We start from the raw sequence: 144,179 nt of genomic DNA, 5'->3' as shown, positions 1-144,179 counted from the left end.
CTTGAGGGGAACCGGAGACTTTAAACCTCTAACCATTGAGCATGTTTCTTCCGCTCGATAGAAGTCGATCGGGGACGTCAAGGAGTGACCGGGCTAGCTTTCTTGAGGGGGACCAGAGACTTTAAACCTATAACCATCGAGCGTGTTTCCTCCGCTCGATAACAGTCGATCGGAGACCTTAAGAAGTGACTGGGTTGACTTCCTTGAGGGGAACCAAAGACTTTAAACCTCTAACCATTAAGCGTGTTTCCTCTGCTCAAATCTATTCAAGTGTGCTTCCTCTGCTCGATAGCAGTCGATCGAGGACTTCAAGGAGTGACCGGGCTGACTTCCTTGAGGGGAACCGGAGACTTTAAACCTCTAACCATTGAGCGTGTTTCCTCCGCTCAAATCTATTCGAGTGTGCTTCCTCCGCTCGATAACAGTCGATCGGAGACCTTAAGGAGTGACCGAGCTGGCTTCCTTGAGGGGAACTGGAAACTTTAAACCTCTAACCATTGAGCGTGTTTCCTCCACTCATATCTACCCGAGCGTGTTTCCTCTACTCGATAACAGTCGATCAGGGATCTCAAGGGTGACTGGGCTAGCTTTCTTGAGGGGAACCGGAGACTTTAAACCTCTAACCATTGAGCGTGTTTCCTCCACTTGATAACAGTCGATCGGGGACCTCAAGGAGTGACTGGACTGGCTTCCTTGAGGGGAACCGGATACTTTAAACCTCTAACCATTGAGCGTGTTTCCTCTGCTCAAATCTATTCGAGTGTGCTTCCTCTGCTCGATAGTAGCCGACCGGGGACCTCATGGCGTAACTAGGCTAGTTTCCTTAAGGATAATTGGGCACTTTAAACCTTCAAAGTTTGAGCAGGCTTCCTCCACTCGGTACTAGTTAATCAGGAAATTTTAAGGAAAATCCAGCAGCATTTCTTGGAGGATAGGCGAAAACTCTAAGCCTAGAACCGGTACATATCAAATTTCAAATTCCTCAATATATCATTATCACCGGATACCTTGCTCGGGATTACATGCCCGACTGAGATATATCAATATTCTGGTCTTCTCATATCAATACAAATTCGCTCGGGATCACACGCCCGACAAAGATACAGTAATATTTTGGTCTTCTCATATCAATACAAATTTGCTCGGGATCACACGCCCGACCGAGATACAACAATATTTTGGTCTTCTCATATCAATACAAATTTGCTCGGGATTACACGCCCGACCGAGATATAGCAGTATTTGGTCTTCTTGTATCAATACAAATTCGCTCGGGATCACACGCCCGACCGAGATACAACAGTACTTTGGTCTTTTTATATCAATACAAATTCGCTCGGGATTACACACTCGACCGAGATATAGCAGTACTTTGGTCTTCTTGTATCAATACAAATTCGCTCGGGATCACACGCCCGACCAAGATACAACAGTACATTGGTCTTTTTGTATCAATACAAATTCGCTCGGGATTACACGCCCGACCGAGATATAGCAGTACTTTGGTCTTCTTGTATCAATACAAATTCGCTCGAGATCACACGCCCGACCGAGATATAGTAGTACTTTGGTCTTCTGGTATCATTACAAATTCGATCGGGATTACACGCCCGACCGAGATATATCGATACTTTGGCCTTCTTACATCGGTGCAAACTCGATCGGGAGTATTTACTTGATTGAGATATATCAACACTGGCACCTCCTCACATCATGCCAAATTCGGTCAAGAATATAGTCCCAACCAGAATATATCAATCTGCCAGATTTCAGGCGTTATTTCATATTCGATCGCCTTTTCACACTGATTTGGATTTGCTTAGAAATACACGCTCAACTAAAGCACGATAATACTCCAACCTTTTCATATTAATTTATATCCACACAGGATCACATACCCGACCGAGAATAGATCAGGAGCACCAGCTTGGCCAGAATATATCAATACATTGAATTCTGAGTATTAACCTCACTCAGAAGTACATGCCTGACCGAGATACACCCACTTTCTGGCCTTCAGCTATTGATATGAATCCACTTGGGGGCACATCTCTGACAGGAGAATGACAAGCCGATGTCTTCACTCAAGAGTACATTTACAATTAAAATAGCCCCAAGTTCTGAAGTAAAATGAGGGCAATTTCGAAGACAAACTGGTATGTCATGATTCTCAGTTATTTATTCATAATCTAGAAACATGCCACATGTGCCCAACTACTTTACAAATTATCCTTTTCATGGTTTAGTTAACATATATTCATTCTGAAAATTCATTTACAAGCATGATTGGAGTAGTAAGTAAGCTTCATAAATATGGACTCAAAGGAATTTAACGTAGATAGTTTTACTGGTGCACCAAAGTTCTACTTGAAACTGCTGACAAGTTCCTCAGGTAACTCCTTGTTAAGCTGTCGACGGTCTATAAATCGGGGAGGAGGTTCTTGAGGTAAGAACCCTCCTTCCCGCAATTGTGTCAGAACCCCATTAACTGAATGATTTAAGGCCCCTACCATGCGACCGGCGAACTCATTTGTGAACTCAAGAGAAGTCAGGTACTCTCGACAACGGACTTCCCATTTTTCCTATTCGCTCGCCTTATAGGTCTGTAATTCTGACTCAAGGCGTTCCGCTCTCTCTTGGAGATTGGACTTTTCAGTTTTGAGACGCTCTGATTCCTTAGTGAAGAAATCTATTTCAAAATCTTGAGCTCTCAATCTCTCTTGTAACTGTAATAATTCAAAATTTTGAGAAGCTAATTCTTGAGCTGAATCTAGAGATCTAGAGATGGAAGTTTGAAATTGTTCTAGGATAGAAGATCTAAGAATAGCGTTTGAAATAGCCTTATTCTTCTGGCCACTTCAACACTCAACTGAGAGGATATGCTCTGTACTTGCAATTCCAAGGCCTTTTTCTCTTCCTCTTTGACCCTTAACATTTGGTGATGATGCTGCAAATCTTTCTCCAAAAGCGCCATCATATTGGCTTGAGAACTTACCTTCTCTTGAAGTTGAGTGACCTCATTACTCGGAGTAGGGGAAGCTGACTTTAGGCTCCTTAATTGATTTCTCAATTCTTTATTCTCCCTCTCTTGGTCAGCGGCCAAGTTGCCCATATAGAAGCATGAAGGGAAAAACTAAATAAACATGATAACATGATTAAAACCTGTATACACAAACTGGAAGTATATATCTTAAATAACTATAAAGGAGGCGTGCCGATTGTAAATGTCAGCCTGATCAAAAACGTTCTTGCCCCTCAAAGAGTTCTGGCCTTATACCCAGGAGTCAGCCATGGAATCCTTCAACTGAAGGATGCCAATAAAAGAAGGAATAGGATCGTTCCTCAACAAAGAGGGAAGGCCTTGGGACAGATTGAAAAGCACTCGAGGAGGGGTTAAAGTTAAAGGACCCATAGAAGAAGAAGGTAGTGGCCCTGGAGGGGGAGGATGTTAGTTAGAGCCCTAGAGCCAATCATATGATGATTGTTGTATGGACTCGATGTATCATATTCCTATATATTAATAAAGGCATTTCTTTATGGTTATTATACTTACTTGTATTGGTACCAAATAACTAAGTATAATAGCATCATTAAGTAGAAGGTTTTTATCTATATCAATCGATTGGTTGAATCGATAGTGAGATGATATAGAGAACACTACTCTTAATCATTCCTAGTCAAGTATTAATATTCAGGGACAATGTTAATGCAACGAGACTAGCATGTAGGTTAACTCGATGACTTGATCTCACAAGTCATGGATATAGAGATATCAAGTTGACACATGGGTATGCATTTGAGAATGTATACTGAATGACCCGTCATGAAAAAGCATAATGGATCATTATATGAGTGTCATATACTTTCTCATGTGGCTGTTAGTATGACTATTAGTCCTTGGACCTGAAGTCACCATGGTTCCCTACATAAGGAGTTGCATACTTTGGCTTCATCAAATGTCACCCGTAACTAGGTGGACTATAAAGGTGATTACTGGGTATGTAACAAATTATGCAGAGGGATGTGAGCGATGTAGATAGGATCTATCCCTCCTATATGACGGGAGCGACATTATTATTCTTGATAGAGTGAGACCACTAAGTGCATGGTCATGCCCAAATGAATCAATATGAGATATTGAGCTCATTTGATTAGAGTGAGTCTACTTGGAGTTCAAGATTTAGATTGATTAGAGGATGACACGGTCTATGCCTCAAATTGATCAATCTAGATGTCAAGGATAGAAGGACATTGTCATATATTATGAGGGTCACAATTAGTAGTCACAAAGGTGATGTTGGATCTCAACAGTAACTTGGGTAGTAATGATGTGTTGCTAGATACCGCTCATTACTTATGCTTCTAAATGGGTTTAGGAGCATTGTCAAAGCTACAAGAACCTATAGGGTCACACACAAAGGGCAATTAGATGGAGATTAGGTTCATATGATGAACCAAGAGGATTAGGCTCATGTGATGAACCAAGAGGATTAGGCTCATGTGATGAACCAAATTGGAATAAGAGTTATCCAAATTAGACTAATTGAGTTGGACTCAATTTGATTCATGTGTCCAATGAGTCTAATTAGATTATGAATCATTGAGTTAATTTAATTCAATGAATATAGATTTATTAGATTAAATTGATATGAATCAAATGGTTGGATTTGATCAACCATGGAAGATAAGAGGTCAAATTTGACTTGACTTAAGAGGGAAGATGAAGAGTCAAGTTTGACTTGACTTTGACTTGACCAAATGCCATGTCATTGTGACTTGGCATAGGGCCGACCAATGATGGTGTTACACATCATCAAGGCCACATCATTTGGTCAAGATTGACTTGACCAAATGCCACCTAATGAGGGAGACCAAGAGCCATGACTTTTGGTATCCTATAGAGGTTTATAACCTCTCTATTATGGCCGGCCACTTGAATGTGTGAGTGATTGCATTTGTGTGCTCATTCAAGAAGTCTTCTTCTTCCTCTTCTCTTCCTCTCTTCTCTCCCTCTCTTCTTCCATTGCCGTGACCTTCTAAGGGTGCTATCACACTCTTAGTTTTGTTTTTCTCCACCTATTGTTCGTGTGGATACACATAGAGGAGTGTACATTTGACAGTCTTGAGATCCGGCAACTCTTCTGGATGAGCGGGATTTGCGAAGGGCTTCGCTTCAAAGGTATAAATCTCTTTCTTGTAGATCTAGTGTAGATCTAGGATTAGGAAACATGTACATGATAATTTTATATATCTTCACACGGATCCGTGGCAAGACTTCAGGTTTTCCGCAATGCAAAAAGCGGTTTTTGCTACTCGAAAGTCCCAACAGTGGTAGCAGAGCCACGTGCGAAGCATGTACTTGTTTCATTTTATATTTTTATGAAAAATATCAGATCTGTAAGTTTCTGTAAATTTGCTATTTTTATGTATTTTATGAGTATTTTTCTCGTAGAGGCGAAGCAACAAGTGTTTAGACACTTGTAGGCTTCGACTACCGAGAAAAACCTTCCGAATCGGCAAGGTCTCGCCCAAATTGTTTTGGCACAGAGGCTCAAGGCGCTGTAAGATCGTAAATGGACACTCGTGTGACTCATTTCGCGAGAAGGGGTGCTGCCCCTAACCCCGCAAGGGGCATTGTCTAGCGATCGCGCACGAAAATCGCTAAACGGGACCATCGGGAAGTTGCGACTCATAAAATCATAAAATTAGTAGTAAAATTATAGAAATTTATGGAAATTACATAATTTAGAATTATGTATAATTTTTGTGATGGTCATGGCCCAAGAATCCAATTTGATTGGACAAATGTGTTGTAATTCATAATATGGTCTGCGTGCCATTTTTGGATTGTACGTGTTGTATTTGATATGCGATCTGCGTGCCGTGCCTCCTCTATTTTAATATTCCTATTGTAAAATAGTTTTAGACTCAAATGTAACTTGAGTTTGACATTTTTGTAATGTACAAATGAGGCGGTGGAAGGTCCACTCAAGAAGGAGTTACGAGGAGGGCACTGTCAACACATGGTGGTCAAAGGAGGCGCTTGGAGAAGCCGTTGACCCTAGGTTGACCGTCCGATCTTCTCATTGGCTTGAGAAGATCGTAGTAGGGCTATGACCTTATCACAATTAATTATAATTATCATTGCTTGTGTGTATATGATGAATGCTATAGTAGGATAATTAGTGTCTTGATGCGTATAAGATACGAATCCACGATTAGACTAAATCAACTCAACTCGAAATGCCTACCAAATTTTGATACCCATCACTACCTCGATCACATGTTGTTGTTGAATCTGCCAAAGAAAAGCAACGCATATTATCTTGGTAGGGTGCGGAGGGACAATCTTGGTCCCACCTATCAAGGCTTGGGTGAGTACAAACTCAATTAGATTGAGTATAACTAGTTAACTCAATTGGATCGAGTATAACTATAGGCATTTTTCCAATGGCTGGACGATAGGATAAAAATCACATTTATACTAAATCTTGGCCGATTTAGCCAAAGCTAACTCAAGTTTTAATGTAAATGAGATTTTTGATCCTATAAACAAGAGTTGCATAGAGATGTAATTGATAAATTCGTTATCTACCGATCATACTAAGTCTTGGGCGATTTAGCCAAAGCTAACTCAAGGCGTAGTATGATGTGGATCTTGTCCCCCATGAATTATAGCTCATTGGTTAGAATCTAGTAAGTGTGGTTTGACTACATCCATGGCTTGATTCTACAAAAGTTCTATAATTCAGTGGGAGCATCATTTGATTAAAGGCCTAATTAAATGATTAGTGGAATATGATATTTATTTTCTGCAATTTTCTGTTGTAGATTGCCATGTTGACAAACATGAACACCTTCTCCCTGCGTTCTGTCCTTGACAAGGACAAGCTCAATGGAGCTAATTTCCTGGACTAGTACAGGAATCTGAGAATCGTTCTCACACAAAAATGAAAACTGTACGTCCTGGAGCAGTCCATTCCCGAGGCACCTCCTGCCACTGCCATGCGAGCTGACCGAGATGCTTACAAGAAGCATCAAGATGACGCATTATTTGTGTCATTCCTCATGCTCGCAACCATGAACTTTGAGCTTTAGAAGCAACACGAGTTGATGGGTGCTTATGATATGGTTGAACATCTTCGTCAACTATATCAAGGACAAGCGAGGCACGAGAGATTCGAGATCTCCAAGGCACTGTTTCAGTGCAAGATGCATGATGGGACTCCCGTATGACCTTATGTGCTCAAAATGATTGGGTACATAGAAAACCTACAGAGGTTGGGATTCCCACTTGGCCAAGAGCTGGACACTGACTTGGTCTTGCAATCCTTGCCAGAGAACTACAGTCAATTCATCATGAACTACAGCATGAATGAAATTGATAAGTCACTACCCGAGCTGCTTAGCATGTTGAGAACTGCTGAGCTCAACCTTAAGAAGGTTAAGCCCAACTCCATTTTGATGGTACAAAAGCATAAGGGCAAGGGTAGGCCTAAAGGAAAAGGAAAGTCCCAAGCCAAGGGCAAAGGCAAAGCACTGAAACCCAAAGGAGGGGTTGTGAAGGATGCTACCTGCTTCTACTACGGTCTGGGCACTAGAAGAGGAACTGCAAAGTTTACCTAGAAGATCTTAAGAAGAAGAGAAGTGAGACTTCTGCTTCAGGTATATATGTTATAGAAATTAATCTCTCTATTTCTTCATCATGGGTATTAGATACCGGATGTGCTTTTCATATTTGTACTAATGTGCAGGCCTTGAGAAATAGCAGGGCATTGACGAAGGGCGAGGTGGACCTACGAGTAGGCAATGGAGCACGGGTTGCTGTTGTTGCTATAGGAACTTAACCGTGGATTTATTAAATGCCATGTCAAGTTAATTTAATTCAATGAATATAGATTTATTAGATTAAATTGATATGAATCAAATGGTTGGATTTCATCAACCATGGGAGATAAGAGGTCAAGTTTGACTTGACTTAAGAGGGAAGATGAAGAGTCAAGTTTGACTTGACTTTGACTTGACCAAATGCCATGTCATTGTGACTTGGCATAGGGCCGGCCAATGATGGTGTTACACATCATCAAGGCCACATCATTTGGTCAAGATTGACTTGACCAAATGCCACCTAATGAGGGAGACCAAGAGCCATGACTCTTGGTATCCCATGGAGGTTTATAAGCTCTCTATTGTGGCCGACCACTTGAATGTGTGAGTGATTGCATTTGTGTGCTCATTCAAGAGGTCTTCTTCTTCCTCTTCTCTTCCTCTCTTCTCTCCCTCTCTTCCTCCATTGCCATGACCTTCTAAGGGTGCTAGCACACTCTTAGTTGTGTTTTTCTCCACCTATTGCTCGTGTGGATACACATAGAGGAGTGTACATTTGACACTCTCAAGATCTGGCAACTCTTCTCGATGAGCGGGATTTGCGAAGGGATTCGCTTCAAAGGTATGAACCCCTTTCTTGTAGATCTACTGTAGATCTAGGATTAGGAAACATGTACATGGTAATTTTATATATCTTCGCATGGATCCGTGGCAAGACTTCGGGATTTCCGCAATGTAAAAAGTGATTTTTGCGGCCCGAAAGTCCCAACAGATGAGAAGGTAATGAACTGGGGCAAGGGGGAGAAGAACCAATGCCAGAGGTCAGAGGAGGTCTTGATGCACTTGTGAGAATGGAGGGAGGTAAAGCAAAAGACGCAGAATCAACAGTTGGTTTAATAGCAACATCGTGGGAGGATAAACTGGAGGACCTTTTGCAAGGGTTCCTTCTAGCCCTCACTGCAGGAGGAGTAGGAGAGAAAGTCTGAGAAGGCAGAGGAGATAGCGGCACGCCCGTAGTTATCTCGTGAGCAGTAGCAACTGGAAGAATGGCTAGAATCAATAAACCTGGTCGCATCATATTAAGAGCAATGTTGGGACGAATGCGAGTATAAGGCATAATTTCCTTACCCTCACACGAGACATCTCAACAGGAATGATGGGAATCTGCTCTGATTCATAAATAACGATCGGAGCTAAGCTATTCTTTGAAACAAGTGTAACCTCCCGTCGAACAGTGAAGGGTCTCTCTTCCTCAGAAGATTCAGGTTCCTCAACAGGGACATCTTGAGGAGGAAGCAGACCGAGAGATGAAGGGGTCGGATTGAGACGATGATTCTCTAATAGCCTTTCCCCTAGCCTAGCCAAAATTGGCTTTGTCTGTTAGTTAGAGCCCTAGAGCCAATCATTTGATGATTGTTGTATGGACTCGATGTATCATATTTCTTATATATATAAAGGTATTTGTTTTGGTTATTATACTTACTTGTATTGGTGCCAAATAACTAAGTATAATAGCGTCCTTGAGTAGAAGGTTCTTACCTATATCAATCGATTGGTTGAATCGATAGTGAGATGATATAGGGAACACTACTCTTAATCATTCCTAGTCGAGTATTAACATTCAGGGACAATGTTAATGTGACGAGACTAGAATGTAGGTCAACTCGATGACTTGATCTCACAAGTCATGGATATAGAGATATCAAGTTAACACATGGGTATGCATTGGAGAATGTATACTGAATGAACCGCCATGAGAAAGTATCATGGATCATTATATGAGTGTCATATACTTTCTCATGTGGCTATTAGTATGACTACTAGTCCTTGGACCTGAAGTCACCATGGTCAAACGTCACCCGTAACTGGGTGGACTATAAAGGCGATTACTGGGTATGTAACAAATTATGCGGAGGGATGTGAGTGATGTACATGGGATCTATCCCTCCTATATGACGGGAGTGACATCGATATTCTTAATAGAGTGAGACCACTAAGCGCATGGTCATGCCCAAATGAGTCAATATGAGATATTGAGCTCATTTGATTGAGTGAGTCTACTTGGAGTTCAAGATTTAGATTGATTAGAGGATGACACGGTCTATGCCTCATATTGATCAATCTAGATGTCTAGGATAGAAGGACAATGTCATATATTGTGAGGAGTCACAATTAGTAGTCACAAGGTGATGTTGGATCTCAACATTCTTGTAACTTGGGTAGTAATGATGTGTTGCTAGATACCGCTCATTACTTATGCTTCTAAATGGGTTTAGGAGCATTGCCAACGTTACAAGAACCTATAGGGTCACACACAAAGAGAAATTAGATGGAGATTAGGTTCATTTGATGAACCTAAAGGATTAGGTTCATGTGATGAACCAAATTGGATTAAGAGTAATCCAAATTGAGCTAATTGAGTTGGACTCAATTTGGTTCATGTGTTAAGTGAGTCTAATTTGGACTTAGACTCATTTAATTAATTTAATTCAATGAATAGAGATTCATTAAATTAAAATTGACTTGAACCAATGGTTAGATTAGATCAACCAAGGGAGAGAAGTGGTCAAGTTTGACTTGACTTGAGAGGAAGATGAAGGGTCAAGTTTGACTTGACCATTTGCCACCTCATTGGTGAGTTGGCAAAGAGTGGGCCAATGATGATGCTCCACATCATCATGGTTGCTTAAGTGGGATGCCACCTCATGGGAGTTACCAAGAGTTGTGACTCTTGGCATTCCATGGAGGTTATAATCCCTCTTAATGTGGTCGGCCACATCAATTGAAGTGTAAGTTTCATTTTGTGTTGAAACCTCCTTCTTCTTCCTCAAGCTCTGAACCTATCTCCCTCTCCTCTTTGGCTGAACCTTTCAAAGGTGCTAGCACACCTTTTTGTTAGGTTTTTCCATCTCTTGCTTGTGTGGATACACATAGAGGAGTATCTACTTTGATACTCTCGAGATCCGGCGAACCTTGGATGAGTGGGATTAAGCGAAGGGATTCGCATCAAGGATAAATTCTTATCTTGTAGATCTAAAGTAGATCTAGGCTTAGAAAACTCGTACGTGAAAGTTTCTACGAAATTTTAATCTTCGCACGGATCCGGTGGCATGGGAATTTTGGGGTTTCCGCAACGGAAAAAGCGATTTTTGCGGCCCGAAAAACCCAACATTATCAACCCTGAATTCTTATACATCAGAGTTGGGAAAATGGCATCAACTGAAAAAGACAAAAACCATATGTTTTTTAGTAGGAACAAGTTAAAGATAGCAAATGAATACAACAGGAAGTAGGCAATTCACCAAAAGGAGCCTCTAATTCTGTGTCTATAGAGCTTATCCCGAAGATAAAAAGTAAGCCTTCAACAGTTAGTTTAGGCAAATAAAATTTAGCCCCTTTCAACTTCGACATGGACTCATAAAATGTCAAGTCGGCAGCACCATCTGGGAAATTTGGAAGAATGGGAAGAGTCCTTTGCCAAGTGATGGGATATGGAGGAGGAGAAGGCAGACGCAAGAAGAAGAACTTCTATCTCCATTCCGCTTGTGCGGGAATTTTGTTAAATAGCATAGCCTTGGGACGACTTTGAAATTTAAAATGGCTATCTTCTACTTGACGAAGGACAAAAAATTGGTGGAACAAATGAGGAGAAGGAGGAACATCAAGTAGTTGAGAAACAACGATAAAACCAGACAATATGGAGAAGGATTGAGGGATAACATGATTCAAGGGTACGTTGAAATATTGACTTACAACAACAAAAAAAGGATGGAGAGGGAGACGAAAACCGGAAATCGCTTATTACCAAAAGACAGCAACACTCCCTGGAGGAGGGAGATGAGGGCGGTCAGCCGGAGTAGGAAGGACTAAATAGGAAGGGAACCCAAAACTTCCAAATTGATGGAACTGGAAGAGCAGTTAACGAACCACTCAGGTGGGGAAGAAGAAAAAGAAGCCATTGTGAGCAAAAGATCGAGGGAGGAAGTAGAATCTTAATGGAACAGAGAAGGAAAGAAATGCAACGAAGGAGGAAGACGGCGGGATGGATCCACACAGCCTCACACATCTTGCTCTCTGCCAGGATGACATGGTCGTGTGGCTCACACGGCCATGTTCTGCTTCTTCTCTGGAAATGTGACACGACCATGTGGCTCGCACGGCCATGTGGCTCACACGGCCATGTCCTGCTTCTTCTCTAGAAATGTGACACAGCCATGTGGCTCACACAGCCATGTGTCTTACACAACCATGTTTTGGTTGTGCTGGTGGGTTGACAGGGTCGTGCGGCTCACACAGCCTGGGTGACACGGCTATATGGTTCACATGGCCTATCCTTGTAGTCCATTTTAGCACCTCTTAACATGGTATTATTGAGTTGAGGTCTTCAGAAAAGTTGTAGATCTTGAAGTTAGTTACAATTTGGTATAAATACCAGCCCAAAACTCCAACCGAGCACAAAGTTATGCCTATTTTACTATTGGTGTGCAGTGCAGGATTTCACAAGACCGTGTGCCAAGGCCGTGTCTCATAGAAACGCATTTTAGGCCTTCAAGACGTACTTTTCTCTAGTTGACGTCTTCATAAGAGTTGTATATCTTGAAGTTATCTACAGTTTGATATAAAGAACAGCTCGTAACTCAATCGAGTAGAAAGTTATGATTATTTTACTTTTGGTCTGCAGTGCTGAAAATGACATGGTCGTGTGGAATTGACACACCCATGTGGAATTTACATGGCTGTGCCATTTAGGCACTGCCAAGTCGTGTGGACCTTGTTTTGTGCCATATTTTCACACATCCATGCCTCATAAGCATGGTCCGAGCATTTTGGAAGCTTTAGACTCCATTTAACTTCCGTTTTTTGCTCTAAATCACGTCCTGTCAATCAAAATATGCAAAGAGTAGATCTTCGAATAGAATATAATGGAAGTATGACATTATAATAAAATAGGGTGTAAAAACATAGATTATGCGCATGAAATATAAGTGGATGTGTGTCAAAATATGCATAAAAGTGTATATAATCTACGCACATCACCAGGTTTAACTTGGACTCAACATAGTTAAGTACAATGTCACTCTTAGCTATATGATCCCTTACAAAGTAATGTTTCACTTCTATGTGTTTAGTCCTTGAGTGTTGGATTGAATTTTTGGTTAAGTTAATTGAACTTATATTATCAATTGAAATTTTTGTATTTTTATATTCTAATTGATAGTCCTTTAACATATGCATCATCCATAATAGTTGAGATGCGCATTCCCCCATGGCTATGTACTCTACTTTAGTAGTGGATAAAGCAATACAGTGTTGCTTTCTGTTTGACCAACTTACTAGGCACTGACCTAGAAATTGATAGCTTCCACTTGTGCTTTTTCTATCTAAGTCAGAATAGCCAACTAGGTCAAAGGTGCTAGTCTTAAGGTACCAAAGTCCTACATTTAAGGTTCCCTTAATGTATATAAGTATTCTTTTATAATTTGTTAGGTGTGATTCTCAAGATTGGTACCTAGCACTCATACATACTACAAACAGAATATTAGGTCGACTTGCAGTTAGGCATAATAGACTTCCTATTTCACTTCGATAATATTTTAAGTCTACTGATTTTCCTTCTAAATCAGAGACAATTTTAACATTAGTTTCCATTAGGGTATTTATATTTTTAGAATTTTCCATGCCAAACTTTTTAATTAATTCCTTAGCATATTTTGTTTGAAAAATGTATATACCCTCTTTTGTTTGTCTTATTTGTAAGCCTAAGAAAAAGTTAAGTTCTCCTACTAAGCTCATTTCAAATTCACTTTCCATTAATTTAGTAAATTCTTTTAGAAATTTAGTATTGGTTGAGCCAAAAATTATATCATCTACGTAAATTTTGGATATAAGGATATCTTTTTCTAAGATTTTTACCAATAAAGTTTGGTCTATTTAACCTTGTTTAAACCCCTTAGATATTAGATAAGTTGATAGGCATTCATACCAAGCTTAGGTGCTTGTTTTAGTCCATATAGGACTTTCTTTAACCTAAAGACATGGTTTGGGTGGTCTAAATCATCAAATCCTTGGGCTTGACTTACATACACCTCTTCCTTGATGAACCCATTTAAGAATACAGATTTTACATCCATTTGGTATAACTTGAATCCTTTATGTGTTGCATAGGCTAGCAGCATCCTTATGGATTCAAGTCTGGCTGCGGGTGCATAGGTTTCATCATAGTCTAACCCTTCTACTTGGCTGAACCCTTTTGCTACTAATCTAGCTTTATTTCTTACTATTTTACCCTTTTCATCCAATTTATTTCTAAATACCTATTTACTGTCAACTATGGTTTTACTTATGGGTTTAGGTACAAGTTTTCAGACTTGATTTCTTTCAAATTGGGCTAATTCCTCTTACATTGCTAAGATCCAGTCTGGGTCAAGTAAGGCTTCTTCTAGAGTCTTGGGTTCAATTTTAGAAATATGGGTTATCTGACTTTGGTTTCTATAGGAGATCTAGTTCGTACGCCTAGGGTTGGGTCACCCAAAATTTGGACAGATGGGTGGTTGGAACTTATTCTTGAAGGTCTTATGTTAGGATTAATAATTGGTTCTTGTGATTCTTTAGGTTTAATTTGAGTATCTTCATCATCTTCTATTGAATTTGTGTTTCTTGTATTTTGATTAATATTTTCATTTATTGAATTAGGTAAGTTATTTTCTTCATCAAAAATTATATTAGTTGGTTCTTCAACTTTTAGGGTATATTTGTTATAGACTCTATAAGCCCTACTGGTTGTGGAGTACCCTAAAAAAATCCCTGGGGTTGATTTCGATGTAAATTTTCATAAGTAGTCTTTAGTGTTTAGAATGTGGACTTTGCATCCAAACACCTTTAAATATTTTAAGTTAGGGATTTTATTATAATATATTTCATATAAAGTTTTATTTTGAGATTTATTGATTAATATTCTATTCTATTTTGAATGTAGCATGTCATATTTATTGCTTCAGCCCAAAATTGATTTTTAGGTTATATTTGTTTAACATGGTTCTAGTGGCCTCTTGTGTAGCATGTCGTATTTTGAAGGGCTTAACTAATGCTCCTAGCACTTTTATGCGTTTGATGAACCATGTTTTGCGTGCTTTCTTAAGAAAATTTGTAGTTGTGTATTTTGATGATATTTTGATTTTTAGCAGAAAAAAGCATGTTACACATTTAAGGTTAGTTTTGAGTGTGCTAAAAGAAGAAAAGCTTTTTGCTAACCTCGATAAATGCACCTTTTGTACGGAGAAAGTCGTGTTTCTTGGTTTTGTTGTTAGTACTAAAGGTGTTGAGATGGATGAGGAAAGGTGAAAGCAATCCAAGAGTGGCCAACACCGACAACAATTAGCCAAGTGAGGAGTTTCCATGGTTTGGCCAGCTTCTATCGACGGTTTGTTCGTGATTTTAGCAATATTGCAGCTCCTCTTACTAAAGTCATCAAGAAAAATGAGTCATTCAAGTGGAGAGAGGAGCAAGAGAGGCCCTTCAACACTTTGAAAGAAAAGCTAAGTTCTGCTCCTTTACTAATCCTACTAGATTTTTCTAAAACCTTTGAAATCGAATGTGATTCTTCTGGTGTTGGTATAAGTGTTGTGCTAATGCAGGAAACGAGACCCATTGCTTATTTCAGTGAGGTTGAGTGGAGCCACTCTCAACTATCCCACATATGACAAGGAAATGTATGCATTGGTGAGAGCATTGGAGACATGGCAACATTACCTATGGCCAAAAGAATTCGTGATTCACACAGATCATCAATCTCTAAAGCATTTGAAGAGCCAACATAAGTTGAACCGACACCATGCTAAATGGGTAGAATTCATTGAGACATTTCCTTATGTGATCAAATACAAGCAAGGAAAGGAGAACGTAGTTGCTGATGCACTATCTCGAAGGTATGCTTTACTGTCCACTTTAGATACGAAGTTACTTGGATTTGAATATATCAAGGATTTATATACTAACGATACTGATTTTTCTGATGTGTTCAAAGCATGCGATAAGGTTGCATTTGGTAAGTTCTATAGGCATGATGGGTTTTTACTTCGTGAAAATAGATTGTGTGTGCCTATGTGTTCGTTACATGAATTATTCACTAGGGAAGCCCATGGTGGTGGATTGATGGGTCATTTTGGCGTTACTAAGACTTTAGGGGTTTTACAGGATCATTTCTTTTGGCCTCATATGAAACGTGACATGTAAAGAATTTGTGAGAAGTGCATCATCACTTGCAAACAAGCTAAATCTAAATTGAAACCCCATGGCTTGTATACTCCTTTGCCTATACCTAGTGAACCTTGGACTGATATTTCAATGGACTTTGTTTTGGCATTACCCTGGACCAAGAGGGGGAGAGATTCAATTTTTGTTGTGGTAGACAGATTCTCTAAAATGGCGTATTTCAATCCATGTCATAAAACTGATGATGCATCGCATATAGATGAATTATTCTTTAAAGAGGTTATTACGTTGCATGCCATGCCTAAGACCATTGTCTCTGATAGGGATGCAAAGTTTTTGAGTTATTTTTGGAAGACTTTGTGGGGGAAATTAGGAACTAAATTGTTGTTCTCTACTACTTATCACCCCCAAACTGATGGGCAAACTGAAGTGGTCAATCGAATCTTGTCCTTTTTACTTCGTGCGGTCATTAACAAGAATTTGAGAATATGGGAAGATTATTTACCTCATGTTGAATTTACTTACAATAGGAGCATACATTCTGCGACTAAATTTTCTCCATTTGAAATTGTTTATGGTTTCAATCCCTTGTCACCATTAGATTTGATTCCTTTAGCTATAAGTGAGCATATAAACTTAGATGGTAAGCAGAAGGTCGAATTCGTAAAGAAGATTCATGAACAAGCACGACTGAATATTGAGAAAAGAACTCAACAATACATGCAACAAGCTAACAAGGGGCGTAAGAAAATTGTGTTTGAACCAGAAGAATGGGTTTAGTTGCACCTCCGAAAGGAGCGATTTATGGATAAACGTCGTTCTAAACTTCTACCTCGAGGGGACGGCCCATTTCAAGTATTAGAGTGCATCAATGATAATGCCTACAAACTTGAACTACCAGGTGAGTATGGCGTACATTCCACTTTTAATGTTGCTGACTTATCCCCGTTTGATGCAGGTGATGATTTGAGGACAAATCCTTTTCAAGAAGGGGAGAATGATGTATACCCAAGGGCTGAAGATAGGAGAGATCAGTTATCACTTCCGGAAGGCCCAATTACAAGATACGGGCAAAGCGTTTCAAGGAAGCACTAAATGGGCTAATCAAAAAACATAGGGAGGACTATGAGCAAGGAGAAACCAAGATAATCGTAACTGCTAGTCGTGGCCTAATCCACGTAATCGGGCATAGCCATCCATGACTAGCCGCGATTAATGGAAGAATGCTAATAAGCATGCGAAGCATGGGAACTCGTTCATGCATGAAGACTTAAGTATTTTAGATTGTTTAATGAAGCATGTGACTTGGGACTCTAATTGTGCATGCATTTATTTTGTTTTGGGTTTCTAGATAGCTTGCATGAGGCATGCAACATTGGGACTCTAATTGTGCATGTACTTATCTTGTATTTTTCCTTGTTCACTCCCATTATATAAGGGAGGGGGCATCTTAGTATGAAGCAACTTAGTTTTCTGTGAGATTGTGTACTCTCTTAGTTCTTGAAAGAACTTGCTGAACTTATCGAGTCTACTCTCGTGGCGTTCAACCAATCGAAAATTATCACCCCTAGGTGTGGCGTTTCTTTCCTTCGTAGGCTTGGTTCGTGCCAATTCTTGGCTACTGGTCAAGGCTCACACTCTTGTCGTTTAGTTCTTGGGGTTCTATCCACCTTTGTTTCGGGTTCCATCACATTTGTTGGTGGGGTTCGTTTCAGTTTTCAAATTGGAATTTTCTTCCTCAAGTTGTTGGACTTGAGTTGAACTTCCATTTTGAACTAGCTCAGTCGCAGGACTTAGTTTAGTCTCCTCCTTAAGGATTGTTACCTCCTTTTGGAGTGACTTAACTTGGAGGTTGGATTTGTCTAACGTACGCATGAGATAATTAACTAAATTATGTAATTTATCTATCTGAGAAGTTCTTATAGTAGGGTTAGGCCCTTCAGAAATGGATACTGATCTGTGGCTTCTCTCGGATTCTATTTCTGACTCGCTCTCAGTTTCAGATTCGTTGACTTGTTCCCAGGCCGTAAGTGCGAGGAAGCTCATTTTTTTGAGCTCTTCGTCAGAATCTTCTGAAGAAGAATCATCCCATGTCGCCTGCAGTGCTTTCTTCTTCCTTTACTTCTTTGTTTCCTTTTGGTTCGAATAGTTGGCTTTGATGTGTCCCTTTTTGTTGCAGCCGTAGCAGGTTACTTCAGACATCACTTTAGGACTTGATTGCACCATCTTGGACTAAATCACTTTCTTGATGTCTTTCTTGGTGAACCCTTTCTTCTTTTTGTAGAGTTTTTGTACAAGGTTGACGAGTTGGCTATTATCTCATCGGCGTCTTCTAAGTCTGGTTCATCTTCGGACTCGGGTTAAGTTCTACGCTTTGTTTTTGATTCCCGCGTTCTACTCGTTCCTGCAATCAAAGCAATACCTTTCTCAGCCAGAGTAGTATTAGTTTGTTCATGAAGCTCGAATTCAGAAAATAATTCGTCTAATTTGATTGATGACAAATCCTTAGACACTCTGTAAGCATCTACCATGGATGCCCACAAGGTGTTCCTTGGAAATAAATTTAATGCATATCTTATGACGTTGAGTTTCTCCACTTTCTGTCCGATTGCATGAAGACCGTTCAGAAGGTCTTGAATCTGTGCATGAAGTTGGTTTGCCATTTCACCTTCCTGCATTTTTATATTATACAGTTTATTTTATATTAAGTCACGTTTGCTTACTGATCCTGTCTGAGAAGCTTGACAAAATGGAAAGCTGGGGAGAGAAGTTACTATTGATGGAGAAAAACACCTGTGGACTTCCGATCCGAGAAAACCGAAGCGGATCCGGAAGGATAAAGTCACCGAACACCCTCCTAATACGAAGACTCAAGGATGAAAGTAGGGATCCACCGAAGAACACCGAGATCTGGAGCTCCGACGACTTCCTGCGCACAAGAGACCAACCAACACTATCGTCAGTGACCTAAGACCGGGGTGGGAATCCCTGGCTAGGCCCTCCAACGTTCAAGTCAGTGATCTCTCTTAGTGTGGAAGGAAGAAAAGAAGATGAATAGTGATCAAAATTAGGGTTTGTAATGGATGGTTGTGAGTGTGGTGAGCCTGAGCATATCTGGCCAACGGAGAGGATTCTCCTTTTTATACCACTTCATATAACCTCCGTAGTCATGAAGTGGACCCCGGTTTGTTAGAGTTTGTTATGAGATGACGTAAGTCATGTACTTACAGAAAGTAGCTTTTAAGGAATCTTTTGTGTACCCCAGATGTACCTTCTTTGTCGCCTAGTGCCTGCAGAAGAGTCTAGAAACATTCTTCCCCCAAATTAGCAGACATGTTATACAATCACATACTACAGATATCTTCATTAAGCTATTTATGAATATTCTTGAAATATTTATTCTCGCCCTGTCTTACATGTTATATCGAGGTATATTTATCGCCCTGTCTTTCATGTTATATCGAGGTATATTTATCGCTCTGTCTTACATGTTATATCGAGGTATACTTATCGCCTGTCTTACATGTTATATCGAGGTATATTTATCGCCCCTGCCTGCTTTCCCTGTTTTTACTAAATTATACTATGCTTTGTCTAGGACGGACTTGAACCTAAGTTATATCCAGGCGAGTTATTACTATTGTTCAACATATGTCTTAATCATCCGATGATATACTATCTACCCTATAAGACCTTGTACCTTTACATACCCGGACGATCATATACACCCGACCGATACTAATTTATATCCAGATGCGCTAACTTAGATAATCTTGGCTTATCTATCTTAAACGTATAAGTCCGGCCGATATTTAGCCCATCTTTCTTAAGGGCTTATACTGGTCGATATTGACCTAATTTCCTTAAGCGTGTTATCCCGGCTGATATTGGCCTATATTTCCTTAAGCATGCTATCCCGGCCGATATTGGCCTATATTTCCTAAGATCTTATACTGGTCGATATTGACATAATTTCCTTAAGCGTGTTATCCTGGTCGATATTGGCCTATATTTCCTTAAGCATGTTATCTCGGACAATATTGGCCTATATTTCCTAAGGTCTTATACTGGCCGATATTGACCTAATTTCCTTAAGCGTGTTATCCCGGCCGATATTACCCTATATTTCCTTAAGCATGCTATCCCGGTCGATATTGACCTATATTTCCTTAAGCATGTTATCCCTGCCGATATTGGCCGACATTCATGTTTGCTTAATTCTGCTATCTCCTTTTCCCTTTTCACTGGGGACCTACTAAACCTAACCCGTATCACTTACCTTTGTGTCGAAAGCTCTCTCGTGCAGCTCGATCAATTTTTCCCATAGTTCTTTTGCGCTTGAGAACGGGTCGACTCAGTTCACCTCTTCTTTGGTTAAGCCACATTGAAGAGTGCATGTAGCTTTGGCATTAGCCTCGATTTTCTTCATTAGACTTGTGTCCTAGTTCTCGCATGATATTGGTTTTCCTGCGCCGTTGAGTGGGAGTGAGAGGCCGGTTTTGATGATCATCCACATCTCGAATTGTGTCTGGAGGTGGTACTCCATTCGGCTCTTCTAATAGCTGAAGTCTTCGTCAGAGAATAGGAGTGGGCGAGCTGTGCTATAGCCTTCTTGATGGGTCATTGAAATAGAATATCGCACACAAGAAAAAATTATGAGTGTTCCAAGACTTGGTCTTGGATTAGTAGTGCGGGAGAAAATAATTAAATAAGTGAGCTCGAGTGGTGTTGCACCAACTTCGAGAAAAATGAATTTTCGATTGTGATAAAATGATCAAAGTAAGGCAATTATACCAACTCTGATTAAAAAAACAAAAAGAATTAATACCATGAAAAAAAATGCTTGAATTGTGGTTTCACAGATTTGAAGCGACCCCGCTCTGATACCAATTGTAGGATTGAAAAGCGCTAGAGGAGGGTGAATAGCGCTCGTGGCTAATTCGTTTGTTAAGAAATAATCGAGTAAACACGCAGTGGAATAAATAGAAATCAATCGCAAACACCAAGGATTTACTTGGTTCGGAGCTTGTAGCGACTTCTACTACAAGGCTCACATGTAAGAGTGCTTTCGATGGGCAATCACTATAGCTTCGGAAAGTTACAACTTGAAGTACAGTTTTAATGCAATAATTGAAAGTGTACCGATGACTTTTCAGATCTGGATGGTCATGCTTTTGGTAGTCAGAGTCACGTCACTCGGTAGCCGGAGTCGCGTCGCTCGATCATCAGAGTCGCGTCGCCTGATTGCCGAAGTTGCGTTACTGAGTAGCATGTTCATCTTGTAGAGCAGTGCACAATAGAAAGATTGCAATTGGAAGTGTATCTTTGCCTCTACTCGAACCAGGCTTAAGTAAGCCATTGAGGGTGCCACCAACCGCTATAGGAGGCGCCTTCAGCTAGGACTTTTATCCCGAATTCATAGTGTCGATAAACTCCGCAGCTCCCGCTGCTTATCCACCTGAAGGCGCCTCCAAGCTCCATGGAGGGCACCCTCCATCTAGTGTCTAGGGCACATCCAGGAGCCTTGGAGGGCGTCTTTTACCCTGCTGCACGAAGTCTTCGACTAATGCACCCGAGGCACCTCCAAGCTCCAAAGAGGGCACCTCGGGAACTGTTCATCCGAAGTTTTAAGCCCTTTTCAGTCCCTGCAAGATGTGTTAGTCAAAAATACCAAACATATCCTGCAAAATAGAGTTAAAATAATAAAATATGAAATAGTTAGTTACTTTGACAGTCTCCGGACTATCTGGTTCTGACTTCAAGTTTTTTGAAAACCCTAGGTCAAACCGATACCTACTATTCCCTCTTCGGAGAACGCGTCCTCACCTACTCCTCTCAGGAAAAGTTATGATAAGGAACCTTGTAAATGGATCGCCTTGAAATTTAGCTTGGGGAAGGGTATTGACGCCCCACTCAAGCAAGATGAGAAGGTGAGTGATAAGTCATGGGGTTTGATCGCCACAAGTTGCCTTGATAAGATCGGAATTAGTTCTTTGCCTAAGAACTAAAAGGAAGCTCTCACCAAAGAGAAACTAAAATTTTCATTCAAACTTACTTGATTTTCCATACAAGAGTTCTCCTATTTAACATCCCTTAAGATCCACTATGCACTAATTATGCAATAAATATCATGCTTGCATGCATGGTATTTATTATCCACTAATGCAACCACTAATCCCTAATACTAGCTTAATGCAACCATGCATGCATGGTATTTATTATACTAGCTTAGGAACTCTCAAAAATGCATTAAAACCCCACAAAGGACATCAAAAGTCACTTTAGAAAAATCTCCCAAAAAATGCATACGGAAATGGTCCTCATGTTAGTCCAATTTCACTTTCAAATTGAAGGAATGTGATCCATTTAGTTGTTGTCTCTATTGTGCATTGATCCTCCTTTTCCTTGAGCCCCATTATTAAGCTTTCCAAAGCTTGCTTCATTCTCTTAGTCTTGGATCTCGTCATGGGTCCCCCAATTCCCTTCAATGCCTCTTCGGGGCTCACATCATTCCCTCCTTTAGGTGAATTCGTCCTCGAATTTAGGTCTTCATCACCTACATCAAAAGGACTCAAATCAGCCACATTAAATGTTGCACTAACACCATACTCACCGGGCAAATCAATTTTGTAAGCATTGTCATTAATTCTTTCCAACACTTGGAATGGTCCATCTCCTCTTGGTTGAAGCTTTGATTTCCTTTGGGTAGGAAACCGTTCCTTCCTCATATGAACCCACACCCAATCACCGGGTTCAAGGACAACTCTTTTTCTCCATTTGTTGGCTCGATTTGCATATTGCTCCATTTTCTTCTCAATTTGAGCTTTAACTTGCTCATGAAGCTTCTTCACATATTCTGCCTTTGTTTTGCCATCCTTGTGAACTAAAGAAGAAGTGTTAGGTAAAGGAAGCAAATCAAGAGGTGTTAGTGGATTGAACCCATAAACAATCTCAAAAGGAGAAAAATGAGTAGTAGAATGGACCACCTTATTATAAGCAAATTTAACATGAGGTAAACATTCTTCCCAAGATTTAATGTTCTTCTTAATAATTACTCTAAGAAGAGAAGAAAGTGTCCTATTTACCACCTCAGTCTGGTCGTCAGTTTGTGGGTGGCATGTGGTGGAGAAAAGAAGCTTTGTTCCCAGCTTGTTCCATAAGGAACTCCAAAAATGACTTAAAAATTTGGTGTCACGATCTGAAACAATGCTCCTAGGCATGCCATGAAGTCTTACCACCTCTTTGAAAAACAAATCTGCCACATGAGTTGCATCATCCACTTTGTGGCAAGGTATGAAGTGTGTCTTCTTAGAGAATCTATCAACTACCACAAAAATGGAGTCCTTACTTTTTTGGGGACGTGGTAGCCCTAAAACAAAATCCATAGACAAGTCAGTCCAAGGAAAATTAGGAATAGGCAAAGGCGTGTAAAGTCCATGAGGTAATGTCTTAGATTTTTCTTTTCTACACACAATGCACCGTGCACAATATTTCTGCACATCGTGTTTCATGTGTGGCCAATGAAAATGTTCAAGCAACATTTCTAAGGTCTTTTGAACCCCAAAGTGTCCCATTAAACCCCCCTCATGTGCTTCCCTAACTAGCAATTTACACATGTATCCTTTAGGCACACAAAGTCTGTTATTCTTAAACAAGTAGTTGTCATGCCTAACAAACCCATTTTGTGATTTCTTTCCACACGCAGCATATAATTGGGAAAACTCATTATCATGTACATACAATTCCTTAATATGTTCAAAGCCAATCAATTTAGTTTCAAGTGTAACTAACAAGTTATACCTTCTTGAAAGTGCATTTGCTACAACATTTACCTTTCCTTGCTTATGCTTAATCACATAAGGAAATTGTTCAAGAAATTCGACCCATTTGGCATGCCTTTTGTTGAGCTTCCCTTGCCCTTTCAAATACTTTAAAGATTCATGATCACTATGAATGACAAATTCTTTTTAGGGGTGCTGCCAATGTGCTAAAGTCCTTCACAAACCTCCTATAGAAACTTGCCAACCCATGGAAGCTCCTAACCTCACTCACAGTTTTAGGAGTTGGCCAATCTCTAATGGCCTTAACTTTCCCTTCATCAACCTGCACTCCTTTAGAACTTATGACCAAACCAAGAAAAATCACATGATTAGTGCAAAAAGAACACTTTTCCAAGTTAGCATATAGTTTTTCCTTTCTAAGGACATGCAAGACAGATTGGAGATGTGCAATATGCTCAACAAAACTCTTGGAATATACCAAAATATCATCAAAGTATACTACCACAAATTTTCCAAGAAATTCTCGTAAGACATGGTTCATAAGCCTCATAAAAGTACTTGGTGCATTAGTTAACCCAAAAGGCATTACCAACCATTCATACAATCCATATTTGGTTTTGAAAGCTATTATCCATTCATCCCCTTCCCCTATCCTAATTTGATGGTACCCACTTTTCAAATCAATTTTAGAAAAGAATCAAGCACCATGTAATTCATCAAGCAAATCATCAAGTCTAGGGATAGGATGTCTATACCGAATTGTGATGTTGTTGATGGCTCTACAGTCAGTGCACATCCTCCATGATCCATCCTTTTTAGGCACCAAAATTACGGGTACAGCACAAGGACTTAAACTTTCTTGAACCCATCCTTTTTGCAATAACTCCTCCACTTGATTTTGTATCTCCTTTGTTTCTTGAGGGTTGCTCCTATAAGCTGGCATATTGGGCAAAGAAGCGCCAGGAATAAGGTCTATTTGGTGTTCAATCCCCCTCATTAGAGGCAAACCTTGAGGTACTTCCTTGGGAAACACATCCTCAAAATCCTGCAAAATAACAACAACATCACTAGGCAAGGAGTTAGTATTAGATTCCATGCAAGTTTCCTTGCACAAAAGAAGAAATATAGGTTGCCTTGTCAAATAAGCTTTCTTCGCCTCACTTCCTCTTGTAAACAAATTTTCTATTTTTCTCTCTTTCTTTTCCTCATTCTCTCTTTTCTTTTGAATTTTTTCCTCAAAATCAAGTATTTTCTTTTTCACACACTCTTTCTTTTTCTTAAGCTCTCGCTCCTCTTTTTCTCTTTTCTCTCTCATTTTTATTTGATCCTCACAAACCTCTCTAGGTGATAATGGTACAAGTGTGACTTTGCGAGAATTGTGGACAAAAGAGAACTTGTTGGAGAATCCATCATGGTGAGCTCGCCTATCAAACTGCCAAGGTCTTCCAAGAAGAATGTGGCTTGCCTCCATAGGCACAATATCACATAGAACTTGATCTTCATATTTGCCAATGGAGAAATTAATCAACACTTGCTGGTTCACTACCAATTCACCACTATTACTTAGCCATTGAAGTTTATATGGTCTTGCATGTGGTGTAGTCTTGAGGTTGAGTTTGGTGACCAACCTAGTGCTTGGCACATTGGTACAACTTCCACCATCAATGATCATAGAGCATGTCTTATCTTGAATAAGGCAGCGGGTATGAAAAATATTTTCTCTTTGGTCCTCCTCATGCTCCTTGGCTTGGCTTCCCAATAATCTCCTAACCACCAAGAGATCTCTCCATCTTGCGCATAGGCTGCTCCATCATTTTCCTCATTGCTTGAGGAAGAGGAATGAGAAGTAATTTCTTCACTAGAGATACTCCCATTATCTCTCACCACCATAGTCTTCTTATTCGGGCATTCGGATGCAATATGACCTTTTCTCAAACACCTAAAACACTTGATATCCCTACTCTTAGAAGTGGAAGAAGAGGTAGTAGGAATAGGCTTCTTAGTGTTTGCTGCCTCCTTAGAATTTGAAGAAGAACCCTCCTTCTTTGGCTTGTCCTTCCAACTTGAAGTGTAGTTTGGAGAAGATGATTTCTTCATAACGCCCTTTCTCTTTAATTGTTGCTCTACTTTCATTGCTTGATGCACTAAGTCGTCAAGCTCCACATAATGTTGTAACTCCACAATGTCTCCAATATCTCGGTTTAGGCCGTGGAGAAACCGAGCCATGGTAGCTTCCCTATCCTCCACAATATTGGCTCTAATCAAAGCCACCTCCATCTCCTTGTAATAATCATCCACACTCCTACTCCCTTGGATGAGTCTTTGCAATTTGTTGTGCAATTCCCTATGGTAGTGGGAAGGCACAAATCTCCTTTTCATCAAAGTCTTCATTTCGTCCCAAGTGTTGATAGGATGCTCTCCATACCTTCTTCTCTCCTTTTGCAATTGATCCCACCAAATTAAGGCATAATCGGTGAACTCAAGGGCAGCCACCTTTACTTTCTTTGCATCATTGTAATTGTGGCATGATAAGATTTGCTCTATTTTCATCTCCCACTCAAGATACGTTTCGGGGTCATTCCTCCCTTGGAAGGAAGGTATATGGACTTTCACACCTCCTAGATCATCTTCTCGTCTATGGTCTCTACCTCCTCTTTCACGTCTTCTTCCCCCTTCATGCCTCCTTCTTTCTCTTGGTGAATCATAGAATGGGTCACTTTGACGAGATTCTTCATGATTAGAATTGCCATCACGATTGGAAACTTTTTCTCCTTCAAGTCGGTTCATCCTTTCATGTATTTCTTCAAGTTATCTTTGAAGCATTCTCTCAAATTGTTGAGTAAGTGCCTCCATTTGAAGCCTATTAAGATCTCGCCTAGGGGAATGGGGTGATTTTTTCCCACTCATGCTTGCAAAAAAAAAATGACAAGGAAAATTACAAAAGAAATGTTAGACGAACCTCACCACTCTACTCACGTGGTTGCACTCAAATTTATCCACTCAACTTCCTTTATAAGCTCTTAAGGAAAGAACCTTATCAATATCTTTCTCAAGACAACAAGTAGACAACCAAGTGAATAAGAAACCAACAAGAGAAATATGAGTAGAACAAGAGAAATAAATGGATAAAACGAGAAATTCAGCAATGATCAAGAGCAATGAAAGGAATATATCTTTGAATTCAGATTTCACAATGAAAGAATATTGAGTCCTTTCAATTCACAAATCCTCTTCTTTTTTTCTTTTTTTTTAATCAGAAACCAATGACTAATTATTCCTCTTTTGTTCTGAATTTTCCTTTTTTTTTTGAGTTGAGGACCCAAATAGTGAATAGAAATTTACGATAGATAGGGACAGAGAGATCAACAAAGATGGACAAGAACAAAGATTAAAACAAGACACAAACTTGAAAATCAAGGAGTCAAGGCTCTGATACCAAATGATAAGGAACCTTGTAAATGGATCGCCTTGACATTCAGCTTGGGGAAGGGTATTGACGCCACACTCAAGCAAGATGAGAAGGTGAGTGATAAGTCATGGGGTTTGATCGCCACAAGTTGCCTTGATAAGATCGGAATTAGTTCTTTGCCTAAGAACTAGAAGGAAGCTCTCACCAAAGAGAAACTAAAATTTTCATTCAAACGTACTTGATTTTCCATACAAGAGTTCTCCTATTTAACATCCCTTAAGATCCACTATGCACTAATTATGCAATAAATATCATGCTTGCATGCATGGTATTTATTATCCACTAATGCAACCACTAATCCCTAATACTAGCTTAATGCAACCATGCATGCATGGTATTTATTATACTAGCTTAGGAACTCTCAAAAATACATTAAAACCCCACAAAGGACATCAAAAGTCACTTTAGAAAAATCTCCCAAAAAATGCATACGAAAATGGTCCTCATGTTGGTCCAATTTCACTTTCAAATTGAAGGAATGTGATACATTTAGTTGTTGTCTCCATTGTGCATTGATCCTCCTTTTCCTTGAGCCCTATTATTAAGCTTTCCAAAGCTTGCTTCATTCTCTTAGTCTTGGATCTCGTCATGGGTCCCCCAATTCCCTTCAATGCCTCTTCTGGGCTCACATCAAGTTACCTATTGCCAGATTGATCCTCCAGACCAACTGGACTTTTGCTCAGCATCCGAAGCTTCCGGTCTTCAAACTAGACGCCCACTCCACGACCAGTCCAAATTTCCACACAGTTCGTGACACCAGGATTTCAACCTAGAGCCCCTGACTCTAGGATTTTGCCCAAAGCGTTCGACCCACCAAGACTTTCCATCTAGGGTTACCGCCCTGTATGACCTACGGTTACCACCCCCTAGGGTTTTCCACCTACCTAACCGTAGCTAGGACTTTTGTCTAAGACCACTTAGGACTTTCCTGCGATCTCATTCAAACTTGTTAGACAACAAATAACCTTAACTTTGAACCCTTTGCCATTATCAAAATCCAGATTTGATCGTCTGATGCTTCCCATACCAACACAGCAGAGTTAGATTTGCCATCAGAGCATTGCCCAGAACATCCAGCAAGAATCATAACCAAACTATGGCACCTACTACGGTTATAGTCCATTCAGAGTTTTGACAAGAATCCTTCCAGCATGATCCACAGCCTACCCATGACACTTGTCATAGTTGTGTTTCATTCTGAGCTGTGATGAGAAAATTTCCAACATGATCCACAGCCAACCCGTGGTAGCCACCAAAGTCGTGGATCGTTAGGGTTTTGCTGGTGGCACTCCCTATATTTTAGGAAAGTTTTTTATATTTTTCAAGTCTACAAAGGCAACCTAAGGGTGTTGACTACAGGCATCAAGGGGTTCTCATGATAGGAGACCCTAAAAGAGAATCGTCTTCCAAGAGATCCAATGAGCCTAGAGATTCCGACCACCGAAGAGGAAGTGGAGATCATTCAGAAATGTCTACGACATCTATAACTAAGTTCTTTTTTCTGATCTTAATTTCCATTGTAGAATGTTTCCTTTGATGCATATGGCTTGTATCTCCATCGTGATGGAGTAGTCTCCTTAATTCGAGGATTAGGGAGTAACTCGATATTAAGTTAATGATTGATATTTGTGATTTCTATCTTTTATTAATGATATGTTTGATTCTTAATTCAATTTTAGCATACTTAACTTTGATGTATTAGCATATGTCAGCATATATTAGAGATTAAAGGATAGACCGAGAGGTGAACTCTAATCTCAAATCTATAGAATTGGACTTGAGGGTTTGATCACGAAAGTAGCTCAAACTCTTTCGAGGGTTACATTGGTTGTCACAAAACTTAAGAGGTCTATACTAATTCGATTACCATGAGAATAGCAGTCGCATTGGTGTAGATACATCGATGTATTTCGATAGGAAAGATTGGTTTCCTTAGGATAAACTACCTTCAAGCATAATCTAACATTGAGGTAAGAGAGGAAACCATAATTAAATTGTCAACGATCATCGTAGTGAAATCGAAATCTTAGAATTGTCTCAAGAATTGATTTTATCTACCTTTACAACAATTCTCTCAATTCGATTCATCTAGATAGCCTCCCTTTACACGTAAACTAGTATACAACACCACAATTCTAGAGGATGATAATTATACTATTTGATGACAACCATATACTTATAGTTACCCCTATCTAGCAATCATACATCACTACAATATGATATTATTGAAAAAAAAAAACAACACCACATTCAGAGTCATAATATTTCGTAGCTTTATTGCCCCTAGATCTTCAACCTCCTTCCAGGCATTGAGCTCCCCGAGCTCACTCCACTCCACTCCACTCGACCAATATTCTATGTATGATTCGACTGCTCAACGTTTATGCTTTAGAGTCCTCTAAATTTCTCCAAAGCTCCACCACTTATTCTAATTTATTGACTCATTGAGTAAAACCCAACTCAATCTCATCAAGTAAATAAGCTCCATATGCACAATTCCAAGTCCAAACATAAGCAAACCTTAACTTAAACTATATTACCAACACATTACAATAATTTGATCTAACTCTGACCGTATGAAAGATTATTTTCCAACACTTAAAAATTCAACCACCATCTTTTATGGTAACAAATTATTACATTCACTCCAGGCACCTCTCATAATTCGTCCCCAAATTTTATTAAGAGAAATAAATCACGGTGTCAGCTTATTGTTGACCGCCAAGTTGTCTAGAGGGTAAGACAGAATTTTTTTCTCCGAAGACATGTACCCACTAGGAATGTTCAAGCACCATCTTAGATGAAGAGTGAGAGACTGCGAAGGAGCGAACTTAGAACCAGACCTAGATTAAAATGTATACATAATTTCCTTCTGAATCCACTAACCCCATAAGGACCCATCCACAAACCAAGGCATCTAACATTATTCAATTTAATATTCTTTCTTTTGAAGATGCTAAGAAAATTTCCTAGATCGATATGTCATCTGTGAAGATGTCTTTAATCTTAGCAGTTAAAATCCAATTCATTGCTTGACATTAAGATCTAATCTAATTCATTAGAGAATTAATTAAAATTATACCTACATAATTCTCCTATTAAGTCCAAATAAATTTAATTGATCCTTTAGTAATCTTTCATTTGACAACAGATTTTTTTCAATTTAACCTGTGCATATTAGCATTTAACTCATCCCAATTAAATATACATTAATGAACCTAATTAACTTCTTAATTATCTAATTGATCGATCAAGATAATTAACAGTTGATTATACCTAGACCTCCCTCAAGGCTACATGTAGGTACTTGGGAATGCTTTGGACTGAGGAGAGTCTATAGATTGAAATTATTCTGTCTTTAGATTGTAAGGTGATTTTTGCCAGAGATTTGAGCGTGACACTAAAAAGGCTTTAGCATAGTTATTGGTGGAATTGAATACTGTGTTGCATGAATAATGGGAGTTGAAAGTATATGTAAAGACAAGACCGTCAGGATGAGAATTTGCAAGGAAATGAGGTACTCCACTTCCACTAATTTTGCAACGAAATAGTGAATACATCTGAACAAGATTGACTGAATAATTTTAAAAACATTCCAATAAAACATTGAAAGTTCAAATTTTAAATAAAATGAATATTCTAAAAATCAACTTTCAAATGTACATAAATTATACTTCAAATTTCTCCCAAGTAAATAAATTTTTAATTTTAGAATATATATATATATATATATATATATATATATATATATATATTCTAAAATTAAAAGTTTATTTACTTGGATAAATTTGAAGTATAATTATGTACATTTGAAGGTATATTATATACATACACACATTGTCCACACTATATTTGCATGACGAAGACAACTTAGAGCGCCTAAAATCATTAGAGGCATTTGGAATTACTCAAGGCACCCCGTAATTCCAAGCACTCCGAGTTATCTCAATCACAGAAATGAGACATGAACACGAGTCAAGAAGCATATCACTCTCATGTGTGTGAATATAATCTATTGGATGTCCAACATGTGCAGCCACACTGGGCACCTAAATACATGCAGAGCACCTGAAAGTGATCCAGTGTTAGATGAAATAATATATTGTCGGAAATTTTTTAGGGTTTAGCTGAATTTGAATATACAAATTTAAATTCAACTTATCTATTGAAATGACCTGAGATGATAATCTAAGACTGTCAGCAGGGGCTGATGTCTACCGAGTGTCGACCGCCGAGTGCCGAGTTCCAACTGCTGAGTGGCGACTACCGAGTGTCGACTGTCGAGTGCCGACCACCAAGTGTCGACTGCCGAGTGTCGATCGCCGAGTGTCGACCGTTGAGTGTCGATTGCTGAGTGCCGACTACCGAGGCTTAAGGCCGACCGAGCGAAGCTTAAGGCCGACCGAGTGTCGAGACCAACCAAGTGAAGAGGTCGATCGAGTGAAAAGGTCGATTGAGCGAAACTTAAGGCCGACAGAGTGAAGAGACCAACTGTGTGAAGAGGCCGACCGAGCGAAGCTTAAGACCGACCGAGTTAAGAGGCCGACCGAGTGAAGAGGCTGGCCGAGCAAAGCTTAAGGCCGACCGAGTAAAGAGGTCGATCAAGTTGTAGGGCTTCTGTCCAACGAGTTGTTGTCGACCGAGTTGCAAGGCTTCTGCCCAGCAAGTTGTTGCCGATTAAGTTGCAGGGCTTCTGCCAAGCGAGTTGCTATCGGCCGAGTTGCAGGGCTTCTGCCAAGTGAGTTGCTGCCGATCGAGTTACAGGGCTTCTACCGAGCGAGTTGATGTCGACCAAGTTGCAGGGCTTCTACCGAGCGAGTTGTTGTCGGCCGCCGAGTTGTAGGGCTTCTGTTGAGCGAGTTGCTACCGACCAAGTTGCAGGGACCGAGGCCTGTGATGAACGCAGTTTCCTTGAAACAGATTCGGTCCACCTCCGATTGTGCTTCGAGGCTTTCTTAGGTCATCTGTTTTTCAGGATAGAACAGCTAACCGTGATTCCCACCAAGCACTGGTGGTCACGGCGAACTGAGAGGTACCCGACTGCTATCACGGGCACTCACCGAGCAGGAGTTGCACGACAAAGTCGGGGGGGGGGGCGTAGGTGGAGAGCTTCAGCTTTTTTCGTATGTTTAACTCTTTTGCCTGTAGTTGCCGCCTCCTTTTATAGGAGCTCAAATGAATGGCAAAATTAATGATCGATTAATGATCATTACGCACCGAGCAATGAAACGCCAGTGTTTCTCTCCACCATTTTGATTCTGCATTAATCTTCCTTTAATGCACCTGTTACATAAGCAGTAATAAAGGTTTACGTGGTAAAATGTTGGTTGTTCTACTTGGGCAAATTTTGCCCTAACCGATCCGGCATTCGGTGCGCGCAAGTCACGCTCGCACATGAGTCAACTTGGTTCAGTATAATCCAGGCCCTGGATTTGCACCTCCCTCCGCACCCACGCGTGAGAGAGAGTCTCTCCCCATGCAGTTGTTCACATTATCAAAGCTTGTGAATCAATATAAACCAACCAATATGCCAAGAAACTCTCAATGTGGGACTAAAGTTTCATTCACAATGGAGCTTCTATCTTCTTCCATCTCTTCTCCATTCACTTATATTCAACAATCCCCCCACATGAATGGAGATAGGGTATATGATAGCATTTTGCAGTTAAGTCCAGTATAGGATATAGGTAAGTTTTACCTTTTGAACATTCCCTTGTGAAGATCTGTTTGCTTACTGGCTAACAATAGACGTGATGTCCTTGAACTTTTTTGTCGTCTATGTAAACATTGACATATCTCACTCAAGACTCTCCCTGATACACTCAGTTCTCATGAGTGTGTTCATTCTTGGCCATGAACATGTCTGGTTCTGTGAGAAGCTCTAAGAATTGTGCCTTCAATTCTCTTCGAAGTGGCTCCACAACTTTCTCACGTAGGTGATCTTTTAAGAGTATTCCACATTACTCTTCTTAGATCATTAAAAGGCGTGTGTTTAACCTTCATCCTTCACAGATCCATTGGGACATTCCCTATAGTGAGCAATTTTTTGTCGGTACAGTTAGGTTGCCCTTTGAACCTAGTTTTTGATATCTCCAGTCTACATAGGTTGAGTTTCCTTTGCACCAACATTTCTCATCGACATCAAGCTCATCCCCTATGATAAGCTTGTAAGTAACTCTCTGTTTAACCCTTTGATTAGCGGATCCGCTAGGTTATCCTTTGACTTCACATAGTCAACAGCGATAACTCCCGTTGAGAGGTCTACGACGTATATGTCTAGACTTACCATTGTACAGATAGCTCTGTGCTCGGCCAATTGCTGATTGACTATTGCAATGTATGCAAATTGTCGGCACAGGTTTCGGCCATCTCGGAATATCTTCTAAGAATTGTCGTATTCATTCAACCTCTTCACCACATTTGTCAAGAGCTACAAACTCAGATTCCATCGTGGATCTGGTTATTACGATTTGCTTAGAAGATTTCCAGGAAATGGCTGCACCTCCAAGAGTGAATACATATTCACTCGTACACTTGGAGTCTTTCATGTCAAATATCCAATTTGCATCGTTGTATCCTTCGATCACAGCGGGACATATGGTAAAATGCAATCCATATTCATGAGTATACTTCAAGTACCTTAGTACTCTTGTTATCCCCTTCCGCTCAACACCGGGATTCCTCGTGTATCTACTCAGTTTACTTACTACGTAGGCTAAGTCTGGTCGTGAGCAACTCATCAAGTACATCAGACTTTCAATCACTCGAGAGTACTCTAGCTGAGAGATACTTTCACCTCAATTTTTAGATAGATGTTGACTCGTATCTATCAGCGTTCGTGCCAACGCAGTATCACCCCTGGTGAATTTCTTAAGAAATTTGTCCACGTAATGGGACTAACTAAGAACAAGTTCTTCTGTTGTTATAAGAATTTTGATTCCTAGAATCACATCAGCTAGGCCCATGTCTTTCATATCAAATCTTGAGTTCAACATCCCTTTTGTGGATTTGATTATCCTATCATTATTCCCAATGATAAGTATATCGTCTACATAGAGGCACAAGATGACATAGTTACTCTCTGTGGCTTTCATGTAGACACATTTATCACATTCAGTAATCTTAATTTCACATTCCTTCATGACATTATCAAATTTCTTATGTCACTGCTTTGGTACTTGTTTCAAGCAATATAATGACTTCACCAATCTACAGACCTTATTTTTCTATCCTAGCACAGAAACCCCCTCAGGTTGGTCTATGTAGATTTCCTCTTCTAAATTTTCATTTATAAAAGTTGTCTTTACATCCATTTGATGTATTTCAACATTCTATAGAGCGGTGATAGCCAATAATACTCTAAAGGAAGTTATTCTCGACATCGGTAATCGAGGCCTTCTCGTTGTCGGTATCCTTTGATTACCAATCTGGTCTTATGCTTGTCAATTGTGTTATCTGACTTCATTTTCTTCTTGAAGATCCACTTGCAACCTATTGGTTTACTTCCCGGAGGAAGATCCATAAGTTCCCAAGTGTGATTTTGCAAGATAGATTCTATCTCAGATACAATTGCCTCTTTCCAGTGAGGTCCATCAGATGAGCTTACTGCTTCTGAGTAACTCTAGGGCTTACTTTCCAACATAAAAGTGATAAAATCCGATCCGTAGGATTTTTCTACCCAAGCTCTTTTACTCCGTCTAAGCTCAACCTTAACTGGTTCATCATCATCTTCTTCGCCTTGTGTTTCATATGCCCGTTTTGAGGATCTAGCATCCTCTCGAATCTTATACGGAAACACATGCTCGAAGAACGAGACATTCCTCGATTTGATTATCGAGTTCTTGTATATCTCCGATATGTGTGACTCATATACACAAAATCGATATGCACTGCTGTTATGTGCATATCCAATAAATATGCAATCAACAGACTTTGGTCCTATCTTAATCCTTTTCAGATCAAGTACCAAAACTTTGGCAAGACACCCCTATATTCGTAAATATTTATAGGGTGGTTGTCTTTCATTCTACAACTCATAAGGACACTTATCTATTTTCTTTCAGGGTACCTTATTTAAAAGATAATTAGCTGTTAACACAGCTTCCCCCCACATAAACTCTGGCAGTCTATAGCTCAATAGAAGAGCATTCATCATCTCCTTTAGAATTCGATTTTTCTGCTCAGTAACTCTATTTTGCTGAGGAGTATAAGGAATTGTTGTTTTGTGTCTGATCCCGTGTTCAGCACACAACTCAACAAACGGTGATACATATTCACCGTCATGGTCACTTCGAATCATCTTAATCTTTCTATTAAGCTGGTTTTCAACCTCATTCTTATAAAGAGCAAATTTCTCTATAGTTTCATCCTTATTTTTGAGAAAATACACATAATAGTATTTTATGTTATCATATACAAAAGTGATGAAGTATTTATTCTCATCACATGTTGGTGTTCCTTTAAGGTCGCTCACGTTGGTGTGGATTAGTCTGAGTGGTTCATTGCTTCTTTCAACATGTTGAAAAGATGACATTGTCATTTTCGTTTCAACACAAATCTCACATTTGTGTTTCGGGTCAAGGTGGAATGTAAGTTTGCTTTGCATATTTATTAATCTACGCAACACATCGTAGTTAACATGTCCTCGTCTATCATGTCACAAACACGAAAACTTAAGCATATAATGAGCTTAATGGTCATTACAATGCATGGCTTTCATTTTTATTTATCTTGGGCCTAATGGTCATTACAATGAGCTTGAACAACCTATCAGATACATAGCTTCTTCCTATAAACATTCCATTCTTGGATAATACAGCTCTGTTCAACCCAAAAATAATGCGAAAGTCATGCTTGCTTAACAGTAATCCGGACACTAGATTCTTTCGAATCTCCGGAACATACAACACTTTGTTCAGAGTAAGGTCCTTACCTGAGGTCATCTTCAACACCACCTTTCCTTGGCAAGTGATGTCCGAGGTTGCTGAGTTTCCCATGACCAGTTTGTCTCCAGTGACTTTTTCGAAGTTGTGGAGCAACTCCTTGTTGCAGCACACATGTCTTGTGGCTCCAGTATCGATCCACCATTGTCGCGGATTTGAACCGACCAAGTTCAGTTTTGAGACCACTGCGCAGAGGTCGCCCATTTTTGGTCCCTCATTCAAGTTGGCCTCTTGCTTCTTCTTCGGCTTTCTGCACTCCAAAAATTTGTAATCTACTTTGTCACAGTTGAAGCACTTCCCAGAGAACTTCTTTTTGTTGATGCCTCCTTTGGGTCTTATCTTGGAAGACTTGGGGTTCTTCCGTTTCAAGCTTTAACTGTGCTCAACCACGTTGGCTTTCACAGTAGCCTAAGAGGATAGTTTCCTCTCTGAACTCTTGTTGTCTTCTTCAATGCGAAGTCTAACAATGAGTTCCTTCACATTCATCTCCTTCCGCTTATACTTCAAGTAGTTCTTGAAGTCCTCCAGCTAGGAGGCAGCTTCTCAATGATAGCAACCACCTGGAAGGTTTCACTCATAACCATCCCTTCTAAGTGGATCTCGTGTAAAATCACCTAAAGCTCCTGGACATGGTTGATCACCATCTTGGAGTCAACCATCTTGTAATCCAGGAATTGGCTCATGATGAACTTCTTGGCCCCTGCATCCTCCGTCTTGTACTTCTTGTCCAGGGACTCCCACAACTCCTTAGCCGTTCTCTTCATGCTATACACAGTGTACAGCGAGTCGGCAAGACACTTAAGAATGTAGTTTCGACAAAGGAACTCTGAATGAGTCCATGCCTCCACTGCACTGATAGTTTGCGTATCAGCATCCTCAGCACGCTTGGGAGGGTCCTCGGTCAGGAACCGAGTCAGATTGAGCGTGGTCAGGTAGTAGAGCATCTTCTGCTGCCACCTCTTGAAGTTCAGTCCAATAAACTTCTCTGGTTTTTCCCCATGACTGATTAGCACAGTTCCAATCGGGGTGGAGGGAGTCTGCACGTGTTGAGTCTGTTGCACCTCAATATTCTGCTCTGTGGTCATCTCAACAAAATCAAATCTGTTTCAAGTCTGTTGGACGAAACAATATGTTGTCGGAGATTTTTGAGGGTTTTGCTGAATTTAAATATACAAACTTAAATTCAACTTATCTGTTGAAATGATCTGAGCTGATAATCTCAGGCTGTCAGCAGGGGCTAATGTCTGCCGAGTGCCGACCACGAAGTGTCGAGTGCCAACTGCCGAGTGTCGACCGCCAAATGTCAACCGCCGAGTGGCGACCGTCGAGTGCCGACTGCCGAGTGTCGATTGCCGACTACCGACTGCCGACTGCCAACTGCCGAGTGTCGACTACCGAGGCTTAAGGCCGACCGACCGAAGCTTAAGGCCGACCGAGTGAAGAGGCTGACCGTGTGAAGAGACCGACCGAGAGAAGCTTAAGGCTGACCGAGTGAAGAGGTCGACTGAGTGAAGGAGCTGACCGAGTGAAGAGGTCGACCGAGCGAAGCCTAAGGCCGACGAAGTGAAGTAGTCGACCGAGTTGCAAGGCTTCTGTCGAGCGAATTGCTATAGTGAGTTGCTGCCGACCAAGTTGCAAGGACCGAGGCCTACGATGAACGCAATTTCCTTGAAACAAATTCGCCCCACCTCCGACCATGCTTCGAGACTTTCTTGGGTCATCTATTTCCCATAATACAACGACTAACCGTGATTCCCACCAACCACTGATCGCCAAAGTAAACTGAGAGGTACCCGACTGCTATCACGAACACTCCGCCAAGCAAAAGTTGCACGACAGAGTCGAGGAGGTAACCCTTTTGCCTATAATCCCAGCCTCCTTTTATAAGAGCTTAAATGAACAGCAAAATTAATGATTGATTAATGATCATTATGCACCGAGCTACAAAACACTAGCATTTCTCTCAATCATTTGAATTCTGCATTAATCTTTCTTTAATGCATCCGTTACACAAGCAACAAAAAGATTTACGTGACGAAATATTAATTGTTCAACTTAGACAAATTTTGTCCCGATCGATCCGACATTCGACGTGCACAGATCGCACTCGCACACGAGTCAACTTGATTCAATGCAATCCAATCCCTAAATTTGCACCCCCTATGCACCCAAGCGTGAGAAAAAAACCTCTCCCCATACATTTGTTTACATTATCAAAGCAGATGAATCAATATAAATCAACCAATATATCAAAAAACTCTCAATGTGAGATTAAAATCTCATTCACAATGAAATTTCTATCATCTTCCACCTCTTCATTATTCACTCATTCAACACAGGTGCCTGGCCCACCGTGGACATGCACGATGGACACCCAGCAAATTATCTGCATATACAAAATTTACTAACGGAGGCACATTAATGAAAGCCAAAAATCCTAAGGCTTTTTATCATACATGATGGCATACATGAACTATGTTTTGCATAATGACCTTATCTGCAAATTGCATCATTTTTCCTCAAAAGCTAACTTGCAGGATGAAACAAGGGAAACAAAACTGATGCAATAAAGAGAATAAATGACAAATGTAGTCTTAACTGACAAAAAAGACTTTCGTTTCAGATCTAATCTAACATACAACAAAATATGCCAAAATGCATAAATAAAAGAAAACAAATACAACCAACAGCGCTTAATATATAGACATTACAACAGACTGACAAATGAGTAGAAACCCAAAAGACAATCCAAAGAATATCTATGAAGAGACAGCATGATTTTTACAATGTCAACGTGTCCAAATGTGCTCGATCATCTCAATGTACTTGAAGAGAAGTGCATTCAGGAAATAAACTCATGATCTGCTGGACAAGGTTGGGTGATACTGCTTGCGATTTCAATAGAACTTGGTGATGTCTCCTTAAGAGCAAAAGGATCTCTTCACGTAGATCAATTTTCTCAAGGAAACCTGCAACCACAAAGCATAAAGAAAAACTAACAATGCACTGACAACTAGCAGGAAAAATAAAAACTAGACAATATGCATGAGTCAACAAAGCACTGTAGTTATCACGTAGATAGTTGATGTATTGGTATTGGTATTGGTATGCTTAGTACAATAGGCATCAATAAGGACCAAAAACCCAGTATTAGCAAAACAAGAACCAATGACGGATTACTTTCACTCAGTTCAAATGCTGACTGTTTGTAATTTTTCTCAAACTGTGTCCCCATTCATGTAGTATGTAGCCAAAAGTGAGAAAGTTCAACGGGTGGAATTTATTAACAATGTACTTCAACAAGAATAGCTGGTGACTTCAGGCGACAGTACAATAACTGTGAGGACATAAAATAAGACTAAGTTTATACTAACAAGAAGTAAAAAATTCAACGATAAAACAAAATATTCATCAAAGTGGATTAAGTTGCACTTATGGTTCGATTTTAAGGGTTTAAATAGCTGAAGCCATATAGTACTTTTTGTATCAAGCACATGTATGTCAGTTCTTCAGACACCAAGCATATTGTTTTGCTTCAAAAAAATTTCAACAAACATAGCAAGTTAATGTTGGAGCCAACACAAAGGATAGTTGAGCGGAAAAACTAAAGATGTGATTTTCATACCTGTCCAAAATATACCATTTACCTAAGAAAATAATTCTGTGCAAAGCTTACCCAGTTCAAGATCTTGAACTCCATCTTCCATATCTCCTTCAGCCACCTCACTAAGTTCATCAGCTGCTTTTGCATATCTCTCCAGAAACTCTTCATGAGTCTCTTCTAGATCACCATCATCCTCTGAATCCTGCATAATCAGTCTTTAGCTTTAAATGAATGCTATGGAAGTAGATATATTAACAAGATCTCCTCTCTCCAAGCTACTACTAGAAAAATAGGAAACATATAATAAAACCATAAACAAAATGTCAAACAAGAGAAGTAAATAGATGAACAAAGGAACATTCAGTGACCTCATCATAACTGGTCTCTTCTTCAGATTCAACATCTATGTCTTCACTATCACTCTCTTGAGCTTCTGCCTCTTCAACTTCTTTCAGATGTATATATGCCTCCATCAAGGAGGCAAAGCATTCTGGCAAAATGTGATTGCTATGCTCTGATGGGAAAGCTAAAAACTGCACAACTAACTTTCCCAGTGAAATCACTGCATGATATTTGGAAAATTCATTATGCACCACAAATTGAACTACTATCACAATATGAATGAGACGAATAATGTTCAAAAGTATCCAATATCTCACCAGCTAACTTTATCTCAGATACTGATGACAGACCAGATTTAAAAGTGTTAGATGAGATCTGTGCCAATCCATGGGCAAAAATTATAAAACCATGGACTTCATCTAAGACTCGCTCAACAATTTCAGGATATCTAATATAGCATGATGCAATAACCAGAAGCAAGGGCTTCCAAAGGGCAGTGGGCTTGTTCTGCAAATCCTTGTAATGAGAAAATGCTGCCTGTGTGAATGAAGTTGTAATTGACTGCTTGACATCTTCAATTTGAAGTGAGAACTGAGAGGTATTTAGTATTGCATGTACACATGAAGCAGCCCTCCGAGTAGCAGATGGGTATGCCATAAGGCCCTTGGCAATAAAAGAAGAGATGTCCGCAATAATAGAATGCTCCAGACCTGGAGAAAGACGAGATGCTATCCTTCTTGTGAAGAAGTTTGTAGAGTCACATCTATTATGTAGATTGACAATTTTGTGAATGCAGTCAAATACTGCAATGTCCTCTGTTTCTTCCCAAGCATGCCAATCTGCTATTAGCTCAGCCCAGACAGCTAACAACTCGGGAACTTTCAATTCTTCAATTTCATTCTCATTAATAGCAGAATTCAAGATCAATCCTAGCAACGTCGAGATGTCATCCAAGCAGGAAGGAGGAAGTGATGTACTTTCTTCTGTTGTTACCTAAACACAAAAGGAAATAAATACAGTAGCTGATAAACTTTCCCAATGTTAAAAAAGACTCAGCTGACAGTCATGACAATTCATGATAAATTGAAAAATAAAAAAATAAATAATAATACAGAACATTTTTTTTTATCAAAAGTCCTCTCTAATACTTTTCAGAGTCCAAGAGGCAAGTGAACTAACATTTGACTCCATAGGCATTTGCCAAGCCTGTTGCAACAAACTCGAAAATGACTTTGCAATTGAAGCCTGGTCTGACTGCCATTCTGCATCATTGTGCTCTGGATCTTGATCGACCAACAAAGCCTCCCAGCTTTTTATTATGGCAGATAATGCAGCAAAACCCCTCTCAACTACCTTAAGCCAAAAAATAGAATATTACTTCTTTTTCTAAAATCATGAATAAATAAATAATGCAACAAATTAAGTTACTTTTCAAGTTATAAAAACTACTAATTGAAAGATACAGATAAACCAAAAATTTGTTAAAGAAACAGATGCATATATTAGGTAACTGGCTGTCCAAATCAACAAGGACACATCATCTTGTAAAGGAAAGTAAATCATTGCACATACAGATTTTTTTCTCATTACTCACAACATGCATCAAATTGCAGATTAGGCACCTACTCATTCACAAAATTCTAGGTTATAAATATGATTGTTGGTATCAGTTGGAATTCCTTAGTTCCAAACCAAAGATATCTATCAGACATGCAAATAAAAGAGAATCAGTCCAATAAATTGAAACATTGGCTGTCAAAAATGAATTCTCTTTTATTTTACACTAGTTTTATAGTATATTGGATCTTATATCATAAATATAGAGCCATGATTATAGGAAAAATAAAAAGGAAAGTACCAGAATAAAAATAACAAATCAGAAAGTTGACTGAATCATATCCTATCAAATTCCATTGGATATGGATTATGTTATGGTTGAATTTGTAGAATTGAGTAAGGGTCGAATCCCGGCAAAGACCAAGAAATTACCCTCCCATGTGATGGCTAGCTTCGGTTTCCTGATTTACTCCCTTCCAGTGGTATGGGGAAGGCGTGGGGGGGCCACCAAGGTGACAGATTCCCTTTTGCAAAATGTTATGGTCGAATTTATAATAAATATGATGTGTTCCACTAGATGAGCCAAGAATTGACCTTGCTCAAGCCAAGAGCAAAGAGAATACAATCATAGCTGGTTGAGCCTAAATCAAGGTAGTATAGACTCAACTAGAGGTCACGGATGTGACTGTACCAAGTTTAATTGGTAGGCAATGTGGTGGTGCTAACATCAGCAGTTTCACCTAAGGTGTAGGAACCTGGACTAAGGTGTTGGGGGTGGTTGGTAAGTTTGGCTGAGGTGGATTTTGATCACCAAACGCATTTAGGGGTGCCCCGAGGTAGTTTGGGCCAAACTAAGGTGGGTTAGCTTGATAAGAGTAGGTGAAGCATGATCAAGGAGTGACTTATAGGGATAAGCTACTTTGTCTTTATCTGCCCCTGGAAGCTGTGGCTGCTCCTTGACAGGGAATGTCAAGGCTTAGGAAACCTGAAAAGTCTGCCCTCTCTTGTCGCTATAGTGAGTCACTATTATAAAACCATAGGCTTTGGGTAAAAGTGCCTCCTATGTTGTGTCACCATGTGCCAGCATCTGGTTGATTATCACTGTGGGTTGTTGTGCACTTCGTGTGCAGCCTTCCCTCTGATCGTATAGGTAGCAACGGTGGTTCCTAGAGGTTTTATGAGTGGCAAAGAATCATCCTGCAAGGCATGAGTTTACAAGATCAAAGGCCATCACACCACAATAAATGCAAAATCTCCATATGTTTTTACCTCCTCATTATTAGAGGTCACTTTGACTTCCCATCTCATTAAAACTTCAGTGTCCTCTATTCAACTTGTGGTTATTATCCTATTCTTCATTCTAGAGTTGCTTTGACAAGAACTTGTCCTTCCTTCTAGATACTTCCACATGGCCAATGGAGGTCAGATAAGAGGTTATCTTCAGTTCTCATAGGCCAGGAGAGTTCGACCAGGCACTAAACTTATGCAAGAGTCGGAGAGGACCTATAGAGAACCATCAAACATGAGCCATACTAAACTAGCGGTCTCCAAAGAGATTGTATTCCTACCTCCTTCCATTTTCATGTACCAACTAGGAATGATTAGGTTTTTCATCCCCCTAAGGGAGAGAGATCCTTTTCTTTGCTGAGTATTTTTGCAAGAGCACTAAATTTATCTTTTTAGTGACAAGATTAATAATTTAATTTGAATTATTTATTTTAAATGAGTTTCCCCTTATATGGTCGTGTTTAGGGACCACAATGGGCTATGTCAAATTATTTCCATGTCAATAGAAGAGATCTGGTTTAAATAAAGTTTAGCACAGACTCAATTTGGGTAACTTTGAAACCTAGAGTTGAACCAGATTAAGTTTGGATTCAGTTCAATTATGAGACCTAGAGTTTTCTCTATACAATCGAGGGGAAACCTTTTTCCTTATAAAACCTAGTGGTCCCTCCTTTGATGCATTGGTCCCCTTCCACCTCTTAGTGTTTTCTAGGGACGTAGCCAGGATTTTCGATTAGGAGGGGCAATTTTCAAAAATTCATGAAACGAGAAAGGAATAACTTACAACTCTTGGAAGATCATTGCTTTTAAGAAAAATAGAAAAGATAAATTAGAGAGGAAGAAGTAAAAACAATGGAAAACTTTACTTTCTTCGTTAGCAACCTTGACTAGTTTCAGTAAGCTCGGCAGTAACACAAAGAGAGCAAGGTAAGACAAAACATGACTATTTTGTTGTGCCAATAAAATCCTAAAAATACGAGAAGAGGAAAAAAGATATGGGGGTTGATGGTTGCTTGATCTTATTGCTGGAAGAGGTCAGCAACTGGTGTTGCATTTCTTGCTTGTTGGAGAAGAGAAAGGAGAAGAATAAAGCTCTTGTGCTTCAAAAAAGGAGAGGAAAAAATTATAAGTTTACTAACGTTGGAGAAGAGAAGGAGAAGAAGCAAATGCGAAAGAAGAGGAAGAAAAAAATAAAAGAGAGGAATGGGTGAAGGGATGGCATACGTTACGACGAGGATGTAACATGCATAGAGAGAAGAGGGAGAAGAGGGAGAGAAAAAAATGAAAGGTTTCGTCAAAAATATCCTAATTCTTTTTAAATCATTTGAACTCGTTTAAACATTAAACTTGGTTCGATTATAACTCAACTTCAAATCAATTCTGATTTGAACCAACATAATTCTTATCTTCATATCTACCCGTTAGATTTAGTTCAAACTCGATTGAATTTTAATTTAGCTTTCTTATTTTGTGTCCTACGATTTAGCTCATTCGTTTATTATTATATATTTTATTTTTAAAATTCAATACTTAGCATTTCAAATCATGATATTTTCTCATAGAAGTGGTACCAATGGATAACTTAGGTCATAAACTTTCCAAATATGTGATCAATTTCAGTTTTTGACACTAAATGGTGATGAATCAACTACTCAAAGTGACGATGAGGACTTTCAAATATATATTATTTTTTAATAAAATGTGAGAGGGCGCAGTCGCACCTCCTCTCCTTAAGGTGGCTACGCCCCTGGTGTTTTCCCCACTTCATCGAGTCAATGCTGCCACTTCCACCCCTCGGGCAATCCCTCTTGACGACTCACCAAAATTCTTGACCTTTCTATGCCATCCCCACACAGCAAGAAGGTTGGTCTTCGAGATTGGCGAGCAAATAGTCAAAGCATAGATTGTTTTGTGCATCCCTATGACTGGTGCATTGTTGCGTGTCCTAGCATTGTTGTGTGTCCTAGCAGAGAAGCAGAAGTGCAACATCCATTTTCAACAACTGGCAGCCTAAGGCAGCAGCCACACAGACTCCTGCGCATCCCTGCCAAACCACACACCAAGGCACATATAAAATTCTGTGCATTTCAACCAAGCAACTGTTTTTTGCTGCTCATGCATGCACTGCGAGTTACTGGCAAGCCACATGTTGCTGCAGTTTTCAACACTTGAAGTGCCACGAGCAATCTTTCTAGCGTTAAGGCAGCACTCTAACATCTAATGTAGATTTTGTGTTTGTTGAGTTCATGTGTTTGAGTGTAACTAAATCCTTTGTGCTACAATGGAATTCATGGAGTTTTGAAGCCATATCATGCCTTATTACAAGGAAACACAACTGCCCTTTTGAGAAAATTATACTCGAGGAGTCCAATCTCTGTAGGAGTTAGAGTTGTCCCCTTCACCTTGGTGCAATGTTCTAAAAATTGGCCTAGGTGGCCGCCTAGGAGTTGCCTAGGCGCTAGGCAACCAACCGCACTGAAAACATACTAGTCGGCTAGCCTAGGCGACCTTGTCGCCTAGGCAGGATTAGGCGACCCTAGCCGCCGACTAATCGATCGAATCATTTAAGCACCGCGAAAATAGTGTAGGTTTTCATGATTTTTTTTATTTGGGCTTTTAAATTTAAAGCACAATTAAAAAAACTGAAATGTAACCTTTTTTTGTGTTGGACTTAAGTTTTATAAGCCTTACACTTTAGTCCAACAAGAAAATCTATTTGTTGGCTTGCCCTAGGGGCTAGCATCAAACTTCATCTTCGTCCTACTAAGTTTGTGTCCGATGATTTTGCATCCGAAGAAGAGGATCACAATGATGATATTGAGTTTGTGTCCAATGAAAAATAAGTTTTTGAAAATTATGGAGAAGAAGAAGTAGAATAAATTTATGATATTTTATTAGTTGTGTAATTTTGAACTCATTTTAAATTTGATGTTATTGTGTTGAGTTATAGAATGTGATTTATTATGTAGTTTATATTAATACCGTGGAATTCGCCTAGCGGCACCTAGTCACCGCCTAGGCGGCCTAGGTGCTTGGCGTTGGTTTGGCGCCCGACTAGCATCTAGCAAATTTTAGAACCTTGCCTTTGTGGGAGTTTTTAGCGAGATCCTCAGTTAAATTGCTTAATTGGTGATCAAAATGATTGATTTTTTTATTGGTGATCTAGAGTAGGAGTCGTATAGAGTACGAAGCACAAGTTAGTGATCTACACCAAGGGGGATAACACTTTGCTTCCTTCATGAATTTTTGGTGTGAGATAAGAAATAATATGAGAATCTAATGCAACTTACCACAATATAGAGTTTGAATATTCAATTATTCTTAATAACTTTTTTTATAAGTAAATTATATTAAGAACCAAGTAAAATGTACAATCTAAGAGCTCAAAGATCAAAACACATGCGTTTGGATATTTATAAACATCCTGTCAAGATTCGGCACCCCTCCATCAAAATTACAACGGTTTCTAAATTGCCAAATGAGAAGACAGCCAAAATCCTCTTCACAATACACCCCAACCCTCTAATCTCCCCTTTGAAGACTCAAGGCATCCATCTCATAGTGCTCATCTCCTACCAAATACCCAGCCAAGCACGCACTCTAATCCACAAAGCCCTGTTGCCAAGCAACTGAAGAAGAGATGCTCCTGGGTCTCATCCTGGCCCTAACATAGGGGGCAAGTCTTGCATGGCATATACGGAAGTCTATCCTTAGTCTACAAGCAAGCGTTTGTGAGCGAGTAGCCACGACACAAAGCTATGCTTGGGCATAATGCCCAACCTCCAAACCACTATAGTCTAAGCAAACAATTGACCCCTCGACCAAAAGAAGGCATGCACCTGTGGTGCCTCGCCAAGACAAGGCCTGCCAAATACTGAGTAAAGATATCACTTGCTCTGCTATACCTGCACGATTAAGGATAGTATCTCGAATCTACAACAATCACTTAATAAGCGGCGAGTTTAATGCCCATAGATCAGATCAGCTTAGATACATGTGATGAATCCACCGCATTCAATGTATTCTTCTATTGTATGTTCCATAAGGTTCTGGTCAACAGCGCTGAATTCTAGGTATATAAATCTCGCAGTCAATAGCCCCCCTCCTTCGGAAGACACATAGGAGCTTAGGATATAGGAGGGTGCTTAGACATCTACATAAAAGTTCAACAAATGGAATATATTGTCTATCATGCCTGATGCGGCAATGATGAAGGGTCCCACTCCGTTGCCACGGTGGAGGTCAAAGGAGGTCAAAATCAAGGCGGTCAACACATAAATGACACCGGTCGGTCGGGAGCAGTATGCCCCGACCGGGGAGAAGACTTCGAACCGACGTCGTCTTTGACACGAGGAACAATCAAACAACTGACGCTTAAGGGAGACAATGTGTAGAAGCCGAGCCGAGCGGCTACCCCGCTCCACCAAACAACAGAGGTGCAAAGTTCAACTTTGGTCGAGTGGCTGTTCCGCTCGGCCTGGCAACAGATTTCGACCGAGCGGCTACCTCACTCGGCTCGACAACAGGCTTCGGCAATAACACAGTGGACCTTCGATCGAGCAGACACACACGGAAGAACAGCTAGGTTCTGGCCAGCCAGACGGGGCACCAGGTGTCGGCGGCTAGTAGTACACTTCTGATATCCAGTGATATCCTTTTGGGAGTTGGTGTCGCCGACACTGGACATGGGCCGCCAGAAGATCGTACGACGGAAGCTTCCACTATCACTTCAGAGATATACTCAGCCCGTTAAGGTACTATGTCAGGGACACTTTACTACAAGTCTTTTCAGGGAAAGCTTTGAGAAACGTGCTCGTCTTGGGAAGCGTGCACGCGCGCTACCGAAGCTCTATATATAAAGGAGAGTCCAAGCATGGGCAAAGATACGCAATACACGCGATATTCACTGTATGTGCTACAGTTCTTGTTGCTCCACTTTCCACTTCATCGTCAGTGACTGACTTGAGCATCGGAGGGTCAACGTCTGGACCCCTTCCCTGGCTCGGCACTGACGCAGTCTGTGTTGCAGGTCAACGCGGAGTCCACAGGAGGTCAGCGTGAGCGCCACATCCCCAGCTTTCCGTCTTTTTGACTTTCGGACAGGATCAACGCCATTGAAGATTGACAAGATAGACAACCAAAACTCTATACCCTGCAAGACTGTCCCGACTAGCTCTAATTTTCCGGCATAAGAGAGCATGTACCTCAACCAAGAAGCCAAGCAATTAATAGACTTGACCACAGTTCGGAACCAACGGTTCAACGATTTTGAATCGTCAGTTCAACGATTCCTCAAGCGTCAACCCTTAACTTTAACCGTCCAAAACAGTTACAGTTCATGACTCTTGGTTCGGTTCACAATTCACGACAATTCAAGACGGTTCAAAATTATTATTATTTTAAAAATATATTTAAAAATTGTAAATTTATATAAAAAAAACAACGGTCGTAACCGCGTCAAAAGTCGGAATCTGCCCAGGGCCGGGGCTAGATATATATATATATATATATATAACCTAAGTTATATCTTTTAATTAATTTTATATGTTCAATGATAGCTTTTACTATATATAAATATATAATTTTATTATTAAACTAATTATATTCAAGATAAATTTATTATTGGATATATCATACAAGTCAAAAAAGTTTTTATAAATTCAATATTAAATGAATAAAATAAGCCCATTGAGGAATTTAAAAAGTTAAATAAGATTAATAAATTTAATGAGTTAAAGGTAGAATAATCTCACATCAAAGAATTCAAAGTAAATAGGTTGTAAAATTATCTTAATATAAAAATATAATAGTTCCACGTAAAAAATTCAAGGCAAAGAGGTTGAAAAATTATCTTTAATAGTAAAGTAGAATAGTTCAACATCAGATAATTTAAAACAAATACATTGAAAAAATAGCTTTAATAAAACGGTAAAATAGGTTAATTAATATTGAATCAAACCATTAATATAGTAAAATATTATAAATATTATTAAATAAAAATTAAAATCTAAATAAAATTGAAATTTAGAAAAAAATAATGAACCATCAGTTTAATGATTAACGGGTCCCGTGAACCATAATCGGCTCAGCCCCAGCTAGGCCGTTACGATTTCAACCCATGTAACCAATGAGCCAATGAATAACCAACCCGTTGACTTGGTTACGGATACAAGACGAGTCCAAACCGAACCCGGCCCAAGATCTAATCATTATGTCAATCAAGTAGTCAGTTGTGTGTAATGGCTCTATTATCAAAGGAATGTAGGTATCTTAAGGGGAAAGTACCAATCTGGAAGCCTGATACCTCTAGTAGTCAATCCCTGGTACGGCCATCAACACCAACCGTGTAGATGTTGGACTTGTGTAGGTAGCCATGTAGATGTTGGACTTGTCTTGCAAAATCCGCAAATCTCCATAGACAAGATATATGTGTGATGGTGGATTCATCCCCTCAGGTGAAGATCAAAAGATCGTCAACATATGCTAGATGAGTGACTCCAATCACAACATATATCGAATGAAAGCAGAATCCTATGTATGCATGGTGGCATCTTTGAGCAACGATGCCAAGGATAACTAGTTCAGCTTCTGAAGATGCCTAACTATAGTTGGTTGAATTCTAACTACAAGTTGAAGATGCCTCTAAAAAATATCATCCAAGGATGCGTGATGTGCGTAAATTATATACACTTTTATGCATGTTTTAACGCACATTCACATACTTTATTTGCGCCTGATTTATGCACTTTGACACCTCTCATCATATTTTCAGCATAATTACTCTTTTTTTGAAGATCTGCTCTTTGTGTGTTTTCTTGTTGGCAGGATGTGCTTTTAAAGCGAAAACAACGCTTGTAGATGAATCAGAAAGCAAATAAAAAAAAGGGTCCGGTCGTGTGGAATCCACACAGCCGTGCCACATGCCCAGTGGAGGAGAAGGCTCCGACCGTGTGAACCCACACGACCGTACCACAAATCAGAGAAGAAGCAAGCCCCAGCCATATGGAATCCACACGGCCGTGTCAATGAAATAGAGAAGAAGCAAGGTGCAGCCGTGTGGAATTTCCAGAGACGTAATAGCTTCCAACTGTGTGAATCCACACGGTTGTGCCACCAGACTAGAGCCAAGGCAGCATCCGACCGTGTGGATTCCACACGATCGTGGCACGGGTCGTGTCAAGCCCATGCCGAAGTCTATTTAAGGGGAGGTCTTCCCCTTCTCAAGGGAGGGAAGGTTCTCCCCTTTGGGGATCCAACTTGGACGAGATCTAGACTTCTTCAGTACTTTATTAGGCGATCCGAAGCCAAATTCAGCGTCTCCATCACTCCGAAAGCTTGGATTGGATCCAAAGACCACTCTTCGTATAGGAAAAGCTTTCTTCCCTTCTCTTCTTGAGTTTTGGTGTTTTTGGCTTAGATCTTAATATCTTTGGATTCTTTCCTCCTAGTTATGGAGTAGATCTTTTGTTCTAAAATTAAGAGAGTAATTGTGATGTGAATTGATGTAAAACTTGTGGATTTGCCAATTTCCTATTTATATGACATTGCTATGCCTTGTATCTATTTGATCTTATGTGTGTGTAGTGTGTTTGAACTTAATTTTCATGTTTGATTGAATGTTTGTGTAAAATTGCTAATCCCGTAAGAGGAATGCTCTAGATCGTATGACCAAGAGACCCTAGTGACAAAGGTATCCCGTTTCCGGAAATGAGAAGCAATTCTCCACAAGGAAGTAGAGAATTAGACATAATTGTGATTTATATCTCTATGTTATTGTCAGAGTCTTCTTGTGATTTATGATTGAGGGGCCCTAGTGACAGGGGTATCCTATTATTGGACTTCATAGGAATCATTTCCATTTTGTAGCATAGGATATGGATTAAGATAGCATTTCGGCTTGACATCTGTGGGGAAGAGCCGGTAATGAATCAAACTTCCTACAAGTGCATAGGAATAGAAGATGAGTGATAGGTGATCCATAATACATTGATTAGCATCACAATGAAACCGAACCCTTAGAACATCTCCTCGAACTAAGTTCCTCAGCTCTCTCTCTCTCTACTTCTCTTACATTTGTGATCTCATGCCCATTGTGGCTCCCTCTATCACTAACGATGAAGCTAAATATGAGCTAGCGACATCGTGCCAAAGCTTGATGAAGAGGTCTCAACAAATTTGATGTCGCTCTCTATACAGGTTTGCTCAGCTTTGTAGTGCTCTACTCTGCATGGCATTGCCCTGCATCGCTTCGCTCTGTATTGGATGGCCCTACACTACACTACATCACCCTGCATCGCTTCACACCACACTACATTGCCCTACATCGCTCCACTCTGCATTGCAATGCCTTGCACCGTTCCGCTCTGCATAGCATTGGCCTGCACCACTCCACTCTGCATTGTATAGACCTATACTACCTTACACCATTTCTCTCTACACTACAGTGCCCTGCACCACTCTACTCTGCACAACATTGGTCACAACTCTCCACTTTCCCCTGCATGACCCTGCACCACTCTGTTGTCACAGCATTGATCTGCAACTCTCCACTTTACACTGCATTGCCCTGCGTCGCTCTGCTCTCACAGCATTAGCTTGCACCACTCCGCTTTGCACAGCATTAGTCTGCACTGCATGGCCCTGCATTATTCCACTCTACAGTGCAATCTATGTTGTTGCTAGGCCAATTGCTTGTCGTTGCTTGCCCTAAATAGGTCCACTCTGCTCCTTGTGTAGCCCCTGCACTGCCCCTTGCATGGCACGGGTCATGCATATCCCGCTTTAAGTCCTTTGATTGCCTGTACGCAACTTGCTACTCTGCTCAACCAAGGCTCCTAAGCTTACTGTTAGGCATACTGCTCTGACTGTGTTGTTCCATTCCGCTCCGCTCAGTTATTCTTGTTGAGTTAGCATGTTAGTTATTCTTGTTTGAAGTATAAGTGATTCTTCCTTATGTTTGTGATGCCATGTTAGTCCTTGATGATGCTTGAAATGCGATGACTTTTATCTTGTTCATCACTCATCCATGCTCCCTAATATCCAAAAATAATTAACAAAAGATTTTGAGTCTACCTACAAATATCTTAATCGTCATTATATACTATTTCTAGTTAATATTTATACCAAAAAACATTGATTATTTTCCATTTTTTTTATTTTAGGATAAAATTTATTTGGATAATAAGTCCATTTCCTACTATTATTTTGTCACATACTTCATATATTTTGACAGTAAACATAGCACTTGTGACAGTTGTGCTAGTTGAATCGGAGAAAATGATACTATAACAGTTTTATTTAGGCAGTTAAACAGCAGACACTAGCATGGATTACATAATACTTGTGTAATATACAGAGATACAATATACTGCAAGAGTAACAAATTCAGCCAAATATTATGGAATATGAATAAAGCTATTAAAACAGAGGAATAAACGTGAATATTAACAACCTGAACAATACTTGAAAACATGGTACCTGTGGCCAAGGATCTGGAATTGAAGGAAAGTGTTTAGCAATTGCACCAACAACGCTTGAGAGGAGCATAGGTACCTGATGTGAAATTACACTTCGCCCAGCCTCAACTGCAGAGCCTAGAAGATGAAATAGAAAGGATAATTCATTTTCATCTCCATTAGTGATCCTATTGACCACGACTTGCAGGAAAGACAGCCAGTCAGGTGGTACATATTCATTCTGCAAAATGAAAAGAAAATTTAGTACACATTTTATTCAGTTAGAAGTAGAAAAGATTCAAAAGAACAATATTACTTCAAGAAGAACTACGATGGCCCTAGCTGCAGAAGCACGAACAGGATAGCAATTGATACAATTTATCTCTGGGAAAGTTAAAGCTTTAATCAACGAATCATAGACATCTGAACTCATAGCCTGCATTAACACACAACTAGTGTTATAACAGTGTACATTCCTCCATGTAAAAAAAGGCTTAATTATTGAAATTACTTTAGAGGATAAAATTGCATTATTCAGAGAAAATGAAAATCAATACAGGCATATTAACAGGACTATCCTAACATAAAGAAGGGTATAATAGCTAATGGGGAAATGAATCTGTTAGGTCTAACGCAAATGTAAACTATCGATTTAGCACTTCCCTTCAAATTGGATCTTATATTAATCAATATCCAACTTGTTACCAAAACATAAAAAGTATTGGATAATATAGTAATCAATATCCAACTTATTATCCAAAAATAGAAAGAAACCTCTAAAGAGAAAAAATAAAAAAAACACTCAACAAAGATGTCACATTGACACAGCAATTGAGAAACGTTGATGGTTAAACACTCTCAAATAAAGTCGGTGATCATCTTCAGAAAAGAGACCTTATGTAATAATCCATTCAATAAGAGAACTAGAACATTTAATATCAGACAAAACCACTAGCCCAAAATGTTCAAGTTAAAATTGATGTCGGACACAATAGCGATTATCCTATAAGCTAATGAGAAGGGGGTTAAAGGAGAAGACAAGAAAAGATAACCGTTGTCCTCTAAATTTTTACAAAAAACAAAGAAACGTATGTTTATATAGACTCCAACTCAAAGACACAAAGAAAGAAAAAAAATCCTAAAAAATAGACTACAATTCCTATCTTATAAAGAAAAGAAAGAAATTTTAAAAGAAAAAAAAAATTTCCTAACAAACTCACGGTCATAAAATCCCTAAATAGATTAAAAACCAAAAATACAAAAGATAAAAAATATCAGAATTACCTAAATACCAAAAAAAATATCTTAAATACTAACAAAGTGAAAATTATCAAAAATAATAATAAAAATATGCGGATCCTCCTGCATAGTTGCCCTGAGTTGAAAGAACTCATTCTCGAATTTAGAGTAATATCATATGGTAGCCTCGGAGAAAGATCCTTTGGTACCAAATCGGTAAAATCTACTAGCAACGATTGGACTATCACCTCCTCATCAAAATTGATTAAATCCACAATTAATCTAACATTGTATTGTAGCTCGGACATGGGCATGTCATTCTCTTTTATCTCAGTGTCCATGTTCACATTATACAGACTCGTTAAAACCTTAACTTGTGGTCCCCTCATATCAAGAACCTTCTTAACAACCTCAATACCTTGTTCCTTCTTTTAGCCAACATCTCATCGACCCTCAAACCTTAGCTCTTTCTTGCTTCTACTTTAACCACCTATTCTCATCCTCATCATCAAAATCATTAAACAATCATCATCGTACCATCTCCCCCATCACCTCCTCCGTGGAAATTCTTTTTCCTTATATCTACTCTCCACCACCAATTTCTAATTGGGGATCCGACTCCCTCGTTTTCTAATTGGAGAAGCACTGCTCTAGCTCCTTCCTCCTATCGGAACCTTGTTCCTGGAAACCTCCGGATCTAACAATAGCACACTCAATCTTTGCCTCTCCTACGATACCCAGGATCTGGACATTTTTTGAAGTCTCTACCACCAACTGTGCAGAGGCATTAGCGATGGCGATGGCGGTGACTGTGGATCGCTTCACTTCTCTTCCCCTGACCTCCTCACGTCATCTTCCCCGTGGAAGGTCAGCTGAAACCCCTCCCCGACGTTGACATCGCTGTAAAGGTCATCAAAGTCGTCATCTTCACAATAGAACTGCTCCTCATCCTGTATAGTGAAGATTACCTAATTCCGTAGGAACCCACTGCCTTCGCCGTCTCCGTGATCCATCTCATGGAAGGGCAATCGATCTCGGCTTCAAAAACAACGAAGTGTAAGTACCCAATTTTTTTTATGTGGCCAACGAAATCAAGTTAGGTCCTATGGATTTAATCCTTGTGTCTAAGTGTGCAGGAATTTAGGAACACAAGAAATCGAGCGAAAGACACAACTAGCAAGAAGGATGGCACAAGAAGGGAGTTGATGGGTTCGACGCGTCCGAGTGATGAGGTGTTGCAGAAGAGTATGCTAACGGATGAGAAGGAAGCGCGCGGCGTTTTCGATGGATGAGTAGCCTGAGCGAAAGACTGCTCGAGAAGAGAAGGCCGAAGTTGGGTTCGGGTGAGCTTAACTCTAGAAGGTCGGAGGATCACCCGAGCGACCAAAGGAGCCAGCTAATGGAGAAGGCGTCGGATGGTCAGCCCGATGCTAACAAATTCGAGCGCCCGGACCACCAAGGTGCCTCATCGCAGTGTCGTTGCTGTGGATCACCTTTAGGTCCATGTCAGCAACGGTCCGGGCGTCCGAAAAGGGTCCAAGCTCCCGAACATGAAAAATTCAATCTCAAAGCCTTTGCATGGAAATAAAGTTTGCCTCGCTAGGGCACCCAAAGAGGGTCCAGATGTCCTAGTTGCCACGTCAACAAACGGCTAGTTTCGACCAGTGGAGTATATTTGTTTTAATCAAAGTCGAAAGTTTTGGAAAGAGTACTTTTATAATTTCAGGCAATTCACTCCCCTCTTACTGGTTGCACCAGGACCAACACAAAGGAAACCTAGGACTAGGTGGAGGAGCGAGGAATGCAGCGACGCTATGGAGACTCACTTCAAGCTCCCTGTTCTCATGCTTCTGGTGGCGAAGTTGGTCCCTACAACTCGGAGGCGCGCTGTTGGAGGAAGCCCTCCTGGTTGGTCATTCTGCGCCACTAGTCCACACGACAAGCCTTCCTCCTTCGAGCTTTATAGCGTCGTGCTGGTGAAGAACATTTGGATTGACGTGGAGTTCGCTGGCATTAGGCTGGTGAACAGGTTCAATTACGGCGGGACTTTGATGGAGGTCGAACTCAATGGGGTTGCTGTGGGGAGTGCTCCGTGTTTCAAGAGTATCAATGTTATGAACTTGTGATGTTGTCCCTTGGATGATAACTAAATTTCCAGCAGCACTTTCGAATTTGACTTCTTGATGTTCTGCACTCAAACACCTGAGTTTCAGCTTCAACTTGAGCTGCTTCAGAATGTATTGGCCTTTTCATTTGTTCATCAACTGTAGTAATTTTCTTTTGACCACAAGTGCATCCATCCAGAATATCACTCACACTTTTCTGTTCACATACCATTTGAGTTTCATTAGTTGAAACTACCTGCTCCCTATGATTGGAAGGTTCTGAAAAGAGAAAGGAGAAGCGTGCACTATATTTCCTAGATCAAGGTCGATATTCACACTATGAATCTCATAATTTGTTTTTCTCGATGGCCAGTCTGTAACGAAGAATGAGGCCAACTCACCTCTGTACAACTTGAATGTGAAGGGTCTGGATTGATTGCTTGGAGATCCTTGTCTTCAAAGAATTCAAAGGCTTCTGTACTAGCAAAATGCACAGAACCGTGCCTCATATTTCACTAGCAATGCTTGTTGATTTCTTTTTTTTCAAATTTTATATCCTTGTTAACTTCATTATCGTTGTACACTGGCCCGCTAATCTCTTCAGTCTTGCCCTCTAAGTCTTCCTCAAATGGTTTATAGTTTGATATAAAAGGTTTAAAATTACCTTGTTGGACAAAACATGAATCCAAAACAAATAAAGGATCATCATCAAGCACTTTGTCTGCTCCATAATCATCATATATTAGACCATTAGCCGCCTCAATCTCATCTCCCACATCTTCCTCAATCAACAAACTCTCACGAATGATTAAATTCTCAAGGTCATCACCCTAAAGTACCTTGTCAACTTCTTCCGAATCATCTTCGAATCCGTGAAGGTCATCCTAGGCCTCGAAACTATCATTCTCTATGGCAAAACCTAATCGTCCCTGAAATGAAATTTGAGTGTAATCAAAGGAAAGAAAGTGATCTTTCATCTTCTTCTTCATTGTATCTCAATCCTTGATCTTGGTCTTGCCTTGTCGGTCTTATAAGCGTCGCAAGTGCTCCCACCATGCCGATGCTAGACCTCTAAGCTTGAAGACAACCAACTTCACCTTTATCCGATCCAAAACTTGCTTATAGTTAAAGATCCACTCTGCTTTGTTGATCCAATTAATAAAATTCTCTATCAATGATGTACTAGAAAATTCAGGTAGATTAACTCGAAATCTGAGGTCTCCATGTAGATCCTCTCGACCATGTGTCTCACGATCTTCACAAATTCACACCATTTTTGCTAGGTACTTGGATAAATCTACGATTTGCCTTTGTAAATCTTCAATCAAGTTTTCAGTGCTACTACAACCACGGTGCGAGGCTTCCTTAGCCGGAACCTGCCTAACACGACCACGAGCACCACCACGACGACTTTCCATTGGATCTGACGCTCGGTTTCCTCAATCATACCAACTGACGCCGGACAAGATAATTATTATCCTACGAGCTAAAAAGAAAAGGAGGGTTTAAAGAGAAGGCAAGAAGAGATAACCGTTGTCCTCCGAATTTTTTTAAAAAAAAAAATATTTAATATTCGAGGATGATCCCTCATATAACTAAACATATGTTTATATAAACTCCAACCCTAAGACACAAAGAAAGAAAGAAATCCAAATAAATGGACTACAATTCATATTTTGTAAAAAAGAAAAGAAACTCTAAGAGTGGAAAATTTTTCCTAACAAACTCACAATCCTAAAATCCCTAAACAAATTAAAAACTAAAATACAAAAGAAATTATCAAAAATACCAAAAATATCTTAAATACTAAAAAAGTAAAAAAATACTAAAAATAATAATAATAATTTGCGGATCCTCTTGCATCAAAAAATTATAGCAGTTTGCTAATCAACCCATAGATTCTCTTACATTAACTAAATACTAGCCATGTTGCGATTAAAGTAGGGCATCACAATCTTATCCACTTCTAGCTTGACATCCACTCAAGGCTCAAAGTCTAAGACATAATTTACAATAATGCCTAATACGGCATGTGGGATCCAAAGTGACCCAGCAGAATAAAGGTCATACTCTATCAATACCAAGAATAAGGTCCCTGCTATGATACCAATTATAATTATAATGATCTGCCCAGATGCCCCTATGCCTAACAAGTGGTTGATTAATTTATAACTAACCCAAATGCTTAAGACAAAGAAAATAACAATTCTCACATTTACACTTTTATACTTTATTAGCCAACAATTAACCATGTGGGATTAAAACAATGTTTAATATTTCAATCCATGCTGGAGTTTGATCTCTGACTAAAACCATAGAATTTTAGTACCATATTGTATCATCTTGATACAATTTCAATACTTTAATTAAATTAATAATAATAGTAATCAACTTTTTATTGTATTAATTGTTTGCCTAATGATTAATGAGATTAGTTGTACGTGTTTATTCTTCTGCTATATTTATTGATTAATTTAACCACCTCAGTCTAGTAGATTTTATATTTCTTTCATTTTTTTAATAATTTACATTTATAACTTATTTAAATTTTGTAAGTAGAATGTTGGAATAAGCAACGAGAAAATGAGACTTCCTTGGCCCTCTATAAATTTTACTTTTGAATTCTGCAACATTAGAACAACTTTAGATTGAAGCTTTTGATTATTAAGGATGTATTTGAAATGAACATATATTTTTATGGTTGTATGAAATTGTATATAAAATTATTTCATAAACATTTGATAAAAAATTTGAGTATTAAACTTCACTTTGTTTATTGTACTTTTCTTGATAATCCAAAATAAAATTTTTAGATGAAGTGAAATAATTCAAAATTTTGTCATTTAGTTTTTTTTCAAGTAACTATAACCATAATTATTAGAATGGATGAAAAATGGAGCCACAGAATTTTTTAATAGGCTTAAATTAAATTTTAAATTTTGTAATTAAATTTACTTAGTTTTGTATATAATTTGGCTCAAATTTGAATTTTTTGGATTCAGTATTTTCTTGATAAAATTAAATTTGAATTTAGAAATTTTGTATACCTTCAAATTGACCTGAGTAGTTTGTTTTTAAAAAAACCTTAATTACAAAATAGAATAATTGATATTCATCTTATACATACAATATATCAAAGGACCAGAAATGAGAAAAAACATTTAACAAAAAGATATAGCAATAACACTACACGATATGACAACCGAAGGGAAAAGAAAATTTTAGATAAAGACTATGAAAAATGTCAAATATATGTCATTTTATATTACCCTTACATTCTTTTTTAGAACCAAAACAAAGATACTACAATCGAAGATTAATTTGATGTAGTTTTGATAGATGATAAAAAATGGCAGTCTGATGCACAAAACTCCTCCAATGCGGACTCCAGGGGAAGGGTTGGATCATATTAAGTTTATTGTAAACGACCCTACCCTACATTGCAAAAAGTTATTTCCACGACTCGAACCCATGAAGATAAGGTCACACAACAACTTTATGATTGCACCAAGGCGCCTATTCATGTAGTTCTGATAGAGAATAAAGAAAAAAATAAGCTAAAATCTACATAGTATTAAAACTTGGTTGGCAATTATAGGCACCTCTTGATTTTCACTTTTGCTTGCAAATTAAGTGGTAGACATTCTCCATTTACAACTTCTTATCCATGTCATCCTTGTGCAAAATTGTGTACAAGGACTCTAGTACCATAAAAACAAGTATAATATATTCCAAAAATCTAGCAAAACAATAATTTTTAATAACTCTCTACGTTCAATAGTGTTAAAGTACCAAGAGGCTTCATAGACCTCAAAAGTGAACATATCCTTTTCTGGGATGACCATTAAGCGAGTTGTAAACGTAGTTGCTTCTATTTTTGAATAAAGGTTAATTGTATTAAAGTTGATCGAGGACTTACATGAGGAGCACTAAAAAATCTAAAGACATGCATTTAAACCTTTCTAAACATTCTCTCAATGTTTGGCACTCCCCTTTATATTGACATCGATTTCTAATTGGTCAAATCAAATAGATCATACAAGATACACCCAAGTGACGAGCTTTGTTGAGCATGCTCCCTCCATGATATCGTTGTTGAAACGTCTCCAACAAGGTTACTGCTGTCCCAAAGCTATGCCCAATGTGTAGCCAACTTTGAGCCCTATCCCACAGAGAATTAATGACAGAACACATGAAAAAAAGGTAGTCTGCTGTCTCGTCTGCCCGCTAGCATAGTGGGCAGGTTTTGCAACTTATATACGGCAATTTGTCTTTGGTACTTATGATATTCATTTTTTTCGAACAGAGAACCGAGCAATAGTGTTATCGAGTCCTTACTATACAAGTTTCTATACCGCTTTCTCGCTAGGTCATGAGCTGCTTTTGATCTAACTTGCTTGGTATCCTAGCCTTCAAACCTTCTGTACATGGGTCAACTGGTGTACCGGTTGTTATGCCAATAGGCTAAGTTGGTATGGAAGAATTGCTACTTTGCGGGAAATCCTTCTCTATACAAGTTCTCGTATGAGGTTTTTGAATAGAACTTCAATAGGTGAGAGCTGTAAGCATCGTGAGGTGTGAAGCGATCTCGTACTAAATGAAACGACTTTTACTTTCGAAGATTCAGATTCATGGTATAAAGAAGAAAATACGAATATCTGAATTACATTCTATATAGAATAGATTCAGATTCATGGTATGAAATTGGATATTGAATTCGTTCGGATATTTTGAATTAACATTTTGATCTAGTAGCTGTCGAACCCAATGAGCCGAGCAAGATAGGGGCATAGCATTATGCGGGACCTGCTCGAGCCGGTAATCTGCAGCAATGCACTTTGTCGTTTGCAAGCTACCACATGACAAACTGCAATCATATGTAGCAGCTCCACGCCACAATTCTGGATCGAAGAATAAGCCTAGCATTGCCACAGCTTACTCAGCAGAACTAGCCCTTGAACTGTTTGGCGGATTTAGATTGGTTTCTTAATGAGGGAGATGTCAGATGGTTTCGCTTGTCACTCCCACATGTCAATGCATTGGAGGTATTGGTGATGAGCCCACTGCACCCAAAGGGAGTCCTTTCACTGGATGTTCCACAAGGACTTGGACAATAGTGCAAAATTCCATATCTTGAGATCACACAGTCCGTATCCCCCCTTCGTCTTTTGCCAAACACATGGTAGCCCAAGAGATGGTCAGATGCTTGGTGGACCATACAAAGGAGCGACAAATAACATATATCTTGTCTATCACTGCAAAAGGAATTGGTAAGATGAAAAGTCAAAAGCATTCGATACCTTGGAACACCGTCATCACCAATTCAAGTTTGCCCGCATATGATAAAGTTTGATTGGGTCATGAAGCAAATTTCCACATGATAGCCTCCGTCAAAGGACCATAATTGCAAATCCACAACTTCTCCGCCACAAGAGGAATGCCCAAGTATCGGAACGGAAAAGAACTTCTTTGAAAACCTATGATTTCCAGCAGTCTACTTGTTGCGGGGTCATCAATTCAAGCCATGAACAGATTGGATTTACTGTGATTAAGATGCAACCCTGCAATCAGTCCAAACTGCCTCAAACAATGAAGCTAATAATTAGGATTCCAAAACCTAATTAAGATAATAATGAATTGTGTATTAATTCTCTCTTAACCATATCAATATAAAGTCTCTTTAATGAGTTAGATTAGAAAGTCTAAATCCAACCCATTATGTCTTATCCAAAAATTAGCTCATTAATCCCTTGGTTTGGTTCACAACTAAATCTAGTTGGTTCATAACTAAACCAAATAGGGTTCAACTCTTTCATAAGAGATGTGACTCATCCACGCTTCCGTTCCGACAAATATTTTCATATTTATCTTATATATGATCCAACCAAACATTTATCTCTTGATCTGAGAATCCTATTATCTAACTTGTTTTACGTCTTTTAGAGACTCGTAGTGCGTGTAATCCCAATAGGTTCCTAATTTATCTTTGTCGCCCATAATTAACTACTTAATTATGGAACGATCATGAGTAGCGTCTAGTAGTATATCATGATCTCCAATTAACCGAAAAATCACAGTTGATCTCAGAACTAATTTTGAACCCTTCAACAACTACAATGAGTCATGTCTCGTTCCTTTCACTCATCTTATACTCACTTGGTTCAGGATATGGTCTGTGTTTACCTCCACTAGGCTGACTATGTCACACCTAGCTCAAGTAATACTTCCTCGTTCCGCGGATTAAAATTACTCATCCATGTATACAAGAGTCTCATACTCTTAACATGTGATGTTTTGACCAAAGACTTTGAGTAATAATCCTAAAGAGTGGTCATGGGGTATGCATCTCCTTACGAAAGAGATGTTGGACTCCCTTCTATTTTAGGAGCTTGTGGAAGCCCCTAGCGTTCCAACTAGCAATCTTCATATTTTATTGCGGACACCGCATGTCCGTCGTTACCCATATATAGTCACTTCCTTCCATTCTGTGTCTTTGCTTGACGCACCCATGTGTTGCATGTTTTGTTGTGCGTTGCCTCCACTCTGCTGCACACTAACCTAGTCATTGCCTCCGCTCTGTTGTGCATTGGTTTGGGGGTTGCCTCCGCTGCACTAGCTTGTGCAGGCATAGAGCCATTGCCTCCGCTCTATGCACCACTACCCCCGCCTTGCATGTCATCGTCTCCACTCTCTACACTAGTGTGCAAGTGTTGAGCCACTGCCTCCGCATTGTATACCACTGGCTCCTCTCTTCGCACTATCCTATGCGGACTGCAAGCCACTGCCTCCATTCTATATGTTATTACCTCCGCTCTACGCACCATCACAGCAAGTCGTGGCCTCTACTCTGTGTATCATTGTCTCCGCTCTAGGTGCCACTTGCTCTGCCCTCTGTGCCATTGTAAGCTCTGCTCTACGATAGTCTAGCTCCACCCTCTGCCCTAGTCTGCTTGGGCGGTAAGCTCCTATCACCATTCTCAGCTCCGCTCTGGCCTAGCTCCTCCCTTTACACCATGCACTGGATCCCTTGGTCCATGGTGTTGTCGTGTTTGCTGTGTCTACTCACGCGCGGCCATGCGCTCTGCCGTCCATGTGATATCGATTGTCGACTGCCCTATGTAGACTGCCTTATGGCCCTTAGTGTATCGTTTTATACAGCCCAACAATTCTTAGAGTGACCATTGCGTCTACAACCATCACAAAATTCCACCATTGTCTCAAACTTAACCTCTAAGTTTACAAGCACTTCCATTGGAAGCGTGATCGACACCATGTCAATTTGCATACCCTCCATATCCACCTCGATCAATAGTCTTACGTAAGTAACACATTCTATAGCCCGTATCAACTTGTCCGTGTATAGAGGCCTGCCGACCTCCGAACCAATCAAACTAAGAACTCTCGGAGTCCAACAGTCAGGGGGCAAACCGTGTATTTGGATCCAAGCAGGGATGAACCGGCCATCCTCATCAAACAAGAAAGAGCTCGGCATAAGCTTCAGAAACAGCGGAATCCCAAATGCAAAGTATGGTCCTCCTGCTAGTATTCGATCTCTGTCCGCAGCATTCTCAAATTTGAAAACAGTCCATCCACTCTTGTGCATGTAGAATTTATATGGTGCCCTCCATCGATCCGCTATCCACACTACTCCCGCTCCCCCTGGATTCCGCCCCATGAAACAACCTACAAGGCAAAATCCTAGAGAGTGTTCTACCGTGTCAATATCATCAAAATCCAGCTTCAAACGTTCCCCCGTACGCTCGAACTGATGTAATGGAGTTGCCATGGTCGCCTTGCGGTTGTCGCGGAATAGATTCGCCCATCTTTTTTGCTGTTCAGCCTGTCCGGCGTTTGCCCTGCCTTGCTCAGCCTGTCCAGCAGCAGCCCCTCCTTGCTCAGCCTGGTCGACATTAGCCCCATCTTGTGGTGCTGAGTTGTGTCATTTCCTCAGTTCCTTCAGCCTTCAGGACTCCATCAGCAGCCTTATCATCTGTTGAACATAATAGTTTTACCCTACAACTATGTCAACCTCTAGCACACTTGGTTGCACCGCCACTCGTGCAGATGTTTGTGGTTCCATGTGCTCTGTCCGCCAGGTTAGCCTCTAGCTGGGTGTGTCCAGTGCCAGCATCCGCTTGCTGCTGTGGGATACCATTTGTGGCCTGTGGTTGGCCACTGCTCTGTCCTCTAGCAGGTTTCCTTCTGCTTCTGGCCATGGCTTGCCCAGAAGCAGAAAGATGCTGTGTGGACAGCAGAGACTGTGCACCCACCAAAAGCAGAAAAGCTGACCAAAGGAAGCTTCTGCCCTGTACCTTCCACAGTAGCTTCCTACCAACTATTGTCTTTGTAAGGGTCCTTGCTCCTTGCTCCTTGCTCCTTGCTCCGATGATCATCTTAAAAAGGAGGCAACTCTGTCAAAGGGTGGTTTGGACGTTGAAACTCTACACTGGTGTTGCACACTCCATGCCACAACTTGCCCCACACGCTCAAAGCTCTCTGGTCTGCTCCTCTCCACACTGCTCCCCAGCTATCTACCGCATGTCGACCGCTTTAGCTTCCGCAGCCCCGGTGATTGGAACACCTCTCCTTGTTGCATTGCACACCCGCAGCACTGCTAAGAAGACAACACTGCATGCAGCAGCACAGCACCGCACTGCTTTGGTGAAGCAGTGTCGCGCTGCCTCTCCTCACTCTGGTGAAGGTTGTTGCAGCTCCGTCGGTGTAGCTTCTCACTCTTCCGCACTAGCCCAGAGGCTAGCCGGTTGACCGGCAACAGCCAAGGCGACCCTCCTCTCTAGTTTCTAGAGACTCACTTCTCACAAATCTAGTTGCTTCTAGCTATAAGATGTCTTTGTTAATAAATTCCGTAATTAATCTATCGATTAATGAACCCAATGAAGATTATAATTGGATTTTATTAACAATTACCCTTTGTTTACTATTTTCTTCATTATATCAAGTTTACCAATGTCCATCATCATCAAATCAATGTAATGCGTGGTGCATGATTTCCACAACAACATTAGGTCTTGCTGTAACAATTCTTCATCCCTCTTGAAATTGGCATCATTGCTATAACAACATGCATTATATCTTCTACATATATATCTTGAACTACACTATCTATTAGATGATATATGTAATCATTAGATTTGTGAAATATCACCTTTCTAGTATAATATTATAATATAGTAGAAAGTTAATAATGTTCATACATGAAGGTCATATCTAGCTATATCATACATCAACATAACCTTACATAGGTCTTATTGTTTCTTGCACAATCATATTCGTGTCTTGATCTCCTACACTTGATTAGGTATGAACCAACAATTTCATACAGTTGGAGATGGAACATGAGAACCAAACTTTTGAATGTTTGATATCATGGTACAATAGTAGATATTGTTTCCTGCATTTAGAGGAATTTGATTAAAATTAAAAAAAAAATACTTTAGTTAATTGACTTCTTTGTTATGTAGGCATCATCAATCCTAGTATAGCTTGCTAGCCTAGTCTGGGAAGGTCATCAATATCAACTACACGTTTTCAACCCACAAAAAGAAGAAAAAAAAAAACAACCAATACCCTCTCATGATGAGGTACTACAAATACTTGTTCTTCATTGGTGAATTTGTTACATCACTTCAACTAGCACTACCTATGTCATTATTATACTCCATTTGTTGCTTATACTAGAAATAATTAGTCATTTTGTTATACCACCACAACCTTCAAATTCAACATTATGTTCTCTAAAAGTTTGTCTATTAAAATCTTCACGTAGTCGTTATTCGTACTTTGACTTTTTTTTAGTAACAAGTTCCTGCATTGCATGACATATTTCTTGAGAGAACTTTAGACACAAAATCATCTAAATATCCACCTACTAGATGTTGCTCAAGCATGTAACCCCACCGCCATATTCAATCATATCACAATGTAAACATTATCAATGAAATCGATTCTCTACTCTATGCATGCCTCAAAGATAATTTGTCTACAGATGCATCATTAAAAAGTTATCAAAAAATGAAAGAATTTATGACAAATAAATCCATTTCACCAACATACTAATATAATAATTATTAATTATTAATTAATACCCAAAATTATCCAATTAATACTTAAAATTATCTAATTAATAATTAATTATATCAATAATATATCATTATAAATATATTATAATAATTAAAAAATATAAATATTGTCACTCTTATATAAATATAAGATGTTAAAGGAATTAATATGATATAATATTTATTAATCAATTTGATTAACAACATATAATAACAATTATAATTGTATAATAGCATTAATATATACTCCATCTAAACAAATGAAAATAAAAATAATTATTATGCCCAATAAATATATTTTAGTAAAAATCATTAACCGAATAAATCAAATAATTTTTTTGATACATTCGAATAATTAAACGTTTCACAAGTACTGAACTAAATTTATTGTCATAACCCAAGGAGTTTTGGGGTTCATAAAAAATTGAACTATTTAACCCATGATCATAAGCAAATACGTAAATATATTCTTGAAAGAGAAGTGGATATAGAAACTGTTGTTGCCGAGATCTATCTTCTTCTAAATATCCTTGTAATTCTTCCATTTATATTTCCACGTGAAGCAAAGGTAGAAAGAATTTCTTGAGTTATAAAATAACTGATACATAGTGCAATATGGTCAAATCAGTTAATTGTTGACTTTTATTATATAATTGATAATTAATCAGCAATATAATTGATAATTTATTCTATAACGTTCTAATAATTTATTATATATATAATTGTTACTATATCGATTAATCAAAAAATTATTATTAATGTTATGTAACTGATATATTATATTTGTTAACAATAATTTATATAAGTTAACAGATATATTAATTATATAATTTTGTATATAATAACAGTTTATTAATATAGAACACTAGTATATAATATATAACATTATATAGTGTAGAGAAATGTTATGCTGGGCGACGCTTTGTGCACGACCGTGAACGACGTGCAGACGTGGCACCGCCAGCTCGATTTCACTACAAATAAAATAATCCACAAAAGTTACTCTCTCCCTTTCTCGCCTTTGTTCAAAATTTCAGCGGCGCTTATTACCAAAAATAAAATCTCCCTCGCCGCTCTCTCTCTCTCCCTCCCTCTCCCTCGCCACTCTCTCTCCCTCGCTCCCGGTCCCCTCCGGCGTCCGTCCTCCAGGCGACCTGACGCTTCTCTGGAAAGTTCAATATTTTTTGTCTGGCTCGCCGCTCGCCCCCTTCCCTCAATCCCTCCGTCGAAACTCGTCCCTCGCGCTCCCTGCCGGAAAGTTGCTCCGGCGTCTTCAATCGCAGGTCTACTGTGAGATCCTACCACCTCACTCCAATTTAATTTCTTAATCCACACCGTTATTACCTTGTGAAATCAGTATAAAAATAGTTGTAATAATTGTATAAAGATACACCGTGGCTTTGCTCCCATTTCTAACCGTTGCATCAACTACTACGACTGATGAAACCGTGCTTGTAGGATATGACTTGGACTGGTCGTGGTAGAATGTCGGAAGGACTTATGCTTCATTTTGCTGCTACAAGGTGTAGCAGCATCATGGGGAGGAAGCTACTACAACGTGTAGCAGTTAACTGTGCATGAAGCTGTCACACCTTGTAGCAGCTACCTTGATATTTTCTAGCAGAAATTAACGTACTCGGTACCCATAGTTTTCATATTGTCTTTATCAATCCGATTCAAAAATTATTCTTAAAAAAAATTTTCACTGCTTCAGCATCTTTTCTGCTACAGATTGATTGGAATTCTCTCTCCTTCGCTCCCTCCGTCTCCCTCGTCTTCTTCGAAGGTCGTCCGGCTGACCACTTGGGCCCCTGCAGGGAAAGTGAAAGGTCGCTGCACCAACCGCCTGCTCTCCGGTGGACTTTCATTTTGCTGCTACAAGGTGTAGCAGCTTCATGGGGAGAAAGCTGTGCATGAAGCTGTCACACCTTGTAGCAGCTGACTTGGTTAGTCGGATTTCTAGCCCCTCTACTTTCTAGCATAGATTAACACTACACTTTAGCCATAGTTTTCATATTGTGCATATCAACTTGATTGAAAAATTATTTTTGATGTATGACTTTTCGCTCTTTCAGCGCCTTTCCTGCTACAGGATGATTGGAACATGTATATACATTTGATTTAAAATTTTTTATGCTTCTGCAGGGCCATGTGTTATAGTTTACTGCTACACGATGTAACAGCTTCCTAGACTAATAACTTGCTAAACCTGTTTGTAGTTGTATATCATATTGCTTAAAGGCGCTGAAAAAAGTGATATATGATGCTGCATCGGAATCCCTTTGGTTTGCAAAGCGTTGTAGCAGCTACTATGACTAATAACTGCCACACATTGTAGCATTTACATATACATGTAGCTTCCACAACTTGTTGCATTTACCCAAATTTGTATTTCTTTATTATTGTTTTATGTACCTTTAAAAAGTTTGTAAGTAACTTCCATGTTTCAGTAAATTATAATCTATTGGATGTATGTGTGTAGTGCTTACCGCTAGTAAAACTGTCAAACGTTGTAGCAGCATGCTACCTCGTGTAGCAGCTCTTAATGAGTATAAATATATTTGGTATTAATACGTGTGACCGGTGTAGCCTTAGTAGATCACGTCACGTCACCAAATTAGATTCTACATCGTATATCAGCTACTCCTCACTAATTGCCATATAGTGTAGCAGCTAATATGCGCTCCATGTGGAAATGATGGATCAATGATATGTGCAACAATAACTTAATCCGGTGTTTACAAATAGAGTAATATATGGTAGTTGCCGCTACAAAATGTAGTAGCTACTTAGTACGAGGATAACACGTTATAGCACCCATACATTTCACTAATATAATTACCTGAGAAAGTAATGTCAAAACATTTACATTTCGAGGGCATGTTCAGATATATTTTGCACAATGTTCAATACCTCTAGGATCGTCTGTATTACTCTCTTCAACTTAGAGACTAGAGAGTGGTAGTACCTATCCTCAGAACGGAAAGGGCAAGGTGTTAGACCCTACAAGATTAGTGCAAAAATTATAAGATAAATATGTGTCCAGATTGAGTCATATAGGTACACAAAAACATGATTATACCAGCTATAGATGCCAAATCTTCTTCATACGATTCGTCGTCGTTGGTATTATCCTTCTCTGTAGCATTTGATCTAGAAATCGTATAGTTATTTACTATATTGTTTTTGGATGATATAAATTGATATGCGCAGCTAAATATGTATGATCTAAGGCGATAACTAATGGACGCATACCTCTGCCGCAGTAAAGGACAATTGCGCTTGTCGTGTGAGACACCTTGGTGACCGTATCCACGACATAGCCTCGCTTTTGAGGTTATTGCCTCTTTTGACGATTTCAATCGTTTTCCACACCCCTTTGCCCTGACCAAAGAAGGGTCAACAATAGAGGGCCCCCATCGATGCTTTGGTTTCTTTGACTTTGGTTGTCATTTTTACTGCTAATGTTAAGATCTTGAAGTTTATTGTATATACAATCGAATTGATCATCCAACATGTTTGTCCCCTCATCAGTTAAAGATGCAACATCAATAACTACTGAAGCTTTATAGGATAGCCTAGAGTGTCTTGCCATCAACTTCGCATCTGGAGTGTCGATGGAAGTTTGCGCACCAAAGTCATAGATTGCCCCCACCTTGGCATTTCTTGTCCATCGGTTGAGTATGTACTTATCAGGCAGTAGAAACACTTGGTTGATACGAAAAAATGCTAACATATGCCTATATGGAATACCCTCAAATTCAAATTTACTACAACTACACGATATGTAGTCTGCAAGTTTGTCATGTGTGAGGACCCTTGGCTTTGCAGATGAACTACTTTGAAAATTCATGACATGGTAACCCACTAAATCACCAACCATAGATGCTTGTTGCACATAATAACCATGACTCACAGTCATTTCACTTTGAAAGTCCAACCATTTTTTTTTGTGTACACCCTGACCATTTGATATTCCATAGGCCAGTTTGTCTTAATCTTAGGTTGCTCGACCATATCAATATGGTCGGCAACTAACTCATTGTGTCGTTGGTGTCGCAATGCTCTATTAAAACATGTGATAAAATCCATCAATGAGTTCTTATGTGATACATACTTCTTGAAAAATGAATGTGAGCTTTCAGATCGCTGATTGCTTGACATTCCAGCAGAAAAAACATGGTTAAAAAATAATGGGACCCACCTTTGTCTTATTTCATACATCAATGTTAACCAATCATTGTTCTCCAATCCAGAACACCTGATAACTTCTTCCCATGTCTTCTCAAATTCGGCTGGAGATGAGGAGTTAACAATTACATCCTTTATCGTTTGATAGTAGTTGCGAAAAGTCAAGAGGGGTAATTTATCTTGAAATTTATTGAGTATGTGCCACAAACAATACCGATGCACTGTTTGAGGTAAAACCTGGCCAATGGCCTTCGTCAACGCTGGATCTTGATCGGTGATAATCACAGTTGGTGGACCTTTAGGCATTGCTTCAATGAACTTTGTAAGCAACCAAACAAACGACTCAGTTTTCTCATCACTTAAAAATGCACAACCGAATACGATGCTCTGATGATGATGATTAACTCCTTTGAAGGGTGTAAAAATCAACCCATATTTGTTGGTGTTATAGGTTGTATCAAATACAACAGCATCACCAAAGACACTGTATGCCCTCCTTGATACATGATCCGCCCAGAAACACCTAGTGAATCTTCCTGTTGAATCAATCTCATAAGCATAGAAAAAGGCGGAATTCTTCTCTTTCTCAGTCGCAAAAAACTGAATCAGTGTTTCAGCGTCAATTCCCTTTTGTTCATCCCTTAACTCTCTCTCAAAGTTTTTAATATCCCGTTCCGTGCAACCTAGAAACTCAAGGCCTCCGGAATCTATCTCCAATAATCGGACTTGTTGACAAGTTGGGATATTAGCTTCTGCAAACTGCTGCGTCAAAACTTTCTTGGCTTCAGAAACATGGCGATGTTAGCGGAGCAAATGCACCTTCGAAGGTGTTGAGAGTGACTTCCCCACGTGCTCTTTCCTTTACACTGTCAACTTGAGCAACTTTTTTCCGTTTTTCATCTGTATATCCTTCTTTAAAGCATACAAATTGTTTCCATCCAACTTCATTTGTCCGCTTATTCTTCTTACTGTTGCCTAATCTTGCACTAAAGACGGATTCACGTGCATATTGATTATAGAACGCGAAGGCCTCCTCCAATGATGGAAATTCCATCCCAATCTGTGGTTTTCGATCTTCCCCCACTTGGGGATTGTATAGGTGAGGACCCTCAGAGGTGTCTGTCATTGCTAGAGGATGACATATTTAGGACCGATTGTAGGTATGAATTACAATCAATGATGAAGACTAATTATGTTAAAATATTAGATTGCGGAAATGGTTATATGATCGAAGATATAAGTACGATAATCTAAAAGGCAAAAATATTTCATCTGAACCCTTACCGTCGTAACCCTATTCCCAAAGTGAAGAGTCAAAATAACTTACAAAAGTCGAAGAATCGAAGGCGGAAACAAGATGTCGCAGTGAGGTTGGGGGGAGCTGCGACGGTCCCGACGGTCGAACTTAAGATGGGAGAAGCAGTTTCTATAGCTTAGCTGATACACTCAGTAGAAGTTTCTATAGATTAGCTGCTACACATTTTCGGAGAAGGCACCGACCGTGAGCTGCTGATTTCTTTAGCATTTAATTCGAATTAGCTTCTAGACATTGTAGCAGCTACCCCCTATATGGATATGCAACTCGTGTATTGGTTACTGTCGATTCAGATTCTCTTTGTAGCATCTACTCTCCTACATAATATATACAAGGAAACAATTAGTATGCTTTTCGCCTTTTCCAGATACCTCACAGAAATCAGAGTAATGACATCAGATAGTTGGCAGTACTTGTAACTTGTTACAACTGTAATTGCTACAACAATAAGTTATAAGTTTTTTGTCAGCAATAACTGCAATATCATCACCTTAAGTAGATTTACATTTCTCCGGCCCCATCCGTTGCTACATTGGTGTAACAGCTATAATGTTATAGCTGCTACAACGTGGACCTAATAGCTGCTACACTTTCTGCATTCTGGTAGCTTGTTATGAGATGATGCGACACTCTGTCGCAGTTCCGGCCGAATAGCTGCTACACTTTGAAGTAGCCAACGCCCAACGGTCGAACACACTATTTCGTACAATTAACATCTTAGAAATATAGTTTGGAAATAAATTTTTACAAACCTTGACACCTCCAATAAATATACAGACGGGCGTGGTCTGTGTTGGTCTAGTTACAGACTAGTAACTGCTACACCTTAACGTAAGTTAAAATTATTACCACCGACTTCTCCCGGAAGTGTTAATATTGGAAGGGTAATTAAGTTCCTACAATGGTGTTTCTGTCTGCCACAACGTAGCTGCTCCAGCGTGGACGTCAGTTCATGAGGTCGCGTGCTTGTTCAAGTATGCATTAGTCCACTTGAATATATCAGTCATGCTTCTACGATACACTTACGATACAAAATGAGAATAATAAAATTAAAAAAAAATTTCATGTGGTTAACAATATATTGTAGTAACTGCTACATAATGTAGTAGATACTTAGTACTTGGATAACAATGTATAGCACCCGTACATTGAATTATTACAAACAAGGTTGTCAAAATCGAGATTCTACGTTGAAACGGAAGGGAGTTGTAGAATCGTAAACTCGTAGTATCGTAACACGAATCGTAAGTTTCTACCAAAATGTAAAATTATATATAAATATATATATATACTCATAGAAAATAACATAGATAAGATTAATAACCTCAAAAACACATTAAACATTTGATTAAACTAAACATTTATAAGGTCTTCTACAATCCACACATAAAATAAGTCATAAGTCACAAATTTTAGATAGCATATAAGTTTACAACATGAAAAATAATAGTCAAGTTCTAAGTTTCATAAATTCATGAATTCATAATCATCCTCCATGTGTTCTTCATCTCCAGCATCCTCCATGGCATCTCCACCTTCTTCAACTTCATCATCATCATAACTAGGCAGCTCCAAATCATCATGAGGTGCTCCACTACTAGGTACTTCTTCAAATGGAACCAAATCTTCATTTGAAGCATCCAAATCTAAATTTTCACTATCATCCACAATCCAATCATCATCAGAAGCTAGGTCATCAATGCTATAGTCATTGACTTTCCTCAATTCCTTCTTCTTGGCTAATTTTGAATTAGCCATCACAAAGACTACGTCATTCATCGTTTTTGCCTTCAAACGATTTCTTCTCTTAGTGTGGACCTAAATAATAACAAAATCAATTAACACATACTCATATAATCACATACAACTAGGTAATTTCATTCAAGAATGAAATGCAATACCATCTCAAATGCACTCCAATTCCTCTCACAGCCAGATGAGTTGCATGTCAAGCTCAAAACACGAATAGCAAACTTTTGCAACTTAGGATGTTCATAACCATATGATTCCCACCATTGTGCTGGAGTTTTGGTTTCAATTCCACAAGTGGCCACTGCACTACCAAAGAATTTCTTTCGATATTTGAAGTCTTCCAGTTGAGCATCAATCTTCTTTACTTCTTCCATACTTTCAACCATCCTTTGTAGACAATCATATATTCCTCTTTTCACTTCAAAGTCAGCTTTAAAATTAGGACTGTAATGAAATTGAGGGTTAAGGTAATAGCCCGCAGCATGCAAAGGCCGATGTAGTTGATTATCCCATCTTGCATCTATAATTTCCCATAGAGGCAAGTAACTAAAGAGTGAGAAAAAATTTGAATTAGTTTCCAAGAAATTATAAATTTATACGAGTATTTAATAATTAGTAATAAATTAAGTTACCTTTTCTTAATACCATTAAAGGCAGCTTGTATCTTTTCTTTGGCCCTGTCCATTTCCTCATAAATGAACCCCATGGCAGGCTTCTCATCTGAGTCTACCAAACGAAGGACTTTGATCAAAGGATAAGCACTCCTCAAGCATGTAATAATGCTTTTCCAGAAGTCCTTATCCATTACCACATTTTCAATAACCTTTCCATCTTTAGTCTTTGCAAATTGACTAGATTTCCATTCTTTGGATGTAAACATTCTAATCAATGCTCCCTTATTGTCATTCAAGCAACCCAAAGTCAAGTAAGATGTGGCAAAACGAGTAGTGGCTGGTCTAATCAAATCCTTTTCTTTGGTAAAATGATGCAATAGAGAAATAAGCGCAGTCCTTGAATAGATGTAAGTTGTGATCTTTTTACCTCGTGCAATTGTCTCTTTATGTATTGGTATCTTTTTTTCAAAATCCTCCAACATTAAATCGATGCAATGAGCTGCACAAGGCGTCCAATATAGCCTCTTTCTCTTCCCCATCAACATCTCCCCGGCTGCTTTGTAGTTTGCTGCATTGTCTGTGACAATTTGCACTACATTCTCTTCACCAACTTCTTCAACAATTTCATCCATCAACTTGAAAATCTTGTCAGCTGTTTTAGATATATCAGATGCATCAATTGACTTCAAAAAAATGGTTCCCATAGGACTATTAACCAAGAAGTTTAATATAGTCCTCCTCCTCTTATCTGTCCACCCATCAGTCATAATTGTGCATCCCATTTTCTTCCAAAATGCTTTGTGCTGCTCTATAACTTCTTTGGTGCAATCAACTTGTTGTTTCAAATACTTGACTCTAATCTCATGGTAGGATGGAGGCTTAAAGCCAATACCATGTCTTGCAACCAAGTCTAGCATCTTCTTGAATTCATCACTTTTTGCCACATGAAAAGGTATAGCATTATTGTAGAAAAAAGAGGCAATCCCTTGGCAAGCTTCCTCCCTCAAATTCTTCTTGAAAATGCCATTGATGGTAGTTTGACTACTCACACCCCTTTTCTTGAATAGATCAGCAGGATTCTTTGCAATTTCTCGCCTTTGTCTTTTTGCACCCTCCACCTCCTCATCTTCATATTGGCCAAGAGGACTTGAATCACTTGATCTTCCTTCAATCTCCTTTGCCCTCTTTATTAAATTTTCTTGCAATGAGGATACAATTTTCCACATTTCCTTCCTTACATCATCACTAACAGCCTTGCATGCTCCAACATCCTTTTGTGTTCCTACCAAATGATGCTTGAGTCTATAAATCCCTCCATTTATCACCTTTTGACAATATTTGCATTGCACTTTCTTTGGATTTTCATCAATTGCAATTCCATGTTTCCAACCTGGATCAGATCTATTTCCAGGAGCATTCACTGCCAATCTTTTGGAATCTGAAGTTCCACTAGTTGTGGAAGCTACGCTTGGAGTGGCTGCACCACTATTGGAGCTTGCTTCACCAGACCCACCAACACTAGCTTCTCTACTCATTTTTGTGAAATTAAAGAAAAACAAGAACACCACCACGCAGCTTCAGCTTCACCAACGACACTGCAACTCTGCAACAGCAGCTCGCGAACCACAGACGTGGCCAACAGCCTTCAGAGATGCAAACGGGACAGAGACGGCCAAAGAAGTAAAGAACAGAGACCCACAGATGAGATAGATGGAGAAGGGACAAAGGCGGATGGTGGCGTACCTTTAATCGAAGTCAGTCACAGTGCCGATCGATGCACACCGGACGCACAGGGAGGAGGAGACAGACGCGTACGTGAAGGAGACGATGGTTGCTGAAGAAGAACGAAGCACAGCAGTTGCGGCGACGATGGCTCACGACGCGACTTAGGAAAGTTAGGGTTTCTTGGACCCGTGTTTGATCGATTGCTACGATCGACCTTCCGGTCTTTGCGATCGACCTTTCGGTCTTGGAAAACCAGCGGACATTTCGCGTAGAATAGTTGGACTCTTACGAGTCTACGATTTCCGCTACGCTTCCACGCGATTCTGCACGATTCCACCCGATTCCGCTTCCGCCTGGGCACGCAACACGGAAGGCCACCAAAAACGCGTAGAATCGTGCAATTCTACGTTCCGACTCGCGATTTTGACAACATTGATTACAAAGACAAGAGCTAATAATGTTAATACATTTACATTTCCATTGCATCAGTGGTCATATATTGACCAGTGTTTAAAACCTCCAACAACACCTACTGCTCTCATACCAACAACGTCATATTCATATAGGCCAAATATCATCCACATTCATCTCCATTCGAAAACACCCTTCATCAACCGTACAGAGTGTTGTGACCAGTAAAGTGATTATATTATTTTCCACATGCCTCGCATCCTTTGTACTGGCTGGGAAAACTTATTCGAGGCCATCATCCTCTCCCTAATGTACTCCAACAGCCAAACCTCATCAACATACACGCATCAGGGCTTGACGATGGTGTTTGGAATGAGGAACTAATTTTACGAGTATGGAACCATAATCTATACCGTGGAAGGATACATGACCGCTTTGTCTTGGGCAAAATGAGAGCTTGATACACCTCACGTCACTTGGTCAAGGATGGTCCAAGTTCGAGGAGGAGAATCACAAAGAATGTGCTCCATGACGATTCCACAGGGCGATGAAGAAGCACTTTGTTGCGCACACATGATTTAAGACAGAAGTGAGAAATTTGCATGACCATCCGCCTATCATCCACGTATGTTGACGAGAGCTAGACGATGATGATTGTATTAAGGAAATAGGATTTAACATATGGAACTGTACTCTAGAGTGTAGAAGTCTAGTTGACCGCTTTGCCTTTTGTGGTTTGGGAGCTTCATGCACCTCCAGCTTTATATAGGAAGGCATGGATGGATTGACGGAGGTGGTGCCGATAAAATGTGGGCAACCGATGAAACTGCTACTCATTACCCTTTGTCACATTCATGAACGTTGCGACCCTCAATTATAAAGAGAAATCAGGTGTAGGCACGAGCCCAAACAAATCTGACTGAGAAAGCTACTTAGAAGAAAACGAGACAGGGGTCATTAATTATGCCAGCTATGTATAGTCATATGGGTGATGGATCTGCTCTGAGTGGTCATTCTAGGGTTGATGCCTGCTCTGAGTGGTCATTTAATAGACCCTCAAAGATTTATGCTACGATTACAAATTTTTAGAGCATCACGTTAATGCTACAGATGGCAAAAAAAAATAATTAAAAAATACACAATAACGCTTCACGCGGTAAGATAATTAAGCAGCTAGGACCCTAACATCCTACAACGTGGAGTAGAGGCGAGTTATGCGTGGATATTTTGCTGCTACAACGTGTAGCAGCTAATTGAAAGGTATATTGGTACAATGTGAAGCATTTACTTGATAGGTCATAATGTCATATCATTTTACCTTTTGTCTCCAATCTTATGCTACCATATTCGTTGTGGGCATGAATATTAAGGGTAGTTGGTTCTGTTGGCGCTATACTTTAATCCTCACAAAGGACACTTCATATAATAAGACATTTTAGACCATTCAATGAAGAAAATCCAGCTACTACATCACTGGTACTAAGCTGAAAATCCTCAGTCTTTAAATTACCTATATAAATTTATATAATCTTGGTTGTGTTAGGTTATTATATTTCTTTGGATAAACATAATCATTTAAACATAAAACTAATAAAAATGTAAATAAAATTACTAATATATATATAAATTTTGATGGAAAAATTATATAATAAATTAAATAAAAAAATAATAAGTAAATTAAAAATCTTCAAAATTACAAAAAAATTAAAAAAATATACATTAAATAAAATCGAACAAAAAGGAAAAATAAGGATACAACTGTCATTTGACAGTGAGAGAGACGACGGAAGAGGGGTGCGCTGTGAAAGCGGGAGGGGGCAAAATCAATCCACTTCACGCATTCAACTGGCGGTCTGAAAAAGTAAGATTCGGATTTCCTTTCACTAACCGTGGTTTATGACAGGTATTGCTTGTCACATCTCCCATAACTGACAGGTATGAGTGGTCATTTATGGATGTGACGGATGAATGGAAAGATGTCGTAGATCACCTATACTCTATTTGATAAGTCTGCATACAAATATATTTATTAGTTACTTCAGCATTAACAACGGCTACATCTTCTTGGATCTCACAAAATAGGATTAGTTCCTACACGTTGTAGCAGCTAATTCAAATTAACTGCCACACGATGTGGCAGCCAATTCAAAGTAACTGCTACACGAGATGGCATCCAATCCGTACAAACTGCTACAAAGTGTAGGAGAGGCTTTTAATCTCGGCTTGGCCGAGTATTGCACCCCAGACGTCATGCCGGTAACAACTCATGTGCTGGCCACTAGACCGTCCTGCGGGGACAAGGAGCACCTCCTTACAAGCTGATGATATTGCAACATTGTACCGTTGAAGTTGCTACAACATGTAGCAGCTTATGGCTAACTATAAACAAATACATAAAACGTAAAGATGACCAAAAATGAGATCCAAAGTCAACATTTAGATTGAGGGACTACAAATATTGTTCAGCGTAGACGAGGAATGCTTGAAGTCTATAGTTAGGTTTCATAATAACATAAGACAAACAATATCTTAACAAAGAATTTATTCAAACATTAGTGTGTAATTCATTCCCTTTATAGCAGTAACTAATGATACATTACAAAGACATAGGTATCGTTCTCCTTGGACACATACAGTTGTACTCTTTTTCTCCCGCCGAAAGGCAGCATCCCTATGGAGATATGAGGCAGAGCTACACAAAGAGTGATATTTTACTCATTATTTTGAATTGCGGCCTCCTCTAATACCCCATTGACTTGGGACAGTTTACGTCGTAGCTGCACAATTTCTGTTTGGTTCTTTTTCTCTCGAAAAAGGGCAGCTTCTAACTCCTTCCTCGCCTGGTCCCATTGTTCTGTGAGATTCTTAAGATAGCCACAAACTACATGATGTTCCATAGATAAACTGAGATACCTGTCACGAATATGTTGGAAAAATCGAGATTCAAAATAAATAAAGATATTTATAAAGAACAACACGATGAAATAATACAAACCTGGAAGCATACGGATCCAGTGATACAGATGATCTTTCTGGTGAAGAAGAGGCACAGCTTGAATCCTCTTCCAAAGGGGGGTGTTTAACCTCACCCATAGTAGGTTTCGTCTTTCTGCTAAGTATAGACATGATCATGAAAGAGATGTAAATGGAGACCAAATGCAAGGCAAGTTGGATGAGTCTGTCCAGTGAATCGCATAATTATAGGAAAAAGCCCCTACCAAACCCTACCGCTTCCTATACAGAAGTCAAACGGACGCGTCTTTTCAAGTAAATGGACCATTGAAACTCTCACTACACCCCATTACGAGCTGGAAAAAGATAGGACTATCTTACATATAGTAAATACAAGGATTAATGAACCCTCGGGTATGAATTCCTACCGTGCATGTATTGTCTAACGGCTCCTGCAACAAGTCGCATCTAAAAATATTTAAATCATACAATTAATTATACATCCGTTCCGTACCCACTATCTAGCTGCGCCAACGTTCAGAATTTTATGCTACAAGGACAAATAACACAACAAAAGGATAGCAATTTAACATGTAGCAGTTAATGGCGATAAACTGCTACACGGGATTGCAGATTATTTGGATTAACTGCCACACCGTTTAGCATTGACTCTATTTTTATACTTTATGATCTAGCTGGTACAACATCTAGCAACTACTGCAATAACTAGGACCACAAATGTACTAGCTAGAGGTGATTAAATTTTTTTCACATTTTTTTTCCATTTAACCTAGTATTAATATTTTTATTAGCTGTAGACGTGATGCTACAAGTTGGACTAGCCAGCTTCACAAGACATTTAAAACTTAAATTGTTACACCCCATTTAATTTAACTACAATTATAGAGACACAGCAAATCAAAGACGCTGCTTTTGTGAAAGTAATAAATTTATAGAGACACACCAAATAAATAATTGTAACATACCACATCAAGGTCCATTCATCCGTCACGTCCATGGAATGACCACTCATAGATGTTTTTATGAAAGCTATGACAACTCATAACTGTCATAAATCTTGACTAATGAAGACTCACAAAATGGGGATTGTCAGAAGCACAGCTGTGGCCGCGTCATGGCAAGGCAACTATTCCCATACCGAATAGAAAGCGACTCTGATTTTCTAAATAACACCGGCAGGGAGGCTGCTTACATGACCATCTGATTCCAAGATGAGTAGTTCAACTTGGATTTATGCCATTTTCACGACACCACCATCCTCTTTTCTTTCATTGCAACTAGGCAACATATTCAAGTGTTTCTTTCATGCAGTAACGAGGCTCCATATGATTCTTGTGACGACGAACTTCTCCCAACCTTGACCAAATAATGTGGATAAGCTATGGCGGTCTATCATCGCCCAACACTCTTTGTCTTCGCAATGAAGCCCCTTAGAGTTCACAGAGGAAATCATAATGGAGTAACCCTACGAATCGTGCTTCAACGACCTTCTCCCACTTCTCCCACCGGTAAGGAATTTTAATTTTGCGAACACCACTATCAAAGAATCACCGTTCGTTCCTGCGTTATGGCCTGTAAGGGAGTGGTATGACTTTTGTACAATCTTCCGTTTGTGCACCACAGCCCCTCAGTCATTCCCTCAGGAATTCTATTTGATTTACATATACATTATGGCGTCGGCGAGTTTACAGTTACTATGGAATATATGTAGCAGCTACTAATTAATGTATTAGTCCAATTATATTTCATTAGCATGTGGGGATATGTTTAATCGGTAAAATAAAATGGATTCATTATTCTATATCATTGTCAATAACTAGGAACATGGTATTGGTAAATCTGGTGCACGTCGTAGCGGCTACAATATTATAGCTGGTACACCAAAGTAGCAACGGGCGGGGTCTGTGATATGGTAATATTCACAAGGAGTTGATATTGTTCATGTAATAAATTTAATATTGTAAATAAAGCTAATAACGTAACACAAACAAGATTCTCTTGTAATTTGATGCTGCATATAGTAGCAGCTTACCGACAGTCAACTGCCACACTTTGTAGCAGCTAGTATTTGTTTACTTCTATCTGGCTTAGCATCATCCCCTTTTCCAGGTGTAATAAAATATAAGTTATAAACAATTTAAGCTGCGACATGGTCTAGCAGCTTTTGTACATTAATTGAAATTCAATACATGGTGTAGCAACTTTAGTATATTAATTGCAGGCAGGAATTCAATACATGGTGTAGCAGCTTTAGTACATTAATTGCAGGCAGGAATTCAATACATGGTGTAGCAGCTTTTGTGCAACAAGTCCTCGAAAAGAGTCGACCTTTTGACTCGTCAATAACATGCGCTGGGTTTGTCTATAATTATTCACGTAAGCTAATTTATAGGTTTAACGTAGTCACGTATCGTATTGGTGCTATATCTTGTTATCCTAGTACTGAGTAGAAACTATATTATGTAGCATCTACTGCAATATGATTATAGACACCGGATAACCATAGTTTTGCACTTGTAGCTGAACCTTCGTTTCCAAATTACACATTAATTGCAACCGAAGGGGTCGGTCATATAAAATAATACTTTTGTCAATAAATAGGTGTAAAGTGATAAAAATTTCAGTAGCTTATCAAGATTAGCTGCTACACTAAGTAGCGGTTAGTGCGGATCAGCTGCTACAGCTTATAGCAATATATCTTAATTGTATCTGCTGCACTTTGTAGCAGCTACCTAGGATTATCTGCTACAACGTGTAGCAGTTATGCTAGTGTTATACTTTATGATGTATCTACTACCACGCACGGCCACTAGTGCATTGCATGCCCAAAACGTTGTCGTAGCAACTGCTGAGTAGAAGTATTTCACTTTTTTTTTTCAACTTATTATACATACCAACATTGTAGCAATTTTTTCTCCTCCATTCCATAAACCGCATTAATGGCAACCTGATGGGGTGGTAAAAATTTAGTATAATTTATCACGCTACATTTGTAAAGTTATCTCCTACAAATTACAGCAACATCTCATTAGTAGATGCAACAATCTGTAGCAATTATTGCGGGTAAGCATCTTCAAAAATTTTAAGCTGCTCACGATTAGCATCAACAAGTTGTAGTATCTACTTCCTATCAAAAAAATATACAATTGTCTTTTGTCACATTTAATATACATATCTTTAGCTTCTATACAATGTATTATCTTCGCAAGGCATTGACAGCAGTATTACAAATAAATTACCACCACGAAGCCTAAATTTTTTACTCTAATCAGTTTCACAATGCGTTTACAATCAGATTATCAATACCTTTACACGCCCACCTTGTCATTAATCCAGTGTTTGCTATTAAAAATTTTATGACCAACATGAAAACTAAATTCTCTCATTCCATCTTGTCCAAAATTTGTTGGCCTTCGATACATTAAACTCTCAGCGTATCGCATCACAAAAATTGCACAATCTAGCCTGCAAGATAGAGTTAATATCACACTGTCAATAACATAATTAGTAGCAGAGGATTGGACATGTATCAAATTTATGATTAAGCATATCTACTTACGATTTAACTTGTGTTGGCCCCGGGATCGTAGAAACCTCAAATTTTCTCGACATTAAGGAATCTAGCCCTGGATATCACATTTCGTAGTAAGGTGGGTCTATATTTTTAAAAATATCAACTTGCACGAGTTTAAAGTTTGTAACCAATGCGCACATACATCCATTACAATATGATTTACTCAACATGAAAGTTACTTACAAACTTTCGAAACTTAGATGTGTATAGTTGTGAGGATCCAAGTGAGTTGTAATGCAAATATTGAGCTTCTTAGAGGTCTATGATCAGTAGGTGCCAGTGATCATCTGCATTATTTAATGGACAGAATATATACCTAAGTGGTTTGTCGGTGTCAGTGCTTGCTGCTAGGCCAAATGCCTCATATGATATCATTGCAAACAAATCCTGTGTATGCAGACAAACATTGTTGGAGGCATATATTGAAAATAAAAACTAGATAGGAGTAGTTATTGTCATACTTACATCAAAACCAATAGGACAAAATATAGATGGCCAATAAGGAATGCCGAAAGTTTTGGCTTCCTCTGCAATTACTGCAAAATATGCATTTATGCAATCACCATCTCTGTAGCCAGTCCAATCAAAGATACCCATGAAAGATGCCAAACCCAATGATATAGTTCCATTGGACCATATTGGTTTTGTCGTAACCCTACAAAACAAAATAAAAAAAAACCTTTACATTAATTTTGTTTACGTCACCCCTCCCAATAGCTACTACACTTAAAGCAGTTGCCTAAATTATATGTGTTATATAAACTTTAATATCAGATGCAGCAGTAGATTTGCTTAAACACAATGAAATGTTTAATTCACTATTAATTAAGCAAAACCACTTCCAAGATAAATAACCTTGTGTTCACAATCAAATGGTATAAAACTCAAGAAACTTCCAACTCACGTTAGCTGCCTCAGTTTCAACAACGACTCTGCCACAACAGCATCTTTATTTTTCTTAAAATATAACTTCGATTGCTGAAACACAATAAATAGGCAAGGTTTCAACGTGAGTATTCAAATGTGAATTAAGAGTAATAGAAGACACATTTAACCAACCTAATCCGTACCTTAAGTATTTTGGATTTAAGTTGGGCAAGGGTAGACAAATTTGCATTCGATGAAGATGTGGCAGCTACATCAGTAGATGATACATGGCCTTCTTGTACTTTAACAGGAGCCTCCCCAACTGCCTCTCCTTTGCCCTTGGCCTTCTCTACCTCATGTTCATCTTCAAAAATTACTCTTTTACTCCTTTTGGCCAAGTGCAATCCCTTAATCTCTTTGCCAGTTGGGGGTTTCCTTCTCTTTGTAGCACAAGTCTTTGTCCTGGGTACTGATCGCGTGGCAGGTAATGGGTCAATAACCTTGGCAAGCAACTGACTTTCAAGCTCTATGATTTTCCTCTCTTGTTCTGCTATATTTTGCTCTTTTAACTTTATACTTCTATCCTTCTCATCTATTATTTTATCCTTGGAAGATAATGATTTTTCTGCATCACTGGCAAAATTTATTTTCTCCTGATTTAGCTCACTTATTATGCGCTCCATCTGGGCAATGACCTGGTCCTTACCCTCAACCACAGACTCCAGTCGAGATTTTTCTGCCTCCCAGGCTTGACATTTTGTACAAGCCACTTTTTCCTCAACATATTCTACAGAAAATGGCTCTGGACCTCGATACGGCTTTTCCATACATTCTGCTGCCTGTACAGGAACTTGGTGGGGAATACCCTGAGCATCGACTGCCTCTTCATTAGATTGCTCATGAATTTGATCAGCATTGCCCTCCCAAGCTAATTGTAAAAATCCCTCTGCAATTTGTTGATCTATATGCTCTACAATATCTTCTAGGGGATCGTTTGAGAGCAGGTGTGTCTCTAGGTCCGAAGGTTGCAAATCAACAATTATTTATGCAGGAGGTAATTCAGCGATCCTCGACTTTATTGTCTCCACGCGGGAGCCTGACCACTTTCATCTGCATATTCTTGGAAGGGCATGCTGTCTGTAAGGATCCATTATTCTGACATGTTCACACATCCAGACCTGCAATACAATAAAAACTGTCAAAATTTGATACATTCTGGTTTTATCTTATGAGACTATCATTATATTTAGAGACTTACAGCAAGGAGATGTGCGAACCCTCTGAGCATGGGAGCTTGCATTCCCGCAAGGCCCTCAGGTTTCACCTTCAGTGAAAGCATCGAACCAATGGCCCCCAGCTACGGGCTGATATAGTCATATACAGCCTTACACCAATTATACCTACCTAAATTGGCAAAATCATCTACGCAATCTATTAGTGATTGTACTGGTAATCTAGATATGCTGCTAGTAGTAGTAAATAAAACACTAACAAAGAAATACAATATTAATAATTGACAAAACAGAGTATCGGTTTCAGCAGAGGGAGGTTGGTTGCTGAGGTTTATCATCTTCTTCTCCAGCTCCTTCTGTGTACACTCCACATTATGGAAGTGTTGTAGAAATAGTGGGGTGGTAGCTGCATGCTATTGCAAAATAACTTCAGCGTCGTGGTCTGGAAGTCCAAGTATCAAAGAGACGTCTTTCCTGGTGAAGCTAATCTCCTTGTTACGAAAGATGAAGGATCTTGCTTGCACGTCCCAATTGTCAAACATATTTTGAATAAGACTACGAATATTTGCAATTTCAGGCATGGCTAATGCCCAAGCAAATGGGCTTCCATTGATCATCTCCAGTTGTCGGTCGGTTATGTGGAGTGATGATATAAACCCCTTGAAGTGAGGGTAGTTACTTTTCCAGTGCACTTTCTTGCGATATGCACGGGAAGCTGCAGTTCTCTGGCTCGCCATTTAGTTCTGTCAAACACAAACATAAGCTCATAATGCTACTTACTTCCCTTATGTGTAATCTCTATATTATAAACCATAATATAAACCCCGATACTGTTATTAGTAAGTAGTAACCAGATCCTAATACATTACCATGTCTATAATCTCTATATTATCAACCATAATATGAAACCTGAGACTGTTATAAGTAACCATAATCTAATACATTACAAGTTCTATAATCTCTCCTATATATATCAATGTGACTAGTTGTGCTTAACATGAGTACTCTACACATTGTAGCAGTTAGTGTCAAGTAGCTGCAACATATGTAAGAAGACAATGGAGACTGTAGTGGTTAAGCGAGTTGTTTCATTTTGTAGCAGTTCAACGACAAGAGCTGCACCACGAAATATATATATCTTTGTTTTAACCTCATTGATCCCTCAAAGTAAACCATCTTTGGTGAGCGACCTAAAAACATTAAACCCCTAGCAGCTAGGAGACGGTTCTCAACCCTAAATATTCAAAATATCCAAGTAACCGAAGCTTTGGAACATAAACCCTAACATATTACTTACAATGAAGGCGAAGCTTCGAATGACACAAAGAACGTCGCAGAGCAGAGAGGTTGATTGATGAAGACTCCGTGGGCCACCGAACAACTATCGAAGAAATTCCTTCGAAATATTTGTCACACGGCGAGTTTAGGGTAAAAAACTTTGATCTATGAGGGTAAAAATGTATTTGAACATTATAAATATATATTATCACAATAATTGAAAAACTAACCAAACCAGCTCAGGCAAAGGAGATAATTTTAAAAACTTTTTTTTCATGTTGATAATCTGTGTACAATAAGAAAATCATGGCTACCAACAATAGGACTTACGAATTTAGCTGGCACATGTTTTGCCAGCTACATGTAGATGTAGCTGCTACAAGGTGTCGCAGTTATTAGCAGAGGTAACTGCTACACCGCGTCGCAGCAAAGCAAATAAAATCAAAGGCGCTTAAGCATCTGAAATATTTTTAAATCAAATATTAAGCAATTTTAATTAAAGACATGTCCAGTAAATATTTTTGGGGTTAATCTTATTACAAAAATACTGCTACTAATAATGGGCCTTATCGCATTAGCTGCAACAAGTTGTGGCAGCTACATGTTGAGGTAACTGCTACAATATGTAGTGCTTATTAGTCGAAGTAACTGCTTCAACGCGTGGCACAAAAACAAGGCAAAGCCGGTGCAACATCGCATCTTACATTTTCACATTTTTTTTAGCAAGATGAAAACTCTGCTATTGGGTTAATCTCTGCTAGAAAATAGGCCTGCTAGAAGACCGACAAACCAACATTGTTGCTGAAAATAAAGGGTTAATGGCTAAAGTGTAGTGTTAATCTCTGCTAGAAGATAGAGGGGCTAGAAATCCAAAATATCAAGGTAGCTGCTACAAGGTGTGGCAGCTTCATGCATAGTTAACTGCTACACGTTGTAGCAGCTTCCTCCCCATGAAGCTGCTACACCTTGTAGCAGCAAAATGAAAGTCCACCGGAGAGCAGGCGATTGGTGCAGCCGACCTTTCACTTTCCCGACAGGGGCCCAAGTGGTCAGCCGGACGACCTTCGACGAAGACGAGGGAGACGGAGGGAGCGAAGAAGAGAGAATTCTAATCAATCTGTAGCAGGAAAGGCGCTGAAGCAGTGAAAAAATTTTTTAAGAATAATTTTTGAATCGGGTTGATAAAGACAATATGAAACTATGGGTACCGAGTACGTTAATTTCTGCTAGAAAATATCAAGGTAGCTGCTACAAGGTGTGGCAGCTTCATGCACAGTTAACTGCTACACGTTGTAGCAGCTTCCTCCCCATGAAGCTGCTACACCTTGTAGCAGCAAAATAAAAGTCCACCGGAGAGCAGGCGGTTGTTAGAGCCGTCGACCATCCAGGTCGTAGCATAAGTCCTTCCGACCTTCTACCACGACCAATCCAAGTCATATCCTACAAGCACGGTTTCATCAGTCGTAGTAGTTGATGCAACGGTTAGAAATGGGAGCAAAGCCGCGGTGCATCTTTATACAATTATTACAGCTATTTTTATACCGATTTCACAAGGTAATAACGGTGTGGATTAAGAAATTAAATTGGAGTGAGGTGGTAGGATCTCACAGTAGACTTGCGATTGAAGACGCCGGAGCAACTTTCCGGCCGGGAGCGCGAGGGACAAGTTTCGACGGAGGGATCGAGGGAAGGGGGCGAGCGGCGAGCCAGACAAAAAATATTGAACTTTCCAGGGAAGCGTCAGGTCGCCCGGAGGACGGACGCCGGAGGGGACCGTGAGCGAGGGAGAGAGAGCGGCGAGGGAGATTTTATTTTTGGTAATAAGCGTCGCCGAAATTTTGAACAAAGGCGAGAAAGGGAGAGAGTAACTTTTGTGGATTATTTTATTTGTAGTGAAATCGAACTGGCGGTGCCACGTCTGCGCGTCGCTCACGGTCGCGCACAAAGCGTCGCCCAGCATAACATTTCTCATATAGTGTATTGTTATATTTATAAGACAGATATAAACATCTTAACATATAACTATTACTAACCCCCAATCAAATTCATTGACCAATGTTCCATTCCATGATCACAATAGAGATGCCAACAAGCTTCTTCTCCAGTATTTCTTACACAACTCGTCCACACGTCACTTCAATTCACCACTACCTTCGGTTCCTAATGCCTCGTGTCACTCGATCATGGTAATAATCTACATCACATTAACTATAGAATATAGTATCTTCCTCCTCCTGTAATCAATAAAGGAAATAATCTATCATCATATGAGGTATAGAATATAGTATCTTCCAATACCACGCGTTACTTGAACAAGGAAATAATCTACATCACATGAGGTATAGAATATAGTATCTTCCAATACCACGTGTAACTCGACCAAGGAAATAATCTACATCACATGAGGTATATGCATGGTCAACGTAGATCTAACCACAATTCAAAATTGACAGTTCAATAGTTCAATAGTTCAAAAGAACCAGCAATTCGACAATTTCTCAACTCGCAGCCTTAACCTTCAAGTCTTGTTACAATTCAAAGTCCAAAACTGACAATTACGATTTTGGTCACAGCTCACCACCTATTTAAGATTATATTAGTTTATAAATTTGGAGAAGTAAAAAATTATAAAAAAAAGCTTAAATTTATTTAAGTTGTCTATTTATCCCCTTAGGACATAGGGGAATCAAAGTCCCACGTAATACACTTACATTTTTACCTTTATTACCTAGGAAATAACAATTACTCACTTTCATTTTTCGTTGAAAATTGCATTTTTTACATTCTCTTTGCAGTTCTCGTCTAATCATCAAATAGCACATGAGCTTCCAAGAATAAGGAGACAATAAATCATCTTTCATCCAAGATATCACATCCAAACGTAAATGTTTGTTCTACAACAACGATTGATACCGAACAAGCTAGAATCTCCTTTGCTATGATAGAAAGATGGGATAATTTTGGATCTTCTGCGACCAGCATAGTAAAATATAGAAATCCAATTCGCTTCTATTTCACTAAAATCAAAAGAAGTCGTAAAATATTTCCTAAGTTCCTATCTGAAACTTAAGGATCACGTGGATGTTTCGTCCATACTTGTAATAAAAGTTGTCTTTGAGAGTTTTAATCTACTACTACCACGACTATTATTTTATGTTTTAGCTGTATTACCTTATAATCTATATTTTAAACTATAGTCTTTGTAAATATTATATAAATTGGTTTTAGTATTTTGTACAATAAAAGTAGGATTTGGAGAAGAAAAATCTTTAAATAGAAAATTTTTAAATAGTATTGAAGTGTTATAATATATAACTAACATTTCATATAAAACATCTAATTTAAATCTAGGATCTCAAACAAATGCAACTAAATAAAAATCAATAATATAATAAAAGTATTTCTCCCATTTTGTCTTCATTTCTTTGGTAAATTAGTGAGTAGGTAAGTTTCCAAAATACTTAAATCATGTATTCTAATTTCAAAATTATCAAATCATGTATTCAATGTCATCAGCATAGTAAAATACCGTAGCAATCGATTAAAAAATCATTTTTGTGTTCAAAAAATCACTACTCTCAATATAATGGGGCAAATTGATGTTTGAGGGCATGGATATAATCAGAAAAAACTAGACGAATAAAAAAATCATTGTTCTCAATATAGTGTATCAAATTAATATTTGAGGACATGGATATAATCAGAAGAATTAGTCGAACACATAAGACCTGGTTCTATATCATTTTGAGCTTGCATGGTCCATCATCCGGTTTGTCCCGAATTTAGTTGAAACCAGTTGAAGGACCTAGATAGCTCAAAATGACATAGAACCAGATAATATGTGTTCGTCTAGTTCTCCTGATTATATCCATACCTTCAAACAACAATTTGGCATATTATATTGAGAGCAGTGATATGAATCAAATTAATTCATAATCAAAAAATTACTACTCTCCATATAGTGTACCAAATTGATATTTAAGAACATGAATATAATCAAGAGAATCCGGGCCAAAATCAATTGAAGGACTTACATAGCTCGGAATAATATGGAACTAGATCTTATATGTTCGTCTAATTCTCCTGATTATATACATATCCTCAAATATCAATTTAGCATACTAGATTGAGAGTAGATAATTTTAATCGATTGCTACACATGTTAAAAAAATCACTACTCTGAATATAGTGTGTCAAATTGATGTTTAAGGGCATGAATATAATTAGGAAAACTAAACGAACACATAGGATTTGGTTTCATGTCATTCTAAGCTTCTAGGTCATCAGTCGATTTCGGCCAAAACTAACTAATATTCAATTCATGTTGAAAAAATCATTGTTCTCAATATAGTGTGTCAAATTAATGTTTAAGGGCATGGATATAATCATGAAAACTAGACGAACACATAGGATTTTGTTCCATCTCATTCCGACCTCTCTAGCTCCATCACTGGATATATTGGTAGTGGCAGGCATCATACTTATTACTACTATTATTTCCATACTACTCATGACATTATTATTTATTAATCAAATATGATATATTTATATTATATATTACTATTAATTTTTTTACTTGTTGGTAAAAGAATTTTATTAAGTAGCAATTAATAACTATTTTGTATTATTGATTACCTAATATTATAGAAAATTAGTAATAATTAGGTATGTGCTTATTATAGCACCTAATTGTTTAATTATAGACATTTAACACCTAATATAATTTACCATCCAATAGATTAATTTCAATAATATATTGTTTCATTATTATATTCTCTATAAAGAAATTAATAACCTATGTGAATTTAAGCCAAAAAAAAAAATAGCCCTTCTATTACTAATTAATATATAATGTACCATTAAATATTAATTTAATTAATAATCTTCATTAGCTCATGATTCACACAACCCTGCACCCTCTCTTCTGCTCCAAGAGAAATCATCTTCCTCTTCATTCCTATTCAAAGGCGAGAATCTTCCTCATCATTCCCCCTCCTGAAGATGGATTCTCTCTTTCTTCTCTCCATGCAACAAGGTTACAACAAGGCTCCAACCCAAGTATTCTCCACCACCCCTCCACCCCCCTTTTTTTTATTCATCAAGTGATAACAATATCTCGGCAAGAAATCAGCTGATTCTTAAACAAACACCAATTCCTCTTGCAATGATATTTCCATACGTTTTGATCTTATTTTCAATTTTCCAATGAACTTTGAACAGATATCCAAGATGTCGGACAAAATGTTATCGACTAGAGTTGATTCCAATCAACTCTTAGACCCACGTCAGAATCAATTGAGCTTCACAAGCTTATAGTGAATGATGATTATATTATGGATGAGGCCTTTCAGGCTATAAGATGATTTCCAGACCAATTTAGCAATTATAGGATTCTTCTCATCTTGACAACAGTTGGCAATGTTAATAAGGGTGATCTGTTGGATGCAACACATTCAGTCTACCTTTTGGTAGCCGCGCATGTGTTGAAGCATACATGAGAACCACTCTCTTCATAAAATAGAAAAGTGTTGGGATTAACATCTAGAATAGGTCTAGGTTTATTGATTGGTGTTACATGTAGATTGCAATTAGTGGTTCTTCATTATTTTCTTGCAGTTAATACCATAACATGTTTTTGTCTGTTTATCTTCATAATGCATATTACCTTTTTCATTATTCCATCATGTTGCGTGCCCTACTTCGTTTTATCTGCTAACCTTCCTTCTTTTGCCGCTCCAAGGCCATGAGAAGGAGCCTAGGACTTTAGGGCCATGAGAAGGAGCCTAGGACTTTAGTGGGTTGAGATTAGTATTCAACTAGGAGGAAGATTTGAGGAGGCTTGCCATGCTTTTGAGAATTTTATGAGATTTAAAATAATTTGTTTCTATATTTTCTTTTCTTGTTTTTTTTTTTTGATAATCTAGATGCCCAGGATTCGCCTGACTAATCGTGGAGATAGACAATCTCTCCTTGGTTCACCTATCGGATAAATATGAAGCAAAACACACTTAGCAACCGACCTCTAGGTTATTCATCTCATTTGAAATTCAAATCTTGGTCCTCCTATTGTTCCTTTGAGTGTTTTACCACTCAACAAACCATTGGGGCATGTTTCTGCATGTTTCTTTACGCTTGTAATGAGGTAAGACTATTATTAATTATGAAATTTGAATTCATCTATATAAATTTTTTTTATAGCTTAACTAGTTCCTGAAAGTGGTAATTCTGAAAACACTCATTATCTATTTCTTATACGTGCAGCTGTCATGGATGTCATGGCATGCCAATAGCCATGGCGACTGACCAAGGGTGTGATAGACAGTTATTGCTTTTAGTACAAATCTTCAACTGAAGCAGACACAATGTATGATAAATCCTAGTGTGACCTGTTTGCAACAAGAAAGAGGAATTCATCATATACACACCTCGGGAAGGCAGGGAGATAACTGCCCAAGTAGCCAGTTTGCTGTGGCAACCAAGTATGGAACAAAAGGGCATGATGAATACAATGGAAGAACACGGTTTCGAACTAATGAAGATGTATATTCAGAATTTCTCTCCTTCAAGAACTGTAAAGCAAGCAAAATACATCTATTTGATTTCAAACAAGGAGGAAAATATGTTCATAAGAAAAAAGGAAGCAACTCACAGCTTGAAGGCCTCCATATGCCATCAAAACACCATAGTAACTGCCACAGCAATCAAAATGCTATTAAGCATACAGAATTATTAATTTGCAAAAGTGTGAAATGAAACACAGTAAAATACCAGAGAGATTTACTTAATGATGTATGATTTCTGTTCTAAAATTTTGATCTGCATTGATAGAAACTCACTTCTGTACTATCTTTGATGAAGCCTTATCTCCATGACAAGGCATGGGAAACTTGGATAAGAATGGAATAACTAGGAGCTCCCCGGTAGAAGATTCTTGTTGCTTTCCTTTGCTCTTATCCCCTTTCTTACGTTTAGAATTGGAAGCAACTAAATGTGGACCCTGCAAACACCATAATTTATTCTCATGAATGAAAAATAAGAGAAAGCCATGATTGATAGTGTTTCTTTGTGTGTGTGTGTGAGTGTGAAAGAGAGATTGATGTGTTTCGCAAGAACATCGACTACACCTTTTATGCCCTATTTACTCCGACACGAAAATGGAGGGGAAAAAATACAACAATAACAACCAAACTTTTATCCCACTAAATGGGATTGGTTGTATAGATTCTCTGAATCCCCCAATTATCCTCATCTATATTTAAATGAATTTTATCCTTTTATCATTGTTAACCAACTCTTCTTTGGTCTCCTTCCTCGATTAATGGTCGTATTCGTCATAATCTCACATTGCTAACTCGCCATTTATTGATCGCTTAAATACATGTCCATACCATCTTAAATGTATTTCTCAATCTTTTCCTTCAATAGATGCAAACCCACTTTCTTTTTAATATTCTCATAACTTATCATATCCATCCTCATATGTTCGCACATCTATTTTAACATCCTTATCTCTACAACTCTCATCTTCTACTTGCGTGCTCGTTTCACAACCCAACATTCAACTTCACATAGCATAGTAGGTCTAACCATCATTTTGTAAAACTTTTTTAAAAGTTTTAGCAGTACTTTACAATCACAAAAAACATTTGATAACCTCCTCCATTTCTATTATCTTACTTATATCCTATGTAAAACATCTAAATCAACCCTTCCATCCTTTTGTAAAAAATTCTTAAATATTTTAAACTTTCGGTTACTAGTAACTCATCTCCCATCTTAAAAATTGTCAAGCTACGTCTACTGCTACTAAATTTAAATTTCATAGATTTTGTCTTTACTAAGTTTAATTCTTTAATTTCCATTGTCTCCCACCAAGATTCGAATTTAACATTTACTTTTTCATGTGTCTTATCGAGTAAAACAATGTTATTTGCAAAGTCACTATAGAAACATGGCTTAAATATGTCTGTGAGTTCAAGATATGGACTTAGAATTGATTTTCGATGTGGCCCTATTTTTATAACAATATTTCAGTTAATCAACTTAGGAGTCTTTACTCTTGTCATTACAATCTTATACATATCATTAATTATTTCAATATACACTAACACCTTTCTTTTCCATATATCCATATAATTTCTCTCGAACGTCTATAATAAGTTTTTTTTAAGTTAATAAATATCATATTTAAGTCTCTTGATACTTTTCGATCAATTGTCTAAGAAGATGTATAACTTCTATCATCGACCTTTTAAGCATGAATCCAAATATATTTTCAATCACATTGATCACGTTCCTTAATCTTTTTTCTACCACTTTTTCCTAAAGTTTCATGGTATGGCTTATTAACTTAATGCTCCTATAATTTACATGAGTTTGTATGTCTCATTTGATTTTATACAAGCGACTAAAACAGTTACCCTCCACTAATTAGGCATTTTCTTCGTTTTCAATATCTGATTGAATAACTTCGCAAGTCATTCAAAATCCTATTTTTTAGGCACTTTCATACCTCTATTAGAATATCATTTGGTCCAGTCGATTTTCCTTGTTTATCCTATTTAACGCCTATGTTACTTTTAAAAATTGAATTCTCTAATAAAAATTTAAATTTTTATATTTCTCTAACATATTTAAATTTCCTAAACTTAGTATCTGAACATTCATTAAAAAATTAATAAAAATATCTCCTTCATCGCTCTTTTATTTCTCCATCCTTCATTAGTATCCTATTGTATTCATCTTTTATGCATTATATTTGAGTAAGATCCTTTATTTTCCTCTCTTTACTATTTTATAGATATCCCTTTCCCCTTCTTTTGTATCAAGCTATTGATGCAAGCATTTGAAAGCTTCATTCTTGGCTTCACTTAATGCTCTCTTAGCTACTATATACTTTTAAAATTTTCTTCATTCATACAAGTGTAAGTAACTTATATGTTATTGTTTTCTCTTCAATGTCTCTCGTACTTCGTCATTCCAACATCAATATTCTTTATTTATAGTGTCTATCCTTTTAACTCACGAAGTATGCTCTTAGCTTTTCAAATTTGATGTCATCTTATCCCATATTATATTTGAGTTGTCATTTATTTCTCAAAATACTTGTGCTCCTAATCCTACCCTCTCATTAAAGATACTTTGCTTCCCATCCTTAACTTCCCCCATTTGATCTTAGAAGTCATGCATATTTTCTTTTTTATTGATATTATGATTGAGGCACATAACTAGGACAAGGAACGGTGAAAAAATATCATGGTGAAAAAATATCCTTAGCGAAAGGGAAGAGAAAAGTGGAGAAAAAAAGACAATGAAGGTAAATGACTAAAGAGAAAAGGAAAAGAATCCTTACGGTCATGATGAAAAGTGAACCCCGATTGCCACAACCTCTTTGCAGCAAGGCCCCTACCTCACAGCCTCACCACGAGGACGTGAACTCACAACAGCAACCTCTTAGAGACACCGCGACCTCGAGCTCACGGCCTTATGGCAATGTCGTCTCATTAAATTTCAAGTGGGGTCTTCGTTGGAAGGGCAGAAAATTGATTCCACCCAATATTGGGTGAACGAAAAAATGAGTTAAAATTAATAAGTAGATGGATTTAGAATATGTCTGTCGATTATTTTTTTAATAAGTAAATAGAGAAAAGTGTGTCAACTTGTGTGTAATCCATCTTTTCTCTCATCCGCACCTAAGAGTAAAGAGGGCATTAGCTTCGAGAGGTAAGGCAAGTCAAAGGCCTACCAGTGATATTTAAAAAAAAATGCTTTTAGGAGACATGTGAAGTGGCTAAAAGACCGAAATCTGATACAAAGCAATGAACCTCCTGCTACAAAGCAATGAACCTCATACTTATTATAATCTCTAAGTTACATTTTCTTAGTAAGAGTTATCGTTGATCGAATCAAAGAGTTCAAATGGAGAGTGCTAAGTATCTTTAGAATGGACTCTTAGAGGAGATAGAAATTAAGGTTCTAAAAGACATGTTAAGGTGACAAGAAGTCAACCCTGCATATTGTTGGGGTTGCAAGGTTGTAAAAATAGTCCCACATTGAAAACACATGGAAAATATCATGGGTTTATAAGAGAAAAGATATCTCCATTGATATGAGGTCTTTTGGGTAAAGCCTACGAGCAAAACCATGAGGACTTAGGCCAAAGTAGACAATATCATACCATTGTGGAGATATCTAAATTCTTTTCAATTCTACAATTGGTATTAGAGCCCGGACTGCCAGAAGGTTTAACCGTCAACTGTGCACAAGAGTTATGGTCTGATTGAGCCATGTGGGTACAATATTGACCTCGAACAAAGAAAGTGAAAGCTCCTATGTTCGGATCAAGAGGACCAGACGGCAGATAGAAAGTCCTAGTTGTGGCTAGGCAAGAAAATCCTAGTAGATCGGGTGGACCGAGGGACAGGAAGACCTGGTAGATCGAGGATCGGACGTGGGAAGTCTGTGGTCCTTTGTTTGAGGGGGGATTGTTGGGGTTGCAAGATTGCAAACATAGTTCCACATTGAAAAACACATGAGAAAGATCATGAGTTTATAAAAGAAAAGATATCTCCATTGATATGAGACCTTTTGGATAGAGCCCAAAAGTAAAACCATGAGGGTTTAGACCCAAAGTGGACAATATCATATCATTGTGGAGATATCTAAATTTTTTTCGATCCTACACATATATCATATACAATAGATGTCGTCATAATTAAAAGTATGAAAACAATAGTCAAATTAAAATAAACATAAACAATGACTACCATATACATCAAACTAAGCATATTAATCAATCACAAGTAAACAGTTCTAAGAAAACTCAAACTCACTATTGATTACATAGTTTGAAACCTTGTAAGCGGTCAAAATGTGTCATTTCCATAAATTACTAAAACTTAACTATGGAACATGTATGAATGAAAAAAAAAATGTCTTCGTAACCAACAAAAGCACCAAAAAAATGTCAATGAGAATTAACCATAGTCAGGACTTGAATAGCGTAACTAAATAAAGATTGTTTAGGTTAATATTTTAAAATAAGTGGGGGAATAGATAGGCCAACTAAGGTCTCAACTGGATATCTCAAATAATTCATGTTGATTAATTATGTTGATGAACATGGGGAAAAACAATAGAGCGCCATAGCTATGGTGTGTTGCAAAGTATGAAAGGGAGGCAGATTCAAGAAAAGGACACGCTAATGGAAAATCCTGTGAGATACATGTTATAATCATCAATGCCTCTAGCATAATGATATAAGCATCAAGGAACAAGAGCAGTTTGACAGTCATGAAAAACTAACTAAATTATATGATACTGTTTCAGAAACAAAAGAAACATCAAACACAATTGAACTGATTGGTACAGTTATGTTTGTTCTTTGATTCATACCATACATACAAATATGTAGATATTTATCTGTTTAAGTTTAAAAAGTCATGTAATGTGGTACTTAATTCTGTATGTTTGGTTTAGGCTTTCTGAAACAATAAAACTTAACCATACTTAAGTTAGCTTGTAAATAAAGCAATCAATCAGTAAAATACTAGATCACCAAGAGAAAATTATTTTAAGTTTAACAAGTTCACGCATTCCAAATAGAAGTTACATAAGTAGCCATAAACCATTGAGCGAAATGATATATACTAAATTGATGTAGGGCCAAGAGGCAAAGTATTAAATATAATTGACAGAAAAAAAAGGCTACTTTTTTAATATCCTCAGCTTACAAGTAAATCACAGTCATCATTCTATCCAGAGAAAACCTAACTTCAAAGATATGGGTGTTAGTATTAACCCTAGTACTAATTATGAAATGATTAACAAGGACATTTTGTATCATATTTCACTAATTAATAAAAAGTAAAGTTGGTTATTATATTTATTTCAATTCAGTGTCGAATGAGTAAGTATAATAATGTCTTAGAGTGGGAGGTTCTAGTCTACAACATATCAATTGATTAAATTGATAGTGGGATTTTGTAAATATATAGAACACTACTCTTAACTATTTCTAGTCAAGTATTAATATGCAAGGATAATATCTGTGGGCCCCTTGATTAGTAGAACACAAGAATGTTCACCAAGGTTATGCTCAAATTAGTTTATGCGGCAGTAAAGGGAGCCCACCAAGGACGAGTCAAAGTTAGGTCAAGCAGTCGACGTGGAGGTCAAGGTCAAGGTGATCAAAGGCATAGCTGTTGGTGCAAGCTACATCAGAATCAAACCTGAGTTTTGATGTTGTCAAAGATTCAAGTTAAGTCTTGTTATGATCTAACAAGTTGACTGAGTGTGCAGGATGTTTTCTCAACCGGAAAAGTCCTAGCGGGAGGCTAGGCGGAGAAATCTTAGCAGGTCGTGGAACCCAAGTGCAAGTCCAAGTGGGTCGAGGCTTGGCAGAGTGATCGAGAGGTCTGGAGGACCGAAGATCGAAGGAAAAGTTCTGGGGAGCCAATCAAGGCTGAGTGAAAAGTCCAAACTAGATCTGGAGGATCAAAGTTTGGCAGGTAGGTTGAGGTAAACAAACTGGAAGAGCGACAGTGAGGTCGGGTTCCCGTAAGAACAACCTTAGGTCGCTGATCCAACTGAAGAAACCGGGAAAGTTTCCAAGTTGAGATAAAGAACAGTTCTATTGTTCTTTTATTTCTCATTATTATACTATTGTGCTAATATCTGTGTTGCAGGTTATTTTTAACACTGTCCTGCAGGTTAAGTTGGATCGGTCGACCGAACCAAGTAAGATCATCACATAAGTCAGTTCAGCTCAGAACTAAGCCAGAATCAGTCTAGCCAGTTCATCATCACCGATCGGCAGCAAAGGAAAGAAGGGATGATCGGTCGACCGAACCCATGGATCGGTCGACCAATTCAATCAACATTAAAGCTGCATTAAATCAAGATCACGGCAGATTCTGACGAACAAGGAAAAGGCTTGTTCGGTCGACCGAAAAAGGGGTTCGGTCGACTGAATCATTAAAGACCAGTAAATGCAAAAGATCGAGCCAGCTTCGAACTTCAGCCAAGAAGGAAGGGAGCGGGTTCGGTCGACCGAACCTCCAGTACACCTATAAATTCAGACTCGAAGACAGAGGCTAGTATAACTTTCTGATCAATTCTTGTGCGACTTTGCAAGCTGCTCACGCTACTCATCTTCGTCAGCTCAGCAAGCAACATCGTCCGTAGTACCGACCTAAGCTTCATCTGCAATACATTGTCGGTATAATTTAATTAAAGCTTGCTTTGTACTTTTATTTAAGCAAGATAGTAGGGTGTTACTATCTTGCTCCATTGTACGATTCACTTCTTTCCGAGGATTTCAGAAAGAAGGATTATAGTGTTTTGCCCATCGGTGCGGTCAAGGACCGCAGGCCTTCGAGTAGGAGTCGAGCTAGGCTCCGAACGAAGTAACCGAATTGTGTCTCTTTCTTATTTCCGCTGCACGACTTTGATTTCAAAAGGGTAAAAGAAAAGTTTTAAACGCGCGATATTCACCCCCCCCTCTATCGCTTCAAACGATCTATCAATTGGTATCAGAGCCGATTAGCTCTGAATATTCTTAACCGATTTTCAAAGCATTTTTAAAACTTTTTCTTTTCTGTTAGAAATATTTTTTTTATTCTATTTTCTTCTCAAGCACTACTAATCCCAAGACAAGAGTCTTGGAAATATTTCTCTTAATTTTTTCTTGCAAGGATGATGAACTCATATCAAGAAGGCTATAGTACGGTCCGACCTCCACTATTCAAAGGAAAAAATTTCAGTTACTGGAAGAATAGGATGGAGTGCTACTTAAAGTCCGACATTGAGCTTTGGTTCACAGTTTTGAAAGGCTATATTCCCCCAACGAAGGACGGAACAACCCTAGAACCAGAAGAATGGACTCCTCAAATGGTCAAGAAGGCACAACTGAACTACAAAGCAATCAATATCATTCAGTGCGGACCATAGTTATCAAAAGCGCGAGGTGCAAAAAAGCGCTCAAGGGTCTTGGGGCTTAAAGCGCAAAGCGCAAGGCGAAGCGCGGGCTTTACGGAAAAAAGCGTAATAAACAATAGGACTCTTATATTTATTAAAAATCTTTCAAAATGTCTTTGAAAATCCAAATAACCATAAACAAATATTCTTTGATGAAGTTGTAGATTATTGAAAATCACAAGTCTTTGAAAATATAATAGAGGAAATATCAAATATCAAAATAATCATCTTCTTCATCTTCATTGTCCAAATCTACGTCATCAGCTCCATCACTTGATTTGTATCCATCAGTATCCTCTTCTTCAGTTTCATCATCAAGATTAATTTCTTCTTCATTAACAAGACTAGTTTGAGCTGAAGATAGTTTCTTTTTGATCATGCAGATAACGATGCCCCTTAAGAAGATGCATTTCGAGATCGAAGCCATATGCACTTTCACCAACCCGATGCTCGTGCTACATCACTCCAACGCAAATCTTCACCTTCAAGACAAAATCATTATCATTGTCTTTATCACTGTCATCCAATTTACCCAACAACCATTCATTACTATCATCTATCTCTGACAAAGTAATAGGATCAATTTTGTCTCGCATGTCATATCTTCTCCTCAAAGCTCTATTGTACTTGATATATACCAAATCATTCAATCGTTGTTGAGACAACCTATTTCTTTTCTTAGAATGTATCTACAAAACAAAATTAAAAAGTAAAAGGTTAAGTTCATAATATAAATTTTAATATGTATAAAAAAAATTCCAACTTACATGTTCAAAAACACTCCAATTACGTTCACAGCCTGAAGAAGAGCATGTGAGGTTTAAAATCTTCATTGCAAATGTTTTTAATTCAGGAGTTGATGCACCATAAGAAGACCACCAATCAACTTAAAATACAAAAACATATAAATTATAAGATTAACTTTTTTACCATCCAATATTAATATTGCATAATCTATTATTTATAAATTTACCTGGTGATTTTAAAGTTCTTTGTCGGATAGCCATTGGCAAACCAAAAAGTCCTTCTGCTTTCTTGTATTTTTCCAATTGATTCGTGATCTTATCTTGTAAATCCTCACCTCTCACTAATCTGAATATGCACTTGTACAAACCTTCCATCACTTCTGTATCATTTTCTATATCAGAGTTTGAGTAAAAACACTCTGGATTCAAGAAATATCCAGCTGCGTGCAAAGGTCGATGGAGTTGAATGTTCCATCTTTTGTCAATGAGTTCAAAAATGCTACGATATTTCTCTTCATTATTGTTAAATGACGCAACGATAGCTTCTTTGGCCCTGTCCATTGACTCATAAATATAACCCATAGGAGACCTTTTTTCACCATCTACCAGCCGTAATACTTTCACCAATGGGCCACCAACCTTTAATGCAAAAATCATATTTTTCCAAAAAGAAGGCATCAATATCACTTCTGCTACACGTTTTCCTGCAACCTCCTTAGAAAATCGACTATTTGCCCACTTTTCAGATGTAAACATTTTTCTCAGATTTGCTTGTTGTACATGAAATCGCTTTAATGTTAAAAAAGCGGTTGTAAAACGTGTCTTTGCGGTTCTTACCATGTCTCTCTGTCCAGTAAACTCTCTCATCATGCTCAATACTTGTGGTCGGTTGTAAATATAACCATTAACCATCAACGCTCGTTCATGCAATTTTCTGAGATGAGGAATTTTGAATATATCCTCGAGCAACAAATCTAAACAATGAGCTGCACAGGGTGTCCAGTACAAGTGTGGAAATCGGTTTTCCAAAAGACGACCTGAAAAACAAATAAATTTAATAAAAAAATAATAAAAATATAATTCAATTATAATTGAAACTTGAAAGTAACAAAAATTTAAAATATTACCTGCACTGACATTGCAGCTTGCATTATCTGTTACAATTTGAACCACATTTTTTTCTCCAATGCGATACATAAATTTAGAGAGTAACTCAAACATCTTGTCCGCTGTGTGAGAATAGCCTGAAGCATCAACTGATTCGACAAATACATTTCCTTTGGGACCATTCACCAAAAAATTTATAAGAGTCCTACCCTTTTTATCGATCCATCCATCTACCATGATTATGCACCCAAACTTAGCATGATCTTCTTCATGGGATTTGAGAAGCAAGTTCGTATTTGTCAACTCCTTCTTCAAATACTTAACCCTCACTTCATGATATGATGGAGGTTTCATCCCCGATCCAAATTGTCCAATAGCTTCAATACAAGTCTCAAAAGAATCATATTTTACAGCATTGAAGGGAATTCCAGCATCATACATCCATCTTGCAAATTTCTCAACTGCAATATCTCTTAACTTCTTTTTATTTTCATCAAATTGTCCTTTATTTTTTGCACGTCTTTGCTTGACAATTTCATCGACATCTTTCATAAAATAAAGGTTAATAGGTCCAATTTGTTTACACTTTTTACCTTGGACCGTAGGATGGTTGCTTGAATCAGATATTGGTCGTTTCCCTTTCACTTTAGTTTGATGATCATCTTCTTCATGTTCCTCCAAATCTTCCAAATTATCAACATCATCAGAATGAGGAATTTCATCCATTTGATTCTTCAAATTAGTCTTTTTTTGCATGAACTCTCTAATTTCTTCTTTAACATGCTCGGGACATTTCGGACAAGCTTTTACATTTCTATTGCCTCCAACTAAATGTAGCTTGTGTCGATAAATTCCACCATTTGTTATTTTACTACAGAAAATACAACCAACAACATTTGGGTTTTTAGGATCCGAACATGTTGCATAATTCCAAACAATATCCTTTCGAGTTGATGGAGTTGTTGTATTTGACATGGTTAAGAATCAATACTGCTGAAAATGAAAACAATAATAATGATCAATCAATAAATAAAATAAAAAACAGGAAAAAAAAAATTAATTATAGAATATAGAATACAAATCTGATTTATATGAATTAAAAAATTTAGTAGTTTTTTAAATTTAAAATTTATTTTTTATATATTTAAAATTTTAAATCTAATTAATACAATTTAAAAAATTTGTTTATTTTAAATATATTTTTTATGTATTTAAATTTTAATTCTGATTTACTGATTTATTTGAAATTTGAATTAATATTTTTTTATTTTAAATAAATTTTGTATATATTTAAATCTGATTTATATAAATTAATTAGATTTTTATATTTAAAATATATTTTTTATATATTTAAATCTAATTAATAAAATCTATCAGATTTTTATATTTTAATTTTTTAAAATTTTTTTATGTATTTAAATTTTAAAACTAATTTACTGATTTATTTGAATTAATAAAATTTTTTAATATATTTTTTATATATTTAAATATGATTTATATAAATTAATTAGTTTTTTTATATTTTAAATATATTTTTTATAAATTTTAAATCTGATTTATATTAATTAATAAACTTTATTAGTTTTTTATATTTTAAATATATTTTTAATAATTTTTAAATCTGATTTATATTAAGTAATAAAAATTATTAGATTTTTTTAATTTAAATATAATTTTATATATTTTATTGGGATAATTTAATTAGGCTTTATAAAACCTATTCGAAATACCCTATTTAAGTGAGGAGTTCTTTAATTTAATTAAATGCAAAAAAAAAAAAACAAAAACAAAATTTGACGCTGTGCTATAGGGCTCGCGCCCGACCGCGACACCGTCGCGGCACCGGAACTGTCGCAAGACGCTGCCGGCGACGCCAAAGGCGTCCGGCGATGATGCCGGAGCTGTTGGAGGAGTCCGACGATGCTTCCGGCGCCGCCGGAGGCATCCAGAGCCGCCGGAGGCATCGCGGGTCGCTGCCGCTGGTGCTGCTGGAATCGTCTCGCGGTGCTGGAAGCTTCGCTGGATGCCTCTGATGGCGCCGGAAGCGTCGCCGGACGCCGGAGAAGCTTCCGACGGCAGGATTTCACCGAAGAAGCTTTTAATTTTCACAGGAAGAAACGAAGCAAGGAAAAGACGACGAAGCTTACCTGGAAGGGACGATCGCGACGTGAGGAAGACGAAGAGGCAGCAGCGATTTAAAGCAGAATAGCAGATGAACATTAATGAGGTTGTTTAGGGCTTTAAACTTATAAACAAAACAAATCAAAAAAAAAAAAAAGGAAAGTAGAGAAAGTTTCGCGACGCGCAACGAAGCGCACGCTTCTTGGAAGGCTTGCGCTTCCGAGTTCACAGAAGCGAGCCGCCTTCGCCTCGCTGCGCCTCGCGCTTAAGCGAGTGAAGCGACCGCTTTTTACAACTATGGTGCGGACTCACGATGGAGGAATTGAATAGAGTTGGTCCCTACGACAACGCCAAAGAATTGTGAGAATCGATAGTAAAACTACACGAAGGAACGGACGACTCGAAGGTAAACAAACGAGATCTACTTTTAAATAATTTGTTAAATATAAAAATGTTTCCTGGAGAGACGGCCTCGCAACTACACGCTCGACTAAAGGACATCCTCAACAGTCTTCACCTGATCGGACACAATCTTGAAAATCGCGACACAATAAGGTACGCTCTGAACGCCTTTCCGAGGAATGCTTTGTGGGCATCAATTGTAGATGCCTACAAAGTTTCTAAGGATCTTTCAATTCTTAAGTTAGACGAGTTATTCTGTGAATTAGAACTACACAAGCAATCTAACATGAGCCATGGCGAGAAAGGTGTGGCTTTGTATGCAGGGACGAGCAAGGAGGCAAAATCAAAAACGAAGATCGAGTCTGAAAGCGAGTCAGACTCAGACTCAACAAACGAAGAAGAATTAGTCAATATGGTCCGAAGGTTATTGACAAAGAAGAAGTTCAGAAGAAGCACCAAAAAGACTCCACTGAACCAAATCCAAAACAAATCAGAAATGATTTGTTATGGATGCAACAAGAAGGGGCATTTCAAAAACGAATGCCCAAATCGAAAAGAAGATAGATCAAAATCAACAAGACGGAAGAAGGCACTTCAAGCAACATGGGACGAAACTTCTTCCGACGGATCCAACGCGGAACAAACGAAGCACTCGAGCCATCTTGCATTTATGGCAAGAAACGAAGATTCCGACTCCGAGTCAGACGAAGAGTACGAATCCGAGAACAACATCGAGTCCGAGGAAGATTGCGGATCCGGAGATCCTAATATGGTAACAATTTATTCTAAGTCAAATTTGCTTAAAGTAGTTAAATGTCTGTTTAAAAAATTAGCAAAATCGGAAAAACAAAATAACTTGTTACTTAAGGAAATAGACCACCTTAAGCAACAAGTTAACTTAAGTGACTCGACTAACCAAGTTCAAGTCGGAACTTCAACTCAAGTTGAAAATTTTGAGGAAGAAAATTCCGACTTGAAAAGTCAAGTCGAGCGACTCAAGAAAACGTTGGAAAAGTTCGAAATGGGATCCAAGTGTCTAAATATGGTACTTGGATCGCAACGAGCTGTGTACAACAAATCGGGACTTGGCTATAAACCAAACAAAACAAACAAATCATACATGTCTCTAATTAGTCAAAATGTTAGAAGTCAAGTCCAAGCATGGGTTCAAACAAAACACTTAATCAAACCAATTAAACCAAACCACTACTTGGTCCCTAAGAGTCAAATCCATTACTTAGATAGACCTTATCTAAGCTATGACTCAAGGGGAGCAATTAGAAAAACAATCCAACCAACTTGATTAAACAAAACTCAATACTTAGGACTAGGTTCATTTCTGCTTAGAACGGTTAGAAGAAAAAGGTTTACCAAACCCTAACAACATAGCACCGGAATGGATTGGGATGATAGTACGTCAAGGAAACTTTGTCGAAGGCATGTCTAGGCTGAATATGGAATTCTACCTAGTGCACTAGACTTAGTGGATCTGATCGAAGCTACCCCAGTCAAACATGGGCTAGTTAGACCAAAATTTAGTATTAAGTTTTTTGGGCGGGAACAATTTGGAAAACATTCAGCAAGTGGTCTAATGATATCCAAGTAGGTCGTATGTCTCGCCACTGAACTGAAAGCTTATCCTTATAAAGCCTGCTTGATTAACCCAAAGCTAAATTTGAATCTACCATGGGTTCAATAATCTTTTTCAATTAATTATTCAAATCTAATCAAATTCAATTAATTATCAAACCTAATTCAAACCTAATCAAATTAAATTAATTTTAAACTTATTTTAAAACTATTTTTTTAAATTATTTAAACTTATTTAAAAAAAATTAATTTAAACTTATTAAAATTATTTTAAACTTTATTTAAACTTATTAAAATTATTTTAAACTTATTTTAAAACTATTTTTTAAATTATTTAAACTTATTTAAAAAAATTAATTTAAACTTATTAAAATTATTTTAAACTTTATTTAAACTTATTAAAATTATTTTAAACTTATTTAAAACTATTTCTTTAAATTATTTAAACTTATTTAAAAAATTAATTTAAACTTATTAAAATTATTTTAAACTTTATTTAAACTTATTAAAATTATTTAAACTTATTTAAAAAAAATTTAATTTAAACTTATTAAAATTATTTTAAACTTTATTTAAACTTATTAAAATTATTTTAAACTTTATTTAAACTTATTAAAATTATTTAAACTTATTTAAAAAAATTTTAATTTAAACTTATTAAAATTATTTTAAACTTTATTTAAACTTATTAAAATTATTTTAAACTTATTTAAAAAATTAATTTAAACTTATTAAAATTATTTTAAACTTTATTTAAACTTAATTAAAATTATTTTAAACTTATTTAAAAAATTAATTTAAACTTTATTTAAACATATTAAAATTATTTTAAACTTATTTCAACTTATTTTAAACTAATTAAAAATATTTTAAACTTAATTCAAACTTAATTAAAAATTAATTTAAACTTAATTAAAAATTAATTATAAACCTATTTTAAAAAAAAAACTCTAAATGTTCCGTCGACTGGACCAAGGTTCGATCGACCGAACTAACATTAACACAAACCGAACCAACGTTGAATTTATCACACAAATTCAATTGATCGGTCGACCGAACCCTTGATCAGTCGACCGATCACCCTCTATATAAACAGATTCAGGGAACCCATACAACTCATCCAACACATTCCTCTCTTCTTCTACCTCTTATTTTGTTCGCCGATCCCAGCTTCTCTCCGTTCGAAAATGCCTCGGTAACTTCCTTTTATTCCTTTTAATATTTTTGCGCAAGTTATTTATTACATTTTATTCTTATTTTTCTAGTGAGAAAAGTAGAGCTATTGCACAAAGAAAAGCTAGCTCTCTTAATCTCAGCCAAGACCCTAAGTTCTCTACCAAAGAATTGCGTCAAACCTTTCCTAATAAGAAATTTAAAGTGATAGGAACGCGGTGCCTAGATCTTCAATTTTATCAAACTTTTTGTCCTGAGGTCGTAGACATCACACAGCACTTTCAACTAGACAGCATTCTGTTTTGTCGTCATGCATATAATCCTATTTTGTGTTCTGAGTTTTATCATAATCTATGTGAACTTGATCTCCATCATTATAGGACTAAAGTTGCTACTCGAGATATGTTATTTGATCTGGACATGTTCCTTCGATTTCTACGGATCCGACCTTCGGTCAACCGTATCTTTTTTAGTGCTCCCTTCCCGATCCGTTACCTGCTCCTTTCTCTCATCTGACTCTAGACCTCATGTATGCTGACTTCTTTGAGGGGCCTCGTCCTAAAAGATGTCAATTGTACCCCTTAGTCCAAAAGACAACTCTTTTTATAAGATGATCGTGTCTTGCATTTATCCTTTATCATCTAGAGATCAGGGCGTTTTGCGACCAGTTCATCTTTTTCTGATGTACGCCCTTAGACATAGATTAGACTTTGACTTAGGTCACTGGGTATTCAGATCTATCATTTACTATTCAGGGTACAGCACTTCATTTAAGGTTCATATGATTCAGTGTCATGTCCTCACTGCTTATATTGCCAATCTCGGAGTAGGGGTTCATCGAGGCGAGTTGATTGAGTTGTCTGACTTTGATCTTGTCGGGGTTAGGCAATTATCCTTGGCTGGGATTAAGACTAGCGCCGAAGGGCTTGTGTACAAACGAATTCATCCATACTACATCCCACCAGCTATCGACGACCCTATTGATGAGGATGATCTGGTCCCTGTTACTGCGCCTCCTCCTGTGGTTATTGATCCTGGATTTGCCATGACACCCTTCTTTGATTTTCCTCAAAGCAGTTCATATGCTCCTCCTCCTCCAACTAGTGACTTCTTTACCCGTCTGCGAGATGATATTTTTAGTCACTTTGACTCCTTGGAAACAAAAATGGACGATCAGTACAGCTCTCTTCAGGGACAACTTGCTGATTTTCGTCAGGACATGATGAACCGTACTGATGCCTTACAGAAGGAGCAGCAGAGGATTTTTGATTATCTGAGAGATGATGAGGACGAGGATGAGTGATTTCAGGATTTATCTTTTATGACTTATTGAATCTATTACCTAACTTAGATTATGACTATGCTTAATCTTTATTGTTTTTCAGTCTTTAGTAGCTCTTAATAATTTTTTGTAAAATAGGTTCTTTGATTTTGAAAATTATTACTTAATTTATTTTTCAAATTTATTTTTGTAAAAATTCCCATTTAAAAATTTTTTCAAAATTCTTTGAAATTATTTTTCATTTTCTGGAATAGCCTAGGTCTTACCGTAGAATTGCATGATCCTATAGTTCTAGGAGCTAGCATCTCACAAGGACAGTAGGATCCCTTGTTTGTAAACTTAGAATGGGTGAGATACTTAGGTCTTAGCCCTAGATTTCAGATGCTTATGTCAGTGCATCGCTATAAATCTGGACTTTAAAAACATATATTGATTAATTTGAGTTAACTAGCTGGTAAAAACCTGATTAGTACTAAATACTCAAATTGACCAACCTGAGTCAAATTGCTACTATCTTGTGATAGCTAGTTTTGGACAAGGGTTGGACATTTCATCATAAGAATAATTTTTCCTTAGTTTTTCTATATCCATGCTTGGACTTTAGGGATTTGTCAATTTTAGGAGGAGCTTCAAAACAAGATACTATTTTGATCAAATTATTTTCAAAATATTTTTTTCTTTCAAAATATCTTTTTCAAAATATTTAAAAATATATATATATATTCTTTTCAAAAATATTTTTTTTCAAAATATTTTTTTCTTTTCAAAATGATTTTCAAATTTCAAAGTATATTTTTCATAATGTTGTTTAAAAAATTCATTTTTTTCAAAATATTTTTTTTTCTTTTCAAAATGATTTTTAAATTTCAAAGTATATTTTTCATAATATTGTTTAGAAAATTCATTCTTTTCAAAATATTTCCTTTTTTTCAAAATGTTTTTCAAAATTCAAAGTATATTTTTCATAATGTTGTTTTAAAATTTTATTCTTTTCAAAACTTCAAATATTTTAATTTTCAAAATATCTTTCAAACTTTATTCTTTTCAACATGTTTTTGAAATTCTTGATTTAGTATATTTTTAATGTTTTTCTAAATATTAGTAAATTCATTGATAAGACTTTTCAAAATTTACTTGGTTTTTGGTTCTGCCCCTATTTTTGATGTGTGTCAAAGGGGGAGAGATAGTGAATTCAGGGGGAGTTAGTTAACTCAAAGGGAAAACTTAAAAGTTAAATTGTTAGTTTATTTACTTGTTGCTTATTTTTAACTTAACTTTGAACCTTTATTGTCAAACATCAAAAAGGGGGAGATTGTTGGTGCAACTACACCAGAATCAAACCTGAATTTTAATGTTGTTAAAGGTTCAAGTTAAGTCTTGTTATGATCTAACAAGTTGACTGAGCATGCAGGATGTTTTCTCAACCGAGAAAGTCCTAGCTGGAGGCTAGGCGGAGAAATCTTAGCAAGTCGTGGAACCTAGGTGCAAGTCCAAGTGGGTCGAGGCTTGGCAGAGTGATCGAGAGGTCTGGAGGACCGAAGATCGAAGGAAAAGTCCTGGGGAGCCGATCAAGGCTGAGTGAAAAGTCCAAACTAGATCTGGAGGATCAAAGTTTAGCAGGTAGGTTGAGGTAAACAAACTGGAGGAGCGACAGTGAGGTCGGGTTCCCGAAGGAACAACCTTAGGTCGCTGATCCAACTGAAGAAACCGGGAAGGTTTCCAAGTTGAGATCAAGAACAGTTCTACTGTTCTTTTATTTCTCATTATTATACTATTGTGCTAATATCTGTGTTGCAGGTTGTTTTGGTCTAACATCTGTGTTGCAGGTTATTTTTAACACTGTCCTGCAGGTTAAGCTAGATCGGTCGACTGAACCAGAGGATCGGTCGACCGAACCAAGTAAGATCATCACATAAGTCAGTTCAGATCAGAACTAAGCCAGAATTAGATCAAAGCCGAATCGGTCGACCAAAAAGTAAGATCGGTCGACCGAACCTAGTGACTCAGCAAAGCCAGCTTATCATCACCAATCAACAGCAAAGGAAAGATGGGTAGATCGGTCGACCGTACCCAGAGGTCGGTCGACCGATCCAATTAACATTAAAGCTGCATTAAATCAAGATCACGGCAGATTCTGACGAACAAGGAAAAGGCTTGTTCGGTCGACCGAAAATGGGGTTCGGTCGACCGAATCATTAAAGACCAGTAAATGCAAAAGATCGAGCCAGCTTCGAACTTTAGCCAGGAAGGAAGGGAGTGGGTTCGGTCGACCGAACAGTGGGATCGGTCGACCAAACCTCCAGTACACTTATAAATTCAGACTTGAAGACAGAGGCCAATATAACTTTCTGATCAATTCTTGTGCGACTCTGCAAGCTGCTCACGCTACTCATCTTCGTCAGCTCAGCAAGCAACATCGTCCGTAGTACCGACTTAAGCTTCATCTGCAATACATTGTCGGTATAATTTAATTAAAACTTGCTTTGTACTTTTATTTAAGCAAGATAGTAGGGTGTTACTATCTTGCTCCATTGTACGATTCACTTCTTTCCGAGGATTTCGGAAAGAAGGATTATAGTGCTTTGCCCATCGGTGCGGTCAAGGACCGCGGGCCTTCGAGTAGGAGTCGAGCTAGGCTCCGAACGTAGTAACCGAATTGTGTCTCTTTCTTATTTCCGCTGCACGACTTTGATTTCAAAAGAGTAAAAGAAAAGTTTTAAACGCGCGATATTCCCCCCCCCCCCCCCCCTCTATCGCTTCAAACGATCTATCAATAGCATCGCTGGGTCACCAAAGTTGGCCGAGCGAAAGGAGGGCCCACTCAGCCCGACCAAACCGGTCCTCCAACTAGGCGTGGCAACACCCCGATAGTCGAACGGCCAAAGAGAGGAGAACAGATGTGCACGATGGTGACGACCAATAATGTGATGAGTCAATAAAGAGAGCCCACTAAAGACGAGTCAAAGGTAGGTCAAGTGGCCGACGTGGAGGTCAACGTTAAGGCGGTTAAAGGCATAGGATCACTGGGTCACCAAGGTTGGCCGAACGAAAAGAGGGCCCGCTCAACCCGACCAGACCGGTCTTCCGACTGGGCATTGGCAACACCCCGATAATCCGACGACCAAAGAGAGGAGAACAGATGTGCGCAATGGTGACAACCAATTGAGAGTCAGTCCGACCGGGCCTCAATCTACCAAGTTGAGCGACCGCAGAGAAGAATAGCCTCGAGCGACCGGGCAAGGAATCCAAGCCAAGCGGCTACCTCGCTCGATCAAACAGTGGGACTCCTTGCTTAACTCATTGTATCCTTCTGAGAGTCAATACTGCTGACAACAGGGTATGGTCAGCCGACAAATCGTACGACGAAAACTTCCAACTATCACGTCAGGATTTACACACCCTGTTAAGGAAAGGTGTTAGGGACATTTTTCTAACTTGTCTTTTCATAAGATAATTGGGAAAGCGTACACGCACCTTAAGAAATGTGCACATCCGCTACTGGAGCACTATATAAAGGAGGTTCATGCACCGACGGAGATATACGTTATTTGTGATTAGGCTCTTGTTGTTGCTACAGTTCTTTACCGTCTTGCTACTATTCCGATGACTGACTTGAGCGTCGAAGGGCCAACGTCGAGACCTCTTCCCTGGTCTGGCACTGACATTCTTGGTTTTACAGAGTAGAGCGAAGTCTTCACACGGTCAACTACTGAGCCACATCCCCAGTCAGCTATCTTCACCGCTTTCGGACAAGATCATATTTGCGTTATCTGTGAGAATTTAACCTATATCCGAGACGTGAAGATAAAGGACGTTGGATGACTTATGACCGTGACATTGACGAAGGAAGAATTAGACATGCTGATACAAGCACGGGCGACCAAGATGGTGGAGCAACAATAGCAGGCGATGGTCAAGCGCCAAGCAAATAAACATGCGACGTCAACAACGAGACAGCAGGCCGACTACAAAGACCGAGCGAAAAATATATCCGTTCAGATGCCAAACAAGAAGTCGACTAGCACATATAGGAATGCACTAAATGTGTCTATCCCCTTTCACCGAGCGTTTTCACACCCCTTCAGAGGAACAAGGCCAAGCGGATAGAGAGCAAGAATCCTCCTCGGACGACGTGTCTATCTGAGACGGACGGAAGGGAAAGGTACCAAGGATCGATGATTCCCCCGAACGAATCAACAGGTAATTCTCTCAGGGAATCCTAGACGACCCACTACCACAACATTACATGTCATTAACGATCGGGGAGTACAATGGAACAACCGACCCAAAGGACCATCTGATAAAAATTAACAACAGGGTCATATTCCATCAATACACCGATGGAGTGAAATGCCGAGTCTTCCTCACTACTCTTTCTGGATCCGCATAAAGATGGTTCAGACGTCTGCCGATCGGATCAATCCACAGCTTCAAAGACTTCCGAACGGCGTTTCTACATCATTTTGCTAGCAGTCGCAATTACCAGAAGGCGAACGTTAATTTGTCCTGTAAAGCAAAGACCCAAAGAAACATTGGGGGTTTACATCAAGAGGTTCAACTAGGTAGCCATGGGCATCCCATCGACCATCCTGAAGATCTTGGTAAGTGACTTTTTGCAGGGAGTTACAGTAGACGAGTTCTTTCGCTCACTCATCCGAAAACCGCCAAAGGACTTCGAGCGGCTGCTCCGAAGGGCTAGCGAATACACCAACGTAGAGGAGGCCAAAGCAGCTCACAAAAAAGGAAACCATTCCTGAGTCGGAAGGAGCACCCATCAACCACCAAAGGGCTCCCAGCGGGAGCAACTCAGCCGCATCAGGAGCCTTGAGCCCACGTTGTACAGCAGGTGGAAGTAGAGCGGCAAAAGGCTGCGAAAGACAAGTAGTGAACACCGATGTTCTGCTCCTACCATCGCTCGGCGACACACAATACTCAGGCCTATTACGACTTAAGGTCAGTTTCAAGCCGACCAACTCCGCAGGATATCGCTGTCGGTCACCCTCTCCTAATTGGCATCATCGACGCCAATCAGGTGGACGGCGAGAAGAAGAAAGGCCGACAGCCAAGTAGCATCAACACCAGCCTCAACGAGGTAATACGAGTCCTGCCTGGGCTTCGGCTGAGCAAGCTCGATCTTTAGCTCGGGAGGAGGACAACAGGAGCAACGTCGCTCAAGACGACATCGGAATGATCACTGGAGGGTCGACTGAAGGTGATTCCAATCGAGCCCGGAAGTCGCACGCCCGGCGGCTGGAAATCCACGCCATTGAATGCAGTCAAGCGACAGCTATCAATCCGAGTAAAGCATTTATATTAACAGTGGAGCGGCGACTATAAACCCTTGGGCAATATAGATTATAGTCGAGCGGTAGCTATAAACACAAAAATCGACAAAAACAACAGCCGAGCGATAGTTATAAACTCGGAGTCGACGAAAACAACAACCAAGCGGCGACTATAAACTTGGAAATCGACAAAAACAACAACCGAGCGACGGCTATAAACCTGGGAGGCTACCAAAACAGCAGCCAAGCGGCTGCTGTAAACCCCGATAAAGTTAATATCAACAGTCGAGCGGTGACTGTAAACCCTTGAATAGTGATGCTTAAAGCCGAGCGGCGACTATAAACTCTCGTTACGAACTTACCATAAGTCGAGCGACGGCTATAAACTCAGGACTAACGTGAAACAAACAACCAAACGACGGCTATAAACTCTAGCATGTTAGTAATCGAGAGTCGAGCGGTGACTATAAATCTTGAAATTAATAATAATCACCATCCGAGCAACGGCTATAAACCCTTGCCTTCAAGAATAGTAGTCGAGCGACGGTTATATGTTGGGGTTGCAAGGTTGCAAACATAGTCGCATATTGGAAACTAATGGAAAGATCATAGGTTTATAAGAGAAAAGATATCTCCATTGGCATGAGGCCTTTTAGGTAGAGCCCAAGAGCAAAACCATGAGGGCTTAGGCCTAAAGTGGACAATATCATGTAATTGTGGAGATATCTAAATTTTTTCGATCCTACAATTAGTATCAGAGCCCGGACTGCCAGAAGGTTTAACCGCCGACTGTACACAAAAGTTATGGTCTAATTGAGCCATGTGGGTACAATATTGGCCTCGAACAAAGAAAGTGGGAGCTCCTATGTTCGAATCAAGAGGATCAGACACCAGGTAAGAAGTCCTAGTAAGTCGGGTGGACCGAGGGGCAAGAAGACCTGATGGGTCGAGGATCGAACATGGGAAGCCTATGGTCCTTTGTTTGAGGGGGGAGTGTTGGGATTGCAAGGTTGCAAACATAATCCCATATTGGAAACACATGGAAAGATCATGGGTTTATAAGAGAAAAGATATCTCCATTGGCATGGGGCCTTTTGGGTAGAGCCCAAGAGCAAAACCATGAGGACTTAGGCCTAAAGTGAACAATATCATGCAATTATAGAAATATCTAAATTCTTTTCGATCCTACACTATAAACCCTAGTAAACTAAATATCAACAGGCGAGCAGCGGCTATAAACCCGGGTGAAGTATTTATATCAATAGTCGAGCGATGGCTATAAACCCAAGTAAAGTATTTATATTAACAGTCGAGTGGCGACTATAAACCCTTGGGGCAATGTAGATTGCAGCCGAGCAACGACTATAAACTTGAGTCGACGAAAATAGCAACCGAGCGATGGCTATAAACCCAGGAGTAGATAAAAACAACAACTGAGCGACGGCTATAAACCCGGAAGTCGACAAAAACAACAGCCGAGCGGCGGCTATAAACCCGGAAGTCGATGAAAACAACAGCCGAGCAACGGCTATAAACCCAATAGTCAATGAAAATAATAGATGAGAGGCACCTAGCATTGCCATTCGAGAAGAATCGAAGCCGAGCGACGACTTTAAACCCGAGCACAATGTAATTTGAGAGTCGAGTAATGACTATAAAACCTTGAGCCTTAATAATCAACCAACCAAGACGGCTATAAACTCGAGTACAAGAGGGATAAATAGTCAAGCGGCGACTATAAATCCTGGAACAATCGAGCGACAGCAATAAAACCTAGCGGGCGTCATCGAGACTTTCAAATAAAAAAACAAGTGTCAAACACTCCTAACCCAACCGGGTGAATCATAAGTGTGCGAAGAGGAATCCTCGCATGAAAACGTCAAGAGTGGGAGATGCTCGACTCGATTGAGCCAAACGCCCATCCTTATTTTCTACAATGGAATGTCACTCGGCCATGACTCAGGGTATTCAAACTATTGCACAAGGTAACTAAGTTAAATGAAAAATGAAACGCGCCGAGCGGGGATGCATGGATTAGTACTTGGTAGCTTTAAGGATAAAGTGATATATGGAGCCGAACGGAAGGACATTGTTTCACACTTAGAAGACGTTGAAGGTAAGGCACCATACACGCAGGACGAAGGAACGTTGATTAATACTTGGAAATTTTTTACAAAAAATTAAAGGAAGTACAAACAGCTAACAAGAAACTTAAGAAGAAAACTATTCCAGATCAACGACGGCTTTCTCGGGGAGCAAGGTCATAAGCTCATCCTTTCGAACAAATTCAATGGAAATATCAGCAAACAAGTGGCCACCATCCTTCAGTTGCTGGACGAAGCCTGCTATGCCGAAGTCAAAAAGCCATAGAATCTGATCTGAGAAGAGTTAGGCCTTCCGAGCGGAGATACATAGCTCAGAAGTCCTCGAACCGAGCGAGCTCATCCACCTTTGTCTCGGGTTCCATCACATTTGTTGGTGGAGTTCGTATCAGTTATATCCTGGGTTGCCCACAGTGATCTATGGTAGAGTGATCTCGTGTAGTCCCTAGCTAGATAGCTAGATGCCTTGATCACTTGTATTTTCTTGTGACGGAGCGTAGCTCCCATGTATGATTGCTTACTTGTGGTTTTATTCTTTAGTGATCTGTGGTAGAGTGATCTCGCGCAGTCCGTAGCTAGATAGCTACTTCCTGTCTGCCCACAGTGATCTGTGGTAGAGTGATCTCGCGTAGACGGGGACCCTGACGTTTCGGACTGCCCATAACGATCTGTGGTAGAGTGATCTCGCGTAGTCCTTAGCTAGATAGCTAGATATTTTAGTCACTTACGGATTGTTTGTGGTAGAGCGTTGCTCCCACATATTGTGAATTGTTTATGGTGGAGCGTTGCTTCCATATAGCAGATTGGTTGTGATGGAGTGTTGTTCTCACATACTACGGATTGTTGGTGGTGGAGTGTTGCTCCCACATATGATGGATTGCTTGTGGCAAAGCGTTGCTCTCACATAGTCACATATGACGTATTCTTGTGATGAGCGATGCTCTCACATTTGATGATCTATTACTGTTTATCATACATGGTTATACTGTCATATATATTGCCTAGGTGTTATATATATATAAACTTAAACTTAAAGGTAAGTTCTATAAAACCGCAGTTAGACCTGCTATGTTATATGGAGCTGAATGTTGGGCTATGACTCGAGCACATGAGCAGAAGATGAGAGTTGCAGAGATGAGAATGTTAAGGTGCATGTGTGGACATACGAGGATGGATAAAATAAGAAATGAGAACATTAGAGAAAAAGTAGGAGTTACATCTATTGAGGAAAAACTCAGAGAGACACGTTTAAAATGGTACAGACATGTACTTAGACGACCAATAAATGCTCCAGTTAGGCGATGTGAAACTATGATAAACATGCATATAAAACGAGGAAGAGGAAGACCAAAAAAGACTTGGTTAGCAACAATAAAATAAGATAAAATTTATTTAAATATAGATGATGATATAATAGGAGATAAAGCTCAATGGCGTAAAAGGATTCATACAGCCGACCCCACCTAGTGGGAAAAGGCTTGGTTGTTGTTGTTGTTATATATATATATATATATATATATAATCATGTTCTTATTTCCCTATATATATATATATATATATATATATATATATATATATATATATAATCATGTTCTTATTTCCCTACTGAGACTGTATATCTTTGATCGCCTTACATTTTTGTCCATGCACTACCATGTTTTTAATACCCGCTGAGTGTTCCGCACTCACCACCTGAGTGATCCACACTCACCACCCCTTGTATTGATTTTTTCTTTCGCCAGATAATAGGTAGATGTTGAAGGAGTTGCTTGGAGGATTATGGCTGCCAATCTCATGTCACATCCGAGATCCGTTTTCTGATTATTTCGTACTGTATTATTCCTACTTTGTTTTTTTAGCGAACTTTGTGTGTAGTGATTCGACTTGCTTTTGGATTTTAGCCTTGTGGCTACCTTATTTTAGTTGTGTTGTGGTTGTGTAAGTCATGCCGACATGCAATCAGTATATCTATTGTGTGGTTTCTTTTTATTCCAGCCGTGTGGGCTGAATATATAACTGTGTGGTTGTATATGTTCCAGCCGTGTGGGTTGTTGATTATCTCTTGTATGGTCTTGTATTCATGATTCATTTGTCACTGATACAAGAGAGGTGTTGTCCGATTTTCGTTGGACAATCTGACCCTCGGAGCGTGACAACTACGGAAAACAAAGTCAAGATCTTGTTGTTGAATTAAAAACGACATTCATCACATCAATCGTGGATATTCACCTGTCACATCAAACGTGCAGCAGCAGAAAGCAGGATATGTGGCGCTTGGCGACAGGGAGACATTAATAAGGTTTAATTAAAGGGCATGGGTGGCATGTTCGATATTAATGACCAAAGATTTGCATAGTCTTCAAGAAATTGGGATGACATCAACAACCATTAAGAAGCACTCAATCGTTGACAGAAGCGGCGAGAAGTTGAAAAATTACTAAGTATTGCCCACTAGCATCCCGAACGACCGGTGCAGATTCAGAGACAGTCGAGCGGCGGATCTAAACCCATGGCAAAGAGCTATAGTCGAGCGGCGGCTCTAAACTCATAGTGGAAAGCGACTGTAGTATTCCCTAGAGTCGAGCGGCGGCTCTAAATTTGAGTAAAGTCGAGCGACGACTATAAACTCTTGATCGATGGAACGTAAGGTCAAGGGTGGCTCTAGACCTATGGCAGAAAGCGATAGCCGAGCGGCAATTCTAAATCTAAGTAAAGTCAAGCGACGAATATAAACTCTTAATCGGTAGAACGCAAAGTCGAACGGCGAGTATAAACCCTTGATGAGTGAAAATATGAGCCGAGCGGTAGCTCTGAACCAAATAATGTTCGATCGGGCAAAAAGGTCACTGAAAACACTGCTCGTCCAGTTAGTCGGACTTACAGCCTCCCTCGACTAGACTTGAGAGGAAGACTTTGTTGGGACAATTTCCCTAGGTCATGTTTGACCAGTTTGACTAAGCTTGAGTTGAGTCAAGTTTGAGTCAAGATTTAAGTTTTGATGTTTAACAATATATGGAGATTGCTAGGGCAATCGTCCGGTTGTGGAGATGGTCAAAGGGTTGACCAGGTTGAGAAGAAGACAAGTCAAGTAGATCAGGGATGAAAGAAGACTTGACTGGGTAAGTCCTAACTGGAGGTTAGGTGTCTAGAATTCCTAACTGGAGGTTAGGCAATGGAAAAATCCTAATTGGAATTTAGGCAATGGGAAAGTTCTAACTGGAGTTTAGGCATCTGGGAAAGTCCTAACTGGAGGTTAGGCAAGAGAGAAGTCAAGTAGGTCAAGGTTGACATGAGAAGTCCTAATTGGAGATTAGGCAAAAGTAAGTCCAACAGGAAGGTTGGCAAGAGTGAAAATCCAAGTAGGTCAGTGTTGACTAGATTTAGTGGTGAAAGTCCTGATAAGTGAGATCAGGCAATTGAAAAGTCCAAGTGTGATCTTAGCAAAGGGAGAAAGTCCTGGTGAGGAGCCAGGCAATTGGGAAAGTCCAAGCATATGATCTTGGCAAGGTAAGTCCAAATGTGACTTGGCAAGGAGAACTCGATAACTAGGATGAGGTCGAAGGAAGCTCCTGAAGACAAGGCGTGAAGGATGGGAGATATCCGAAGGACGCAAGGCTGATGGAGGAGACTAGAAGGCTAGTTCGAGGTTGATAGAGTGTGTGTATAATCCGACAACTAGGATAAGGTCGAAGGAAGCTCCAAAAGACAAGGCGTGAAGGATGGGAGATATCCGAGGGACGTAAGGCTGATGGAGGAGGCTAGAAGGCTAGTTCAAGGTCGGTCAGGTGTTGGCCAAATGCTAGGCATGGATACCCAACAGGTCATGGTTAACCGGGAGTAAGGTTTGGGACCTTGAACTTGAGTTTGAAGCAAGTTCAGGGTGTTCAATCAATCAGTCGATCAATTGAACCAGTGTCCAATCGATCGGTCGATCGATTGGAGTGTGCTGCGAGTGTGGGATGACTCCAATTGATCGGTCGATCGATTGGGAGCATTACTCGCAAGCACAGAAGCTTTCCCAATCGATCGGGCGATCGATTGGGATCTACCAATCGATCGGTCGATCGATTGGGGAGGAGAAGCTCTCGCGCGGACGCGAGAGCATAGAATGGATTTGAATCGATTGACCGATCGATTCAGATGGTCCCAATCGATCGGTCGATTAGGAAGTGACCGTTAAGCAGGAAACGAGCAATGGACGGCTGGGATTGTGCAGATGTGACGTGGCAATCGATTGAGATTAATTTGGATCGATTGGGAGCACTGTATAAAGCCTGGGCGGAGCGTTTTCTTCGCTAGAACTTTGTGTTCTTCTTCTTGCCAAATCTCTGCGATTTTTCGTGCGATCTTCACCGAGCTTCTTCCGATCTTCACCGCCAGTTCTTGAAGGCTCTTGGGGTGCATCTCCAAGGTTCAAGAGGCAACCAACATCAGCAAGATCAAGGAAGGAGAGGTTTTATTTTATACCCTTGTGTATTTTCTTCTTGTTTGAGTGATTCTTGTTGTGAGGTGTTTGTGTAAGGCTTCTCCGCCTTCAGCTGCGATCGAGGAGTGTTTCATAGTAGAGGTGTGTGCTCGGTGTGTGGATCCTTGGATTAGTCACCTCTTCTTGAGGTGGATACCAAGTAAATCCTTGAGTTAGCGTTGGTTGTGTTTGTATTAGTATTCCGCTGCATATTATCAAGACAAAGCACCCGACGAAGCGACGAGACGCTATTCACCCCCCCCCTCTAGCGGGCACAAAGGTCCCAACAGACTTGTAATGCAACAGTAAAGGGAGTCCATCAAGGACGAGTCAAAGATAGGTCAAGTAGCTGACGTGGAGGTCAAGATCAAGGTGGTCAAAGGCATAACATTATTGGGTCACCAAGGTTGGCCGAGCTGAAGGAGGGTCCGCTCAGCCCGACCAGATCGGTCTTCTGGCTGGGCGTTGGCAACACCTCGATAGTCGGACGGCCAAAGAGAGAATAGATGTGCACGATGGTGACGACCAATAATGTGATGCGGCAATAAAGGGAGCCCACTAAGGACGAGTCAACAGTAGGTCAAGCGGCCGACGTGGAGGTCAAGATCAAGGTGGTCAAAGGCATAAAATCGCTAGGTCACTAAGGTTGATCGAGCGAAAGGAGGTCCCGCTCAGCCCGACCAGACCGGTCTTCTGGCTGGGCATTGGGAGCACCCCGATAACCGGACAACCAAAGAGAGGAGAATAGATGTGCGTGATGGTGACGACCAATTGAGAGTCAATCCGATCGGACCTCGTGTCCGACCGGATGAGGAACAATCTACCTCAGTGACCACGGAGAAGAATAGCCTCGAGCGATCGGGCGGGGAATCTAGGCCGAGCAGCTCCCCCGCTCGGCCAAACAATAGGACCCCTTACTTAGCTCATTGTATCTTTCTAGGAGTCAGTACCGCTTACAAGCCAATAAATGGTACGATGAAAACTTTCAACTGTCAGATTTGCACACCTTGTTAAGAAAAGGTGTCAGGGATACTTTTCTGACTTGTCTTTTCATAGGACAATTGGGAAAATGTACACGCGCCTTGAGAAGCGTGCGTGTCCGCTACTGATGCACTATATAAAGGGGGTCCATGTACCAACGGAAGTATGCGTTATTTGTTATTAGACTCATGTTGTTACTATACCGTGTTTCTACTATTCCGATAACTAACTTGAACGTCAAAGGGTCAACGCTGAAACCCTTTCCCTGGCTTAGCTCTGACGTTTTTAGTTTTGCAGAGCGGAGCGAAGTCAACTGCTAAGCCACATCCCCAGCCCCAACTATTGGATTGAGTATAATTCGAATTAGACTCATGGAGTCAATTCGGATTGATGAGGATCAATGAGTTGGATTCATTGGGTGAACTCGAATTTACCAAGGAAGAGGAAAGATCAAGACTTAACTGGATTAATGAAGGACTTAATTGGATTAATGTCAATTAAGGCAATTAATGTCAATTAAGACTCATTAAGTGAATGAATACATAAAGGGATTTCGATTCATTTGGTAGACAACTTGTGTTCTTCATCTTCTTCTCTTTTCTTCCTTTTGGCCGAAATCTTCCTTAGGGTTGCTAGCACAACCTTGATTGATTTTTCCTTCTCCACTTCGTTAGTTCGTGAGACGGAAGGAAAGCTTGTTCGTGTAAATGCAGAAAGAGGCACGAACATGTGTTCGTGTTGAGATTCTTGCTATCGAGAGTTTGTGTTTATGCAACAAAGGTATAACTCCCTTTTAACAAAGTTATTTTAACAAAGTTATTTTAACAAAGTTATTATATGATTTTCTCCTTCACATGGATCTTTTAGAAGGATCTAGTTAGTTTTTCCACTGCGCTTTCTGCGAATTTAATGCTCTAGATCCTAATAGTGGTAGTAGATTTTATGTCATGAAGATATTATGAATGTTATATGACATAATGGATGGTTATGGCCCTTAACTCTAATGTGATTGGATGTGTGTGTTGTAATTCATAATACGGCATGTGTCTCGTGCATTCATCTTTTTCATTCTTATTATAAATTTAGATTACCCTCGAATGTAACTCGAGACTTCTTTAGATTTTGTAATGTACAAATTCGGAAAAGAATTAGTCTACTAGACAATGGTGAAAAAGGAGAAGGAACAACACACGACGACCAAGGAAGTACTTAGAGAAGATGCTTTTACCTAGGTTAACCTTTCGATCTTCTCAATGGCTAAAGAAGATCGTAGTTGATAGAGTCATAACCATGTCACGTTTTATTTAGCATATATGTTGATATATGCTATAATATGCCATGATTATATGTAATGCATGTCTAATTTAATCGTAATTAGGTTTTTTGTCATATGTCTACCCAAGTTTGGCATTCACTACTATCTCGATCAATTGTAATCAGATTTTGTCAAAGTAAAGTTACTTGATTTATCTTAGTAGAGTGCAACAGGACAATTGTGATGTCCGACTATTAAATTTTGGGTGCAACTTAACTAAGTTGTCTCAATTGGATTGAGAATTTAGCGGCATATACCATACAATGTAATTCAAATTATACTAGTCGATTAACCAAAACTAACTCAAGATGAGTTATAATATGAATTTCATAATATGAGCAAACGAACAAATAGCCTTCTTCACCCAATGATACAAGAGTTACATATGATGTAATTGGTAAACATTGCCTACCTAAGTTATATTAAGTCTTGGACGATTAGCCAAAACTAACTCAAGATGAGGTATAATATGGATTTTGTCCCACTTGAATGTTATTGCTTAGGGGTATGGAACTAGTAGTATGGGTAAAACCATATCCATGACTTGCTCTTACCAAGCTTTACACTTCAATGGGAGAATCATTTAATTAAAGGCCTAATTAAATGATATGAATATAATACTTATTTCTGCATTTTATTATTGTTAATCACCGTGTCATCAAATACATCGAATACACTATCTCTACAATCTATCCTTAATAAGGGCAAGCTCAATGGAACTAATTTCCTAGACTAATTCAGAAACTTAAGAATAATTCTCAAGCAAGAAAGAAAATTGTACGTCCTAGAGCAGTTCATTCCTGAAACACCCCCTATTACTGCCACTAGAACTAATAAGGATGCTTATAAGAAGCATCAAGATAATATATTAGATGTATCATGTCTTATACTTGCCACTATGAACTTTGAACTTCAGAAGCAATATAAGAACATGGATGCCTATGATATAATTGAACATCTTAGACAACTATATCAAAGACAAGCAAGGCATGAAAGATTTGAGATCTCTAAAGTTTTACTTCAATGCAAGATACAAGAAGAAAATCTCGTAGGGCCTTATGTGCTCAAAATGAGTGGGTATATAGAGAACCTATTTTAGAACTAAAAAAGTGTTATTATGTGTCTGCCTTAATTAAGAACATTATCTCTGTTTCTTATTTGGATAAGAAAGGATTCTTATTTATAATAAAGGATAAATGTTATTCTGTTTATTTCAATGAAATGTTCTATTGTAGTGTACATCTTCTAAATGGACTTTATATTCTAGAGTTTGAAAACTCAATCTATAATATAAATACAAAACAGTTCAAATCTAATGATTTAAACGAAACATATCTTTGGCGTTGTCACTTAGGTCATATAAATAAGAGTCGCATATCCCAACTTCATAAGAATGGACTTCTGGACTCATTTGATTTTAAATCATATGAGACATGCGAATTTTGTCTTCAAGGTAAAATAACTAAGATTCTTTTTAATGGACACGGCGAAAGAGCTAATGGCTTGTTAGGACTCGTACATACTAATGTATGTGGCCTTTTTAGAATAGTAGCTAGAGGAGACTATTATTACTTCATTACTTTTGCTAATGATAACAGTCAATACGACTATGTGTATCTGATGAGACACGAGTCAGAATCCTTCAAATTCAAAGATTTCAAGAATGAAGTACAAAATCAACTTGGTAAACGTATTAAGATGCTTCGATCAGATCGAGGTGAGGAATACCTTAACCACCTAGTTGAGTGTGGAATTATATCTCAACTCACTCCACCGGGAACACCACAATGAAATGGTGTGTCAGAAAAGAGAAACTATACTTTATTAGATATGATACGATCGATGATGAGTCAAACAGATCTTCCTACTTCCTTCTAGGGATATGCTCTATAGACGACCGCTTTCACACTTAACCACGTTGCATCTAAGGTCATCATAAAGATACCATATACGATATGAACTGAAAAGAGTCCCAATATATCTTTCATGAAAATTTGGCGATGTGAGACTTACGTTCAACGACAAGTCTCAGATAAACTAGGACCCAAATCAGACAAGTGTTACTTTATAACATATCCTAAGGAAATAAAGGGATATTACTTTTATAATCTCGCACAAGGCAAAGCGTTTGTTGCAAGAAATGGTGTCTTTCTAACAAAGGAATTTATTTCTAGAAAAACTAGTGGAAGTAAAGTAGATCTTGAAAAAATTCAACATACACAAACTAGCACCGACGCCTTCAATGAAATCGAACAGGTACCACAAGATGTTGTGGATCATGATTTTATTACACCGCAAGAAGTTGTGAAAAAACAACCTGTTCAAGTAGAATAACCTGTACACAGATCTGATAGGACCAGTCGTCAACTTGAGAGATATTTTTTTCTCTTATCTGACCACGGTGATGTAGTACTTGTTGGTCTCAACAAGCCTACATCTTATCAGGAATCTGTACAGGCCCAGATTCTGAGAAATGTCTAGAAGTCATGAGATTCAAAATGAAATACATGTACATTAACTAAATATGGACTTTGGTTGATCCACCTGAAAAGATCAAGCTCATTGGGTGTAAGTGGGTCTTCAAACTAAAGACTAACATGGATGGTTTTATGCATACCTATAAACGTAGACTAGTGGCTAAAGGATTCAAGTAGATTCATGGTATAGACCATGATGAAATATTTTCACCAATTGCGATGCTCAAGTCTATTCGGATCATGTTTACTATTACAACTTATTATGATTATGAAATCTGGCAGATGGATGTCAAAACTATATTTCTTAACGGAAATCTACTCAAGGATATGTACATGACACAACCTAAGGATTTTGTAAATCTAAAGCATGCTGGAAAGGTATGTAAGTTGCAGCTGCAACTAAAGAGACTGTTTAGATAAGTTTTACAGAGCTTAGTGTTGTTCCTAATATAGCGGACCCAATAGACCTCTATTGTGATAACAATGAGACTATTACATAGGCTAAGGAACCTCGCTCTCATCAACGATCCAAACACATACTTTAACGATTCAATCTCATTCGAGAGATCATCAATAGAGGAGATGTGAGAATATGCAGAGTACCAACCAATGCTAACATTGCAGATCCTTTGACCAAGGCTTTAGCACAGAGGAAGCATAATGGTTACACTAAGTCACTGGGTATTAGATATTTCAGTGATTGACACTAGTGCTAGTGGGAGATTGTTAATATTAGCCCTAATACCAATTATGAGATAATTGACAAGAGCATTTTTTTATCATATTTCACTAATTAATAAAAGACAATTGGTTATTATATTTATTTCAGTAATGTCCTCGAGTAGAAGGTTTTAGTCTACAATATATATATCAATTGGTTTAATTGATAGTGAGATATTGTAGATATATAGAACGCTACTCTTAACTATTCCTAGTCAAGTATTAATATGCAATGACAATATCAATGCGTTGAGACTAGTATGTTGGTCAATTGATAACTTAATTTCACAAGTCATAGATATGAGATATCACGTTGAGGTATATATTAGAGAATATGTACTGAATTAACCCACCATTAGATATTTCATGGATCGTTATATGAGTGTCATAAACATTCTCATAATGACTATTGATATAAATAGTCCTTAGACCTGAAATGTCACTACAGTTCCCTTCATACGGAGTTGTATACTTTAGTATCGACAAACGTCACCTGTAACAGGATGGACTATAAAATTGATTATTGGGTATGCAATAAGATATGCGGAGAGATATGAGTGATATAGATGGAATCTATCCTTTCCATATAACGGAAACGATATCTGTAGGCCCCTTGATTAGTAGGACACAAAAATGCATAATCATGCTCAAATTAGTCAATATAAGATATTGAGTCATTTGATTGAATGTGCTACTTAGAGATCAAGAAACATAAAAGGATGGCACGGTCTCTGCCTCATTGATCAATCTAGATATCAAGGATCCAACGTTATGTGACCCTATTGGGTCACACGCAAAGGACAAGTTGATTTGGAGATGAGTTCATATGATGGATCATTAGATTAAGTCTAATCTGAATTAGACTCATTGAGTTAGACTCAATTGGATCCAACTATTGGATTGAATCCAATTAGAATTAGACTCATGGAGTCAATTCGGATTGATGAAGATCAATGAGTTAGACTCATTAGGTGAACTCGAATTCACCAAGGAAAATGAAAGATCAAGACTTAATTAGATTAATAGAGTACTTAATTGAATGAATGGAGAATTAATGTCAATTAAGGCAATTAATGCCAAGACTCATTGAGTGAATGAATACATAAAGGGGTTTGATTCATTTGGTGGACAACTTGTGTTCATCTTCTTCTCTTTTCTTCCTCTTTGGCCGAAATCTTCCTTGTGGTTGCTAGCACAACCTTGGTTGATTTTTCCTTCTCCACTTCGTTAGTTCGTGAGACGAACGGAAGGTTTGTTCGTGTGGATACCGAAAGAAGCACAGACACGTGATCGTGCTGAGATCCTTGCTATTGGGAGTTCGTGTTTACGCAACAATGGTAAAACTCCCTTTTAATAAACTTAGTATATGATTTTTTCCTTCACATGGATCTTCTAGAAGGATTTAATTAATTTTTCCGCTGCATTTTCTGCGTGTTTAGCACTCTAGATCCTAACAATGGAATGGACTAATCCTTCCCTAAGTTATTTATCTTCTTCCATTAATGTAAACAATTTGATTTTAAGGTCCTCTTCTGATTATCAATTAGGGGCAGTCTAGTGTAGAAAGCTCCCGTCAACACGGGTCCAAGTAAAGGTCAGACCACATTAAATTTATTGTATGCAGTATGGATTGCAAGAGATTATTTTCGCGATTCCCCACCAGGTCACACGGCAATAACTTTGCCATTGCGTCAAGGCTCTCCTTCATCTTCTAACTATCCAATTAATGGATAAAATTTTCCTAGAAGCCATAACAATGTCTTGTCTGACCACAATAATGGTATAGCAAAAGAAATAAGGATAGAATAATCAGTGATATAAAACACTGTATGACATCTTAAAAGAAGATACGTACTAGAATTAATTGCTAAGTAAACTTGCACTTTGAGTGATCAACTTCTTTCAAATTCATACAGTGTGAAATCCAATTATATAGAATGAATTATACTATCCTAAGTGAAAAAGTGGTAAAGGAAATTTGCAGGATAAATATCTAAAAATTTACCTTTGACATTGCAATGGTACCAAGCAAATTAATGGCACTTTTCCTAGCAGTAAATAGATCTTCAGACCATCCTGAAATTTCATCCTGCAATACTACATCAATGACATCATCACAAAGAACAAATTACACAATATTGTGACTATTAGCTAAATAATCATACAATGTCAGATGGGAGATTCTTCCTTATATACTCTTCAGTATCCTCTTCCCACTCCACGATATCCTTCAAATTAGAAAACATGATTAGAACAAATACTGAGAGAAACTAGTTTACACTTGCATATATGTTATATAACACTCAAGGAAAAGTTTAACGTTAATCAGGTACCAATTATCTTGCATTCATTTTAGGCATTCGTGTTTAAGCATTTCTGTCATATATATAGTATACCAGAAAATACAAGGAAAAATAGCACCAAACAGAAATTTCTGCCCCAATTGGCATGCACCTAAGCCTAAGGCATATTGATATTTACCAAGATTGTTTAACCTTATACAAAGGAACACTTCAATATTCACCCAATTGGCTCCCAATCAAGTATCATTAGCCTAATAAGAGAACACTTTGCTGGCTAGTCATCAGGCAGCTATTTTGAGACTGTCAAAATGTTGTTCATCTTGTCTTAAAAGACAACTCACACAAACAACTAATATATTTTTTTCAGCTTGAAAACAATATACACTATTATTGAAGAGGGCATGAGAATGATATTATATTCCATGAGTACCTTCTGGTTCAAAGCTAACGCTGGAAACACTGCACTATCAAGAAGTGAAGAAAAATGGGGTGAAACAAATCTCCATCCCTGTAAAAAGGTTAGACAAGTTATTAAATGAAATTTTTATGGAAGATAAAACTAAAAGACCATTGAATCACAAAAAGAAAGTAGCTTAGGCCTCTTTTCCGGCTCCCAAGAGGGTAGATTGCTAGGATTTCTTGACACATGACTAACAGAACTTAAAAGTAAGACTTTGAGTAGCATCATATGCAGCAGCGGAAACAATTCCTATACTATGATTATATCCAAAATTACCATTCTGGTAAAAGTTCAAAACTGATAGGAAAACAGCATGCACTAACCGGGCCTGTTTCTAATACATGTGAAACGACATCAAATGCCAAGGAGATAATCCGCTCCGATAAGTAACCAAAGTTCTGCATTTCCACAGATTTTCAGGATTAGGTGAAGAAGACACAGAATTATAGGAAAAGAATGAGCAAGAGAATATTTAACCATGCCAAAAATAAGAAATTAGGCATCCTATTGAAATTTCAGCAAATTTTAAAGATCTATCATGAATGCATTGTGCATATATTGACAAATAACAAATATACTTGTGGATTAAGATGGTTAAAATGAGAATCATTAACTGATTAGCTGTAATTGAAGAAAAATGACATGCTTAACACTTACACTTACATAAGCACTCTGCTTAGCTACTTTGAATGAACTGTCCACTATACTAGGTATCAACCTGGGAAAGGAAAGAAGGTATAATATGTTCATGAATCATAAAAATGATGGGCCATTGAGGGGTCACCTGTCAACATGTTTCCGATGGCGGGTCACTAACCCAGAAAAAAATATCAAACTCCTCTTTGCAATCTTAAGCAATAGTAAAGATCCATCTTCAGAAGCACTATCTAAACTCAACATGTCCAGTATCCGGAATAAGTCAAGACAGAAAGAAGGCAAAATAGGACCCAGTTCAGATGGCATGTATGACCTCATCTGTAAAATTTAATACTTAAAACTCAAATAGCATAAAATTATGAGTATGTTAGTATATTAAATTTAAAAAAGAAAAGAAAAACAAAACATAAATTTTATAACTGTTACAAAACAGTGATTTTTCCAGTCAAACTTATTCTGAACTCAAGTAGCAACAGCATAATAGAAGTCTGGAGTTAAAACTAAAAATCAGTTGAACTTATAAATTATAGTATGTTTCAATGCAAAAAGAACAACCAAGGTAATCAAGCGGAAACATTAGCATGCGCATTACTCTAAAAGCAGACATACTACCAATTTTTCTAGCAACTTCCAGAAACCTTAACCATAATAGCCACAATCTACCCTTGAATGTCAGACACCTGAATCACAATTTTCAAAAACTATTTGTCTGTCTCTAACAGTTGCTAATTGACTACTTTATGCTCAGTAGGCAACATTAAGAAGCTTAGTCATATATACAAAGGCTAAAGCTAGCATAGTAGCATCATAAAACCTAAACCTTTGCTTGGATTTCAAATGATATCTCTTAGCAACTGGAATATATACAACTTAAGATAACCTGAGCCAACAAGTATTCAATAAAGAAAACAACAACAACAAGAGTCAATACAAGAAAGTAGTATATTGTACTCATGAAATGTGTTGACCATGCACATGGATATAGAGCCCTTTAGGTTTCGGCTTAAGTGGTCATCTAATCAGATATTCTAATAGTTGAAGCTTTAGGATAAGTGATTATTTACTTATCCAATCAAATATCCCTTGTGTTTGTTCTTTTGGATAAATGGTTATCCAATTAAATATGTCACACAGTACAGGCCATGAGTCCAATTCCAGGATCACTAGGATGTATTTCTCTCAGTTGATTACTCATCAATCACCTCTTTATTTATACGCATCCACTTTTCATTGCATATTCTTTCTTCTTTGGGTTTCATGTTTCAAGTTTACTTCTCATATACCTGTATTTTTCATAAAAATGGTGTATCACCACATAGAAATTGGATCATTTAATGGCAATTTAAGCTTTTGAGGCAAGCAAAAGTGAACATTCAATCCTAATTGAGAAACAGGTCATCAAGAATCTTTACATATTGGACCATATATTTACTGAGAAATTTAGGAGGAAACTCTAATACATATAAAAAAATTATGAATAGTGCATACCATGTTTACAGGAACTTTTATTACATCTTATCATTTAAATAAAAACTCACTAGTCAGATAGTATACCATAATCCATATACAAGGATATAGGATGGTGAATAGTATCAAAAAGTCTCAATATATGAAGAAAAATAAAGAATACTGACAAGAAACATGCTTAATAAAATGATTGTAGCCAAAGTAAGTCAAATTCATCCTTAATCAAAGAAAAGTGGTGGTGGATAGCATGTCTTAAACACATATTTAAGTATAAAAGTTACATGGCCACCACCACAACCACACTAGAAGGTAGAACAAAAATATGCTGACATCTCTATTTATGCCTATAGCGCCAATCTACTAGTGAGTTACTCCAATGTCCAAGGTGGCTTATGTAGCAATTCTCAGGAAGAAATAGTGAGATATCATGTGTCACTAGTGAACTTTGAGCTTTGGATTATCAACAAAAATATAAATCATCTTCTGACATTAGAATAAAGAGTTTATATATTGCCGAAACTGAATTTGCATCAGATAACTGTAAAGTGATAAACTTCAAAACCTTTCATGACAAACTATCTATTAGATATGTAACCCATGAACCTGTCATTCAAGCATAACATTATATAGAAAATTGAATGCCAGCATATGATATTTATGGAACTTCTTGGGCTACAATCCAAATGCACAAAGATAGCTCAATGAATAGAAACGATACAAAATCCAGAGTATTAATGCATATTGAAATCTTACACTAAAGTACAGACACTTGCATATAATAAGAATGCTTTGTTCTAACTCTTTCCGAAGTTGATCATGGCATGAATTTTGAGATGATAATACCTGTGATAAAGGAAGATATAGTCATCATCAAGTGAACTCGTGAAATATGAAAGATGTGTGATGAATAACCAATAAAAACCTTGTCAACAAAACCGTGAAATGTTGCTTGCAAAGGTACAAGAATGTCCTTTGCTATTATCTCCAACTGCACAGGTACTGGTTCATTTTGAACTTTTGGATTAAGAAAATACTGTATAAAGAACAAGTAATCAATCAGGCCATACAGAAGCCAAATTCAAGGGGGAAAAACAAGCATGTTGAATTCAAGAATGATGGTGTTTAATCAAAAACAAAGAATAATGTTTAATTGAGCAACAAACTAAAAAGGCAAAAAAAAACATTCCTTTGAATCATGCTTCTAAATTTAAATATCTAAAGAATTCTACAATTTATATGAAAAGAGCTAAGCATTTCTTGTGCACCATCTTTAAAAAAAATCATCCAAAATGAATAGCATCTACAGATTACAATAATGAAATAACTCCACAATGTAAAAGACAAACCTGAAATTGTCTAAGAACTGTTTGGAGCACTGTCAATGCATTGACAGTACTCCACTCAAAAGTCATGCCTTGGATTATGAGATTGCTACTTTGTATTGCTGTTCTTAGATTGGGCACAAGTTCAGGCCAAGAGTAGTCCTTCACAAAGTCCTTTAGGACAATCCAACGAAGCTGCATGACAAGAACATAACTAATGATTAACTGTGCTCAAACTGAATAAATCACAAGCATGTGGTACCATCTTTTGGCATGGGTGGTAACAACAAATCGGTCCACGTATGACAAGACAATATAGTGAATTTCATGACTGTTAAGGAAGTATAGTGAGTCCGGCTCAACAAACTTGAATCAATAAAAAGTGTATTATGATCGCTGAGAATGACTTAAGACACTCGCACAAAAAAAAGAACACTGAGAAAATAAAGAAGACTTACTGCGTCAGCAAGAACTTTCAAAACTGCAGGTTCTGCTCGAAGCGTAGCTTGAGCTAGCTGGTTCCTAAACGTGTGGATTTCAAAAAACGACAGTTTAGCATCCGTGGAACGCCGGATGAAATTTTTCAGATAAGCAGCCGCTGCTAATTTTAGCCCTTGGCTTTCACCGCCTACATAATCGAAGACCAGAAGAGAAAAAAAATCAGCAACCAACAAAAACATATTCCAGAGGCAATCCCAGTACAATAAATTAGAGCTCAAGCGACACAAGGAACAACCTGTGGCGACAGCGAGGAGGGAGAGGGAAAAGTGGGGAAGGGCCGAGAGCTGGTCCAGAGCATCAGTAGTACAGGCGAGGACGGCCTTCTCGGTGCTCAAGGTGTCGTTGAGCAGCCGGGAAACATCTGGAATTAGGGCATCCATCAGAGTGTGCTACGGTGATGATGGTGGCGCTTGAAACCCTAAGGAGAGGAGGAGAAAAACAATCATGAATTAACAAAGGCGGGAAATGTGGGACCTCGACAAATATAGTGCCGGGAAGAGCCCGAAAGTAAAACGAGGGGAAAAAAACTATGTTTATTTTGTGGAAATTTCAAGCAAAAAAGACAGATAAATATATAAAACGTGAGTAGGGTACTTAAATTGTGTTTAACAATATTCGTCCGTTACCCCCACTCACACATATGTTTATCCGAAAGTGCGGATCTAGGAGAAGGAAAGGAATTTATGATGAAAATATATATCCTCAAAGATGGAAATGGACCGATAAAAGAGAGAAAAATAATAAAAGTAAATTACGAAAGAGAAAGGGAAAGGAAGGAAAGATGAGCGACTCCATGACCTCTTAGTTGTCGGACTTCCCATGGTAAGATCATGGTCGCTATCTAGCAACAAGGTTACAGGCGAGGCATGAAGTTACGGTTGCGACCTCATGGTAAGATCATGTTGTGCTTAAATTCATTCAGATATTTCTGATCATAACAGCTTGTCATGATTATGAAACATTATAAATAAATATAAAAATAACTTTCCTTAATGAAAATCTATTTGAACATGTATATATGATACAATCCAAAAGCTTCATATCTATTAACAAAAATAAAATATGAAAGTTTCAATGGTTTAGTTATGGACCAAAGCTAGCATCTAAGAGTTGAAACATCCGTTTTGATAAGATAATCAAATATTTTGATTTCTCCAGATGAACCCTACATGTACATGAAGGTTAATGGCAGTGCGGTCGTATTTCTAGTTATACAAGTTGTGATAAGTAGACCCAAAAGGTAACGTGACGGTCAAAGTCCAGGTGATGAGGTGGTCAAAGTTAATGTGAGATGGCAGTTATACTCTAGAAGGAGTAAAATCCCCTCATCCGGCTTTGTTTAAATTGTCCAGTGCTAAGCTTCTTAGATTCCACCTGACCGAGTTATAATCCGGCTAGGGAAAGATGATCAACCCTTAAGCCGAGTGAACCAGGGAGTCTAGTGTCTCAAGGGCGGTCAAATCTTAAGGTGGTCAAGCTTAAGGCTGACCTGCCTTACATATCGACCGAAATGACTGACTCACTCCACTACATATCAATCATAAGTGACAGTGTACATGTGCATCCGTCCAATCTCAGAGTCGGGCGAGTATACATACTCTACCCATATAAAAATTTAGTTGAGCAATGACATGACGTAGTTCAGCTCAATATACTAACCGAACTTCTCATAACATAGTTGCATCTCTCGGTAGCCCATTATAAGCCTGGGCGGGAAAAGAATGACAGGGCCCGTAGTACCTATCCTCATATTACCACCCAAGCGAGATTTCAGCAAAGCATATACTATCAGAGGGATTTTCTAGGAGCATGTTGCACTTTACCATTCTCTAGTGAGTATCTTAATGCTGCGTAAAACATAGTTGAGCAGCTTAATATGATGCATAGCAGTGGAAAATATATAGAATGCAACTGAACAGCTCAATAAAAGCAACCGACTTAAGAACCGGCTAGATTATATTCAGGCAATAATATCATCTTAACAAAGCGACCGACTTAAGGATCGGTCGAATTATATTCAGCCAATAATATCATCTTAACAGGGCGGTCGGGTTAAGAACCGACTAGATTATATTCAGCCAATAGCATCATCCTAATAGGGAGGTCCGCTTAAGGGTTGGCTGGATTATATTAAGTCGACAACATCATCTCAACAAGGTGACCAGCTTAAGGACCGACCGAATCATATTCAACAGACAATATCCTGACAACTTGTCATAATAACAACTTTGTGTCAAAAAATATTCTTATGAAAACTTCTTCAGGAATCATCATGTCGCTCGTCAACAGACCAATAATAACAACATATTCATTTGGTAATCCTGGTAATAATAGAAGCTATAAACGACAAAAGGAGTATACATATGGGTAGAGTAAAGATTCCTCAGATGATTATGGTGAATTGCTTAACAAACTCTAACACATTTTATCACCTCATTATTACGGAGGTTATGTGAGGTGGTATATAAAAGAAGAGTCCTCTCCGTGACGAAGGTAAACTCACTAACATCTACAACTCTACTCTCACACATACGTTCTGATTGTTCTTCATCTATTCGTTCGAACTATGACTGACTTGAGCATCGGAGGGTCTTTGCCAGGGACTCCCCCTGGTTTTTAGGCGCTGACATTTTGTTTAATCGTCTCCTTGTGCGCGGGATCAAAGGAGAAACTTCTTTTGGAGAGAAAGATCTTCTGATGGTCAATTATTCATCCACTGTGCCGAGTACATCATCTTCATAGGTCTCGGACAAGATTAAATTTGGCACCGTCTATGGAAATATTAACTTAAATCTGAGAATTGGAGATAGAGGAAGCTGGAAAACTCACTACTGTTACTTTGACACAAGAGGACCTAGATTTACTCATCAATGCCCGAACCAAGGGGCGCTGCAATAGTAACAACAAAGAGCCACCGGTGGTACTCTGCCGCCACCTAATCATATTGCATCTATAACGGCTCACCAGAGGGAGAAAATGGCTAAGGAGGAAGGTCCGGTTCGTTTGACATGTGCGTCTCACTCCCCGGTTCCCCCTGCCACCGAGCTCTTTTCTGCATGTCGCCTAAGCATATGGACCAAGAAGAACCTCACTGGGAGTCTTCTGGAGAAGTACTTGTATGTGAAAGGGGAGGGGGAAAGGCTTCGACACAGTATAACTCCCTTGAAGAAATTAGTACCCCATTCACTCAGAAAGTGTTAAAAGATAGGCTACCGAACCATTATTAGAACCTGGCCATAGGGGAATACTCAGGGTTGACTGACCCTGAAAATCATCTTATCAAATTTGAGCATGCCGCCCTCCTTCACCAATTTACTGATGGGGGAAGTGTCAAGTGTTTCTCACAACCTTCGGCGGCTCTACGTAAAGGTGGTTTAAGCGATTACCTGTTGGATCTATTCGTTGTTTCAAGGATTTTTCACAAGGTTTTCCTTCACCACTTTACTGACAGTTGACGACACCCTAAACCCTTGAGTCTTTTGTCATTGAAGCAGGGACCTAAGGAATTACTGAGGTCCTATATTAAAAATTTAACCAAGTGACTATGGGCATTCCTTCAGCTACTATCGAGATCCTAATGAGTGTCTTCTCCTAAGGGCTTGTCAATAATGATTTCTTCAATTCCTTTGTTAGACGATCTCCAAGGAATTTCGATCGTCTGCTGGACCGGGTGGCTGAATTCATTAATGTCGAAGAGGCACAGACTGCCTAGAGGAAAGATACCACTGCATCAACACCGACTCCAGTACCCGAACGTCGAGCATTACTCACTTCTCCACCTAGAGGACTAGAGGACCTCGAGTAGCTCCTCAGCCTCATTATCAAGAACCACAACCCCAAGCCGTGCAGCATGTGGGGGTCAAGCAAGAGAGGTGTCTTGAGCCTCCTAGAGAAGCTCTAAGAAGGTGGTGTACTCTCCATCGATTGACTACCCATGACACGCAAGATTGCTACACTCTGTCAAATCGTCAAGGAAGTCGCTGACCCTACTGAAGAATGAATGACTTGCCCAGAAGAAATCAACGCAAGGTCGAGCAAACCAGCAGACGCCACACCACCCGTGTGTTAGTATTAGCCCTAGTACCAATTATGAGATGATTGTAAAGGGTTCATTTTGTATCATATATTATTATTAATAAAAGGCAAAGTTAGTTATTATATTTATTTCAGTTTAGTGTCGATTGAATAAGTATAATAATATCCTTGGGTAGTAGGTTCTTATCTACAGCATATCAATTGATTGAATTGATAGTGAGATATTGTAGATATACATAGAACACTACTCTAAACTATTTCTAGTCAAGCATTGATATACAAGGACAATATTAATGTATTGAGATTAACATATAGGTCAACGGATGACTTAATCTCACAAGTCATGGATATGAGATATCAGGTTGACACATGAGTATATATTAGAGAATATATACTGAATGACCTGCCATGAGAATGTTTCATGGATCGTTATATGAGTGTCATAAACATTCTCATGTGACTATTGATATGAATAGTCTTTAGACATGAAGTCGCTACGGTTCTCTACATAAGGAGTTGTGTACTTTGGTATCGACAAACGTCACCTGTAACAAGGTGGACAATAAAGTTGATCACTGGGTATGCAATGAATATGCGGAGGGATGTGAGTGATATAGATGGGATCTATCCCTTCCATATGACGGAAGCGATATTTGTGGGCCCCTTGATTAGTAGGACACAAGAAAGTATGATCATGCGCAAATGAGTCAATATGATATATTGAGCTTATTTGATTGAGTGTGTCTACTTAGAGATCAAGAAACACAAAAGCTGATAAGAGAATGACACGGTCTATGCCTCATTGGTCAATCTAAATATCAAGGATAGAGGGACAAAGTTATATAAGATAATAGCCACTGACAAGTTAGGTTGGATCTCGACTTTCTCGTTACTTAGGTAGCAATGATGCCTTGCTAGATGTCACTCATTGTTTATGTATCTAAATGTTGATTTGGGTACATTGCCAATGTTACTAGTGTAAGGAACTAGATGCGCTAAACACGCAAACGCGCAGCGGAAAATACTAGTTCCTCCAGAAGATTCATCCGAAGGGAAAAAGAAATTACTACATATACTAAGCTTTCTAACATGATAGTATTATGCCTTTATAGTGTGCTCACGGACTCCCGGCAGCTCGGATCACAGCACGATCTCATGTTCGCGCCTCTACGGTATCCACACGAACAAGCATTTGTTTGTCTCACAAACTCACAAGATGGAGATGAAACCACCTAAAGTTGTGCTACCTTGAGAAGGTTTTGGCCAAGAGGAGAAGAGAGGGAGGAGATGATGAAGAAGTTATGAAAAATGAGAAGAAAAATGACTTAAGTATTTTCACCAAATGAAAATACTTAATGATCATTAATTCCATTAATGAGCCTTAATGCTCATTTACTCTCCATTAAGGACCACATTTGAAAACTCCTCATTTTCAAAACTCCTCATTTTCAAATCAATTTCGAAAATTGAATTGAATGAAATGATTCATTGAATTCAAAATTCAATGAATGCCTCCATTAAGTCTCACTTAAGTCTAACTCAAGTCTAATCCACTTGAGTCTAACTCAAGTCTAATTCAATTAAGTCTTACTCAATTAATCCTCATACAATTCAAATTCAATGAATCACTATTTCATTATTTTGAATTGACTTTCTCTAGTCTAGTTTGAATTGGACTTAATCCAATAGATTCAATTGAGTCTAACTCAATAAGTCCAATTCGGATTATACTTAATCCAATTATTCATCATATGAATATATCTCCAAATCTACTTGTTCTTTGTGTGTGACCCAATAGGTTCTCGTAACATTGGTAATGTATCCAAATCAACATTTAGATACATAAGCAATGAGTGACATCTAGCAAGACATCATTGCTACCCAAGTGACGTAAAGGTCAAGATCCGACCTAACCTGTCTGTGACTATTCTTGGTCCCTCTATCCTTGATATATAGGTTGATCAATGAGGCATAGTGTAATACCCCGGTTCTAAAGATTCTGGTTAAGTATGGCTTAAAGGTCAGATGGTACTATCCATATCACTAAGGTGCACCTTCCTTTTCGGAAGCCCAAACTTAAGAACTCCAAAGTTAAGCGTGCTTTGCTTGGAGAAATCTGAGGATGGGTGACCTCCTGGGAAGTTTTCCAGGGTGCGTGCGAGTGAGGACAAAGCACGCTGAAAGGACCTCCGGTGGTCTGTGGAGCTAGTCATCAACCCGATGGGCAATTCAGGTAGCGTTCCCGGTTCGGTTCGGGTGGGGCCCGCCCGAGTCGGGGCGTTACAGATGGTATCAGAGCAACCTTGCGACCGTGAGTGCGCCTGTGGCAGGAGCACCCAGGGCACCACCTAGCAAGGGAGATTCTGGGATTTGTCTGTGGTGTGATTCGTGGTTACACAACGAGGACGTTGTGTCTTTAAGTGGGGGTGATTATAATACCCCGGTTCTAAAGATTCTGGTTAAGTATGGCTTAAAGGTCAGATGGTACTATCCATATCACCAAGGTGCACCTTCCTTTTCGGAAGCCCAAACTTAAGAACTCCAAAGTTAAGCGTGTTTTGCTTGGAGAAATCTGAGGATGGGTGACCTCCTGGGAAGTTTTCCAGGGTGCGTGCGAGTGAGGACAAAGCACGCTGAAAGGACCTCCGGTGGTCTGTGGAGCTAGTCATCAACCCGATGGGCAATTCAGGTAGCGTTCCCGGTTCGGTTCGGGTGGGGCCCGCCCGAGTCGGGGCGTTACACATAGACCGTGTCATCCTCTTATCAACCTTTGTGTTTCTTGATCTCTAAGTAGACACATTCAATCAAATAAGCTCAATATCTCATATTGATTCATTTACACATGGTCATGCTTTCTTGTGTCCTACTAATCAAGGGGCCCATAGATATCGCTTCCGTCATATGGAAGAGATATATCTCATCTACATCACTCACATCCCTCCGCATATTCATTGCATACCCAGTGATCGACTTTATTGTCCACCTTGTTACAGGTGACGTTTGCCGATACCAAAGTACACAACTTCTTATGTAGGGAACCGTAGTGACTTCAGGTCCAAGGACTATTCATACCAATAGTCACATGAGAATGTTTATGACACTCATATAACGATCCATGAAACATTCTCATGGCGGGTCATTCAGTATATATTCTCTAATATATACTTATGTGTCAACCTGATATCTCAAGTCAGATTAAGTCATCTGTTGACCTACATGCTAGTCTCAACGCATTAATATTGTCCTTGTATATTAATGCTTGACTAGGAATAATTAAAAGTAGTATTCTATATATATCTACATATCTCACTATCAATTCAACTAATTGATATGTTGTAGATAAGAACCTACTACCCAAGGACATTATTATATTTATTCAATTGGCACTGAACTGAAATAAATATAATAATCAACTTTGCTTTTTATTTATAATGAAATATGATACAATAATGTGCCCTTTACAATCATCTCATAATTGACACTAGGGCTAATACTAACAATCTCCCACTAGCACTAGTGCTAATCACTAAGGTATCGAATACCCATGGACCTAGTGTGACCATCATGCTTTCTCTGTGACGAAGCCTTGGTCAAAGGATCTTCAATGTTAGCATCTGTCGGTACTCTGCATATCTTCACATCTCCTCTATCGATAATCTCTCGAATGAGATGGAATCACCGTAGTATGTGTTTGGATATCTGATGAGAGCGAGGTTCCTTAGCTTGTGCAATAGCCCCATTGTTATCATAATAGAGGTCTATTGGACTCGCTATATTAGGAACAACATCAAGCTCTGTAATAAACTTCTTGATCCAAACAACCTCCTTTGCTGCAGCTGAAGCAGCAATATACTCGGCTTCTGTTGTAGAATCAGCGACTGTGTCCTGCTTCGAACTCTTCCAGCTCACAGCACCACCATTTAAGCAAAACACATACCTTGACTACGTTCTGTAATCATCCTTATCTATTTGGAAGCTAGCATCGGTGTAACCCTTTACAACAAGCTTTTCATCGCCTCCAAAGATCAAGAAATAATCTTGAGTTCTTCTTAAGTACTTAAGAATATTCTTGACTGTTGTCCAGTGACCTTCACTTGGATCTGACTGGTATCTGCTCGTCATGCTTAAAGCATATAAGACATCTGGGCGAGTACAAAGCATGGCGTACATGATAGACCATATAGCAGATGCATAAGGAATCTAATCCATGCAGTCCCTTTCTACCTTAGAAGAGGGGCATTGAGTCTTCGAAAGACTCACACCATGTGACATAGGCAAGAATCCCTTCTTGGAATTCTCCATGGCAAAACGTTTAAGCACCTTGTCAATATATGTACTCTGGCTTATGCCAAGCAATCTTTTAGATATATCTCCATAGATCTTAAGAGCTAAAATATAGGCTGCTTCACCTAAGTCTTTTATTGAAAAACAATTCCCAAGCCAAGTCTTCACTGACTGAAGAGTAGGGATATCATTTTCAATAAGAAGTATGTCATCCACATACAATATGAGAAAGATGACTGTGCTCCCACTAATCTTCTTGTAGACACAAGGTTCATCTTCATTCTTGATGAAACCAAACGTTTTGATCGCATCATCGAATCGAATATTCTAGCTTCTAGAAGCTTGCTTTAATCCATAAATGGATCTTTGCAACTTACAAACCTTTCCAGCATGCTTTAGATCTACAAACTCTCGGGTTGTGTCATGTACACATCCTCAAGTAGATTTCTGTTAAGAAATACGATTTTTACATCCATCTGCCAGATCTCATAATCATAGTAAGCTACAATAGCAAGTAAAATCCAAATAGACTTAAGCATCGCGACTGGTGAAAAAGTTTCATCATAGTCTATACCATGAATTTGCTTGAAACCTTTAGCTACCAATCTACCTTTATAGGTATGCTTATGCCCATCCATGTCAATCTTCACTTTGAAGACCCACTTACACCCAATGGGCTTGATCCCTCCAGGTGGATCAACCAAAGTCCATACTTGATTATTGTACATGGATTCCATTTCGGATCTCATGGCCTCTAGCTATTTCTCAGAATCTGGGCCCTGTACAGCTTCCTGATAAGATGTAGGCTCATCAAGACCAATAAGTTCTACATCACCGTGGTCAGACAAGAGAAATGAATATCTCTCAGGTTGACGACGAGTCCTATCAGATCTGTGTAGAGCATGTGCTACTTGAACAGGTTGTTGTTCCACAACTTCTTGTGGTGCCTGTTCAATGTCCATCAAGGCGTCGGTGCTAGTTTGCGTGTCTTGAATTTCTTCAAGATCAACTTCACTTCCACTAGTCTTTCTAGAAATAAATTCCCTTTTTAGAAGACACCAGTTATGGCAACAAACACCTTGCCTTCTATGGGATTATAGAAGTAATATCCCTTTGTTTCCTTGGGATATCCTACAAAATAGCACTTGTCTGATTTGGGTCAAACCGTCAAAGTTTGTCTGAGACTTGTTGTCGAATGTAAGCCTCACAACCCCAAATCTTCATAAAAGACATCTTGAGACTCTTTCCTGTCTATATCGTATATGGTGTCTTTATGACGGCCTTGGATGGAACTCGGTTAAGTGTGAAAGTGACCATCTCTAGAGCATGCCCCCATAAGGAAGTAGGAAGATCTGCATGACTCATCATTGATCGTACCATATCTAATAAGGTGTGATTTCTCCTTTCTGATACACCATTCCATTGTGGTGTTCCAGGTGGAGTGAGCTGAGATATGATCCCACACTCAATGAGATGGTCATGAAACTCTTGGCTAAGGTATTCCCCACCTCGATCTGATCGAAACATTTTAATATTCTTACCAAGTTGGTTTTGTACTTCATTCTTGAATTCTTTGAACTTTTCAAATGATTCTGACTTGTGTCTCATCAGATACACATAGTCATATCTACTGAAATCATCAGTGAAGGTAATGAAGTAATAATAGTCTCCTCTAGCAGCTATTCTGAAAGACCCACATACATCTGTATGTATGAGTCCTAACAGATCATTAGCCCTTTCGCCATGTCCACTAAATGGAGTCTTTGTCATCTTGCCTCGAAGATAAGATTCACATGCCTCATATGATTCAAAATCAAATGAGTCCAAAAGTCCATCCTTATGGAGTTGGGATATGCGACTCTCATTTATGTGACCTAGGCGACAATGTCAGAGATATGTTTGGTTCAAATCATTAGACTTGAACCGTTTGGTATTTATGTTATAGATTGGGTTTTCAAAATCTAGAACATAGAGGACATTCATAAGAGGTACACTACAATAGAACATATCATTGAAATAAACAGAACAACATTTGTCCTTTATTACAAATGAAAAGCCTTTCTTGTCCAAACAAGAAACAGAGATAATGTTCTTTGTCAAAGCAGGCACATAACAACACTCTTCTAGTTCTAAAACAAGCTAAATGGGCAAAGATAAAGAATATGTTCCTACAACGACAACACCAACTCTTGCACCATTGTCTACTCGTAGGTTCACTTCGCCCTTTGTCAATGCTCTACTATTTCTCAGCCCCTGCACATTAGTACAAATGTGAGATGTACATCCGGTATTTAATACCCATGAAGAAGAAATGATAGATTGACTTCTATAACATATATACCTAAGGTAGAAGTTTCACTTCTCTTCCGTTTCAGTTCCTCTAGGTAAACTTTGCAGTTCCTCTTCCAGTGTCCAGTCTCACCACAGTGGAAGCAGGTTCCTTCCTTAGCAACCCCACCTTTGGGTTTCAGTGCATGAGCCTTGCCTTGCCTTTGGCTTGGGTCTTACCCTTACCTTTAGGCTTCCACTTGTCTTTGCCCTTATACACCATTAGAATGGAACTAGGCTTTGCCTTCTTAAGGTTTAGTTCAGCAGTTCTTAACATGCTCAACATCTCAGGCAGTGGTTTGTCAATTTCATTCATGTTGTAGTTCATGACAAATTGACTATAGCTATTGGGCAAATATTGCAAGATAAAATCAGTGGCCAATTCTTGGCCTAGTGGAAATCCCAACCGCTATAGGTTTTCTACATACCCAATCATTTTGAGTACATATGGTCCTACAGGACTTTCTTCTTGCATTCTACATCGAAACAGTGCTTTAGAGATCTCAAATCTCTCATGCTTTGCTTGTCCTTGATATAGTTGTCTAAGGTGTTCAACCATATCATAAGCATCCATGTTCTCATGTTGCTTCTGAAGCTCAGAGTTCATGGTGGCGAGCATAAGGCATGACACATCTAATGCATCATCTTGATGCTTCTTGTAAGCATCCTTATCAACTATAGTAGCAGTAGCGGGGGGTGCCTCAGGAATGGACTGCTCTAGGACGTACAGTTTTCGTTCTTGCTTGAGAATTATTCTCAAGTTTCTGTACTAGTCCAGGAAGTTAGCTCCATTGAGCTTGTCCTTATCAAGGACAGATCGCAGAGAGAGAGTGTTCGACGTGTTTAACGACATGGTTATCTACAACAACATAATGCAGAACTTAGTATCATATATCGATCATTTAATTAGGCCTTTAATTAAATGATGCTTCCACTGAATTGTAAATCTTGGTAGGAGCGAGTCATGGTTGTGGTTTTACCCACACTACTAGCTCCAAATCCAATCGCAATGGCATTCATGCGGGACAAGATCCTTATTATACTCATCTTTAGTTAGCTTTGGCTAATCTCCCAAGACTCGTATAATGTAGGTAGGCATCATATACCAATTGCATCAAATGCAACTCTTGTATAGCGAGATGAACAAGACTATTTGTTCATTTTGCCTGTCTTATGAAATTCATATTATAGCTCATCTTGAGTTAGCTTTGGCTAATCGCCCAAGATTAGTACAATTTGAATTCCATCT

The 144,179-nt window shown here is 38.6% G+C and overlaps 2 protein-coding genes across 3 annotated transcripts; both read right to left on the bottom strand.

Annotated features, from left to right (window-relative positions):
- Nucleotides 1-38,829: 38,829 nt before the first annotated feature.
- LOC122009856 lies at nt 38,830-132,757 on the bottom strand. Of its 2 annotated transcripts, none has more exons than XM_042566167.1 (21): nt 132,519-132,757; nt 132,241-132,410; nt 131,807-131,977; nt 131,383-131,493; nt 131,214-131,303; nt 129,121-129,311; nt 128,994-129,054; nt 128,660-128,734; nt 128,307-128,384; nt 127,739-127,801; nt 127,579-127,662; nt 92,667-92,827; nt 92,480-92,519; nt 92,256-92,399; nt 52,792-52,911; nt 52,498-52,716; nt 41,356-41,529; nt 40,494-41,169; nt 40,203-40,396; nt 39,907-40,036; nt 38,830-39,199 (listed from the first exon to the last, which is right to left on the bottom strand). In XM_042566167.1, exons 1-21 carry the CDS (start codon nt 132,661-132,663, stop codon nt 39,048-39,050), a joined length of 3,249 nt encoding a protein of 1,082 aa, XP_042422101.1. In that variant the 5' UTR covers nt 132,664-132,757; the 3' UTR covers nt 38,830-39,047. The 2 variants fall into 2 exon arrangements, with proteins under 2 accessions (XP_042422101.1, XP_042422103.1); XM_042566169.1 differs by having other exon boundaries at nt 129,000-129,054.
- Nucleotides 73,202-75,408, bottom strand: LOC122009857. The gene is made up of 2 exons (XM_042566170.1): nt 73,789-75,408; nt 73,202-73,702 (listed from the first exon to the last, which is right to left on the bottom strand). Exons 1-2 carry the CDS (start codon nt 75,303-75,305, stop codon nt 73,282-73,284), a joined length of 1,938 nt encoding a protein of 645 aa, XP_042422104.1. The 5' UTR covers nt 75,306-75,408; the 3' UTR covers nt 73,202-73,281.
- Nucleotides 132,758-144,179: the final 11,422 nt, after the last annotated feature.

Source organism: Zingiber officinale, chromosome 8A, assembly GCF_018446385.1.
Source record: "Zingiber officinale cultivar Zhangliang chromosome 8A, Zo_v1.1, whole genome shotgun sequence".
Lineage (NCBI taxonomy): Eukaryota > Viridiplantae > Streptophyta > Magnoliopsida > Zingiberales > Zingiberaceae > Zingiber > Zingiber officinale.
Note: the sequence above shows the minus strand (reverse complement) of the source record. Positions and strands in the feature narration are given on the sequence as shown.

Excerpts from the sequence above, each read along its gene's own strand:
- LOC122009856 (XM_042566167.1), bottom strand. The coding sequence starts at position 132,663 with ATGGATGCCCTAATTCCAGATGTTTCCCGGCTGCTCAACGACACCTTG. Across the intron at positions 129,055-129,120 it reads CATCGGAAACATGTTGACAG|GTTGATACCTAGTATAGTGG; the intron begins GTGACCCCTCAA and ends TTCCTTTCCCAG. Across the intron at positions 41,530-52,497 it reads TTCCAGATCCTTGGCCACAG|GTAGTTGAGAGGGGTTTTGC; the intron begins GTACCATGTTTT and ends TTTTGGCTTAAG.
- LOC122009857 (XM_042566170.1), bottom strand. The coding sequence starts at position 75,305 with ATGAGTAGAGAAGCTAGTGTTGGTGGGTCTGGTGAAGCAAGCTCCAAT. Across the intron at positions 73,703-73,788 it reads TTTAATGGTATTAAGAAAAG|TTACTTGCCTCTATGGGAAA; the intron begins GTAACTTAATTT and ends CTCACTCTTTAG.